We start from the raw sequence: 144179 nt of genomic DNA on the forward strand, positions 1-144179 counted from the left end.
CTACAAGTAAATATTGGGTTGCCCTTTTGTGTATTATATATCTGGGGCAGGGCACATCTGTTGTGGACATTTATAATTTATAAGCTTTTTTGTACGTTTGTTTTATTTATTTCATGCAACACTCCGCTGCTGCCAAATGTCAGAAGCTGAGACCCTCTCTTACACTTATGACCTCATTCTAAAGATAGCAAGCGGACCCTCTCTATTAGGTGTGAATGGCCCCCCCACCCAATACCCTCATGGCTCTGAACTAGCACATACTGAAAGACTGAAAAAGAAACTAGTTGGGACAGAACTACATGGGAAGTTCCTAACATATTATCAAAATGCTAACAATATCTCAGTAGGTCTCCAAATGAAGAACAAACCAATTATCCTCATGTAAGATGATGAGTTTAAAGTCAGTTTCAGTTTTGAATGGTCCTGGGCATTGAAACGGTCCTCAAATACATCAAAATAATTCTCAAAAGAATAGAAGACCTTGAGAAAAAACTCAGTACTGATACAGCCGTGGTCGATTCTCAATTCTTTCGTGACAAAATAGCATCTACCATCAAGGGGTTTGACCAAATCAACGTCACAACAAAGACTGGAAAACTCCAAAATGACATACACAAGTCATATAAAGGGCAAACCTGCCCATATTTCATAAGGGAATTCTACTAGTCTTCAGGCCCAACTGCCCAGTCCTTCAGAAGAATTAATTTTTTCCGACACAGGTTCAGACACAAACAGCGATCAAGCATCAGGTAACACTTACGATAGTGAACAACTGTCCCCATCCCACCAAGCTTTTTTAGGCCAGAACCACAGAGGTTCAAGCCCACTCAGGAAGTTTGAACCGCCAGGAAAAGGCTGGCGGTACAGGGAGTCGTGGGGCCCCTGGGGGCCCCTGCACTGCCCATGCCACTGGCATGGGCAGTGCAGGGGCCCACTGACAGGGCCCCATGCGGCTTTTCACTGTCTGCTATGCAGTCAGTGAAAAGCATGACGGGTGCAGCTGCACCCGTCGCACGACCGCAACACCGCCGGCTCCATTTGGATCCGGCTCCCATGTTGCAGCCCACATCACCGGGCACTGGGGGAGTGCGGGCGCACTGGCGGCTGCATGGCGGTTACAACTTGCCAGGCGGCGCTTGCTGCCCGCCAATGTTATAATGAGGCCCCAAGTCTCTTGGCATGTGCACTTTCTCCACAATGGACATAAAACGTTTGCGCCCACAGTCTGAACTGGATTGAGCCTTCATGGCTTCCAGCTTTCTCAATCTTAACTCATGAGCCAAGGTCATCCTTTTCCCTACTAAGGCCAGGCTTCTCTGCTCCATCTCTATTTCTATCCTCAACTTCTCTAACTCCAACTGGTGAACCCTCTCTGCCTTTCTGTCCTGCTCATCAGTCAGACTTCTGGATGGCACAATGGAACCTCCCCTGGAGAACCTCCTCCAGGCGTAACAGGTACTATACCATTATGCACACTCTGCACCTCCTCACCTTCCTCCTCCTCTTCCGTGTGCCCCCCAGCCTCCTTGGCTGCCACCCAGGCCCTAAATGCCTTATGCAGCTCATCCTTCCTGGTGGAGCTCCTGATTGGGCAGGCAAGAGCCTTCCAAAAATGCTTCAGTTGAGCCACTGTATACGCCTCCAGTTTCTCCTATTCATAAACAGCCTTTGAAGACACAGGTGGCACATCCCCAGATCGAGACATGTTGGTAAGGTTCACTCAACGATGCAGAGTTCAAAGAAAGAACATAGAGTTCCCAAGAGAAGTTGAAAAAAAAATCAGCAAAAATGTGGACGCAAGAAAAAAGTCCAAAAAGAGAGAAAAAACAAAAACAAGTAGTATGTGGTCACGTGATGGTCTGCACCGAAAACAGTAGTGTACACTTAATCACTGTATGTTAAGTACAAATACAAGTCCAGTCCCAACCGCTCATCACCAATGTTAGAAATGGGGTCTTTAGCTGTCAGTCAGGTTACCCCCTGTCCAAGCAAGGACCCTCACTCTAGACATGGCAAAGGAGAGACACACCTGTTTAACCCCCGCTCACTGTGCAATGTGTAAAATATCAGTAACAACACACAGAGTAATACAGTGAAAACACTATAAAATAGACACCACACAAGTTTAGAAAAATAGGTTTTATATATATATATATCAAACAAGACCAAAACAACAAAACGCCAACAAACACAAGTCAAGATATGAATTTTCAGAAGAATAAGAGTCTTACCCCATAGAAAACATAGGAAACGTTGTTGTTACACAAAGTACCTGGTTTGCGTAAAAAATAAAGCTGCACAGATGAGCGTGCATCGAAAAAGTCAGCAATGCATCAATTCCATACTTGCAAGTGAGGCCATGCGTCATTTCTTCTCCGGTCGGGTTGGCGAATTGTAGGTTTGAGAGAGTGATGCATCGATTTCCTGATCAGTACCTCAGATCCACACAGGCTTGCATTAATTTGTGACGCCCAGAGATGATACGTGACAAATCTGGTTGCATGGTGTTTGAAAACCATGCTGTGTGGGGTTTGTGTCATTATCAGTAGCCGCAAGCGGGTGTTACATTGTTTCTCCAGCCATGATGCTTCGATCTCCCAGCCACAATGTAGGTGGAGAGTCGTTTTTTGACGTGAAACGGATGGTATAACATTTATCAGCCGTGTTGCAGATGGTGCATCAAGCATTTTCTCGCATGGTGTTTTCTGCATGGATTTCTGTCCTTTTCTACCAGCTTCACCTTTTAAAGGCCCAGGGTACTGGATGGGGCATCACTTGGTAGGGCAGGAGTCTAAACAGATAGTCCAGGTGCTGGCAGAGGAAGTCTTTGATGGCTCTGAGACTTTCAAACAGGAGGCAAGCTCAGTCCAAGCCCTTGGAGATTCTTAGGAATGCACATCAAAGTCCAGTCTATGTCCCCCTCCATAGGTAGGAGCAGCAAATGCAGGATAGTCCAACAAAGCACAGTCACTGGCAGGGGCAGCACTTCTCCACAGCTCTTCAGCTCTTCTCATTGGCAGAGGTTCCTCTTGAATCCAGAAGTGATGACTGAAGAAATCTAAAGTCTGGGGTTTTGGGTCCACTACTCATACCCCTTTCTATTTCTGAAGTAGGCAAACTTCAAAGGAAAGTCTCTATTGTTCACAAGATCCTTCCTTGCCCAGGCCAGGCCCCAGACACACACCAGTGGGTTGGAGACTGCATTGTGTGAGGGCAGGCCTAGCCCATTCAGGTGTAAATGACCACTCCTCACTCCACTCTAGCCCAGAAGGATCATCAGGATATGAAGGTTACACCCCAGCTCTCTTCATGTCACTGTCTAGGGGAGATTCACAAACAGCTTAGCTGTCAATCTGACCCAGACAGGAAATACACAAGCAGGCAGAGTCACAGATTGGTTTAAGAAAGAAAATGCCCACTTTCTAAAAGTGGCATTTTCAAACTAACAATCTAAAAAACACCTTCCCCAAAAGATGTATTTTACAATTGTGAGTTTAGGGACACCAAACTCCACACTTCTATCTGCTCCCAAAGGAAAACTGCCCTTAAAAGTTATTTAAAGGCAGCCACCATGCTAACCTATGGGAGCGATAGGTCTTGCAACAGTAAATACCACATTTGCCAGTATTGCACTGTTAGGACATGTAAAACACACCAAACACACCAGTACATGTCCCACCCTTAACATACACTGTACAGGGCACCCCTGAGGTAGGTCCTAGGTAGCTTAACTAGTACCTACCTTAGGGGTGTCTTACAATTATAAAAACGGTAGCGTTGGGCCTAGCAAGTGAGTAGACTTGCCAGGTCAAATTGGCTGTGCAAGACTGCACACACAGACACTGCAGTGGCAGGCCTGAGCCATGTTTACAGGGCTTCTCATTTTGGTAGCACAATCAGCGTTGCAGACCCACTAGTATCATTTGATTTACAGGCCATAGATACCTCTAGTGCACTTTACAAGGGACATACTAGTAAATCAGATATGGCAATCATGGATAAACCAATCACCAATACAATTTACAGACAGCATATTCACTTTAGCACTGGTTAGCAGTGATAAAGTACCTGGAGTCCGAAAGCCAACAGAAACTGGTCAGGAAAAATAGGAGGAAGGAGGCAAAAAGTTTAGGGAAGGGCCATTTCCAACAAAACGCAAGCCATAGTCAAACCATATTCAAACAGGGTGAATTAAAGAAAGGTCAACTCTAGTGTCAAACTATTTCTGTAGGGTTTTTGTGTCACACTTTATGGAACTGCAAAAACGCATGTACTGGACACCACCGCTGAAGTCTAATATGAAAAATAGTGTTGTTGGTTGATTGGGGTGTTAACCCTGCTCAAACAAGAGCCACAGTCCCCATCAGGGTAAACCGTTAAAGTGAATAAATTAACCTCTGCTTAAACGTCTAGTTCCTTGGCACAAACAGCAGTCAGTCTCACTTTAGAGGCAATCTCTATTTTATTTATGCAGTGCTCAAACAATAATTAAATAAAACACAAGGAAAACCCCACACCAAATTAGAACCATAGAGTAACTTTTAATAAAGTATTTGTCACCAAAATGACAAAAATCAGTAGCACTGGAGTTACGAGGAAGAAGCACCATTGTTGGAGAGCCACTGGGCGAAGCCACAGAGAACATTTCTACATTCAGACTTAGGGCCTCAATGTAGGAAAGTACCATCTTCCTGGGCATGTTACCCCCATTTTTACCTGTATGTCAGTATGTTTTTGCCTGATTCACTGGGATCCTGCTGGTCAGGACCCCAGTGCTCATAATTTATGGCCTAATATGTATGCCTGTGTAGTGCCTAACTGTGTCACTGAGGCTCTGCTAACCAGAACCTCAGTGCTTATGCTCTCTCTGCTTTTAAATTTGTCACTGTAGGCCAGTGACTTCATTACCAATTTCAATTGGCATACTGGACCTCCCTTATAAGTCCCTAGTATATGGTACCTAGGTACCCAGGGCATTAGGGTTCCAGGAGATCCATATGGGCTGTAGTATTCTTTTGCCACCCATAGGGAGCTCTGACAAACCCTTAAACAGGACTGCCATTGCAGCCTGCGTGAAATAACGCACACATTATTTCACAGTCATTTTCACTGCACTTAAGTAACTTATAAGTCACCTATATGTCTAACCTTCACTTGCTGAAGGTCAGGTGCAAAGTTACTAAGTGTGAGGGCGCCCTTGCACTAGCAAATGTGCCCCCACATAGTTCAGGGCCATTTCCCCAGAGTGCACTACATACAGGTCAATATCTATATGTAGCTTAACAATAGTAACTTCGAAAATGGCCATGTAACGTGTCTAAGATCATAAAAAGTGTCCGCCCATTCCAAATCTGGTATTGGGGAGCCAATTCCATGCATCCTGGGGGCTCCACCATGGAACCCCAGTACTGCCAAACCAGCTCTCTGAAGCTTGCACTGCAGCTAAAGCTGCTGCCACCTCACAGACAGGGGTTCTGCTCTCCTTGGGTCTGGGCAGCCCAGTCCTGGGAAGGCAGAACAAAGCATTTACTCTGATAGCAGGGTGTTACACCCTTTCCCTTTGGAAATAGGTGTTACAGGCTGGGGAGGGGTAGCCTCGCCCAGCCTCTGGAAATGCTTTGAAGGGCACAGATGGTGCCCTCCTTGCATAAACCAGTCTACACTGTTTCAGGGACCCCTTCTCCCATGCTCTGGTGCAAATCTGGACAAAGGAAAGGGGAGTGACCACTCCCCTGTACATCGCCACCTAAGGGATGGTGCCCAGAGCTCCACCAGTGTGTTCCAGACTCCAGCCATCTCTCCAGCCATCTTGCTTTGCAAGGTGTGGGGCATTCTGGTGGCCTCTGAGTGGCCAGTGCCAGCAGGTGACATCAGAGACCCTTCCTAATAGGTCGTTAGCTCATAAGGTAGCTAATTCCCCTCTCAGGGCTATTTAGGGTCTCTCCTGTGGGTGTTCTTCAGATTCTGCTTGCAAGTTTCCTTCAGGAATCCTCTGCAACAACTTCAGAGTCTTCTGACCTCAGATCAACCACAGCCTGCTCCAAAAACGCTGTAACTGCAACAAATCCCACACCACAAGAGACACTTTTCTTCAGCAATCTCAGCTCTAAGTCAGCAACTGCAACAGCTTACATGGTGTGCATGCTCTGGGGACTCCCTATCTTCATCCTGCACCAGACGAACTGAAGAAATATCCCGGGGAGTGACAGACACACTCCCCTGCTCCAAGCAGGCACCTTCCAAGACGACGACTGGTACCCAGGGACTCCTCTCACAGTGACGAGCATGCTCCTACGGACACAAAGGGTGGAAATCATTGACATAAACTGTCCTGAGGTCCTGCTGACGCACTTTGGAGGAGGTAAGACCTTGCCTTCCCTGAGAGCGATGGTACACCTGTGTACTGTGTCTTCTTTGCCTCCTAAGGCCTCTGTGCACTCTTTGCAAAATTCCTTTCTGCACAGCCCGACGCAGGTCCCCAGCACTTCGTTCTGTGACGCTCAACTCACTGAGTTGTTCTCCAGTGGTGTGGGACCTTCTTTTGTTGTGCTGCATTAACTGCATTTTGCACCTCCTTTGAGCCCAGATATGGTGACTCCTGGGGTACTGGCTGGCATTGTGAGGGCTCTCTAATGTGCTGAGATCCTCCTCTTCCTCCTCACACAGAGTTGGGGCCCCCAAGTCCCTCCTGGGTCTATCCAGAGCCATTTTGATGCAAAACACACTTTTGTTGTAGCCAAGGCTTGTTGGTGACTTCCAACACAAAATCTAATCTGCAACAATCTTCATGCCGTGGAACATATTTTGCATCATGCAGAAACCCGCTGGCATCTTCCTAGGTTGTATTCCTGCAGCCTTTGACTAACTGGGGACTCTCTTTTTCACTCTCTTCTGGGTTGGCAGGGGCTCCTGTCCTTCCTGGAATTTCTTTCGACTTCTGGAATTGGTCCCCTTCCTTTGCAGGTCTTCAGGTCCAGGAAGCCAGCAGCTGTTCTTTGCAGACTTGGTTGGCTGCTGCAAAATCCCAATCACGAGGTGTAGTGAGTCCTAAGGAAACTTGCAGTACTTTACTCCTGCTTTTCTGGGCTCTTGGTTGGGGTAAGTTCCTTACCTTTACTGTATTCTTACTCTCTGAGCGATTCTGCACACACTACACTTGTCTAGGGGGGAATTTGTGATTTGCATTCCACTTTCTTAGTATATGGTTTGTGTTGCTCCTAAACCTATTTTTTCCTATTGCATTCTATTGGATTTCCTACTGTTTGCATTGTTCTATGACTATTTACTTGTCTAATTTTGGTGTCTAGTGTATATATTGTGTATAATACTTACCTCCAGAAGGAGTATTGTCTCTAAGATATTTTTGATACTGTGTCACCCAAATAAATACCTTTATTTTTGGTAACACCGAGTATTGTCTTTACTTGTGTATAAGTACAGTGTAACTATAAGCAGTATTACAGGAGCTTTGCATGTCTCCTAGTTCAGCCTAAGCTGCTCTGCTATAGCTACCTCTATTAGCCTGAGCTGCTAGAACACGACTAAATTTCAATAATAAGGGATAACTGGACCTGGTATAAGGTGTAAGTACCCAAGGTACCCACTACAAACCAGGCCAGCCGCCAACACTCATTATGAGTCTGGTGGTCATAAAACCACCAGACTCACAGTGGCTGTTGATCCGCCGCTCTTCTTCAGACTGTCATATTACAACCCTGGCAGTCAGAACTGTCAGAGGACTGCTGCCTCAGCCAGGAATGTGGTTCATGACGGGGTGGCAGCGGTTGGAGTCAGGGTCAGCCACAGCGGCAGTGATTTCAGAGCCACTGTTCAGCTCACGAGTCCTCTTTACACCAGCCTTTTCATGGCGGGGTACCCCCATGAAACTGCGGGCGAAAAGCCAATGCATGCTAGAACCATGTCTTTGGCAGTGCAGGCCTCACCCTGCCCAGCACCCTCGAAATATACAGTGTGTGCTGTCCATGAGGAGCTGGGCCAATGCCGCCGCACTGTTTCCACTGGGCTGATTTCAGAGGTTTTCTCCAGTCAGGCCAGTGGAAACATTGTATTAGGGCTGTTGGGCGGGGGAACCTGCAGCTCTGCGGTGGTCTCCTCCCCACATGGCTCTTAATGAGGCCCTAAGTCACATTTATGGAAATTAAAAACTTCCAGCTGGACGAGGCAGGAGGTGTAGCTAAAGAAAATTCCAAGAGGTCAGAGACCTCTTTGGTGAAGAGCCACTGAACATGATTTGCTGCTGCGGCGAAGAACAAAGAGGGAGCAGCCGCATATGTCAGGCTGACCAGTGATGCACCTTGGGCAGAATGATCAGCAAGCTGGTTCTGGTCCTTCTGTGACTCCCACAGTAAGTTTTAGCCCAAAATGTTCCCAAGTTTTTTTGTTTTGGTTGTGGTTAACTGGAAACCTTTACCACCACAACAAAGGGTACTGTACTGGTGGGAACAACACTAGGCAGTTGAGGACTCACCCAGGCTGGGGCCAGGTGTGAGTTCATGAAGGTGGGAGCTTTTTATGCCCCTGTGGCTCTGAATAGGAGACCAGAAAACTAACCATTGAAATCACTCTGGTATTCCTGGGTTCAGCTGAAGATGAAGGGCACATATTGCAGGGCTGCCCACTGAGGGATCAAAGAAGGCTTCAGGCAGCAAAACAGTACTTCCAGGTGCAGCAAAACAGTTGTATGGCAAAACACAGCAGGCTGCAGCAGCAAGCAGTTCTCTAAGAGTCCTTTTGCAGGTCCAGAAAGTGAACTGAAGAGTGGGTCTGAGGGCCCTATGTTTTTATCTGGTGCCACTTTTGAAGTTTAAAAAGGTTTCTTTTTGAAGTTGAAATTTCCTGACTCACCTGCCCTGGCTCCTAACTGGCTGCAGAGACAATATGGAGGTGACTAGCCGTGTGTGTGAAGGCAAATCACATCCTATTCAGTTGCAAGGGGGGCAATGCCCAGCGCCTCCCTTCCCATCCTGCCAACAGATAGCCCATTCAGGCACACTTAGGGCCAGCTTTATACCTTTGGATGCAAAACTGCGCTAACGCAGTTTTGCGTCAAAAAAGTTTGTCAAACATTTTAGCACTGGCTTACGCCATTTCTTAACACCACACGTGGTGGCGCTAAGAACTGGTTAGAGTCCTTTTTTCTGATGCTAACCATTGCGCCTTGCCGTAAGGGGGAGGGACATACCTACTACACAATGCATGTCAGCCCTGAAAATCAGGCAGTGGAAAGGGCAAAGGGGCACGGCACAGGACTCCTTGCACTGCCCATGCAAGGTGCATGGGTTGTGAAGGGGCATCCAGGGGCACAGCACAACACAACACCAACAATCTTTGCATGGGGGTACGCCACCATGCCAAGGCTGCTGGAAATGCTGAAGCAAACCAGGAGGGTAGGAAGTAACATAAACTGGGCTGCTGTCACAGGACAGCTGGTATTGTCAGAATGTAAGCTAGGGGACAGTGCCCAGTCTCAGCCCATTGGCTCAAGCGGCATTTACCATTGACAACACTTGCCACTACTACCTGTGCTGTGTGTGCTGGTCAAATATGAAATGGCAGTTAGGTGCCCATGGCACAAACACACCCAAAATGAGGGATCAGTATGACTACCTGATCAATCCCTATCCAAGTGCGACTCCTGTCAACTGCTCATGTCCATTAACTCAATAAACATCAGGCACTGTAACATACATTATGAAGAACACAGCAGTAATCTCATACCCATGCTGCCCATTCCAGGGTCTACCCATGTGTTTGTGTCACAATAGCTGCAATGCCACCTTGCAACATCTCAGGTGTCATAGTGCTTAGACAACTGCATTGAGGGGAGGACCTATGTGTGTAGCTAGGAAAACACACCTGCACAGTCCTAAGAGGAAATAGAACTCAGCCATGGCCCATCAGTGCAATGCAACATAGCACACATACGAAAACATCAACATGAGAAACTGCCAATGGTGACGTCTGTATTGTTTCATGGAAATGCAATTCATGGTATGGTGCTAGGTCTCAGAACTGTGTAGGCGTATGTGAAAAATGATAGACTGGGCCAAATTTTTGTTTGTGGTGCATGTGGTATCAGCACACTAACCAGCATTGCAAGGTCTCATCATGCTAATGGTAGCAGAGGGAGTGTTGATTAGGACAAGAAGGTGGCAAGCCACAATTTGGACAGAAACCACACCTAGAGAATGTAATGCAGACAAATCCCCCAACTGCCCACACTACATGTGACATGCAGGTTGGGAATAGGCCTGAGAGACTGCAAACATTAATGACAGGAACAATGAACGGGAACCCAGATTACAACATACCACCAATAGGAAGGCAGTGTCCTCACATTACAACTGCCACGACACAGACACACTAATTGTACAATATCTCATTGCAGAGGACGATGGCTCTGCTGTGGATACATCTGTCTTGGACGACCCTGACAATATGGATGACCAGCTGACAACCATCAGCAAGGAAACCCTCCAAGATGTCCTGGGAACCCTCCAGACACCACCTCCAGGCACAAGGAGGAGCACACATGTAGCAGCCATCTCAAAGGACCCATCCACCACCTCAATAGTACGACCTGCCAGCTCAAGCACAGCTGAGGACTCTGATGACACTCGGACCACCTTTGAGAGGACAGTTGTGAGAGTACAGTGGGAGCTGGCCAATGAGGTGCAGGTGGGGATGCTTACTATGGCAGCCTTGAGGGGATGCGCAAGTAGATGATGACATCTACAGAACAGTCAGCAGCCATACAAGTCACCCAGTCACAACTGCAAGAAGTCCAACAGTTTGTGAGGGACCTCACCACTGATGTGAGAGAGCTGCAACAAAACCTGTCCTCCCAATCGTGCAGCTGCATGCATGACAACAAGCTGGACTCCCTCAGGGCAGACATGGCTGCCTAACACAGGGATGTTGCTACCATACTCAATAATCAGCAGCTCCTCCTTGCTTCAGGTATGCCATATGTAGTTCCACAGATGATAGCTGCAGGGAATTTGGAGTCCACTTCTCCAACCACTGAAGTATGTGTTGCCCCCTCAAACCCACCACCATCACGGGCAGAGGAGACAACACACACATCAGAGGATGAAGATGTGGAACAGATCAACTTCACCCGTAGGAGTACCCAGTAGCACCAGCCCATGCCACATGGGCACTGTTTTTCCTTTGTCCTGTGCTTGACAACATGCCAGTGTCACTACAGTTGGTGACATGCACTCTTCACCCACACACTGTTAACCTTACCACTATGGACTGCAATTATCTCTCACTACCCAATTGGCAATTCATTTTTCTCTGCACTGAATGACACTTCATCTCAATATGTTCAATTACATATCCCTCAACCTTGCACTTGTGTTGCGTCACAATAGAATTATTTAAAATAATGGGTCCACAAACCTGGGCTATGTAAATATTGAACTACATCACTTTAAAATAAACAGCACCTACACAAAAACTTTGTATCTGTATAATGTGAGACATTTACTTTGAAGGAGATTTGTGATGCATGTTACATGTCATTGGTCACAGAGTGTCAAAACCAAAGTGCAGAAATAATTTGGGCAGATATCTACGCACAAGGCCCAGGACTTCTATTCTTCTGTGCTGCCTGTGCCCCATTTTCTGAAGTTAAAGCAGCACAAACTTACAAAATATCATTGTAATTTGTAAGTTTGCACTTCTGTTGCATTAAAAAATGAGGCACATGCAGTGTAAAAATAGTATATTTCAGGCCCAAGGTATTTACAAGATGAAACTCAATGCTGGCCACATCCTCTACACGACAGTCATAGCAGGAATGGTAAGAGTGTTTGGCCAATAACATCAGCTGGGAGTACAATTAAAACACCTGGGCATGACTTTTGTATACTTGACCTCATCAGAAATTGACACCACTCAGTTTAGCAGTGTTCACATGAATATCAGGCTGCAGGCAGACGTCCCACAGTGCCCAAGATTCTAACACAGGACCCATATGATGACAGCTTTAAAATCACACCTACCTGCCTAATACATGGGAACCATAGTTACCTTGAGTGGTGGGTACAATGGATGGAAGATGCATAGAGATTTAGCTTTGTTGTAGCTGCCAATGTGATAGCTCAGTTGGAAGTGGGAATTAACATGTCATGAGTGGGATGTGGATGCAGGACACAGGCCAACATAAAATTGGCACTGTACACTCAGGCAAAGTCCCAGATCCCCAAGCATATGACACATGGTGTAAAGGAGTACCTAAAACTATGTATAAAAGAGAACTTAAAATATGTCACACACCTATGCTAACCTAACCTATCCTAACTATATATTACCTACAATTGGCCCTAACTACCCTATGCCCACCCCCCTTATTTGACGGGACACATGTAGGACAACATATACTAACCTAAACTGATACTAACTAATACTAAACAAATATATACTTTTTTGCATTAGCCCCCTGCCAGCCTCCTACAAACTAACATGTAATAATATGACCCCACCCCCAACCTACTTATCCTATCTAAACTTCTAGCCCAGTGGTTCCCAACCTTTTGATTTCTGTGGACCCCCACTTTAACATTAATGGAACCCAGGGACCCCCTCTGAATCATCATGGGAATCCGGGGGACTCCCGCCTGAGTCATTACTGGAAGCTGGGGACCTAATTTGTCAATATTTATTGATATTTTTAAATTTTCTAGGCTCTTGCGGACCCCCTGAGAAGGCTTTGCGGACTCCAATGGGTCCCCGGACCACAGGTTGGGAACCACTGTTCTAGCCTACTCTAACCTATCACTAAACCCCCTAAACCCACTAAAAAACTGGATAAGGAAAGAGGAGGGAGCGGACAGAATTAGGGGTGAGGTAAGGCAGGAGTTCAGAGGTTTGCTCTCTTCAGAGTTTTTTTAATTGACTTTAGTCTCCAGCTATTTCTGTCCACGTCCTGCTGGAGAGTGTCAATCTTCTTTAAGACATTTCTCATGTCCCTCTGTAGCTGTGTTATTGAGGTAATGTCCAAAGCAGCTGCTGTGGTGGTCTGTGTCCCTGACGTAGTTGCTCCTGCAGGTGCTGTGTTCGGGGGTGCTGTAATTGAAGGTGCAGTAGGTGTTGTGGCTGTTTCTCCCGAGGTTGAGGGTGCAGCAGGTGGGGCTGATGTACTAGTGGCCACTGTGCCACTGGCTGCAGTCGTGGTGGTGGCTACACCCGTTGTGGCCAATGCCGATCCCCCTTGGCTGAAAGCCCGCATGCTCCTGTGGCTCTCTCTCTACGATAGCATCTTGCCATCATTCTGAACCCAGACTCCACATCCAAGATGTGCCTTTACCTCACTGCTAACATCTAGAACTCCCTTATCTCAGCGGCATTCATGTTGGCATCTGTAAAAATGGGACAGGCAACCATTAGTGTCATCATTGTATGAAGCATGTACAAATGACAATCTAACGCTCTCCCTCAAATTGCACATGCAGTCCAAATCACAGTACAGATGATAAATTGTCCCTGAGGAATGACATGGTAACGCGGCCTAGCCATCAAGTATATAAAACCACAGCAAAGCACAACAAGGTGTGTACCAAATAAACTGATCTGTGCATTTATGTAGGGCATTGTGTCACAATACAAATTAAGCTAGTACTTAACATGGGCCAGGCCGACTAATTCCTATCATCTGGATCAAGTTGAGGGCACTCAAGACCAGGGATTTGTATTTGTAATTGGCAGGATGGTATGCAGTTGCTAATCATAAGGGGTCAGTGTTGTTTGGGACACATGTATACTTGAATTAGATGTCTGTCATCTACACTGTGACCATCACACCTACCTACATATATGTTCTCCCCCTACCCCCATGCCTCAGGGGGGATGGGCATGCAATACATCATCACAACTGTCAAGGACAACTACGAAGTCATGTCCACCTGTACATGGATTTAGTGAGTGGCACACATGTGAGGAGGCCTGCCAACTAGGAGTGAGGTATCCATTGGTCAATCACATCTACATTAATGTTTCCATTTGTGGACAACCATCAACACCTGATCTGCCAACACATTTTCAAAATCACCCACTTCGATGCCAGCACACGTCTGGCTTTGACCTGCATGCACGCCTATAACATACTAAATAAGTGTCATGTAAATGCAGTACAAAATGTGGGGCTAGATGCTGGGGGACAGTTACCCACACAGTCCTACATGTACATTACAATATAGGGATGTGCAATTTTGTGTGGAAAACTGATGCATCACTGTCTTGTGTAAATGAGGTTATGACTTGCTGACAATATTCTGACACTGGAGCACATCCAAATCAAATGTGGGCCTACATGTGGCTACTAATCACCTTGTTCACATGCTGCTGCCTATTGTCCAGCACAAGACTCCCAAGATATGACTCTCTGCCTGTGAATGTCCAACCCTTGCATGAAACACTATGTCAACCTCCAGTCAAGTAATAAATCAGATCACGTGCAAGCTCATCATATCTTGCAATGAGTGTAACACACAATAGTCACTCACACAACAGCTGCATTCACTACAGAGGACTCACATTTTCACACTTACTGGATATGTCTTGGTCCTCAAATCGAGCCACTTCCCTGATGGTATAGGGGGACGGTTCACCTGTAAGACATGGAAAGGAAACATATGCTCAATGTCTGATCACTGTACAAACTTGTGGACAACATATCACAGTGTGTGACATTTTATACGAGTGAGCTGCCGATCCTGCATGTAGACACTCACACAAACATACCACTGCAACCTTGCATTGACACTGACACTCCAGTGAGTGATAGACACACATATGCACACATGCACTGGGCCTAGTAATAATGGTGTGCTAAACCTGACTATTAAGATCTGTGGCTAATCCATTTCATATGGTAGTCCATGTCATGTTTTTGTAATTGGGTGACAATTACAATGGCACTTCCCTGGTGCACTGCAATACAAGTGACTCAGGTATTGTGGCTTGTGCATCAAGGGACAGTGATTAACTGTGTGATGGACATTTGGGTCAATTTTCAGTCAGCAATTTTTGTGCATTCAGTGGTCCAGAACAGATGTGGCACAGTTGTATGTAGGTAACAAATGCCCCATCGGCAGTACCTTCTAAGCCGTATGTGCCCCCTATGCCAACATGATGGCAGGGTTCATGTGTGTGTAATTATGACAAATTATCACTAAACATGGATAGCCCACTTTGCTGTCCCAAGAAAGTAAAATATGGTATGCTGACAGTGTCTTAGCTGATAATTATTTACAGAATGCATGGACACTGGTGTTGTCATTGCACCTGAAATGTGTTACTCAGGCCATATATAGCAAGATCAGTTTTTGTGAGTTACACATTGTGAGACTTAGCAACTAGCAATTAGCAAGTTGGATGATCTGAGGTAGACAACTAGAAATGACATTGTTTACAATTAAAAAATGGGGTAGTAAATGACCTACCTCTTGAATAATGATAGGTCTCATTTTGCAAACCCTTTGGGAATGGCTGCCCTCACAGGGATGCTGGCCTGCTGGGCTCAGCAGACCACCATGTCTGTGACTGCTTTCAAATAGAGATGTAAATATTTGTTTAATGGCAGCCTTATTTCAGCAGGGGTAAACAGAAAGTATTTCAAAAACCTATTTGATGTCTGAAAAATATTTTTCGAAGCAGTCAGTGGTCCGTGGCACAACTTCCTGCTCAGAATCAATTTTTGGCCATGCATTCACAAAGGGGAAGGGATCTCATGGGGACCCCTCCCCTTTTGCAAATGGGTTAGCACCATCTTGAAACAGATGGTAACTGCAATTGCTTAGTGCCAGCATTTGTGCCCAAGAAAAAAAACAATAGCGTCCTGCAACTCGATAACAGGATAGGAACGCCCATTCCTAAATGCCACTAGCAAACCCTGTTTTGTGATTGGGCAATGTGATAGTAGAATGTCAAAATTTGGGTTGTGCATTTGAATGAATATTTGTCCTGATGTAAACACAAAAATTCAGAAAACTAGGCTGTGTGAAAATTATAAATAGCTTGGTGCATATGGCCCTAAGTAATAGTTGGACATGGTTCAACGAAACTCTGGACTGCACTGTTAACATGTATAAACATGTGTAATACATCTCAGTACTGGTACACTGACAGTTTGCATTCCACATGGACACAAACATTGCATGTAGCACGTCAAGACATCTGCTACTCTACTGTACACATTTGTCAATGTGATACTCACCAACAGGGCCACCAATCACCACACCCAGGTGGTCCAGCAGGTCCTGTTTTCGCGCCACCAGGTCAGCCCAGCGATGCTTCAGCTGGCGCTGGTTCCGGGAGGTGTTAAACACACATTTCAGGTCGAAGACCACCTTGGCCCAACGCAGCTGCCTTGTCTCCATGTCATACTCCTGTATAACACGGGACCCCCGCCTCCAGCATCATTGGAAGAAAGTGGCACACCAGCCACGCAAAGGCCCCAAGCTCCTCCTCACCCATGCGGCTCAGCCTCGCCCTTACCGACATGTTATAGTACAAAATTATAAAAAGAAAAGTGAAAAATTAAGAAAAAAAAAAAAAAAAAGGAAACTTACAACCCAAATTACAAACCCCAAATAACCCATCTAATCTAAACCCCAAACAGACACCCAACAGTACAAATACAATTCAGATAACACTAAAATACACAAAAACACTGACAAAGGTACAATATACAAATAGAATACACCAAAAGACAAAAGATAGACACCACAAAATACAATATACGCAATCCAAAAACAAGCAACACCAAGACACAGCTACACAGTCAATAAAAAGCACAGACTGTAAAGTGACGTGAAAATACACCCACTGTACCATGTCTGTAAACAGGATTTCCTCTTACATCACTTCCTGTCCCCTTTGCACCCTGTTTTCTGTCTTGCGTGTATTTTTTGATGTATGAGTAGTTTGTGTGAATATATTTGATGCATAACCTACATGTGTGGAAAAATACCACGCATTACTGGGAAACTACTATTTTTATGGACATCCACATGCGTGGGGTGCGGTGGTGGAATTAACGCTAGGGGCCCATTGATGTTTAGTATACATTTGCATGGTTTTTCGACACATTTGTGTCAACATTTCTGACTCAAACTGTGTGAATTTTAAATATTTAATATGCATGTAGCCTGGATCTAGATGAAGATAGGATGGTATGGCCTGCAGTGTTTGGCTACATGTGGTAGAGCATGCAACTGCGACCCACATTCATACTATTTTTACGCAGCATTTCCTTTTTTATAGACGCAAAAGCAGCGCAAGGTTAGGAAGTTTGTAAGTTTGCGCTGATTTTGCTTCAATAAAGGACGGCAAGGCTGCACGACAAAAGTATACATCATGGTCTGTGTGTTTTGTGTGTGAATTGACTGTTGCAACTATATGTTTGCTTCTGATTTAATGGCATGCAATACATTAGGCAGATAGGGCAGCTATGGTATGCAGATAATACAGAAGAGTGAATACAGAACAACTTTAGTGTGGACAAATATGTAACGGGTCAGTAATGGACAAACATGCAGGGCTTATCACTAAGATTGTACACAGGGTAGGGCTCAGAACTTCCCACAGCAACAGGGAATGTCAGTGCCTCTGTGCAGATGAATCTCACAGCTAGTCACCATGCAAGCCCCATAGAAAGGTAGTGGCAGACGTGAATCTGTGTCTGGACCCTTAGGGCACAAACATGGATTGTCCTTACATACACAAGACTAGCCCTTGTTTGTCGGGCTAATCCTAGAACAAATCCTAGAATACAGCCATAGCACACTGTCACTGTTAGGCACTAATGACTACATGCAAAACTAGGCAAAGGATGGAGGCTGGATTAGCCTCCTGGAAACCAGGTGCCAGAACAAATATAAAATTAAAGAATTAAATACATATGAGGACTGATAGTACTCTTACCAGATACAATACCCCAAGAGGAGACAGAGGGCAAGGGAACCAACTAGGAGGCAAATGCAGGCACAGGGAACAGGCTTTGGTTGACACAATGACTGGAATGAGTCTAGGTAACAGAAAGCAGGCTCTGGCTGAATCCAACATGAACAAGGCTGAAAAACAGGGAGCAGAGTCTGACTGGTACAAGCAGGAACAGCGCTTTTTAAACAGAGAGCAGTTTCAGAAATAATCAGAACTGTAACACAATCCAACAAGGGCTTTGGTACACTAATGAATTGTACTCCAATGCACGATGAGGAGCTTCAAGGAATGGCAGTTTCTAAGCAGTTTCTAAGCAGTTACAGGCAGCAGTAAGGCCAGGTCAGAGTCACATGGCTGAGCTGCACGGGAGAGCTCACAGGTGTGTGTAGCTTTAGTCTCTCTCAAGTCCTGGAGGAGAGAATCCAGTATAAGAGGACAACCAGTCTTTTCCCATAGTAAGCTATGGACAGAAGATTACAGGTTTTAACGACTACCAGGCAGTGCATTATGGGACCTGAAGTCCATGCAGGCTAATGTAGTTGTTCTATAGCATGCCATATGGAAAAAGGAAGCAAACAGGAATCAGAATGGGAGTCTGGGTGAGTGTCCATGATGATTCCCAGGGTACAGATAGTCCATTTACAGCGCCCCCTAGAGAAGGGGGGCAGAGACGTAACACATGGCAGTGGCAGGACTAATTACCAGGGATGGTCTGTGAAGGGCATGTGCTGTGACCACTGCTTGTCATACCTGGGACACTCATGCTGTCCATTTTTAGGATTGATACACCTCTTGTCACACAAGCTCCTTGCAGAGATAGCAAATGTCACACTTACTTATGTTAGTGGTCTGTTCATACATTCCTGTTACCAGTGATATTTCACATCCACTGCCTCATGTATGAAGCGCTTATTTACCTTATGATTGGAGATATCATAGTTGTGTGTCATGTGCTACAGTAGACCATATTGGCAATGTGGATGTCTGTCATATGCTGTGGTCCTATGATTTTGTTCTTCAGACAGTATGTGAAACTGAAAAGATGTATTTGTGTATGATGTTTTCTGTAAAATCAGATTTGTCTTTGTGACATGCTCCCTGAGGTAATACTCACATTCCTAAAGAGCATGTGATGCAGGAAAAAGTAACCAGAGCAGGATTGAGTGATAAAGTGAGGTGTTTAATTACATATTGTAACAATGTGTTTAGTGACTATTGGTGAAAAAAGGGTTGAACTATCTGCTGTCTGAGATGCATTCCTGCAGCTGTGTTTGGATGTTCCAACTCATTTTCCCTGACACCATCTTCCTCCTCCTCCTCCTCAGGCAGTTCTTGTTCAGGTTCATATAGAAGTATGTTCCTCCTAACACAAATGTTGTGCAGGATGGCACAAGTCAATATGATCTTGCAAACCATTTCTGGGGAATATAGTAGACTGCCTCCTCTGATGTCAAGGCACCTGAATCTGGACTGATCAGGATGCCAAAGGTCCATTCCACAATGGTGTGTGTCCTCCGATGTGCCTCATTATAGGCACTCTCTGCTGCTGGTCTTGGTGCATGGGGTCATGATCCATGGCTAGATCCTGCAATCCTGATCAGCTGAAAAAGAAAATAGGATTAAGTATTTTGTTGTTGCTTGCACCGGGAATGTCATCTAGCATGGCAGTTGATATCTTGTGTTGTCTGTGACTCATTTGTGTTTGTGGCATTGTGTGCGATCCTGGGATTCTGTGAGGTTCTTTCTGTACTGCGTTGTTTGATTTGACAACTTGTGTTTGGCTTATTGACCTGATATCTACGGTTTAGTTTCCAAACTGCAGTTCAGTATGTATGTACCATGTGTTGTGTAGTGAGCAACAGGTTTTAGTGTGCTTTCACTCGAGGGGACAATATACTTCCACACACACAATAGATTCCAATGTGGTGGTAACATGGTTGCACGACATAGCCTGGACATCCTATCCACTTAGACATATGTCTTTGCTGATGAAATCCAGAAGTGTGGCCCTTTGATTAGGCTTGGTGACAATGCCCAAGACATCTCCCTACGTTGGCAGCACAGAGGTGTTCAGTATTGACAATGCACAAGTGTCCCATGTGTGACTTGGTTCTATGTAGACCTTTTTTTGTGGTTCCCTCTGCCAGTGGCTCATGTGCATCCGTACATCTACACTACCGAACTTGCTCCAGGTAACCTGGCTAACTGCCTTGTGGAGGTGGATGTATCTGTGTTGGAAGGGCCATCTCCTTGTACATCTGTTATTTTGATGGACAATTGTCTCTTTCAGTGTGTGCAGCAGTGTGCAGTTTGCATTAGTGGCACATCAATATGTGTTCATAGCAGAGTCCACTTCCTTATTGCTAACTGGCAACATCACCCCAGGAGTGATGTGTGATATTGGGACTGCCTCCTTATTTCCATGTCACCTACATGTGAGTCAGCAGCATCATGCTATGTGTCTCATGGTGTTTGACCTGCAGCAACCTCATTGCCAACCATTCCACAGTACTTATTGCTTGGGTGTGGGATTGACTATGTGGGATGATGTAATAGTATATGGTTCATCTTCCAAATTGTACTTCCAGGGCAGGCCATGTTAGTGTCACTGTGTGCTTTGACATTGGTCCCTTGTAGCTCTCGAGTGGCATCTATTGTTATTAGCAGCCGCCACTTGTCCATAAGTGTGTATCCCATTGTGTCAGGGTGTACAACATAGCTACCTGTGTCACACCTCAGTGTCTTCCTGCCCACGTGTCAATGTAGTGATGGATGTATTGAGTGTTCTACAGGGTTGCTGTGCCGTGTGTATATTGTTAGATTTATGGACTTACCAACAAGAAGGCCATTGCCATATGTCCATCCTGGAATTGTAGATTGATGGTGCTGTGGCGGAAGAAGAGGGAATCATGTACACTCCCACGATACTTGGCCAAGATGTTGGTAAACAATCCCTGGTGGTCAAACCATGGCCTGCACATTTATGGAGTGGGTGTGCTTTCTGTTCTGGTATAGATGCTCTATTGCAGCAGGTGGTACAGTACAGACATGGGAGCAGTCATTAGCACCAAGCATATGTGGGAAGCCATGTATTTAGGAAAACCCAGTTTGGTCTCCTGCTGCTTCTGCTGTGTGTTGGGGAAGCTGATGTGACGGGGTGTGAGGGAGATCACGGCATCTAGGGCCTTGGGAAGGAAGGTGGAGAATGAGGGCTGTGGTACCCCAGCGACCAGGGCATTCGTTGTTTGGACTGAGCCTGCTAACACGTGCAGGACAGCTAGCAGCTTGGTCACCGGTGATATATTATGTGGTGTCTGCGGGCAGGCTGTTATCTGTTGCTCAATTTGGTGCAGCAGCTGCTGTATGGCTTGCCAGTTGAGTCTGTACCGCCAGATGATATCCTGTTCCCTGAGACCCTGGAGGGTTGTCCTGGTTCTGAAGACCCTCTCCTGCCTTCGGCATTGCCTTTGGGGGCCAGGTGGTGGTGGCTGCGGCTGTTGGTCCTGTGCTCTGCGTTGTCTGGGATGCTGCATCCGTAGCACCTCCATGTTGTCCTTCTTGAGCAATAATGTAGTGGTGTGTTTGCCCCATTTTAATGCCTGACCTAGGCGTTAAAATTTGATGTAAATCGGCCTTTGTATCATTTTTCGAGTCCGCATCCCACCTGTGTGTCATTTTTGCCCTGTTGGATAAATATGGCACTAGGGTGTTTGAGTCTTTTTTTTGGACGGGAACGCCTACCTTGCATCTCATTGACGTAAGGCGGCTTCACGCATCCTTAAAATGACACAAACTCTAATATAAATACAAAATATAAATATGGAGTTAAATTTGCAGCGGATTTGCAGCGGATTTGCATAAAAAAATTATGCTAATCCGGAGCAAACAGAGTATAAATATGTCCCTTAATCCCTCTATTGTGTGATTGTCAGCAACCTACTGACAAGGATTAAGGCCCATATTTATACTTTTTTAGCACCACGTTTTCATTGTTTTTTAACGCAAAATCAGCGCAAACGTACAAAATACGATTGTATTTTGTAAGTTTGCGCTGATTTTGCGTTAAAAGCGGCAATTGTATTTTGTAAGTTTGTGCCGATTTTGCGTCAAAAAACAGCACAAATGCGGCGCTAAAAAAAGTATAAATATGGGCCTAACTGTAAACACCCAGTCATGTGACCTAAGACAGGCTGCAGGCACTCAAAGTCTGAAAGCAGAAAGATGCCAACTTTCTAAAAGTGGCATTTTGAAAATTGTAATTTAGAATCCGACTTTATCATTAAAGCGGATTTTTGATTAAAACTTGAGAGATACTAAACATGAAATGTTTATCTGTCCTCAATCTGAAGTTAGCCCTTATTAAATGTAATTAGACAACCCAATGTTATCATATGGGACAGATAGAATTGTCACGGATTTGTGTGGGTCTGATCAGGAATCTGGTTGGGACACCCCTTGAGGTCACAGAATATCCTAAAGAGCTAGTGTACTGGGGCAGAAGAGCAGCTGAAGGCATACACAGGCAAGGACAGCTATGGACAGGCACAGGAAATAGGAAAGTAAAAGCAGAGCAACCCTTGTGTGAACAAACAGGAAACAGATTACTAATGGACAAACACGCTTGGGTTGTACACAGAGTAGGGCGCAGAACCTCCCACAGTGACAAGGAATGTCCATGCCTCTGTGCAGTTTGCTCTTACAGATAGTCACCCTGCCAGCCCCATAGAAAGGAGGAACCAGGAGTGATTCTGTCTCTGGACCATAGAGCACAAACAAGGATAGTACTTATTTACACAAGACACGCTCTTCTGGGTCCAGCTGGAAACACAGTGGTAATAACTGGTAACACAGCAATAGCACACTGTCACTGTTAGGCACGAAAGACAACGTATAACACTAGACAAGGATGGGGGCTGGAATTGCCTCCTGGAAACCAGGAGCCAACCCCAGTACAAAGGAGGACACTTATACACGGGTGAAGACTGATAGAACCCTTCCAGACACAAATACTGAGAGGAAACGGAAACAGGAGGAAACAAACTGAGAGGCAGAGGCAAGAACTGGGAACAGACTCAGGCTGAAGCAAAGGCAGGACTAGGACTGGGAAACAGGGAGCAAACTTCTGTCTGGAACAAACAAAGACAGGAATGGGAAACAGAGAGCAGGCTCTGCCTGGAACAAGCAAGGGCAGGGCTGGGATACAGGGAGTAGGAATAGGCAGAAAACAGGACTGGGAAACAGTGAGCAGGTTCAGGCTGAAACAAGGCAGGAGCAGGACAGAGAAACAGGGAGCAGGCTCTGGAGGAACAAACAGGTAAAAGACTAAGAGATAGGGAGGAGACTCTGGCTGGAACAATCAGGAACAGGGCAGAGAAACAGAAAACAGGTTCAAGCTGGAACAGAACAGGACAGTAGCAAAACTGGAACACCATCCGATAAGTGATCTGTAACACAACGGAATTGAAATGCAATGGACGATGGGGATCGTGAGGAAATGGCTGTTTATAAGGAGTTCCAAGCTGCAGAAATCCCCAGGTGGAATCACATGACTGGGCTGCACAGGAGAGGTCTCAGGTGGGTGTAGTTTCAGACACTTGCAAGTCCTGGAGGAGAGGATCTGGTGAAAAGGAGCAACTGGATTTCTCCCATAGAAAACAATGTAAAACAGAATCCATGCTTTCCTGACTACCAGGCTGTGCATTATGGGATTTGCAGTCCCAGGAAGCAAATGTAATACTACAAAAGCATACCATGGTGAAAAGAGAAACAAACGGGAGTCAGCAAGGGACTCTAGATAAGTCTTCAAGGTGATTCCCAGGCTTCCGACAGTCCCCTTACTGCACCCCCTAGAAATGGGACAACAGAGTCGTAACAAGAATTAATGAAAAATGAATTTAAGAATTTTTCACTACCAGAACATGTAAACCTTAAAAGTACATGTCCAATCCTTTAATTACAATGCACCCTGCTCTATGGGCTACCTAGAGCCTACATTAGAGGTGACCTATATGCAGGAAAATGGGAGTTTAAGGCTTGGCATGGGGGTTATATTGCTAAGTCGAATTCACAGTGTAAATCTGCCTTCAGGCTGCAATAGCAGACCTGGGACATTTTAAAGAGCTACTTGAGTGAGTGGAATGTGCTGCAGGCCTGCTGATAACATTTAATTTACACTCCCTGGCGATATGGTATATCACTCTATAACAACTTATAAGTGATATTAAATATGCCAGTCAGATGTGAACCCATTAAACCACGTTCAGGGGAGTGAGCAAAAGCACCTTAGCACTGGTTAGCAGTGGTAAGGTGCACAGTCCTAAGGCCTATGAAAACAAATTTCAGCAAGAAAATAGAGGTAAATAGGCAAAACATTCAGAGCAGTGACAGGGATCCCATTCACTCCCACCTGGGGAAAGTGATGATTTCCACCCTCAGAAACCTATTTCCACCTTCAACACGGTACAGAATCTCCTCGTAACTGCAGTGTCTGAGTGAGCTCAGAATTCAAGGTACTGTCCTAGATAAGATATCAGCATACATCATTGAAAGATTAAAAAAATGTTTTAGTCACTGACATTTTCATCATCTCCCTTAACACAGTCCTTCCTCAAGTGTCCCCAAACACCCCAACTCCCAACAAATGCATACCAAAGCCCAGTCCTAAACATTTTAACCTTAAAATTAACATCTCAGTGGAAACTGGTCCTATTTCCATTCCACTACACTGTGAACACGGGAGCTTGCTCCACTACGGATTCCTTACAGAGAAACCTGATTGAGTGATTATAGATTCTGTCCTCTCCCTCCACAAAATTGAGTCACCAAGTCATTTTGTTTCTCTTTGGAACACTGAACTGTACATTTCCTGAGTGTGGATTTCCATAGAGGCTTCTAGCACCTTTGATCACTCTCATCAAGACTATTCCGGTCGACTATACATTTAGACTTGGTCTGCATTTTCCACAGACCCCTATCTATATAGAATGTTGCTACCAAACAACTCCTGCACCTCAGCATCTGTTATCACACAACTCAGGACCCTAAAGTTCCTCACTGGCTTCCATTGGAGACATATATTTCCCCTAAGGCTCTCTACAAAGAATATTGAGGCTTCCATAGCAGTTGACAGATCATCCTGTAAAAACAACCTAAAATGACCCTTAGATCGAGACTGGTACCTCACTTTATCATTTCAATTTTCAAAGAGTCCTACTTTTCCAGTGCATCCTTCTATCAATAGAAGTCCAAGCTCTAGGACTGTCTTACATCTAGCAAAAAATAGATGCTACACAACCAGCTTGAGCTCTGAAAATCTGGCTTTTTCCAAAGCCTCACTTAGCACTCAGGGTCATCTCTCAGAATGTCTGAGTCTGTAAGTATACCCTTCTGTTTAACTTTAAGAAGCTACGGGCTTTGGCATGATTAACACACCCATCTCATGCTCGCACACAACACTTAACACTTTGGCCAATTATGTGTCTCAAAGAGTTCTCCTTGAACAAATTCCTGAATTAGCTCTTGCAACTATGTGAAGTGCTTTCTCTACGCAAATTTATACATAGTACACAGTGGTTCATTGAGTTATTTTATTGCATTTCTGCAATAGGGTTTTCCTTTCTATTACTATATGAACACAACCCTTTGACTATAACTCTACCAGATGTTGATGCCTTCCCTTACACGTTTACACACTAGTAAGGCAAATACTCATGTCCATGACAGAAGTAATTCTTAGACCATTTCCAGGGTATACATGATTCAGAAAAAGATTATAAACACCTACAGTTCTCACATTTGTGGGGCCTACCAAACTTTTGTGACTCTCACTGTCTTTGAAGACCTACCCATTGTGGCTAATATTGCGCATGATTAAACTGAGTTATGAGTGCAAGTATCATTGCTATTTGCATGCACCCATGTAAATGCACATAGCCATTGCCATGAAGGCTCCCAGTAATAGGACAACACAGGGATATGCTCACAATCAACAATACACTAAGGAGGTTATTACAACTTTGGAGGAGGTGTTAATCCGTCCCAAAAGTGACGGTAAAGTGACGGATATACCACCAGCTGTATTACGAGTTCCATAGGATATAATGGACTCGTAATACGGCTGGTGGTATATCCGTCACTTTACCGTCACTTTTGGGACGGATTACCACCTCCTCCAAAGTTGTAATACCCCCTAAGTCTTGAATATGCAATAAAATCAGGAGGAAATCAGTCAGCATTCCTAGAGGGTCAAGAAAGCCTCTCCGCTCACTCCAAAATACAAGGGTTAATGTACCAAATTTCTCGAATACATTTTCAACAAATCAGAATACAAATTTTAAAGGTGCCAGACAGCCCTACCACCTAAGCACTAACCCACTAAAACAATGTTGATCCAACCGTTCTGACCTAATATCATCCAGAAGTCTTGGAACAAACTTGTTACATAAATAACAATGAACCATTCTGAATAAATGTAATGCTATGTACAAGCACATGATCATTTGAAAATGTTGTAATAGTGAGCCCATGCTAAAGAGCCTTCTTTAAAATCATTGTCAGTCAGAAACAAAACATGTTTGGGTGAGTTACATGCAGCACAGGATACAAAATCATGATGCTTTAACATTTATTTTTAAGAAAATGGCCTCAACTCCTAACGTAACCCTATTAGCATAAGCCAACATAAGTACACTTCAACCGGTTGTAGCAAAATAATTTCTATGGCAATAGTGTCATATTAACATAATCATGTTTCATCAAGTGAAAAATAATATTCTGTAGATTGTTAATAATACATATTCTTCATTCATTCACAAAAGCTTCCGCACTGGTACGACAAGTCTCTAACAATGCTCACTGGGTGCCAGGGTGAGAGAGTATTTTAATATTTTAATAGAATGTATAATTGTATTGACAAAATGTAATTAACATACAACTAATTTGAGCTATTTAGTTGAGGTACTGTGCTTATTTTAACACTGAAAATGTAGACCTCAATTTTAAAATTGTTGTTGCCATCTTTTCCTGCACTCAGTGATCTCACTACAGTTATTTTGAAACAGTATTTTGAAACAAGATGTTATTTTTGGATTCTGGATTCAAGGTAGCCTGGCTGATGAGGGCTGATAGCCTGAACCCAGTTCCAGGATACTTGTTTCGGGTCCAGGGAGGACCTGGCTTGGCAATTCGGGCTGGACTGTTCCCATGGGGAGCAGGCTCAAAACTGATTTGCATGTGACTGGGTTCAAACTGGGGTAATGCGGAGAGTAAAATAACAATGGGATAAACCCAGATCTGTGATGAGGGTCAGTGCTTAAAAGGTTTCAACATTCTGTCCATAATGTTATTTTGTCATGTTGCAATGTCCGGCCTAAGTTGCTAGGGTTTGCCCAGATGTGGTTCCCTTGCTTGCTGCACCACTGGATTCAAGCTAGCCTGGCTTATGAGAGGTGGTACTCAAAAATGGTCCCAGGATGCTTGTTTCTGGTCCAGGGAGGAACTGGCTTGGCAGTTCGGACTGGACTGTTCCCATGGGGAACAGGGTCAAGACTGATTTCCATATGGCTGGGTCCAAACTGGGGTGACATGGCAAGCTAAATAATGTAACCCAGATCTGTGACTGGGGGTGGTTGTTTGAAAAGTTTCAACAATCTATCCTTAATTTTATTTTGTGGTGTTTTTTTATGTACAACATGATGTTTCATTCTCATGCTGTGTAGATGTAGTGAATTGTTTCAAGGCCTCACCGATTGGGAACACAATCATTTCTTTGAGAATGTGCCCCCGTGTGTTATGTACCGCTATGGGGCTTTCTGCTACTGTCCCTAAGGTCTTCTCATGATCTCTTGGGTTGTGGCGGGAATGAGAATTTCCAACACTGTTCTACTCTTGTGAAAACAGGAGTGAGAGTGCGGCAAGGCATCCTTAGCACTGGTTTCATTTTTCCCAAGTTGTAAAATAACATTCTGCTAGAACTGGAGCAGAAATTGCCCTAAAGTTTCACACAAGTTATTTATTTCAGTAGTCCGTTTTGGCTGCAATCATCAAACCAGAGTGATGTGCTTAATGCCCAAAAACCAAATTGTTAAAAATGTGGTTCCTGGTTGGATAGGGTAGGCACCTAAGCCAGGCAGGAACTGCCACTCTAGTCAGGGCAAGAGAGCTACACACCTGCTCACCCCTGTGGTGGCTTGGCACGAGCAGTCAGGCTTATCTCAGAGGCAATATGTAAAGTGTTTGCACAAAACACACAATCCAGTGATACAATAAATACTCCACAAAGAAAACTCCACAACAAGCTATATAAAAACATATTACATTGCACAAAACAACATTAGAGCAAAAATAATATAAATCAATAAGACTGTTCTACACAAGCAGTTGTCAGGTCATCATTACTACCATGAATGCACATAGAGTGAAATATTCTCATATTGCATACATCAGAAGGCCCTCCGACTGCATATCAGGTAGACTGTGAAAACCTGAATGTGTCCCTCCAATAGGGCAAGCATGACATAGCAAACAGTCTCAGGTCATATTAGGGAAAGGAAAATGCAGCGTACACACGGGCAAGAGTACCGTAAAAATGTAACTAATTCCAAGAATGTCGCTTCCTGAATGAGAGGGTGGCGCTCCTGTGCGCCACTCAGAGGAAATATAGAAATATGAGCAGTACTCCCTCCCTGTTGGATGGGCCTTGGTCGAGGTCTCCTTGGCCCTTCCTGTGAGGGAAATGGGGAACAAGGCCCCGGCGTCCCCCTTGGGACCTCTCTATCCAGAGGGGAACACAAACCACAGTTTGTACAGTGGAGAGAACATAGGAAGATCCTGTGCCATCATGGCAGGTAGGGAAGAGCTCTCCTGGTCCCCCTGCGTATTTTACTTCACAGGGTGGAAGCTTGCGAGTTTGTGGCATAGCTGCCACTGGATCCAGGCTACTTGGCTGGAAGGCTGCCCCCCTCTATGGAGACACGACCATCCCCAAAGCAGCACAGCAGCCCTGCCTTCCTTAGGTAATGTGATCAATGAGCGGGTCCAGCCACGGCGGTGATCACACACAAGTAGGGCCCCACCTTTGCCCTGTGGGCAGTACAGGAAGCACGCCTCTCTGCAATTTTACAAGAGGCTACCGGCTGGCTCCTCTTTCCTTCTCCTGCCCACAACCTCAGTGACACGGGGGCACTCCCTGCACCCATAGCTGACCAAAATGAAGCGCTTTTTACATTCAGCCCAGATTAGGTCCAGGACACAGCCCAACAGCACTCACAATGTGCATGTGTCAGGTAGAAGAAAATATCTCTTCATGAACTACATCTAATAATACAGCACTTCCCTTGTTCTATAGAGCAACAAACAGTGGGAAAGGGGGGCACACCACACAACCCCTAAAGAAAGAGCTGAGGGTGCACAAGGCTACGGGCCTGACAAGTAGGCAAGCAAAAAGGTCCTGATAAAACCAGTGGGTGTCCTTCTAGTGACCTAGCAGGTCACTGGTCAGCACAACAGCACTCCGACAGCAGTGCCGGGCAAGTCCTTCCAGCAGCATCTAGTGTCCAGTCCATACAGTGTCCACCAGTGCCTCCCAGTATCTCAACTAGGACCAAGCCAGCGAAAGGGCCACAGCAGGGCAACACGCAGAGAAGCAATCCAGATTAGTCCTTTGGGCCACCCAGTAGACATCAGGCAGCAGGGCAACAAAAGAAGAGCAGTCCAGATAAGTCCTTAGTGCAATCCAGCAGTTCTTCTGGCAGAGGTCCGGTCCTAGTTCCAAAAGTGCTCTAAAATCAGGGGGCAAGAGCCCTTCTACTTACACTTAAAATTGCCATTTGTCAGGGGTTAACTTCAAAGGAGTCCTTTCAAGTCAAGCACAACTCCTTTTCAACCTAGCCCTCTCTCCAGACATCAGTAGGGGGTAATCATTCCATTGTATGAGGGCAGGACAGAGCTGATTCACATGTAAGGTATGAATGACCCTCCCTCCCCCAGCCCAGGAAGACTATCAGTATGCAGATGCCTTCTCTGTCACACCCAGCCCCTGTTGTGTGATGGCTGTCTGGAAAGTATGCACCAAGTGGAGCTATCACATGGATTGGAGTCAGGCTGCCAAGCACTAGAGATATAAGCCCAGGGAAATACCCACTTTCTAAAAGTGACATTCATACAATGATAATATAAAATACACCTACACTAATTAGCAGGATTTATTACTACCATTCCAAACATACTAAACATCCTCACGCTATCGTTCATAGATCAGAAGATACAACTTAGACATATATCAGGACATTTCTATTGCAATCCTATGAGAGGAGCAGCACTCACAGTAGTGAGAAACTAAATAAACTGTCACTACTAGGGTATGTAGTACATAAAGACATATGTCCTACCTTCTACATACACAGCACCCTGCCCAGAGGGCTATCTAGAGCCTACAGTAAGGTTAACCTAGGTGTAGCCAAAAGGGAGTTTAGGCCTTGTCCAAGTAGTTTGTCTTATCAAGTCAATGTGGCAGTGAACTGTGCATGCAGGCCCTGCAGTGGAAGGCCTGAGACAGGTTTGAAAGGCTACTTCTGTGGGTGGTACAATCTGCGCTGAAGGCCCACAAGTACTATATTATATAATTTATAGGCCCTGGGTACATGGTATACCACTTTACAAGGGACTTACAGGTAAAATCAATTATTTAGGGTAGAGAGCACATGCACTTTAGTACTGATTAGCAGTGGTAAAGTGCCCAGAGTCCTAAAGTCAACACAAAGAGGGTCACAAAAATGAGAGAAAGGCAGAAAGATTGGGCATAACCCTGAACAAAGGGCCATTTCCAACCCAAACCATTTAAATTACTGCCATTTATTTTAGCCTTGTTGCACACATAAAAATGAACAGAAATGAATGAGTTTATTGGTTGCTGGCAGCCTTAACTGCCTTCTGAAAATATTAGCACTGTAACCAATCATATAGTTTATACTTGGGATATGTAGGAGGCTAGCTCTCTATATAGTGTACAAAAATGATGTGCACTGTGCAGAGCGTCCAAGCCTTGGTTTACAAAGGTAAAAACTAGACCACCTAAAGCTCTAATTTGTATGGTAGCTTGGTCGAGCAGTTAGGTTAATCTTGGAGAAGTGCTAAGCATTTTTTATACTTACTGTATTAATAAATGTGAACACACTCAAAGGAGTAACTTAAGAACAATTTGCAAAAAATACTTCCGATTTTTATACATTTTTAATACCAGGATCATCAAAATCGGGTAAGTAATTTTCAAGTTATGATTTTTCAAGTTTAGCAAAAATATTTTATTAATTATGCACCATAGGAATCATTGGTAGAAAACCTTTAAAATTCATTTAAAATCAGGCAGTGTGTTCCCAAATGTCTCCTTTCATTTTTAGAGCAGGTCATTGAGATGTCGGGGACGTTCAGGTGGCTCCGACACTGGGGGTCCAGTTCCCCGGGCTATCACACAGTACAGCCACTAGAACTTGGAGTGCCAGCAAACTTAGTACACTTACAAGATCTGTCCTCTTGGTCTATTATGTGGAATTTGGTGTAGCTGTTGTGTCTGGTTCCTTGGTCAATGGCCAGTCAGTAAACTGGACTCCACTGGGCTTCTGCTTCTTTGTTGCAGGGAGTGATGCTTTCACTCTGGAGGGAGATCTTTGGTGATTTTCAGGAGGATGGAGGTCTGGGGTTTTGTAGAGTCTGTCAGATGTTCATGAAACCCGTCATTAGTGATTATTCAGTCCTTGGTGCAGCAGACATGGTTTGGTGCCTTTTTCTTTGTGCAGCAGGAATGCACTTCGCAACCGTGGGACTTTTATGCTACTGGCCTTCTTATGTCCTTCAAATCTGATCTGCAGGTCTAAGGGTGCCGACTGAATAATGCATTTAGTGGTGTTTAGGGGAGTTACTAGTGGTGATCCATGGGTCATCTATCTTAGGGTGGCTACACCCATAATGTGACCACTTCCTGTGGGCAGAGGTTACTTCCCTATCCCTAGTTGCCTTTTTTCCTACCTTGCAAGATGGGGCCACCTTAGGGGTGATGCAGGCTGGGGATGGCTCCTCCTCCTGTCCTTTGTGGGTTTTCCTGCCATTTCTCCCGCCACAATTGCTAGCAGCAGAGCTGGGGATCAAGTCTAAAGGGTGGCACACCTCTGAAGTTCACAGGCAGGGCTGCACATATTGTGGGGAGGTGGTGTAACACCTCTGTCTAGGAAGAGCTTTAAATTCTGAACCCAGAGGGCTAAGGCTCTCACCCCTGTGTTCCAGAATCTTGTCTGGTGGTAGTAGGCTGATTGTGACTGGCCAGCAACCATGACAGGGTTAGTTAGCTTTTGTAGGGGCCATCTCTGAGGTGGCTCCGGGGTACATTTTTCAATAAATCTAATACTGGTACTAGTTTGGATATATTGTTCTGAGTTGTTTGATACCAAACAATCCAGGGTTCAGAGTAGCCATCATGTAGCTGTGAAACTTGTACAGACCAGTGTCCAGCAGATGCATTTAAAATTGCTGTTCTGTACACTTACTATGTCCCAGATTTGGCAAGGACACAGTAGTGCCATATTGCTCATGTACCTATGCCCACTCATGTATTATAGTGCACCCTGCCTTATGGCTGGAGGGCCTGCAAGAGGGGTGGCTTACCTATATTGCATGCAGTGTGCAGTGGACAGGTCACACAGGCTGTGTGCCATTCCATGGTTGAATTTTAGGTTTGCACCAGGACACTCAGCCTGCAATGGCAGTGCTGAGTGCACTTCGATGCAGGATCCCTGAGGGTGGCACAAGCTGTGCTGCTGCCCTCAGGGTCCTTCTCTTAGTACCCTATGCCCTGGGTACCAAAGTACCATTTAGTAGGTGTTGCCAATTGTGAGAACATTTTGATCTTTTTTAGGGGAAGAACGCTCGCACTGGGGACCTGGTTAGCAGGTACCTTGTACACTCAAGTCCCAGTTGCATTAAAAAACAGGCAAAACGTGTGTGGGGGTACTGCAACAAGGGGCCAGCTTCCCACACAACCCCTGCCCCCAACCCACAGGCCAGGAGACTCAACCAATATCTGGGAGAGGCTTCCTAATCTGTCAGGTGAAGAAGAGTAGGGCTTGTTGCAGGAGCTATTCTGCCTTACATCCTACTGTTCAAGTCATTCCCATTGAGGAACTGACCCACCTCAACAGTGACAGGACCCAATCTGAAATGTCTTACACTTCTTCCACCAGTGTATTCACTTTTACTTTCTGTCTTGGGGTCAGAGGGTTCTACCTCTGCTAAGCCAATATTTGCCAGGGCAACCCATAGCTTACCCAAAGACGTCACCCACAACTTGAGGGACCTCACCATGACCAACAGGGTTAGGGGGCCTAATTTACTATTTGGTATGGGGTCAGACCACCATGCCGAGGACAGTGCAGCCATAGAGACTAACCCCCCAGAAGAGACCACTGACAGTTGTCAATGCCAAGAACCACACCCTTAGCTCCATATCCACAGGGGGTCAGGGCTAACTTAAAGGCTTATTTGGGTTCAGGGTGTCTGTCTGTGTTTACGGAGTAGGGGGTCTCTACATCCTGCAGAGAACACCCTTCCTCCATTCTCTCTTCTGAGAGCCACCATCTCAGGCTGAGCAGTTGCCTGACTTTTGGGGGTCAAACATGGCTTTACCAGTTCCAACAGTGGTGTTCTACCCTAATGGAGCAGAAATTCCTTGGCTTTCTTGTGCCTTAGTAAAAGGTTGCCCACCTTTCCTTTCCTTTTGCTTTTGCTTTTTCTTCTGGAGCCTACTTGTACTCACTGCAGGGGCAGGGACAGCACGTACAGAATCCTTGGAAGAGGGCTGGCACTGGGCTAGCTCATCTTTTGGGCTCTGACCAACATCTGGGTGGTAATTTCCAAGGAGACACCCAAGGGGGAGGTCGGTACTGATTACCACCCTTCTCCAGCTAAGTGATCTGTTAGAAATGGGGTTGTGGGTATGCAAGTTCACCAGGTAGTTGACATTGCCCTTGTGCTCTACCACCTCAAAAGGCCCATTCCACTTACCTTGGAGAGTCTTACATTTCCCCCCACTCTTGCCACTTGCCTGACAAGTTTGGCAAGGCCTACAATAGGCATCTGAGTGCCTGCGCATTTGAGAAAAGTAAAAGTGGGTGACAAGCCACTGAAAGGTCTTGTCCTGCCTCAAATGTCCAACTAAAGGCACATCATGAGCCAGACCCAGTAGGAAGGCTGTGAAGCCCTGCGGGTAATACCAGCACACGGGCTGACCCAGGCTCAGGGGGCTCCTTGCCAGACGCCTGGTCTGCAGCCTGCTGTTGCAAACCCTCCAGAGTAGGGCACGTCGGTGGGTCCTCCTTCCTGCTGCCACTGAGCCAGCTCAGGGACCTCCCCCAGATCATCCACCTGCTCCTCTGTAGGTTCCAGGGTATCCCCTTCAGGTTCAGCCTCCCCCTGGAGCATGGGAGTTTCTAGAGCTGGTTTCCAGGTCCCTTGACGTTCCTCTTTCTAGAAGACACCTGGGGTACTCTTTCAGGCTCCAGGGTCTCCTTATCACCATGATGGGCTGTCATTGACCGGGTGGACACACACACACCCAGGCAGACCCAACACCTCCAAGTGAGACCTGTGTTCCACCTCCTTCCAAGGGGAATCCTCAAGGTAATTGCCAAGCAGACAATTTACAGGCATGTTTGAACTCACAGCTACCCTCAAGGAACCTGAGACCCCCTCATTCAAAGGGACCCTGGGCCACTCTGCACAGGCACTCTGAGTTGTCCAGTTCAACAACACCAGGTGACATCTCACCATAGGCACATTGGCTTCTTTGTCTCTCAGAGCCTCCACACTTTGCCCATTAATGGTCACCCACTGCCTGTATTTCTTAGTGTTCTCAGGCACAAGGGTCCTCTGGCCTATCTCACTGTCCCCTAGTGAGACAAGGATCATCTCCGCTGGCTCCCACCCACCTGGAACCAACTCCTTCCTAGGAGCTACACTGGCCCTACAGAGAACTTCCTCTGTTTACCATTACCCCCCCACTTCTTCCGATGGGGACCTTGCCACCCTTGGTATGGTCCCCCCATACATCGCCTGGACCCTGGTGTTCTCCCAATGGTCCACTTCCTGAGCAAGCTTTCTCGGGTCTGTCAGCTTGCTGTCAATAAGTTGCTGCCATAGCTCTGGAAAACAAAGACTCGACAAATGCTCCTAAGCAATCAAATTGTACAGCCCCTCATAGGTTGTCACCTTACTGCCCTTCACCCAACCATCCAGTGAACTTCAAAAAGAGTCAATACATTCCACGAAGCTTGACAATCCTTCTTCTTATTGGACCTAAACTTCTCCTTATACTGCTCAGGGGTGAGACCATATCTTGTGAGCAGGGAATCCTTCATGATAGAGTAGGTGATCCCCTGAAGATCCACCAAGGATGTCAGAGTGTATCTCCTCTCATCCTCAAAGTGCTTATACAGATCCGCCGCCCAATGTCCTTCAGGGACCATGTTCATGTGGAAAGCAGACTCACACCTCTTAAACCACAGATGTATGTTATCTTCCCTCTTGTAAACCTTCAATAAGTCCTTTGGAATGTGTACTCTCCTCTAAGGCTGCACTGAGGTACTCTTGCCACCCTCTCTCCTAGACTGGCTCCTCTGATCTAATTCCCTTAAACTAAGCTCATGAGCCTGCAGTAAATCTTTTCTCAATAGCCAGTCTCCTCCCTTCCATCTCCTTTTTAAGCTTCTCTAACTGCATCTGGTACTTTCTCCCTGCCTGTCTGTCCTGCAACTCTTCAGGAGTCAGACCCTTGGATGACACACTGCTACCTGACCTGGAGACCCCCCCAGACAGGACAGGGACATCCACTACCACATTCTGAATGTTCTGCACCTCCTCAGCCTCATCCTCCTCCTCTATGTGCCCCCCGGCTTCCTTGGCTGTCACCCAGAACCTCAGTACCTTCTGCAGTTGTTCCTTTCTGATGGAGCTCTTAATGGGATATGCAAGATCCTTGCAAAACTGCTTCACCTGAGCCACTGTGTACTCTTCCAGTTTCTCCAACTCAAAAACAGCTTTTGTAGACACAACTGGTGCATCCCCAGATTGAGACATGTTGGTAAGGTTCACTCAAAGGTGCTACGTTTAAAAAAGAACGGAGAGTTCCCAAGAAAAGGTCAAATATAAAAAAAGATCACCAAAAATATGGAAGCAGGAAAAAGACCAAACAGAAATAGCAAAAACAAGTAGTATGTGGTCATGTAATGGTCTGCACTGAAAACAGTAGTGTACACTTAATCACTGTATGTCAAGTACAAATACAAGTCCAATCCCAACCACTGATCACCAATGTTAGAAATGTTGGCAGTCAGGTTACCCCTGTCCAAGCAGGGACCCTCACTCTATTCAGGGTAAAAGAGGAACACACTTGGTTAACCCCCACTCACCCCCTTGGTAGCTTCGCATGAGCAGAAAGGATTAACTCAGAGGCAATGGGGGTCATTACGACCTCTGCGGTCTTTTCGCAAGACCACTGAGGTACCGCCGTGCTGAAGACCGCCAGTGGTGGTGGTCATCCGCACTGCGTATTATGACCGCTGGCAGCCCGCCGTCCTTTTTCATATGGAAAGCCGCCAGCAGCCGTACTGGCGGACGGCGGGAAAGTGGAGGCTCAACCTCCACCGCCACATCAACAGAACACCGCCCACTGAATCACGTCCCATGATTCAGTGTGGCGGTGTTCTGGTGACGGTGTTCTGGTGGTGGAGCTGCCCCCATGGATCCCGTCCCCTCCCGGAGGATCAACAGACACGGTAAGTTGATCGTCCGTTAGGGAAGGGGTGGGGGGGTGTTGTGTGTTTTGTGCGTGCATGGGGGTGTGCGTGTGAGAGTGTAGAGGGGTGAGTGAGTGAGTGTATGCGTGCGGGGGTGTTGTGTGTATGGGAAATGTGTGTGGGTTGGATGGTGTGCATGTCTGTTTGTATGTATGCGGGTATGTGTTGTCGGGGTGTATGTGTGCGTGTAGGGGTGTGTATATGTGCATGTTGGGGGTGTGTGCGTGTAGAGGTGTGTATATGTTAAGGGTCGGGGTGGGGAGGGGGGTTGTGCCACCTTTGGGGGGTGGCAGGGGGGTGAGGGTTGTGGGGGTAGGATTTGTGAGGGGTAGTGGGGGGTGGGGGAGACCCCTATCAGTGCCAGGGAAGGGATTCCCTGGCACTGATAGTGCCTACCGTCATGGATCTCATGGCGGTTCCCAACCACCCGAGATCCATGGCGGTATGCAGGGTCCTGACACCGTCAGCGGTTTAGTGACGACCGCCGGGCTGGAGACCGCAATCTCCAGCCCAGCAGTCTTCACCGCCATTAATACAGGGAATACACTACAAAATGGACACCTTACCAGTTTAGAAACATAGGTAATGTTTTTCTAAATCACACAAGATCAAAATGACAAAAATCCAACATACACAAGTCAAGATATGAATTTTCAAAAGAATAGGAGCCTTACTCCATAGAAAACATTGGAAACTTTGTTTTTGCCCAAAGTACCTGGTTTGTGTCAAAATCTAAAGCTGCATGGGCGAGCGTGCATCAGAAAAGTCAGCGATGCATTGATTTCTTACTCACAAGTGAGGCCTTGCATTGTTTCTCGTCCGGTCCATGCGTTGTTTTTCTCCCTCGCAAGAGAGCAATGTGTCGATTTCCAGATAGGCACCTTAGATCTGCACAGGCTTGCATCGATGTTTTCACGTCCAGAGAAATTTTGGGTGCAATCTGGTCACATGGTGTTGGGAACCTGCGCTGCATGGAGCTTGTTTCATTATCAGCAGCTACAAGTGGGTGTTGTGTTATTTCTCCAGCTGTGATGCTTTGATCCCCCAGCTGCGATGCATGTGGAGCATTGATTTTAGCCACAAAGATGGTGGTGCGTCAATTATCAGCCAGTTTGCAGATGGTGCTTCGAAAATGTCCCCTCATGGCGGTCTATGCGTGAATTTCTGTCCTTTTCCACTAGCTTCACCCTTCAAGGGCCCAGGGACTGGACGGGGCACCACTTGGCAGGGCAGAAGTCTCAGCAGGGAGTCCAGGTGCTGGCAGAGGAAGTCTTTGATGTCCCTGAGACTTCCAAACAGGAGGAGGCAAGCTCAGTTCAAGCCCTTGGGTATTCTTCATAAGCAGGAATAGAACACAAAGTCTAGTCTTTGTCCTCTTTCAGGGAGAAGCAGCAACTGCAGGCCAACCCAGCAAAGCACAGTCACTGGCAAAGGGGCAGTACTCCTCCTCCAGCTCTTCAGCTCTTCTCCTTGGCAGAGGTCCCTCTTGATTTCAGAAGCAGTCTGAAAATCTGGGGTTTTTGATCCACTACTCATACCCTTTCTGCCTTTGAAGTTGGCAAACTTCAAAGGAAAGTCTCTGTTGTTCACAAGATCCTTCCTTGCCCAGGCCCTGCTCCAGACTTACACCAGGGGGTTGGAGACTGCACTGTGTGAGGGTAGACATGGCCCATTCAGGTGTAAGTGACAATTCCTTCCTCCACTCTCGCCCTGATGGCCTATCAAGAAATGCAGGCTATACCCCCGCGCTATTTGGGTCAATGTCCAGAGGGGATTCACAAACAGCCCAACTGTTAGTCTGACCAAGACAGGAAATACACACACAGGCAGAGTCACAGAATGGTTTAAGCAAGAAATTGCCCACTTTCTAAAAGTGGCATTTTCAAACTGACAATCTAAAAATGATTTTCACCAAAAGATGTATTTTTAAATTGTTGGTTCAGGGACACCAAACTCCAAATTTCTATCTCCACCCAAAGGGAATCTGCACTTAAATATGAATTAAGGGCAGCCCCCATGTTAACCTATGAGAGAGATAGGCCTTGTAACAGTGAAAACCAAATTTGGCAGTATTTCACTGTCAGGACACATAAACCACGTTATTATATGTCCCGCCTTTAATATATACTGCACCCTGCCCATGGGGCTACCTTAAGGGTGCTGCAGAAGTACAAAAACAGAAGGTTTGGGCCTGGCTAATGGGTACAGTTGCCGGATCAAATCGTGAGGTTAAATCTGCACACACAGACACCGCAGTGGCAGGTCTGAGACATATTTACAGGGCTACTAGTATGGGTGGCAGAAGCAGTGCTACAGGCCCACTAGTAGCATTTGATTTACAAGCCAGCCCTGGGCACCTTTACCGGGGACTTATTAGTAAACCAAATATGCCAATCATGGAAAAGCCAATTACTCATACAAATTGCAAAAGAACATTTGCACTTTTGCACTGAAAAGTGCCCAGAATACCAAAAACAGAGTCCAGCACACAGTCAAAACATGGGAAGTAGAGGCAAAAAGTACAGGGGAGACCATACCAAGGATGCCAGGTCTAACAGGATCTATCTATTTATAGGGTTCCTATGGCTACAGGACTATCAGTGTCCTCCCCTGGGATGACCCATACCTTGACAGTCTCTCCTGGGATGTAGGGGTTTTAGAGCACCATCATGTCATGCACATCATTGAGACTGTCACAGGTTTCTCTCAGGGCAACTGCTGGCATTCCATTCACCAGTAGGTGGTGGAAGTGTCTAGTCCCCTCTGGAACCTCCAACTCACTTGTGGGGCCCACCTTCCATGTAAGCATAGAGGACCTCCTCTTCTGAGGATTCATCCCCTATGGCTGCAATCGCTACCACAGGGAGTTTTTTAGTAGGTGTGTTTTGGGGATGAGAAGTGTCTGTGTTGTGGTACTCTGTCTGATTACACTTATGGCACAATGCCTTAGTGGCATTCCAGTTTTTACCATGATACCCACTTTTGTTTTGTGAGGTGTCTTGGGGCCCACTCTCCTGGACAGATGTTAGTGGGCTTAAGGACTCATTTTCTGTATTTCTAGGGTGGCCCATCTTCTTCTCCTGGGGTGGGGTTTCCCTGACTCTTTCTTTTGGTCACCGCCTTCAGTTCTGGTTTTGGACACGCTAGTTCTCACCCAGTGATCAGCCTTCCTCCCAAACTCTTGGAGCAGACTGCCCCCCAAATCTTCTAGGTATTGGTGCAACGTTTCATGGAGACAATTACTCAAAAGATATTCTTTCATTACCAATTTATACAACCCTTCATTAGCATGTACTTTGGTGTCCTCCAACCAACCACCTAGCATCTTTACTGAGAAGCACACAAATTCTACCTACGTCTGGCTCTGGGATTTTTGAGTCTCCCTGAATTTAATGTGATATTCCTCAGTGTCAATAGCCTAGCCCTGCACTTCTCTGAGAATAATGTCCATGTTAGATAAACCACTGGTAGGAGGCTGGCCTGGTTTGTAGTGGGTACCGTGGGTACTTACACCTTACACCAGGTCCAGTTATTCCTTGTTAGTGAATGTAGTAGTATTCTAGCAGCTTAGGCTGTTAGAGGTAGCTACGGCAGAGCAGCTTAGGCTGAACTAGGAGACATGCAAAGCTCATGCAATACCACTTATAGTTACACAGTACTTATACACAAGTAAAGACAAAACTCAGTGTTACCAAAAATAAAAGTATGTATTTGGGTGACACAGTACCAAAAATATCTTAGAGACAATACTCCTTCTGGAGGTAAGTATTATAAACAATATATACACTAGCCACCAAAATTAGACAAGTAAATAGTCATAGAACAATGCAAACAGTAGGAAATCCTATAGAATGCAATGGGAGAAAATAGGTCTGGGGCAACACAAACCATGTACTAAAAAAGTTGAATGTGAATCACAAATTCCCCCCTAGACAAGTGTAGTGTGTGCAGAATCTCTGGGAGAGTAAGAATATAGTAAAGGTAAGTAAATTACCCCACCCGAGAACCCAGAAAAGCAGGAGTAAAGTACTGCAAGTTTCCTTAGGACACACTACACCTCCTTTTGGTGATTTTGCAGCAGCCAACCACGTCTGCAAAGAACAACTGCTGGATCATTGGACCTGAAGACCTGCAAAGGAAGGGGACCAAGTCCAGAAGTTGAAAGAATTTCCCGGAAGGACAGGAGCCCCTGCCAACCTAGAAGACGGTGCAAAAGTCCCCGGTAAGTCAAAGACTGCAGAAATGCACCCTAGAAAGATGCCAGCGGGTTTCTGCATAATGCAAAAGATGTCCTACGGCGTGAAGATTGTTGCAGATGAGATTTCGTGTTGGAAAGCACCAACAAGTGTTGGCTACAACAAAAGTCCAATTTTCATAAAAATGGTGCTGGATGGACCCAGGACGGACCTGGGGGCCTCAACTCTATGTGGAGAGGAAGAGGGGGATCCATCACTTTAGAGAGGCCTCAGGATGCCAGCCACAGTCTCCAGAAGCCGCAGGATCCAGGTTCAAAGGAGGTGCAAAACATGGTTGATGCAGCACAATAAAAGAAGGTCCCACACCGCAGGAGAACAACTCAGCAAGTTGAGCATCCCAGGGTGGAGTGCTGGGGACCTGGGCCAGGCTGTGCACAATGGAATTTTGCAAAGACTGCACGGAGGCCTCAGGAGGCGAAGAAGACACAATACACAGGGGTACCATTGATCTCGGGGAAGGCAAGGTCTTACCTCCTCCAAATTGTATCAGCAGCACCTCAGGACAGTCTATGTCAATGAGGTCTACCCTCTGTGTCCTTAGGAGCATGCTTATCACTGTTAGAGGAGTCCCAGGGAACCAGACATCACCTTGAAAGGTGCCTGCTTGGAACAGGGGAGAGACTCTGTCACTCCACAGGAGATTTCTTCGGTCCTCCTTCTGGTGCAGGATGAAGACAAGGAGTCCCCAGAGCATGCACACCATGGAAACTGTTGCAGCTCCTGACATGGAGCTGAGGTTGCAGAAGAAAAGTGTCTCTTTTAGACACTTTGTTGCAGTTATAGCATTTCATGGAGCAGTCTGCGGTTGATCTGAGGTCAAAAGAGTCTGAAGTTATTGCAGAGGATTCCTGAAGGAAACTTGCAAGCAGAATCTGAAGAGAACCCACAGGAGAGACCCTAAATAGCCCTGAGAGAGGGATTGGCTACCGTATCTGGTATGGACCCATCAGGAGGGGTCTCTTATGTCACCTGCTGGCGCTGGCCACTCAGAGCCCTCCAGAGTGCCCCCACACCTTGCAAAGCAAGATGGCTGAAGTCTGGGACACACTGGAGGAGCTGTGGCCACCACCCCCGGGGTGGTGATGGACAAGGGAGGGGTCACTCCCCTTTCCTTTGTCCAGTTTCCCGCCAGAGCAGGGGAGAAGGGGTCCCTAAACTGGTGTAGACTGGTTTATGCAAGGAGGGCACCATCTGTGCCCTTCAAAGCATTTCCAGAGGCTGGGGAGGCTACCCCTCCCCAGCCTGTAACACCTATTTCCAAAGGGAAAGGCTGTACACCCTGCTCACAGAGGAAATGCTTTGTTCTGCCTTCCTGGGACTGGGCTGCTCAGACCCCCGTAGGGCAGAACCCTGTCTGTGAGGTGGCAGCAGCTGTAGCTGCAGTGCAAGCCTCAGAGAGCTGGTTTGCCAGTACCAGTGGTCCATGGTGGAGCCCCCAGGATGCACAGTATTGCTCCCCAATACCAGATTTGGAATGGGGGGGACAATTCCATGATCTTAGACATGTTATATGGCCATATTCGGAGTTACCAATGGGAAGCTACATATAGGTATTGACCTATATGTTGTGCACGTGTAATGGTGTCCCCGCACTCCCAATGTCCGTGGAAATGGCCCTGAACTATGTGGGGGCACCTTTGATAGTGCAAGGGTGCCCTCACACTTAGTAACTTTGCACCTAACCTTCAGCAAGTGAGGGTTAGACATACAGGTGACTTATAAGTTACTTAAGTGCAGTGAAAATGGCTGTGAAATAACGTGTGCGTTATTTCACACAGGCTGCGATGGCAAGCTGGTGCCAGGGTTTGTCTGAGCTCCCTATGGGTGGCAAAAGAAATGCTGCAGCCCATATGGATCTCCTGGAACCCCAATGCCCTTGGTACCGAGGTGGAGTCCAGTGTGCCAATTGAAATTGGTAAATGAAGTCACTGGCCTACAGTGACAAATTGAAAAGCAGAGAGAGCATAAGCACTGAGGTTCTGATTAGCAGAGCCTCAGTGACACAGTTAGGCACTACACAGGCATATATGTTAGGCCACAAACTATGAGCACTGGGGTCCTGGCTAGCAGGATCCCAGTGACACAGTAAAAACACACTGACAAACACTCACAATGGGGGTAATCATGCTGGAAAGAGGCTACTTTCCTACACCACTTCATGACAGTACCTCCTTCTTGATAAGGGGGGAACTCCTTTTGGGAGTTTTGTATTGAAAGATCTGACCTCCTCCCTATTCATTAATATGCTGCCCCCAGAGGTGGGTGGTATGCCCAACTCTTTTCTTTTGGTTTCAATTTCCAAAAGCTGAGTCTGCAGGCTCTGTCTTTTGAACAATCTGTCTAAAGCCAGGTCTTCTTCTGTGGGTGCATTAGTGCTTTGGAAGACGAGATACCCTCATCCCCATTGTCCACAGCATTTTCCTCTTCACCAGAAGCTTCACCATCTACATCTTCCGAGGAGTGGAATGACTAAAACTGTGCCTCCAGAAACTTAAACTGGTCTCATTTGGCATGTTTAAAAGTAGGGATTTTGTACAGCTTGCAGAGTTTCCTTAACTGGGCATGGTTATATACTATGGAAGAAGCTAGGTGAAGCTCCTGGCTCTGGTTCTCTTACTCTGACATGTTTTATGCTACTAAAGTTGGGATCTTTTTAGAAACTTGGAACCTCTTTTCGAGAAGGTCAATTAAAGTAAGAGCTTTTAACTCTAACTCCTGTTGTAAGGACCTAACGAGGGCCCTAGCAGTTAGTTTAAAAGTTTGCAAACATTTTAGCCATTTGAAAAAAATGCAACTAAGCTAAAGCTAATTTAGAAAGTTATTTGTGTTCTCACAAATTTACAAAGTGGTATCAGCAAATGCAAAGTTTGTATCCCACCACTGATACACAAAATGTAGAAGGGTAGCTCTGTATATAGTATAAAAAAATGATGTGCACTGTGCAGAGAGTCCAAGCAACCCCACCTTGGTTTAAAATGGTGAAAACTAGACCTAATGCTCTAATTGTTATGGTAGGTTGGCCGGGCAGTTAGGCCTGTCTTGGAAAAGTGCTAAGCATTTGTTGCACTCATAGTATCAATAAATGTGGACACACACTCAAAAGAATAACTTGCGACCAATTTATAAAAATACTTCAGATTTTTGTAAAATGTTTATGACCAAGATCATCATCAGTACTTTTGAAGTTTAGATTTTTCAAATTTTAGCACAAATAGTTTTTTTGTGTGTAATTACACACCAAAGGAATCAGAGAAAAGTTTAAAAATGCATATAAAATCAAGCAATGGGTTTACCACTGTCTTCTTTAGTTTTAAGTTGAGGTCATCATGATGTCATGTGAACCTGCCAGGGAAGTTTGGGTGGCTCCCAGTTTTGGTGGGAGCAGCTGCTGAAAAGTCCTTGGAGCTGGTGCAAGATCACTGCGGGGACCAGTTGGAAAAGCAATGCATAGGTGGACTTAAACATCAGTCCAGTGGGTCCTGTTGGAATATAAAGGTTGAAAGGTGTGCTGTAACCTTAGAGCACAGCTGGTTCTTAGGTGTAGGGCCCAGGGAGTGCGGGTGCAGAGCAAATCGGTAGGCCCAGAGCTATGTGCAAAGGTGACCTTAAAAGCAGGAGACAGGTCAATTTGAGGGTGGATTGCAGGTCAGCAGGGCCACTCTTAGGGGTATTTTTTATATATCCTAAAGTCCATTGACTGGGGGTTGCTTCTGGTCCTTTGAGGATCTGGAGTGGAGTTTTCTTCTGCATGTCTGACACTAGAAGTCCAGTACCCCAGGCTAATGCATGGTTCAGCCACTAGAGGTCACAGTGCCACCAAACTTGGCACACTTGCAGGACGTGTCCTCCGGGTCCATTGAGTGGAGTTTTGTCTGGTTGCTGTGTCCCGTTCCTTGTATTTATAAATTAGGATAATGGCCTCATAACCCCACTAGACCTGGGCCAAAAAGGTGTGTGTACATAAGAGCAACGTTTAGTGGGGACAAATTAACAAAAACATACTGCCCAACTCGAGCACACTCATTACTCAGGGGCCACAATTATAAATTAAATAAGTTAATTTAAAAAAATCCGTCACAAGTGAAAAGTCCACAGTCTCAAGTGCCATCAAGGATTCACATGTATTTATGTCAAAAAACATACAAATAATCATATTATAAACACACTTACACAACACAAACATTTAGTATATCACAACAGTTGAAAATCATCATTGTCTTCCACTAATCATTTACAGAGGCTGCATTCTTATTCCAAAAGCAATCCTGATATGAAGTAGTACCCTAGGGCAATATCATAGGACAAATCATTGTGCTCTTATTGCTCCAATAAAGAAATGCTCTTAAAAATGTTTTGGCTCCAAATCAAACTCTGGCCCTTGGTCCCTAGTTCTGGCCTGTGCTCCATCGCAGTCACTTTGAACTTATAACTTATGTCTTTGTCTTGGTTGGGTGTGACTAGATAACCACAGTTGACCTTTTATGCTTTTAGGCAGTATTTGTACCTCAACATTTAAAAATGTATTTCTCTGGTTCTACTGATCGGATGTATGATGATTTTGGTATCAAGTATTTTATTGAAATATACTTTATTATTGTAAATTGGTGCAGGATTTTTCTTGCGTTGTGTTTTCATGTTATTACAGTTTACAGTGCTGCCTAGATACGCTACACTTTGCCTTTAAATTAAGCCTGACTGCTTACACTAAGCTATGAGAGTGTTAAACAAGGGTTAATTTGAGATTTGCTTATGACGTCACCCTAACAGGAATTGAGGTTGCAATTTGAGAACCAGTAATCCAATTTACAACAGTTAAGCGCAGGTTAATTATGGGTCTGCTTGTGTTTAACCCTGACAAGCATACTTGGCTAGCTATCCTGCATGTAGCATCCTCTGCAGGCTCTTACCAGTACAACATGACATGGAAACTCACCTTCTTTAAAAAAGAAACATCCATTGTATTTCAGGGGAATCCTACCATGATGTTGATGTTTGGACATGTTACATGATGAGGGTTCTACCAAATTAATATGAGATTCTTTTGGATTGTAATGGCGATCACCTCATATAAGAGTTCTCATTGGTTCCCTTGTCACTTGGTGAAAGGCAACAGCTAGAGTCATCGCCTCTCTTTGCATGCTCTTTCAACACAATAAGTGTTTATTGAAATAGATTGAGGCTTTCTTCAGCCCTAGGGTCATCTCATGATAAACTGCCTTGGGAGAAAGGGGGCATGGGCACAGATCAAGGTGGAGAACTAGTACTGCATGAGGTGATTAAAAGATTTTGCAGGCGGGCGGTGCATACACCGGACATCACTAAGACTCCTTGAACAACACTCCTCTCCTCATTCCTAAGACAACAGCTTTGGGCTTAGTCTGCTTGGTCAGTGACAGTCACACAGTTAACGTCTTCTTTGGCAAGGCTGTTTCTTGTTCTTGACTTGTACCCCATATTCTGTAGCAGCAATGAGAATTTCCAACCCCTCTCTCCTCCTGTCAAAACAGGAGTGAGCCCACAGCAAAGTAACCTTAGTACTGGTTTGATTTCTGCCAAGTTGTGAAATTCCTTTTTTCTTGTAACTCAAGCCATAAAGATGCTAATATTTAAAAAAACGTAAAGACAAGTTCTTTATTTCAGCAGTACCTTTTGGCTGTGAACATGAAAATATTCTATGCACATATCTTTTTAAGCCAGAAAATCCAGCCATTTCAATTATTGCAATGTATTCTAGTTTTGTCACACACATAAATATGAACATAAATTAGTGTGTTTCTATTTTTACATATCTTAATAATCATATAATGTACGCATAGGATGGGTTGAGAGTGGGCTTCTTGATCATGATTAGATGGCTTTCTTGTGTATTTCAATTTCTTGTCCCTATTTTAATGGTTTTCCCTACTTTAATGGTTTTCCCCACTATTCTTGTGTATGTCATACCCCTGTGGCATTTAGGAATCACACTATTTTTGATTTAATTGAATGCATTCTTCCACTGATGACACCTGGTTATTATTTTTATTTTTATTCTTATTCTCTGCCATTTTAGATTTAACACGCTTGGGCCCTCATTCTGACTTCGGCGGAACCTGAACCGCCGCACCAGCTGCCGTCTTTTGACCGCCGCCAGGGTGGCGGTGCAGACCGCCAAATAATGAGTGTGGTGATTTGGCCTGTGCCGTTGCTACCGCCATGGCAGCTGGACCTGCCAGGCCAGAGACGAGCATCTCAGACACGCGGGCCACCCAATACTGCTGGCGGTATTCTAAGTCCCCGTTCCACAAGGGATTCCATGGCAGGAGCGCTGCTGCAAAATCCCTGGCAGAAAGGCATTCCTGTTGCCGGTAGATGACTCCCACCCCACTCCCAGTAGTGACCCTTCACCCCCAGTAGAGACCACCACCCCTGATCCCCATACTGCACCGCGCCCCCAAATACACACACGCACACCGTGACACACACCCTCACTTACAACACCCTTACACACATGTGCACACACACGCATCACCACAATTACACTTAGACACACACACATGCACACACGCACACACAAACACTCCCCTCCTACCCCCATGCATTATACACAAACACACTCACACACACCCATTTACACACCCCATCCCCCTCCCCTTGCGGAGGACACTTATCATGTCTGAAAAGGTGCTTCTCCCTGAGGAGACAGGACCCGGCTCTCCGACCGCCGGCCCTGCAATGCCATCGTGACACCGCCAGGCTGTGTTACAGGTCGTAATACGGCTGGCGGAGTCCTTTTGGTGGGGCGGGGTGGGGGCAGAGGTGGGCCAGCCTCTATACCACTGACCGCCAAAATGAATACTGGAGGATTCCCACCCAAATTGAGGCAGAAGTCCTTCAGTACTCAGAATATGGCGGTTGGAAGACCACCAGCACTGGCGGTCCTCTGGCGGCCGCAACTTCGGCAGTCTCACCAGAAGACCACCGTAGTCAGAATGAAGGCCTTGGTGTTAGCATCCCCTGTCATCTTTGCTCCCCTCCACCACTGCCTGAATCTTATTATACACATATATTCATCACCCTCTGCTAACAACTCCAAATGATTCTGCAGCTCACTGTTGCTCTCCTCTCTTCCCCACTTCTTGCCTCACCACATCGCTCTTTGAACCTTCACCTGCGGTTGGTTGCTTTTGGATTTGCCAATGCTTTAGAATTGCACTGGTATTGCGAAAATCAATTTGCATAATTCCAGGATTGCTGTCATGTTATTTGCAAACAAAACATGACATCTATTGGCTTTGCCAGTGCTTCGGCTACATTGCCAAAATCAATGCAGAAATCTTACATACTTTTGTTGTAATTTTGTATAATTATACGTCAGCACATTATGTGAGTTACCCTCACTCCTAATATTAAGGCCCTACCACGATTATGTTTTCTGGGTGGATAATGCAGTACCAATAGCAGACTATGGCCCTCATTATGACATTGGCGGTAAATGCCGCCTTCCGCCATGGCAGCCAACATACGGTCACCATGGCTACCAGCCGCCGACCGCCTTATGACCATAGACTGAATACTGCCAGAAGGCTGTCGGAATTCCGTTGACGGTCATGGCGGCAGACGGCAGTAAGGTGGCGCTGCTGCTTCCATGGTACGGCCTGACGGTGTTTTGCTGGGGGACGCTGCTGCTGGCAGCAGGACCACGTCCCGTCCCCTGCCAGAGGGCCCCCTGCACTGCCATCATGACACCGCCAGTCGTAATACGGCTGACGGAGTCCTTTTGGCGGGGCGAGGCGAGAGGTGGGCCAGCCTCTATACCACCGACCGCCATCACGAATACTGGAGGATTTCCACCCAAATTGAGGCGGAAGTCCTTCAGTACTCAGAATATGGCGGTCGGAAGACCACCAGCACTGGCGGTCCTCTGGAGGCCGCAACTTCGGCAGTCTCACCAGAAGACCACCGAAGTCGGAATGAAGACCTTGGTGTTAGCATCCCCTGTCATCTTTGTTCTCCTCCACCACTGCCTGAATCTTATTATTATACATATATATTCATCACCCTCTGCTAACAACTCCAAATGAATCTGCAGCTCACTGTTGCTCTCCTCTCTTCCCAACTTCTTGCTTCACCACATTGCTCTTTGAACCTTCACCTGCAGTTGGTTGCTTTTGGATTTGCCAATGCTTTAGAATTGCACTGGTATTGGGAAAATCAATTTGCATAATTCCAGGATTGCTGTCTTATGTTATTTACAAACAAAACATGACAGCTATTGGCTTTGACAATGCTTCGGCTACATTGATAAAATCAATACTTTTGTTGTAATTTTGTATAATTATATGTCAGCACATTATGGTGGTCATTACAACCCTGGCGGTCGATGTTAAAGCGGCTGTAAAACCGCCAACAGGCCGGCGGGAAAACAAATTGAAATACGACCGTGGCTGAAACCGCCAACATAGACAGCCACTTTAACACTCCGACCACCACAGCGGTACAAAGAAACACCGCAGCTGTAACTGCCAACAGACAGGCGGAGGACAATGTACCGCCCACACTATTACAACCCACCAATCTGCCACCTTTTCTGGGGCGGATTCCCTGCGAACAAAAACACAGCGGAAACAGGACTTCGAAGGGAAAACGCTCACCTCTACACAACCCACGAGGAATCAGGACGCCATGGAACCCGAGCTCCAGATTCTGCCAGCCTTTATCTTCCTGCTCCTCTACCAGGAGCACGAACGCTGGCAGCGAAGACAATGGTGAGTACTGCACCTACGACACAGGGGAGGGGGAGGGAAAAGAGAGTGACACACACACACAACACCCCCACCCCCACCCTCACCCACTACAACACACACGCTAATACATAGTGATACTTAACAATAACAACCCCAACCCCCCCTGGAAGAATGCAAGGACAAAAGGAAATGAGTCGAATAATTGTGATACATTCAAATACATACATCAAAAATATTTACAAATACATACATTTATACTATATACAATTATATTCACCAAGAACACAAGTCCAAGCGATTCCACCATCATAGGGAAGGGAAGGGGGGGGCACCTCAGCCAGTTGAGTGCACGATGCCAGATCCCCGAGTCGGCTCCATGCCCACTGTTCAATCCTGGGGAGTGCAAAGCCACAGTCTCTCAAGTCTCTACAGTGGGTGGGTTGCCACCGTGCAATCCTGGGGAGTGCAAAGCCACAGTCTCTCAAGTCTCTACAGTGTGTGGGTTGCCCACTGGGCAATCCTGGGGAGTGCAACGCCACAGTCTCTCAAGTCTCTACAATGGTTGTTTTGCCCACTGTGCAATCCTGGGGAGTGCAAAGCCACAGTCTCTCAAGTCTCTACAGTAGGTGGTTTGCCCACTGTTCAATCCTGGGGAGTGGCAAGCCACAGTCTCTCAAGTGGATAACAGTCTCCACTGGTTTCTGGAGGGGGCCTTGTGCCCAGAGTGTTTCGTTCTGCCAAGGAGTCAGGTAGTGGATGTGATACTCCACTGGTTCTGGAGGGGGCCTTGTGCCCAGAGTGCTTCATCCTGCCAAGGACTGAGGTAATGGATGTGATTCGCCACTGGTTCTGGAGGGGGCCTTGTGCCCAGAGTGCTTCATCCTGCGAAGGACTGAGGTAGTGGATGTGAAACTCCACTGGTTCTGGAGGGGGTCTTGTGCCCAGAGTGCATCATCTGCTCATGGCGGACTCAGTAGCATCAGAATCATTGGCGCTGAAGGCCTGCGGGGCTGGTGGCGGTGGTGTCCTGGGTAGCGGTTCAGCTGGTGGCAGTCTTTTCCTGGCCTGCGGAGCTGCTGGCGGTGGTGTCCTGGTCAGTGGTTCAGCTGGTTGCGGTCTTGTCTGTGGCAGTGTGGCTGCTGACGGTCGCCCCCTAGGCAGCGGGGCTGCTGCTGGTGGTCTTGTCTGTGCAGTGGGCTGCTGCTGGCGGTCCTATCTGTGGCATCGGGGCTGCTGGTGGTCGCTTCCTGGGCAGCGGGGCTCCTAGCGGTCGCCCCCTGGGCAGCGGGGCTGCTGCTGGCAGTCTTGTCTGTGGCAGCGGGGCTGCTGCTGGAAGTCCTGTCTGTGGCAGCGGGCTGCTGGCGGTCGCTTCCTGGGCAGCGGGCTGCTGCTGGCGGTCTTCTCCTGGGCAGTGTGGCTGCTGGAGGTCTTGTCCGCCGTGCTAATCTTCCCAGACTTGCCGGTTTTACTGTGCCCCTTTCTCACCTTGGATGGTGTCGCAGCTGTCTCCACACTCCCAACTGTACCCCTGGGAGCGGCTTTGGTAGCTGGTTTCTTTCCCCTCTCCCGCCGGGCACTGGCCAACTTTTGATGCTTTAAGGTGGGGGACTGTCCTTGCTGTGGCTCCTTGCCACACTGGCTGCCCTGCTGCCTGGTGCATTCCATAATCCGGTGACTACTGGCACCACTGGTCCCGCCGATGTTGTGGCTGAGGTGCTAGGTTGGGACCTGGAGAGTCGGGCCCTAGGAGACTGACTGGGTGGGGGAGGTGTAGGGAAAGAGGTCAAGGCTGGCCATGAAAAGTTTCTTAGGAACACTGGGACTGGTAGCTGGAGGGTGTTTGGGAGTGGAGGAAGAGGTTGTGGTTCTAGGAGGTGTACGTTTGCTGACTTTGGTTGAAGGTGCATGGGCTGGAGGCTGTCGTGAGGTGGATGGCTGTTGGGTGGGTGTGTGGCTGCGTTTGTGTACCTTGGGAGGTGGCCTCACAGACACACTGGAAGAGGACACAGGGGACGTGTGAATGTAGTGGAAGTGGTGACTGCATGTGTGCGGGGTGTGGTGGTGGGTGTGCTGGTGATGGACGTAGTGGCTGAGGATGTAGTGCATGCAGGTGTGAGTGGAGATGAGACAGGGAGGGAGGAGGGAGACGAGGAGGAGGGGGACACAGTGGAGGCAGTGGATGTTGGTGTGTCTGCATGTGTGTGATGCTTGCGTGAGTGCCTGTGGGATGTGTGGTGCTTATGTTTGCCAGAGCTTCCCTTGTGTGTTGAGGTGTGTGCTTGCTGGTCTGATGGTGTGCTTGGGGTAGGCGGAGGTACAGGGGTGTGGGTCTGGGTCTGGGTGGAGGAAGTTGGAGGGGGGAGGCTAGAGACAGGGACATTGGCTGCTATCAGTGCTGAGGCCAGAGTCTGAAAAGCTCGCTGAAGGGCTGCCTGACCTGAATGAATGCCCTCCAGGTATGCATTTGTCTGTTGCAACTGCCTCTCTACACCCTGGATGGCATTTAAAATGGTAGACTGCCCAACAGTGAGGGACCTGAGGAGGTCAATGGCCTCCTCACTGAGGGCAGCAGGGGTGACTGGGGCAGGGGCTGAGGTGCCTGGGGCGAAGGTAATGCCCACCCTCCTGGGTGAGCGGGTATGGGGCAAAAGCTGAGGGGCTGCTGGGAGGGGGGTGCTGGTAGGGGGGGTGGCGGCTGTACCTGTAGATGCGGGGGGCACAGATGGGGCCGCCACCGCAAGGAAGCTCCCATCAGAGGAGAAGTCCCTATCGCTGGTGTCAGCTCCTGTCCCCGCCGTGGAGCTCCCCTCAACCTCCGTCCCACTGGTGAATTCGGAGTCTGTAGTGTCGCCCTCCAGGGCCATGTGGGATGCAGCTCCATCCTGCTCCGGTGCCACTGGTCCTCCGCCTGATGATGCTAATGCACACAAGTACAGGGAGACCACAAAAAAGGGGAGGGGACAGAAGAAATTCATGTTCAGTGCATGCAATACCGCTACCGTTGGCGGACACAACAGACACAGAAGCCCCCTGCACTACGCCGCGCAGTTGGGGTCCACTATTCAATCCCAGGGACATGTCTTACAAGGCTATGGCCGATTTCTGCACACATGGATGTCACAGGAGCCTGACTAGGTGTAGTTGGCACTGTACACAGGTGGGGTGCCACAGGGCCTGTCTGAAGAAGGGAACTTAACTAGCAAACTCACCCTGGCCTAGGGGAACCCACAGCCCACCTCCCCCACCCAGACACCTAAAATACGCACTGAATCAACTGAATGAGAATGTACTCACCCCCTTGTGGGTGCTGTGATGCCCTCAAGCGCCCATCTAAGTCAGGATACGCCAGCGCCAGGATCCTGAACATCAGGGGGATCATGGTGCGATGGGCACCCCTCCCACGTTGGGAGGCCATCCCCAGCTGGGCCTCCGCTGTCTTCTTGCTCCAGCGGCGATTGTCCTCCCATCTTTTCCAGCAGTGGGTGCTCCGTCTGTGGTAGACACCCAGGGTCCGGACTTCCTTGGCGATGGCATGCCAGATGTCCTTCTTCTGGTGGGCGCTGACCCACAGGAATTGTACAGGGGAAAAGAGAAGTAATTACCAACTGCACCATCACAGTCATTTGCCCGTCTCCCTACCCTTGCCATGACACACATGCACTCATCGTCGTTTCATGCACGCCTCATTCTCACCCCCCCTATCTTTCATCCACCCCACTCCACACAGGCATTGCCCATACGGCATGCTCACAGTGTACTTACCTGTTTGTCTGGACAACCGTAGAGTAGCGTGTACTGGGGGAGGACCCCATCCATGAGTTTCTCCAACTCCTCTGTGCTGAAAGCAGGGGCCCTTTCCCCAGACACACAAGCCATTGTCTCTTCCAGACTGAGGTCACAGCAGCACTTGCAGTGTAGGTCCTCTCCTGTCGAAGGTCAGGTATCGAGTGATTGAACAGAGAGAAAATGGTGGTCACGTCCGCGGTGGTACGTACCGTCACCGCCGGCGTACATCGTCATTGGCTCCTGGGACCCATAGGGTCCAATGTTAACCAATGCAGAATTGCGCTGTGGTCTTCGACCGCCTACAGCGATGGTGTACAACGCCAGCGCAGTTACCTTAAATCCCCTTTTCCCACCTTACAGGTCAGGCAAGCGCCATTTCAGGGGCCCACATGGCTTTATTTTTTACTGCGTCACACATACCGAGGCCTTGCCTAACCACTCATACAGGCAAATTTCAATTTATGAATATGTTCAGAGTAAGCTGTGTTTACGTACCTTAGAGTTGGTTAACTCTGTGCTCGCTGTTCTCCTCCCTAGGCTCCATCCACTGGGGCATGTGAGGAGATGGCGGCATCCTCCAGTGTACAGACCACTGGTGGACCTATCGACAATGGAGGAAAGACATGTGAACATCACCTACAGGCTTGATCGTGCCACAATCCAGGAACTGTGTGCCCAGTTGGAGCCAGACCTGATGTCAGCTATCCGCCATCCCACAGGAATCCCCCCTCAAGTGCAGGTGCTGTCAGTACTCCATTTCCTAGCAAGTGGGTCTTTTCAAACAACAGTGGCCATAGCATCAGGGATGTCCCAGCCTATGTTTTCCAACATTTTGTCCAGAGTGTTGTCTGCCCTGCTGAAACACATGCAGAGCTACATCGTTTTCCCTCAGGTAGAGGAATTGCCTACAGTGAAAGGTGACTTACATGCCCTGGGACATATCCCCAACATCATAGGTGCCATTGATGGGACACATGTGGCCTTGGTACCCCCCCGCAGGAGTGAACAGGTGTACAGAAACCGGAAGAGTTACCATTCGATGAATGTGCAGATGGTGTGTTTGGCAGACCAGTACATCTCCCATGTTAATGCAAAATTCCCTGGCTCAGTGCATGACACTTACATCCTGCGGAATAGCAGCTTCCCTTATGTGATGGGGCAACTACAGAGGCACCGGGTGTGGCTATTAGGTGAGCACCTGGACCCAAATCAGTGGGAATAGTTGTCTGGGTCTGTGGATGTCCCTATGAGTTAGTGTGTGTCTAACAGTTGTCCCTCGCCATTTGCAGGTGACTCTGGTTACCCCAACCTGTCATGGCTACCGAACCCAGTGAGGAATCCCAGGACAAGGGCAGAGGAACGCTACAATGAGGCCCATGGGTGAACTAGGAGGATTATAGAGCAGACCTTTGGCCTCTTGAAGGCCAGGTTCAGGTGCCTCCATATGACAGGTGGTTCCCTATTCTACTCACCAAAGAAGGTGTGCCAGATCATCGTGGCCTGCTGTATGCTTCACAACTTGGCTTTGCGACGACAGGTGCCTTTTCTGCAGGAGTATGGTCCAGATGGAGGTGTTATGGCAGTTGTGGAGCCTGTGGACAGTGAAGACGAGGAAGCAGAAGAAGAGGACATCGACAACAGGAACACGGTGATCCTGCAATACTTCCAGTGAGACACAGGTAAGAAGACAAACCTGCCTGCTACACCTAATTTAAACCGACTACCTCTCTACTGTCTGTCATTTTCACCCAGTGTATGGTCACTGAGTTGACACTTTCCCTTACGATTTGACAGATGTGGGTCCCACTGTTTGACATCTGCTTTGTTTCCTCATGGACTAGAGCTGTGTGACATAGGTATGTTGACATTACATTTGAAAGAGCATTTTGCCATTGTAATTGCTAATACACTATTTCGAAATCACAGACAGACTCCAGATTGTTTTGTGCTTTAAGGGAGTTTATTTAAGTGCTCAGTATTGGAGGGGGTAGTAAAAGCGTGAGAGTGATGGTGGAGGAATGTCCATGGCAGAGTCCAGTCTATTAGTCTCAGAGGTGCATTGTCCAAAGGGGCATAGGAAGTGGAGCTGGGGCAGTTTAAGTATGGACAGAGTGACAAGGTGGGACAAATGGATGACAATCAGGGTGGTCTCATTTCTTGGCGGGGGTCTTAGCATCGTTCTCTGTCTTTGTCCTGGATTTCAGGGACCGTTTGCGGGGTGGTCCTCCCTCTGCAGGGGTTGGGGTGCTTTTGTGGTTGTCCTGTGGCGGTGCCTCCTGTCCACTAGCACCGGCGGAGGTGGTGGGCAGTTCATCATCCAGGCTAGTGTCAGGGGCCCCTTCTTGTGCCACAATGTCCCTCCTGGTGTTGAGGAGTTCCTTCAGCACCCCTACAATGGTGCCCAGGGTAGAATTGATGGATTTGAGTTCCTCCCTGAAGCCTAAATACTGTTCCTCCTGCAGCCGCTGGGTCTCCTGAAACTTGGCCAGTACCGTTGCCATTGTCTCCTGGGAATGGTGGTAGGCTCCCATGATGTTGGAGAGGGCCTTGTGGAGTGTGGGTTCCCTGGGCCTGTCCTCCCCCTGTCGCACATCAGCCCTCCCAGTTCCCCTGTGTTCCTGGGCCTCTGTCCCGTGAACGGTGTGCCCACTGCCACTGCCCCCAGGTCCCTGGTGTTGTTGGGGTGGTGTGTTATCCTGTGTTCCCTGTAGTGGTGGACACACTGCTGCTTGACGTGTCCTGGGGACAAAGGTATGATCCCGCTGGGTGGGTGCTGTGCTGGTGTTTCCAGAGGGGGAAGCTCTGTAGTGGCCTGTGCCAGTGTGAGGGGAACCGACTGTCCCAAGGTCCCAGATGGGCCGAGCTGGTCGTCTAGATCCAGTTGGACAGAGCTGCTGTCATCACTGTGGGCCTCTTCTGTGGGTGGAATGGACATGTCTGGACCTTCCTGTCCGGTGACATTGGGTAGGGGTCCTGCAGGGGTGTAAAAGCATGATTATTGCATCTGTGTGTGCCATGGTGTGCAATAGGTGGGTGACCGTGTACCCCAGTGCTTGCATTCCTGTGTAGGACCTTGTGTGATGATGGTTTAGGGGGGTGTATGGGTATGTGCAGTGGCCATGCTTTGGTGATGGGTGTCCATGCTTTGGTGTTACATGCAGGGCTTGGTGTTGGGATGGGTGGTTTGTGATATTGAGACATGTGTGAGGAGTAGGGGTGATGGGGGTGAGGGCGAGGGTGGGGGTATGTGATGGCATGCAGGTAGGGTGGGGGATGTAATAGTAAAGATTTGACTTACCAGAGTCCATTCCTCCAGCTACTCCTGCGAGGCCCTCAGGATGCAGAATAGCCAAGACCTGCTCCTCCCATGTTGTTAGTTGTGGGGGAGGAGGTGGGGGTCTGCCGCCAGTCCTCTGTACCTCTATGTAGTGTCTTGAGACCACGGAACGCATCTTCCCCCATAGGTCGTTACACCTCTTCCTCATGTCATCCCTATTTCTTGGGTGCTGACCCACTGCATTGACCCTGTCCACGATTCTTCGCCATAGCTCCATCTTCCTAGCTCTGGAGGTGTGCTGCACCTGTGATCCAAATAGCTGTGGCTTTACCCGGATGATTTCCTCCACCATGACCCTGAGCTCCTCCTCAGAGAACCTGGGGTGTCTTTGTCGTGCCATGGGGTGCTGTGGGTGATGTGTGGGGTGGTGAGTGTTGTGATGTGTGGGGTGATATTTAGTGTTGTGTTGTGTGAGGTGCGTGGATGTTATGTGGGTGATGGTGTTGAGTGCCTGTGAATGCTCGTTTGTAGATGGTGGTGTCTCTCTGTGGCCTTCAGTCACAATTTTGGTTGTAAGGGTTTGTGGGTGATGTGGGTGTGTGTTTTATATTGTATTGGGTGTGTGGGAGTGGTGTGTGTATGTGTATCAGGTGTGTGTATTTCAAATTGTCCAATGTGGATGTGCTTTGTATATGTGTGTGTATTTTGAGCACAGCGGTGTGTACCGCCAATGGAATACCGCGGTTGAAACACCGCTGCGTGGATTCGTGGGTTGTGATAGTGTGGGCGTATTCCTGTTGGCGTGACGGTGGAGGATTTCTTATTGCCAGTTTATCACTGACCTTTGGTGTGGCGGACTTGTGTGGGTGTCTAGATTTTGGCGGATTCTGGCCTTTGGGTCATAATGACCGTGCAGAATTCTACGGCCGCGGCGGTGTATTGGCAGTCTTCTGCACGGCGGTAAGTGGCTTTTACCACCAATGTTGTAATGAGGGACAAAGTGAGTTACCCTCCCTCCTAATATTAAGGCCCTTCCACGATTATGTTTTCTGGGTGGGTAATGCAGTACCAATAGCAGACTATGGCCGCCAACATACCGTCACCATGGCTACCAGCCGCCGACCGCCTTATGACCATAGACTGAATACTGCCAGAAGGCTGGCGGAATTCCGTTGATGGTCATGGCGGCAGACGGTGGTAAGATGGCGCTGCTGCTTGCGTGGTACTGCCTGGTGGTGTTTTGATGGGGGACGTTAGTACTCTAGGGAGTTGGAGGGGGGCGGTTAGACACTTATCAGTGCCAGGGAAGGGATTCCCTGGCACTGATAGTGCCTACCGCAATGGTTTTCATGGTGGTACGATTGCCACGAAAACAATGGCGGTAGGCAGGGACTTAATCCTGAGGGTGGGATTGTGACGGCCGCCTGGCTGGAGAACGAAGTCTCCAGCCCAGCGGACGTTACCACCCCGGCAGATGAAATGGTACATTGGTGGTTTGCACCAGCCAAACCGTCAATGTCATCATTTGGGAAAAGGTACCACCAGCCTGTTGGTAGTACCTTTCCCCAAATTACCACCGTCCGCCAGGGTCGTAATGACCCCCTATGTGTTGTGTTAGACTTACTCCAGATCTCAGATGGAGTAATTTACTACTGGTTTGGGTCCCTTAATGGCAGTAGTAACTTTAGAAGTACAGCTTGTGAATAGCAATGGGCTTACTCTTTTGTGGGTGAGTGTATTCCCCCTCCTAAAACTCTCCCTAAATCTCCTAAAGTGTTCCCATTTAGTAGTAAGCACGCTATATTTTCCAGCCACTTCCCTAGGTCCATCTCACATTTATTATTAAATAGTAAACTTACATGTGTGTGGGCCCACCCATAGAAAAGAAAGAGAGTAGCATTTTGTAGTATTTTTGTAGTTTTTCATAGTGCTATTAAATTTACTACAACACAGTATCTGAATAGGCCCCACATCTCCATGTTTTTCAGTAGTAATACCCCCTGTTAGAGAGAGTGTTGCAAGCTCAGTTGTTAACCCTGTATACTGCTTGACATCCTACAGTTTAATTTTGGTGGTAGTAACCTACACCTCTAAATGGGTCCCCTTCCCTTTTCTCAGGGGTTGGAGACATGTAAGTCTACACATTTGAGTAACTTTACACTCAGATTTTGTAAATATACAAAAGTACTAAATGTACTAAAAATGTAAGAGGAAATTGCACATCTAAATGTAATAGAAGTTACCTTGGTAAATAGCCCTGTTGATGTTTATAAAATATAATGTTTGTCAAGGAACATCTTTGCTTTCCATTTATCTTCAATTGTGTGCAGAGACCAAAGAAGAGATGGAGAAATTATCTGCAGCACTAGGATCCTGTGTGCTGTAAAAGCCTGTATCCACAAACAAAGGTGCTCTCAAACACACTAGAAGGTCAACGTTGTTGCTGATTTTTCAATGCACCTTACATTTCAGTTTTGAAGAATTTCTTCTGTGGACCTTAAACTAGGTGTAGGATTGCTAGACCTGACATCCTTAGGATGGTCTTACCCCTGAGTTTTTGCTTTTCACCTTCTGTTTTTACTGTTAGCCTTAGGAATTTGAGAACTTTACCACTGCTAAATAGTGCTAAAGTGCATGTGCTTCTCAACTAAACTTGGTAACATTGGTGTATCCACAACTGGAATATTTTGTTTACTTATAAGTCCCTTGTAAAGTGGTATACCATGTACCAGTGCCTGCAAATTAAACGCTACTAGTGGGCCTGCAGCACTGATTGTTCCACCCACTTAAGTTGGCCTGAAAGCATGTCTCAAGCATGCCATTGCAGGGTCTGTGTGTGCAGGTTCACTGCCAGTTTGACTTGCTAAGCCTAAAAACTCCTTTTGTATTACATATAAGTCACCCCTAAGGTAAACCATCGGTTGTTTTCACTACTGTGAGGCCTACTTCACCATAGGCCAGTATTGGGAGTTCCTTAATATACTTTTTGAGCTGCAATTCCAGATCAGAAATAAGTAGATGTATTGTGTCATATAATTGATATGTTAATAGTAAATCCTCGTTACTGATGTGGTTGCATTCAATATTACTATTTTAGAACTGCCACTTTCAGAAAGAGGGCATTTCTCTACTCTCACTCTTCTGTGCACCTGACAGCCTTTCTCTAGTTAATATCTGGACTGGATGTGTTATAGCTACATTTGTGTATTCCCTCCAGATAGCCACAACACAGGACATTCGACTATATCTGCATTTAGCTGCATACTGATGGGTCTTCAAGGGCAGGAAGGATACGAGGGGTTCGCTCTTTAACTTCAACGGATAGTGGCCTGACCCCACACAAAGGGCTGATTACCCCCAACTGAATCCAGGGCTGGATGAAAGGGAGACCTGTGCACTTCAAAGAGATGCTTGGAAGTCACTCCCTGTTGAAAGACAATTTGAATACTAAGGCTCTGAACCTAGCAAATAAGTAGACTAGTGGTCCTGAGAAGAACTCTTCTTAGTAAAGGCTCCTGTGCTGTATGGATTGCCACTTTGCTGTAACTGACTGATTTGAGGAACCACTCCTCTGCTTTGCTGAGTTGCCCTGCTGCCTGCTGGTCTCTGCCCTGCTGAGGACAAGGACTGGACCCACAGTGACCACAAGGGGTTGCTGACTTGCCTCCTGTTTCCTGAAGTCCGAGGGCCATAAAAGACTACATGCCTGTCCTAATGTTTCTGCAGGACTCCACATTCTGTAAAAGTCACTGAGGGTACCATAACTCTGTCTACTCTGCAGCATGGGCTCTACAACAGTCCATTACTTTGCTTGTGGACCCGCAAAACTATACAACAATATTCCGTGCTCTGCTCTGATTGTGATCCCCTTGTTTGTTACTACCAAGACACTGTAGCATTGAGGGGAGCCATTGCCGAGCAGCCCTGCTGTGTTGCCGCGGCAGTGGTCTGTGCTGACTGAGACCCCCAAGAGGCCACAGCCCTGAGGGAAGCGCTTGCAGTGCAGCACCACTGTGTTGCTGTGGTAACCAGAGCTGCCTCTGTGCTGACGCATCAGCTCTGCCCACATAAGCAGAACCAACGCTACACACTGGCACGCGCAGCTTGCATAGAAAGATTGCTGCAGCTGTGTACCTCACATAGGAGTTGTCACTGCACCACCTTCCCTCTTGGGAGCCCTGATCCTTGAAGCTGTCACCCGCATGGTTCCCGAGATGAGGTTCTGTGAGCTAGACCAGCAAGATCTTCTAGACAGAGTCGCACGCTACAGGCAGGTGAGATTACCCCACCACCACAGTTCCTAGGGATACGTAGTGCACTGTCATATAGGCATCTCCAATTGAAATATTGTTTTTGGCCATGAAACTTTGAGGAAACAACAACCAATCGTCCCTACTTTGTTTTGTGTTCATCTCACAAGTTTTAAACATTACCTGATGATCGCTGGTGCTGTTTAGCTGGGTACTTTTCAGGAGAATATCTCATGAAATATTTATTGGATTTTTGTTCTTTTGATTTTGTTTTACTCAGATAAATATTCATGGCAAGGCATACATTGCAGCAGACATAAAGTTAGTTCAAACTGTGGTACAGGTGTAAACCTATTTTTATGATATAATTAAGCATCAGACCATTTCCTCTACATTTAGTCTATATCTAGATGAGGCTTCAAAATTACCTCTACTTTCTTATTTTCACCCCTCACTCTCACTGACTCAAAAACACACTTGAGTACGTATGTGCTCAGGTACATACCGCACAGTTGTTCACCATGGTACATCTCATGAAATATTTATTGGATTTTTCTTGTTTTGGTCTTGTTTTACTCAGATAAATATTCTCTAGTTTTCCAATCCTGTTTGGTATTTTCATTGTGCTACTGTATGTGTATGTTCCACAAATACTTTACACATTGTATCTTAAGCCTGGCTGCCTTGTGGCAAGCACAACATAATTTAAAGTGTGAATCTGACTTATCCTTACCAGGTTTGTCGTCCCTACTTGGACAGGGTATATACCTTTGTCAACTGGAGACCGGATTTCCAACAATGATGTATTTTAGCACAGGGTGCAAAATAAACATGGCAAGACATACAATGCATTGGACATAAGGTTAGTTCAAACTGTGGTACAGGTGTAATCCTATTTTTTCTGGTATAATTAAGCATCAGACCATTTCCTCTATATTTAGTTTCTATATCTAGATGAGGCTTCAAAATTACCTCTACTTTCTTTTTTTTTTCATCCCTGACTCTCACTGAGTCAAAAGAACTAATTGGGTACGTATGTGCTCAGGTACATAGCTCACACTTGTTCACCATGGTACATCACTAATATTATAAACTTGCCTGAAATGGAACCTCCAAAGTATTGCAGTTCAATAAAATGAACTTATTCTTGGCAAAAAGTATTTTTTCTACATCCAGCAAATATCAAATTATTTTTAAACATGAGCGCTCAATGACCCTTCCGAGAGCCTCTTTGACGTCTTTGTTCCTGAGGCTGTATATCAGGGGATTTAACATTGGAATGATCACTGTGTAGAAAACAGAGGCAACTCTGTCCTGGTCCATAGAGTAACTGGATCTGGGCCGTAGATACATGAAAAGCATGGGTGTGTACAGCAAGATAACACATGCCAAGTGTGAGGTACAAGTGGAGAAAGCCCTCAACCTCCCTTGGGAGGAGCTGATCCTTAGGATGGCAGATACTATGTAAACATAAGAGATGAGGACAGTGAGCAAGGATCCCACTTGCATACTTCCAGCGACCGCAAATATCACCCACTCGTTGAGCAATGTGTCAGAGCAGGCGAGTTTCAACAATGGAGGCAGATCACAGTAAAAATGAGAGATCCTATTAGGACCACAGAAGACTAGTCTAAATGTGACACTTGTGTGGACCGTGGCAGCAACAAAGCAAGCAGCATACGTCCCAGATACAAAACAGATGCAGACTCTCTTGGTCATATGAACTTGATAATGCAAAGGATGACAGATTGCATTGTACCTATCATAGGCCATCACGGACAGAAGAAGAGCATCCGACCCAGCAAACCCTGCAAAGAAGAATAATTGCACTGCACATCCATGATAGGAGATTACCTTCGTAGTTGACAAGAAGTTGGACAGCATTTTGGGCACTATGGTTGAAGAGTAGCAGAGATCCACAAAGGAGAGGTTGCAAATAAAAAAGTACATTGGCGTGTGAAGTTGAGGAGCCACTATGATCAATACCATAATGCTGATATTTCCCAGAACGGTAAGGATATAGATAACAAGGAAGACAAAAAAAAGCTGGATTTGCAGAGATGGATCATCACTAAGTCCTAGAAGAATGAACTCCTTCACTGAAGTCTCATTTCCCACCTGCATTTTAACAGCAACAGTTGAACTTCTGCAATAGAAAAAGACATAAAAACTCATATTATGCTGGTGTTTTTAAAAGAGTAGTTTGCTTTCTGTAGGCATATGTACTCTTTAAATTTATGATGTACCAATGGGTAAATTGGATCATACCAGTCAACTGAGAGTTGGTAAATCTCCCTACTGGCACCCCAACACCATTTTTTGATGTGCTCAGCAAGGAAGTAACAAAACTAAATTGATAAACAAAAACTAAACATGATTTGGAGTCATTTATCTTTATTGACAGCAGAAAACTTCAGCTTTCTAACGGTCAATGATTGCAAGTAAAACATAACTAATTGATTAGTTTCAAGAGTAGGGTCATGACAATAATGATGACATGTTGAAATTTTGCATTGTAGGGTCAAAAGTTCGAAACCCAAGTTAAAATTAGGTTGGCCAAGAACTTGTTTGAAACCTTAACTTCGTTTTGTAGTGTGCAATCATATGCATCACAAAATGCCTTTTCACAGAAGTTCTCAAAAACTCCTATCTTATTAAAATGTATACGCCAACAGATATGTTGAACTCCTCAGCAAATGCCTGTAAATTCATGAATGTATGTCTCCATCCTACTTTGTATTTTGACCATGGGTTTCATTTTTTCAGAAGCAGCACCTGTTTTAACAGACTGGGTCAGCTTTTGAAACAAATTCATATGCAGAGAATAACATTGATGAGAGCAAACAATGGATCCCTAGACCACTGTTTAGACCCTTAAGGGACATACACTGCCATTCATAAAATGGAAGCTGTCCCAAGGGGACAAACTCCATTTTGCGAATTGGGCACCAAACTAAGGCCCCTATTTACAAGTTTCACAGCACCCCTGGTGTTCAAACTCCTCACTTATACACATTGATACTATGAAGTGACATTGCACACGCACTATGCGACCAAGATTTAATCCCTATAGAATAGTAAATTTCGATGAAGACCCTGTATTTCTTGGTCACGTTATTTATGGAATTCCCTATACTGTGGGCCTGATTCTAACTTTGGAGGACGGTGTTAAACCGTCCCAAAAGTGGCGGTTATACCACCTACCGTATTACGAGTCCATTATATCCTATGGAACTCGTAATACGGTAGGTGGTATATCCGCCACTTTTGGGACGGTTTAACACCGTCCTCCAAAGTTAGAATCAGGCCCTGTGTCTATTGATGCTTCCATTCACCATCTAAGATGTAGAAGTGGGTCAGTTATTTCTGCATATACTTCCCTGCTCAGTCTTCCTCTCATGTTACCAGTCAGATTATCCTCCAGTTCAATTAAATCTTGTGTTCCTGTACACAGAGAGTGCAGGTGTGGATAACACCAAACTCCAGGCCTGTCATCATTTGTTTTAGTGATATCCCACCAGGGGATATCAACTACCTGACTTGTAAGGCCCTAAGATGAGAATCCTTACTTTTTCAGTTGTTTTATTAAAGGACTGTAACATTGTCGACAGAAATCTGAATTAGCTTCCTGTTAACCCTTGATAGTAAAAAGTGAAGGGAGGTATTTTGTTCACAAGAGTTACTATGTAAAAACAGCTATGTAAAAACTGAGGCCCATATTGATACCTTTTTTGTGCTGCATTTGCACCATTTTTTTGGCGCAAACTTACAAAATGTAATTGTATTTTGTACGTTTGCGCCACTTTTGCTTCAGAAAATGACGCTAATAAATATGGGCCTGAGTGTCATACGCCAAGGAGTTCAACGAAAATGTCTAATTGGTAATATATAGTTTAAATATGTGCAAGGATTTAGACTGAAGATAAATCAAGCCACTTCACTTTTAGCACAATCACTCTTTCCATTCATCTTCCTTTTGGGTGTGTGTTGCTAAATGTTTTATCTACTTCCTCTACCTCTAGTTTTAAGGGAGGCAATTGGACACAACATTTTTGGATAGATATAAGCCTGTACATTTTTGCCTGCAGAAAACATACAAAAACGATTACAATTGTCAGAATTCTAATGTTATGCCACCTATCAAGTAGTGTATAAAGGATGACTGTGGCCTCATAATTAACTGTCAACTGGTTCCTTTGGCCTGTTTGTCACACTCTGGACTGAAAAGTTCAGGTTAGTCCTGTGTGTAATTTTTCTTAATCCATTAAATCCATGCATCATTCCAGAATTTTGTGCTATGTGAATTGTGCTCAATTTCTGCCGTTTTGCATAATGTGAAATTTAGTTTGATTTGTCACTTGTGGGAGCCTGGTTCTCTGGGAAACTGTCTTGACCAGAAAAAAATTATACTCGTAGGTGACATTTTATCCTTCCAATCTTGAATAAGTGAAGTTTACTCTTATGAGGAAAAGATACTGCTGATAATGGTGAAAGGCATTTAACATTATGGGCCTAAATATGACACTGTTGTGTTGGTGGTCTGACCGTCAGGGTCGTGGTGGCGGTCTGACTGCTGTCAAAGCAGTGGTCTGACCTATTTGGAGGCGGTCTGACCTCCACAATATGACCACAGTGGTTTTACCACAGGCAGACCACCAGCACTGCCAATTTTCATCTGGCCAATGATGTGCTGGTGCTCCTAATCCACCAGGGCAGCGCTGCATGCAGTACCCCCCTGGGGATTATGACTCCCCTATCAGCCAGCGGTTTCATGGCAGTAGCACTGCCATGAAAGACTGGCAGAGACTGGCAGAGACAGGGTGAAGGGGGCCCCAGAAGGGGCCCATGCCCACATGGCATGGGCAGTGCAGGGCCCCCCCTGGCTGCGCACTACAGCATTGCAGCCAGCTCTATTATGAGCTGGCCACAATAGTGTAGGCTGTTTCTGGCTGAGCCACCAGGCCGAAACTCTGTTTCCACCCGCTGACCCAGCAGCAAACCCGTAATAGGGACACGGAAAGGTGGCCGGACTGGCGGGCGGACTGTCAAAAAGTGTTCACTGAAGTCATGATGACCCCCTATATGTATAATATTGAGAAAATGCAACATACTTGCCAAAAAATATTAACTTTGCACACCGCTTGCTCACCTGCATCATCTTTGCTAACAAAATCCAAAGAAAAGGCATAATTGTGGTAAAATTCCCACAGCGTTTCCTGTGATTCTCATGATCATGCAATAGTGTTTCAAAAGGCTTTCTGCCTATAATTTGTATAGAGGTTTATTTTTTGTACAGATTTACCAACATCTCTGTGTTACTGCATCAAAATCAATACAAGTTTTCAAGTTTGTATGAAGGCTTCAATATTTCTTCAGATTACTGAAGTGGGGATAAATTGCATGAGAATCTAGTATTGATAATGGACAACATATAAATTACTTGTGAAGAAATCCCTTCCTCTAATCTGGCTGAAAATAAATAGGTATTTATGTTGTGTTTACATCCAATTTTTATATTTTCATGCTTATTTAGGTTGTTGTTCTTAAAGTAAAAATGAATGATAACTGCACGTTTTTGTTTTTTTTACAAGATTTACAGTGATGCAGTTATATTACCATCACTGGGTACCACCAGCAACATCATACAGTGGGATGGAGTACAGTGCAGTGGTGTTGACTTGACTTGAGTGGCACAGAGTGGAATAGCATAGAGTGGACTGAGGTAGAGTGGAATTATGTATGATGGAATAGTGAAGAGTGTAGTGCTGTAGAGTGATGTGTACAGTGGAGTGGCATTGGCTGCTGTGATGTAGAGTGGAGTGGTGTACAGTGGTGTAGCATACAGAGGAGTGCTGTAGAGAGGAGTGGCATATAATGGAGTGGGGTAGAGAAGAGTGGGGTAAAGTGGAATAGCCAAAACATTTGAGTGGAATACGTGGGAATGATGTACAGTGGAGTGGCATAGCGCGTAGTGGCATAGATTGCAGTGAGGTACAGTGGAGTGGCGTACAGTGAAATAGCATATAGTAGAGTGGCATATAGGTGAGTGGTGCAGAGTGGAGTAACATACAGTGGAATAACATACAGAAGAATACTATAAAGTGAATTAGCGAGTAGATTAATGTAGCGTGTAGTGGCATACAGTGGAGTGGAAGTACTGGAGTGGAGAAGAGTGGAGTGGCATAGAATGGATCAGTGTACAGTGGAGTGGCGTACAGTGGAGTGGTGTACAGTGGAGTGGTACAGAGTGGGGTACAGTGGAATAGCGTACAGTGTACAGTTGAGTGGAGTAAAGTGCAGTAGGGTATGGTGGAATGGTGTAGAGTTGCGTAGGGTACAGTGAAGTGGCATACAGTAGAGTAGCATAGGGTGGAGTAGAATATAGTGGACTGTTGGACAGCAGAATGGCATAGAGAGGAATAGCGTACAGTAGAATACCATACAATAGAGTGGCAAAGAGTGAAATTCTGAAGAGTAGAGAGTGGTAGAGTGTAATAGTGCACAGTGGAGTAGCTTAGAGTACATTGGCATAGAGTGGAGTGGTGTACGGCGAATGAGGTTGAGTGTAGTAGCATACAGTGGAATAGCGTAGGGTGAGTATGGCCCATTAGGAGTAGTGTAAAGTGAATAGCTTATAGTGGAGTGGCATACAGTGAAGTAGCATAGAGTGGGAAAGCATACAGTGGAGTGGCGTAAAGTAAAATAGTGGAGTGGTGTAGAGTTAAATTGTGTAGAGTGGAATAGCATATAGTAGAGTGGCACACAATAAGAAGCATAGAGTGAAATAGTGGAGAGGCATGTGTGAAGTTGCCTACAATAAAATAGGGTAGAGTGAAGCAGTATACAGTAGAATAGCATACAGTGGCATGGCACAGACTGGAGTGATATAGAGTGGAGGAGCGTAGAGTAGCCTGGAATAGCATATAGTAAAGTAGCATACAGTGAAGTGGAGTAGAGTGGAATTGCATTGTTTGGAATTGTGGACAGTGGAATTGCACACAGTGGAATTGTGTAGAGTCAATTAATGTACAGTTTAGTGGCATACAGTGGATTTTCGTAGACTGGAGTGGCATACATTAGAGTGGTGTACAGGTAAATAGAGTACAATGGTGTGGCATACAGTGCAGTGGCATAGATTGGAGTGTGGTAGAGTGTTGTTTTATATAGCAAAACAGCACAGAGTGGATTGGCATAGAGTAAAGTAGCATAGAGTGGAGTGGCAAAAACTGGAATACCATGCACCGGAGTGGGATATAATGGAGTGCCTTGGAGTGAAGGGACATAGAGTGGAATAGCCTAGAGTGCACTGATCTACAGTAGAGTAGTGTACAGTGGAGTAGTGTACAGTGTAGTGAGTTACAGTGTAGTGGTGTACCGTGTAATAGCGTACTCTGAAGTGGCATAGAGTGTAGGGTTGTAGACAGGAGTGGCAGTGGGATAGCATAGAGTTTAGTGGCATACAGGGCAGTGATGTACACTGAAGTGGCATAAAATGGAGTGGCATAGATGGAATAGCATAGAGTGCATTGGTGGAAAGTGAAGTTGCAAACAGTGGAATAGCATACAGCGGAATAGCATAGACTGGACGATGTTGAGTAGAGTGGCGTACAGTAGGTTAGCAATGGAGTGGTGTAGAGTGGATTGGCATAGAGTGCTGTGGCATAGAGTGGAGTGGAGTAATTGAAACAATGTAATGTGAAAATGGGTGAACAGATGTATTTGTAATGTGACAGGAATGTCCATTATGAGGCATAAATGATCATTTCGGTAGTATACGTAAATAGTGTTTAAGTTCTAGGTATTAAAATACATAGGGTATGATTGAGAGTTTGGCTGAGGGGGGGTTACTCTGTCACCAACATGTTGGATATCCCGTTCACCATATTACCATTCCATTATAGTCTATGGAGCTTGCAATATGTCGTACAGTCATTTTTGTGAAGGAGTAACCCCTCTACTAAACTCTAAATCAGACCCTTAGTTATATATTGTGCTGCTGTAGAATGCAATACGTTTGTGGTACATTGTGGTATATGCAGATGAGAAGGCAGTATGTGGTTGGCTAATGGCTGTGTTTACAAAAAATAAAAGCCAGCTATGCCATTTCAGTATTGTTTGGCTGCAATTGGCCCTTCCCTGTATTGTGGCTTAGGGCCTTAGACATGGGTAAGTAGTAGGTTTTATTGTTGCTACCCGCCTATAACCACCTTATTAAAGTGGTAATAGTTGGAGAAATGTATTTATAATTTTCTACATATTTTTACAGGAGATTTTTAATTAGAACTAAGTATTACCATGGTACTCCTTGGACTTTTTGTGAAGATTTAAATATATTGTATGTAGAAAATACAATGTAGTACACTATGGGGCTCATTTACAAGCCCTTTTGTGCCACCGTAGCATAATTTTTTTTATGGTGGCATAAACTGTCCCCACACAGTGCCACAGTGCCACATTTATAAACTGGCGTAGTGAGACCGTCAGAAATTCTGATGCATCTGAGCTAACAAGTGCCATTGTGTGTTGTATTGTAAAAATAGCACTACCATGGTGGTGTTAGGGGGTGCAGGGTGGCACAAACAAACTGATGCATTGTGATTGATACACCAGTGTGTCGTAATGGGGCCCTAAGTTTGTAAAATATTTTGTAGTACTGTGTATTTTTGTTTTTTTTTAACTGTTTCTTTTTTCATTTTTTTAAATACTGCTGCACTTCCAAGAAAGTCCCATGGTACTCTATATATTTTTGTTCAAATATGTACAAACTTATAAATATTTTTCTTTCCCTATTTCCACTTTCATCAAGTGGTAATATGTAGGGGAAAAAATCATACCTAATACTTAGCTATATCTAGAAGCATAATGCAGAACACAGCTTAAGTTTAGCTAAAAATAGCATGGATCCCTATAACTTTTGTAAAGTCATTAGCCAGTCACATAATTTCTTGTCATCACTATGTACCATGGTACTGTTGCGAAATGTAGTGAAATTCAATTAAATGTAATGAAAGTACAGCAAAAGATATCACTTAGGTAAAATGCCTTAAAGCTTAAAACAATACATGCACTACTTACCTGTATTACCCAAAAGGATCATAGGCTCACCATGATGTGTAATCATGGCAAATTTCATGCACTACATCAGATACAAAAGTCCATGGAGAATGCATTGGTGGAAATACATGTATGGAACTCACCTTTAGTTTTGCATCTCCTTAACCAATCACCACAAAACGTTCCACTTTCCGCTAATGTAGACAAAGCTATAGGACGGAAACATTTTGTGAAAATTCTTAAAACAGGGGCAAAATTATTAGTGACCAAATTTCCAAGTAATTCCTATAGCTGGAATTTCTAACACAGGTTTCAAACATCCAGGATTTTAGGTTCTCCCCTGGTCAGAGAGGTACATCTTTGTGGAATTCCAGTAGGACATTTCATAACTTCAGGTGCAGGTATGCAAAAGACCAATGTCCCATGCACGACAGTAGGTCGTTAGGACATATTTTCTATATAAGAACGTTTTTTGTTGTGCCTGTAACTTTGGGGCCATTTCACGAATCTTCACAAAATTTTCAAAACTAGCATGCACTTCACTTAAGCTGCTGTGTGGAAAATTTCAGAGTGATTGGTCAAGCAGGGGATGAGGAAAAGGGTATGTCCACAAACCACTGAAGAGTTACAAAAATAGGAAGAAAGATAGCTCTTGGTCCAGAAAGAGTGTTTTTTGTGATTTGGTGAAAACCCATTCAGTAGTTTCGTAGGAAGAAGAATTATAGATATTTGCGGATTCCTAGTGGGAGATTCATGGATCTGGGGAAAAGCAGGGACCTGATTTGTTGGCCACAACCTGAGACGAAAGTTGGGGCCACCATTTTGTTTCGAAGGGTGGAAAAACAATTAAAAAATGACATAATGGGTCAGGATACAGGTATCCTGACCCCACAAGACAGATGGAGGTGTCTCTGAGGGATCCCTCATAGGAAAAGATAACCCAAATATTTTTGGGGCTGATTTCACGGATTCACTGCAGCCCTGTAAATTCAAAAGGAATCCATGGATCCAAAAACCCCCAAAAAACACCCCCTCACACACCAAAATCTGATTAGCACGGTGCAAGGTGTGGGGTTGGGTCCATGTGTGGGGGCCAAATGCCAGGCCCTGTGGCCAAACTTTTGCTGCGCACAGCCAAAGCCTGCGTGTGGCATGGAGTTGGGAACATGTGGGGGGGGGTGGTTGACTACAGGCCCTGAGGCCAACCCCTACCATACACGGACAAAGGCCATGCACTGAGGTGGTTGTATTAACATACAGTAATTATATATTACTTTACAATAAAAAAACATAGAAACTCACTGAACTAATCAAAGTTTGCAGGAACACTATAATTCGATTCACATTTTATACATTTAAAACCATAGAAATTCAGCAGTTATAGTTATACTTATCTGAAGAAACTAGAACTCATGCTGCAAAGTAACGTTATGCTACAGCTTTAAGTATAGCTTTATACCTTTAAGTACAGCTAAAAAGTAGACTGCTTGAAATTATGTTGGGTTTGCATAGTCAACATATCTCAACTTTCTCAAAGTGGGTCACATTTATCTGCTGATTCAGTGTACTGTGGGCATTATAGTAATTTTCCCCCGTCTCAGGGTTAGCTTTTCATACTGCCGGAGAGGTATGTTGATTTATATTCAAGCAATTCACCAGTTAAATTAATACATTAAATCATCATCAATCAGGATTTAGATCAGATTGCTGACTGGGAGAGTCCTGCTGCATATGACCGATGAAGTCTGGTACATCTGAGATCATGCTTGCGTCTGCTGTTGGTGGCATTTAACACTGTTAATTATGAAAGACCAAACGTCCTTTGAGGGCAATGTTCTTGATATATTTGCCTCATACTGAACCACTAACAACATACCAAAAAAACGTTCTCAAATCCATTTCCATTCTACTGAACGGACTTCCAATGATTTATTTTCGCACCCTTTGTCTCTAACGTGCAGCTTAAGTGCCTTGAAATTCTCATATGATTTTCCAACATCCTTTATAACCAATAAGATGAAGGTCAATTCTATGGAGATCTCTTTTTTAACTGAGACATTGGAAGACATCCAGTCCTGGTGATGCTCCAGCACCTTAAATCCATCTCTCTGAAAACTGAGCGTCTACCCTTCTCTCATCCTCACTCTTCCTGGAGCTGTACTCCAGGAGACCGAAACTCCTATTTTCACTGAAATACTCTGAATAATTCCCTGGTTGTCTGACCATATCCGGGATCTGTTGCCTACTTCCTTCCATAGTAATCACTGTTTCTACTCTTTCAAGAGTCCAAACAATTACTATTCAACTTACACTACCTCTCCTTCGCAAGGTCCTATCTGTTATTTTCGGGTAATACACGTGTAGCAGGCCCTCTAGAACGTTTTCCTACTTTCACCTCTTTTATTTCAGTCCACAGATGAAATTCCAAACCAGCAGTTTATGTGTCACTTTGCACACAGTAAGTTACCTTTTAATATAGATTTCCTTACATTTTAATGTTCGTTTCTCTGTTTGTATTGCTCTGTTTCCTAACTACATTGTACTATAGTGTACTTTGTAATTTAGCGTTAATGTATAGCGGCCTGCTAGTTCTTCACACTTGAGGCCAGATATAGCAAAGGGTTTTACCCATTCTGTGTCTATGGGAAAACGTGTTCACACATATGGCCCTTGGTGCATTACATGGATAAACTACAAATGAATATGTTGTCACACACAATTGGCCAAATATACAGAAACGCGATGGCTGTCGTGCTACCCAGTTTAACCTTCTCGCTTCTGAGGTTCTTGAAATAGTTGTCTCTGCAGAAGCACATATCAAGCATTACTTTTTTTCAGAATAGACAATTACAATGCAAACAATATACAATTAAAGAAAGTTCTTTGTCCTGTAAATACAAAGAAAGGCATCTGATATAACATACAAAATTCTTGTAAACAGACCTTGTAATGGCATCTGAGTTAGAAAAGTTAGTATTAAAAGTTAATTATATTTTAGAAATGGCAAGTATTCTGATAAATAAAATTCATCAAGAGGAAGATCAGAAAAAAATCCGAAGTGCTCTCTCTATAATGCAAACTCTGGATTGTAGGACATTCACAATCTGCATTATATTTTTGCATATTGACTGACAGTCAATATCCCTTAGGGAGTGATCCAAGACAGGCCTGGGCTGGCAAAGGGGATTGTGATTCGGTAAGCCCGACCAATGGTCGATGATCTGGCACCTTGGGGTCACTGCAATCAAGGACAAGGTCGTGCATTTGGGACACAAACACCAGATCCTCAAGAGGAGTGATGGATGGGAGGATAATTATGAACGATTATCACCCACCAGCGGGATCAAATTTAATGACATCATATTGAAATTTAGGCTCCCATTTTTCCGTATATACTGAATTTCGCAGATATATACAGACAGAAATCGATGTGTTTATTGTCTATATTTTTTTAACAGTAGAAAAATACTGAAAATGTGGCATGTTTTCAGTGACTCTACTTGTTGTTCATGAATTCCCAGCCCATAATGTGCAGATTGAGAGCATGTGGGATTAAAACATAGGAATGAGATTTCCTCCAGTAACTGCATATCTCAACATATGTTTGTGCTATTATTATTATTAAGCAAATTAATTTATGTTGGTTTATTACTTTATAATATTTGGCACCTAATGTACTAAACCTGTACAGGCACCAAAATATGATTGCACATTCCTTAAATAAATAAATGTGGAAATACGTGTTACCATTTCATGTATTCACAAAGCAGAAAATAAAAATGGGAGGAACACGGATAAATGACAAAAACATACATATTGATAAATATAGAGAGAAATGTTAATAAAGTAAATACCATAAAACCGTAAGCCCTAATTAAAATATATACAGACTGAGACTAGTCCGTGGGGAGAGCAAGAAACATGTAATGTTATGTGCGGTCCAAACAAATTGCTAGTGACCACTCATCAGGTATTCTGGGTATTTTTGGGTCATGACAGTTTCATGGACAATTCTGATAGGTGGCAATGTATATATGGGCTGGTGGCATTGAGTATTGTTTAAACGGAATGGCCTAAAGTAGAAGTACAGGGACATCATGTTTGCCCACCAGGGTAAAGGGAGGGAGTGACTCAGGTAGAAAAAAATGAAGTCATGGAACGAAGAAACACAGAGAAAGTAGCAATCATATTTCAACAGCATATCTCCCAGCTACTACAGTTTACAATAAAAGATTGGCTGTTTAGGGAACGGACACACAGGATTCCATAATAATAAAATTACTCATTGTGATTAAAGTGCAAGAAACATTCTCCCAGCAGGGTTGGTGCAGATGATAAATGGAGATTGCACTGTACACAGATTAGGTAAACAGAATTAGGAGGATGGAAAGCCTAATCTTTCACATGGAATACATATATAATATATTATCTTGATGCCAATATCTCACACTTACAATCACAGCAGCCACCAGTCACGTAGTATTTGATGAACACAGAAACATTTTTGTGGCAACACTAACAGAGCTTAGATGAATCTTATATTTCAGGTGAAAAAATAAATATTTTATCTCAGATGAGATGCCGGTTCAATGCTGCTGTTGTCAGCATGCTGCTGTGCATATATCATTTGGCATCCCACTGGGGAGACATATGGTAAAGCATTGATTCTCAAGGGGAAATTAACATTTAATTGGATGGGGATTCCCATAAATCAGGATAATTTGTTACGCCCTTTATTGTACCAATTGGTGCTCTATTGTCCATACCTGTTTAATGTGACAGTCATGTCAGAATTTACAAATTTTTAATGCCACATGTATATGTATGTTTGGCAAATTAGTATTACGGTTACTTGAGTTGGAGCATAGTATTGCACTAAAGGGCACCTAGGTTTAGATCATTTTCTAGTGCCTAAAAGATCCACTAGAATAGAGCTGATGCAATTTTTAGTACCTAAAGTGTAACTTAGAGTTGGAATACAGTACAATACTAGAAGGCTCATCTAGAGTAATAGTACACTAAGGCCCAGATTTAAAAGAAAATGAGTGAGCGCTACGCTGCGCCAAAATTGGCAGCCCACTCTCCGTCATTTTCACAACGCGGGGATGCACTAGCCACCCTTGCATCATGGTGCAAGGATGACTGCTTTGAGGAGGAGATTGTTTTTGTGCAGGAAGGGACACCTTACTGCACAAAAACAATCTTCAATGGCGATTTGCTCCTTCTATGTGTTCTGCAGAATGCAGCACACATAGAAAGAGCAAAAAACAAGGAGAAATAAAAGTATTTCTCTTTGTTGCGCCATGCCAACGCCACTTGGGGTGGTGCTAGATTTTGGTGCTGCCTTAGGTTTACGAAAACTCGTAAATCTGAGGCAGAGTCAAAATGCAATGCATGCCCCTTCCAATCAAAGTGCTGCGTGTGAAGGGGCCGTATTTACAAGGTGACCCTAAGCCACAAAAAGTGGCTTACACCACCTTGTAAATACGGGTCAGTGCATAGCGCCAATGTTCCAGTGGCACTAGGTGCTCTGAAATCTGCCCCTATATTACTAGAAATAGATTAGGGCATAGCATAGTACTTACTGTTGAAGTGCAGTATTAGGTGTGAAGCACAGTGTATTATGACAATGAATTTCTACATTTGAAGAACAGTATAGGACCTAAAGAATCACCTTCTTTTGGAGCTCCCTACAATACTAAGTGCATCACCTAAAATAAGATTGCTGTATCATACTAAAAGAATCAACTATATGTGGAATAAAGTATAGTACTCGCAGAACCATATCGAGTTGGAGCACGGCATGATTCTAGATAGATCTCCTAGCGTCAGCACATGTTATTTAACTAGGAGAATTACCCAGAGCTGCATTATGGTATCAGGGTTAGAACACAATATAACATTAGAAGATCATTTAGATGTGGAACATGGACCAGAACCAGAAACAGGCTGCAGGCACCAAATGGCTATGGCAGAAAAATCTCAACTTTATTAAAGTGGTATTTTCAGAATTGCAGTTTAAATTCCGACTTCTAAATTATGAATCCGAAGATACCAAACATGAAGTGGTCATCTCTTCCCATTCCCCAACTCCAATGTTCTCCTATGGGAGAGATAGGCCTTGCAGTAGCGAAAAATGCAATTAAGAGTTATTTCACTACCAGGATATGGAAAACTTGATGGTACATGTCCTACATTTTAAATACTTTGCACAGTGCCCCCTGGGCTGTCCAGGGCCTACCGTAGGGTTGATTTATATGTTGGAAAAAGGAATTACCTTGCCAGGTGGAAATGACAGTTTAAAACTGCACACACATGTTCTGCAGTGGCAAGCCTAAGACATTGTTAAAGGGCTACTTAAAAGGGTGGCACAATCAGTGCTGCAGTTCCACTAGCAGCATTCAATATACAGGCTCTGATCACATGTAGTATCACTTTACTGGGGATTTATAAGTAAATTAAATATGCCAATTGTGCATAAACCAATATTACCATGTTTAGAAGAGAGTACAAGCACTTTAGCACTGGATAGCAGTCCTAAGGCCAGAAAAATGAATTCAGCAAAAATAGGAGGAGGAAGTCAAAAGGTTTGGTGGTTACCTTGTAGAGAGGGCTAGGTCTACCACAACCCTCCCCCAAACTAAAGCCAGGGGAGACTAATCAATAGCTTAATGGACTAATGGCTTAGGTGCTAGGATATAGACAAAGTCCCTCTGCCACAGGGGTACTTGTCAGTTGTACACCTTTCTGAACCCAGTTAAATCCCTCTGTCTATATTCTCCTGAGCCACTTAACTGAACCATGGGTCACACGTTTCTTCCTCTGTGGACCCCATTTGTGCAGCATCTAACATTAACTTGCTCATAGATGCATCCCAGTAGGCAGACAGTATCACCATGGCCAACAAAGTGATGTGGTCCATTCCGCACCTTGGATCAGACTTATACTCAACCCAAGAAAACCTCTGCTCATAAGGACAGTAATCAACAGAGGCTACCGACAGCTGTAAGTGTCTGGAGTCATGCCTTGGACCATTCGCTGTTAGGTGGAGGCTTTCAGCAGTGGCCTCTCTTCCAGCCTTGGGGTTTGGGGCTGACAGATAGTTCCATATGGGCTTCTGAGGTTTTTTTCTTACCTCTGTGGTGTCCAATAGTAGGGGCATAGCCCCTGATGTTGTGCAACTCACTTCCACTCTACCTCCCATCAGGTCAGGAACTGTACCCTGCAGCTCATCAGGGAACAGTGATGAGTCTGCCCTCACCCTGGCCCTCCATTTGGGCTCCCATACTATCCACTTGGGAGTGCTACCCCAGGAAATGTAACTATCAGGACACCCAGGGTGGCCACCCCCCTCAGTTCTCCTTCCATCTGGGGAAACTAATTCTCCAGAACAGATTCTATCGGCATTTGGGGACTAACTATGACCCTCTTCTGGGTCTCCTCCCCACCCTATTCCAGAAATACCAGAGCCATACTGTCCACCAGATGGGCCTGAGTCACCCTACACACCTGGCCGATGTACTACTCTGGAGAAACAAGACTTTCCACTATCATTGTCTGGCTAGCCCCTATGTCCCTCAGAGCACTGACTGGGGTCACTTTCACTTGATGGAGGTGATGACTCCCACCCTCAGGATTCACCAGCTCACCCTCTGAGTCTATCCGTCAACTAAAGGAGATCATGGCATGGTCTATGACCTGCCCTTGGGGACTACTTACCTCTAACGCCACATTGGCCACACCTGTAGAGGTCCCACGAGTGGGTGTTTTCTTTGGATAGACAGAGCCCCCCTGCTTTTACCCTAAATGGGAACACACACAGCAGCTGGGTTGAAAATGGGGTACCCTGGGTCATAACCCACCAGAACCACTCCTCAGTTTCTCAGATGGAGCAAAGGAAACCTTTTGTTCCCCTTACTCTGGGCCTTTTCTTGGTAATCTCCCCTTCACTCTGCTGAAGGGAACCTGGACAATCCTTCTTGGGGTTACTTCCAGGTACCTTCTTGGATTCTCTGGTGCTGAACCAGAGGTCTGTCTCCTCACCAAGCTTTCTGGGGTCAGTGAGCTTGCTGTCAACTAGATGCTGGTGCTTTCTGGATTAAGCTGTACATCCTACCATAATTATGTACCTTGCTGTTCTGCATCCAACCATTCAGTGCCTTGCTGACATAGTCCAAGAAGTCTACCCAAAACTGATTCTGCATCTTTTGGCTGTCCCTGAACTTGATTAATTTTATTCTTGAGGTGAGTCCAAACTTAGTGACAAGGATGGCTCTCATGGGGCATATCTGGTTTTGTCCTCCACTCCTAGTGTAAGCAGTGTACCCACCCCACTGGAGGCATGTGTTTCCACTAGCAACCTCCCGAGTACTCCTCCAGAATCTTGCAGACCTTTAGAGCTACCTCATTTGTGGCAGGCCATTTGTATATGTCAAACCCTATCATGCAGTTGGGCACAAGATTTTGGGGTATGCGGACCTTCTTGTCGCCTTCAGACACTGCCTTTTATGCTGCCACCATCACTGCTAGACTATGCCTGTCTTAATGTTCAGCTCCATAAGAAGTTTGTGAGCCAGTAACAACCTTTTCTTCTCCAGCGCCCTTTCAACCATCTTCGCCTTCATGGCTAGTTTCCTTTCTTTCATCCTTAACTAGGCCATCTGCAGCCTGAATTCTCTCTTCTCCCTCTTCTCTGGGGACAGACTATGGGAAGGGACATTATGCCCTTCTCTGGCAGGGGGCTCCTTTCCAGGGGGTCAAGTCATTCCTTTTCACTACAGTTGTGCCTCAGGAAGGTCATCTCCTGGCCCTTCCATCCCACTATCCTCTCCTGTGACTTCAACCACTGTTTTGTGGGCTTCTGTGCCTTTTCCAACTCCACCTTCCTGTTGGTGCTCTTGGCAGGAAGCCCCCTCTCCTTGCAGAATTATTTGAGCTGAGCCACTGTGTAGACATCCATGTTGGCCATCCCAAACTCCATTCTTACAGGTGTGGTCTTAAGTGCAATAATCAGAGAAAGAATTTAGAAAAAGAAAAAAAGTAAATCAAGGAAAATTAAGACTCAAATTGGTCTTAGATTATTTATGTGGGGGGATAGTGTAACAAAATGTACCAGTGTCAGTGCACAAAAATAAAACTCCAGTCCTCATTGCTGAACTTCAATATAGGAAATTGAGTTTTTGTTTGACTGGGGTATAAGTCCTGGTCCAGCAGAAACCACTATTCTTGTCAAGGTAAGGCACAAACAAAGTCCAAATTAACCTATGCTTAACCACCTAGTAACTTGGCACAGGGTAATCAGGCTTAAGTTAGAGCCAGTGTGTAAAGTATTTGAGCAACACTTTATACAGTAACACAGTGAAAACACACCATAGGAGGAGCCCAAAATAAAGTTGGAAAACAGATCTTAATTTAATTATGAAAATAACAAAAATCCAATCAGTAGATCAGTATTAATGAATTATTGAAGAATAAACTGTAAACTGGTGCCCAAAAGGCTAAAGTGCTGTTAGAAATGGGGTCTCTACTTGGCAGAGGTATTTTCCTTTTTCCAAGAAGGGACCACAATCCTAGTCATGGTAAGTAACACACTATCCAAATTATTCTGTTTCCACCCTCTGGTAGCTTGGCACTGTGCAGTGAGACTTAACTTAGAAGGTAATGTGTAAAGTATTTGTGCAATAAATCAATCAATGACACAGTGGAAACACCACAAAAATACACCATACAGGTTTAGAAAAATATATGATATGTATCTGATTAAATTAAGGTCAAAACAATAAAGATTCAATAAGCACAAGTTGAAATATCACTTTTGTCAGATTAAAAAGAGTCGTAGAACTTAAAAATCAACAGTTGTCTCTTGTTTGCACAAAGTGCTTGGTTTGCGTCAAAATTATCACGCGCGGAGACTGCAAAGGAGGAGATGTGTGGAAAAATAAGACACCGACGATGCGTTGTTTCTTTCCACGCTGCAAGGGGCTTTGGTCAATTTCTGGTGCGCAGTCTTGGTTCCTCACTGGGATGTGGGGATCTTTTGATGCCCAGGGACAATACAAGGAAAATCCGGGGTGTGCAGGATGAAGCTACAAGCGCTGCGTCAATCCGGTATGTGATGCAGTGAATTTTCTATCACATGGCAGGAGCTGCGTCGATTCTTCACTCAAAAAGTCAGGCTGCGTCATTCTGGCTTGGCTGTGTATTGATCAGGTAGGGCTGTGTGTCGAATTTCCGGTCGCAACACAGGCGCTGCAACAATCTCCTCCTGGGAAGTCAAGCTGCGTCATTCCGGTTCGGTTGCGCAGCGATTTCCTCGTCCGGCAGGCTGTGCGTCTATTTTCGACACACAAGGAGTTTCTTCAGGAGTTGAAGTCTTTTTGGCCCTTGGAGAGCACTTCTCAGCAAAATCAGAGGCCAGAAAAGCAGCAGAGCAACAGCAAGGCAGCAGTCCTTCACAGCAGAGGAGTCCAGGTGAGTCCTTTGGCCAGCCAGGTAGTTCCTCTTCACAGGTTGAAGGATCTGGTTCAGAAGTGTCTGATTTGGTGGAGTGAGGGACCCAGTGTATGTACTCAAAAATGACTTTGAAGTGAGGGAGACTTCAAAGAGTCGTTTTGAAGTGCACAAGGTTCCCTTTTGGTTCAGGTCTGTCTGCGGGTGACCCAGTAGGGGGTTTGGCAGTCCATTGTGTGAGGGCAGGCCACTGGCATATGAAATGTAAGTTTCAGATCCTCGACCCTTCAAGTCCAGGAAGACTCATTCAGTATGCAGACAAGTGCAGGCGCGACTGAGTATTCTGTGTTTGTGGTTGGTGTAGGTGAAATGCATAAGGAAGCGGACAACCAGCTCAGTCCAGACGTGGATTGGATACAGGCTATAAGGCCCAGATGATTTGTAGGTGTAGAGGAATGCTGACTTTCTGAAAGTGGCATTTCTAAAATAGTAATATAAATTCCAACCTCATCAAGAAGCAGGGTTCAGGGAATCCAAGATGGGGTGACTTGAAGGGCTCTTACCAGGTTCTGTTACCCAGAAATCTTTGCAAACCTCACAATTTGGCCAAAAAAACACTTTTCCCTTACATTTCGGTGACAGAAAGTTCTGGAACCTGAGAGGAGCCACAAATGTCTTTCCCTCCCCCAATCACTTATGTGGGTGGCACACTGATTGCTGCAGGCCCACTAGTAGCATTTAGTTTACATGCCTGGGCACATGTAGTGAACTTTACTAGGGACGAACAAGTAAATTAAATATGCCAATTGAATATGAGCCAATGTTACCATGTTTTAAGGGAGATAGAGAGCACATGCACTTTAGCACTGGTTAGCAGTGGTAAAGGGCCCAGAGTCCTAAAGCCAGCAAAAAGAGGTCAGAAAAAGGGAAGGAAGAAGGCACAAAGTTTGGGGGTGAACCCTGCAGAGGGGGCCATTCCAACAAGTGCCAAAAGGGAATATCTGGCTGTGCCACATCGGGGCAAAGGCACAAGTTTAGGATGACTACAGTGGAGCTTGGGCCTGCTGCAGGGACCCAATTAGGCCAACTGAAAAAAAGTAGCTTTAATCCTGATTGGGAGGGAGTTGCTCTTTTGGCACCATGGTGCAAGACTGCCTGCTTTGCAGACAGGATTGTTTTTGTGCAGGAAGGGGCACATTCCAGCACTATAACAATCCTCTGAGGCATTTTATTTTTTCTATGTGTGATGGAGAATGCAGCACACATAGAGATAAAAACAAGGAGAAATAAAGATATTTCTCCTCCTTATGCCTCAAGTAGGGAGGAGTAGCATTTTGACACATTCCCAGGACTGCTAGTATTCTAAAAGTGGGAATATGCCAAATCCATTGGTAGATTAGAACACTCAAGCTTCTCCCTTGGAATGTAACGTAAGACAACGATTAGTGTTGTGTTGCATTACTCTATATTTTTGCTGGGAATAGGACTCTGCACACTGCTGACCAGTGTTAAAGTATTTGTTATCTCTCCTGTAAACATGGTAATATTAGCTATGCCTAATTGGCATATTTAATTTACTGATAAGTCCCTAGTAACTGCAGTACACGTCCCCAGGGTCTGTAAATTAAATGCTAGTAGTGGGTCTGCAGCACGGATTCTGCAACACACTTAAGTCACCTTATAAACATGTCTCATGCCTACCATTGCAGAGCCTGTGTACACAGTTTGAACTGCCATTTTGACCTGATAAAATAAACCTTTTGCTCACCCAAACCTTCCTTTTTAATACTGTTGGAAGGTGATTTATTACTAGTGGTTGGTAGGTATCCACCACTTGTATTAAGACCACACTCACAATATAAGGTTCTGCCAAGGTCTCAGTAAATGAATCCCTTGCTCAACCCTTGGCAGCTGGCAATGAGCAGGCAGGCTTAATTTAGGAGACAGGTGTGTAAAGCATTTCAAAACACCAATACATTAAATAAATAATATACAATACACAGTAAAAATCCAAAACTAATTGACAAAAATAGGAAATATTTTTATGAGTAAAACAACACCAAACAAATAAAATCCAATGTAGGGAACCAGAGATATGACTTTTTAAACAAAACTAGCGCTAATCCAAGGTTCCAGAATGTCTGAGTTGCTCCTTGGGACGTCTGGACTACAATACCTACTATGGGCCTGGCCAAATCCTTAAAAGTTCGCTGAAGGCTGTCCAACTGGGCTGGCAGGAGTTAATGCAGGTGACACTTGGTAGCTTCTTTATATCTGTCACTTGCAGGGAGTCCACTCCTGAATCCTTTAGAAGCCAGGCAAAGTCCTCTTTTGTGAAGCCCAGAGTGTGCAGCAGGAGCAGTCTTTGTGCGTGCAGTTCTTCTTGAGCAGACCAGGGGCTCACCAAGGGAGTCTTTCTTCTTGTTTCCAGGCAGGGATCTTTAGTGGGTTCACAACACCAATCAAAGAGTCTAGAAGCTCTGAGATGGTCCTTCGGATGTTTCAACCACGTTTCCCACAATGCATCTGGCCAATTCCTTCAAAGGCTGTCCAGCAGGGGTCTTCTTGATGGGGGTGGTGCATGTGAAGCTCTGTTATCCTGTTTCTGTCAGGGTGTCCGTTCCTTCACGTCTTGGAGCCAGGCAAAGACCTTAGAGCTGTAGTTCCTCACTGTGTAGCAGGTGTAGTCATGCAGAGTGCAGTTCTTTGGGGTGCAGACCAAGGTTCCAGCAGGGCAGTACTTCTCCTTATCCTGAAAGTTACATGAATGTTAGGAGTTTCTAGGCAACTCTTCCATATATATCAAGTGTTCTTGGCCTTGCCATCAAGGGGGCACCTCTGACCAATGGGGTGCAAGGTGCTACCCCCTATGGTGATCACTTTCTGTGTAGTGTGGCAAAAATCAATCCCAGGAGGCAAAACATTTCCAAAATCCAAGATTTAGAAAATCTCTCCTTGAGGTTAGGATCTGGCTAAGCCATCCCACTGCCATCTCCTTTGAAGACCAGTTTGCCTACGCAGCCCCCTTCCTGCCTTTTGCTCTGCAGCTTGCAGATCTCCACCTACCAGATGTCCTATTGTCTCAATGCAGGCTACTTCACACGTCATTAAGGCAGCTTGACTCAGCCTAGCAGATGCTGGCCAATCAGAGAACAGCTGCCGGAAGGCTGGATTTTGGATCACAGAAAAGAAAATTCCATAACTTCTTTTCTGTGTTAGCAATAGCAAGTTGTTGGATTTATTCTAACTATTGTTTAGAGTACAAGAAGGACATTCTTAGCTCTTTTCTGTCAATGGGTATACTTTAATAATGTTTTCCTATGTTTGCCTATGGAGCTAATGTACTACAATGAGGAAACACGAAATCAGCAGTTTTTCCCTCACCGGGACATATTAAACATCTTTTATAATGCCCATGCTTATAGTTAGAAGGCACCCTACCCCTTGGGCAGTTAGAGGAGATCTTAAGTCTGACATATTGTGACATATGTAAAACTAAGGAAGTTTGAGACTTTGGAAGTACCTTTAGTTCCAAAGTCAAATTTCCATATCAATTTAATTTAAAAGCGGCTTGCAAGGCAGTGCTGGATTTTAAATTGACAGCAGGCAGCACATGAGTGCACACTTAAGTGCATTAGCTCTACATGTCCCACCATATATTAGGGACTAACAGGTAGGTTGGCATGCCAATTATAATTGTGCCTAATTTGCATATGCTTTTAATCAGAGCACAGACCCTGAGTCCGGTTAGCAGAGTTCAAGCAACACTCAGCGTCAGAAAACATGTATTTAGTAGTCACCAATGGAGGCACAAAGTGGGGGGCTACATCAAAAGAAAAACCTTGGCCCGTATTTATACTTTTTGACGCTAAACTGCGCTAACGCAGTTTAGCGTCAAAAAAATTAGCGCCGGCTAACGCCATTCTGAAGCGCCATGCGGGCGCCGTATTTATTGAATGGAGTTAGCCGGCGCTAGCAGACCGGCGCTGCCTGGTGTGCGTGGAAAAAACCACGTACACCAGGCAGCGCCGGCGTTGGGGAAAATGGCGTTAGGGCGGCTTAAAATGGGGCAAGTCAGGTTGAGGCAAAAAAATTGCCTCAACCCGATTTGCGCCATTTACATGACTCCTGTCTTAGTAAAGACAGGAGTCATGCCCCCTTGCCCAATGGCCATGCCCAGGGGACTTCTGTCATTGGGCATAGTGGCATGTAGGGGGGCACTAATCAGGCCCCCCTATGCCCCCCAAAAAAATAATAAAAAAATACTTACCCCAACTTACCTTAATGTCCTTGGGGTGGCTTCCTCCATCCTTGGGTGTCCTCCTGGGGTGGGCAAGGGTGGCAGGGGGGTCCCTGGGGGCAGGGGAGGGCACCTGTGGGCTCATTCTGAGCCCACAGGTCCCTTAACGCCTGCCCTGACCCAGGCGTTAAAAAGTGGCGCAAATGCGGGGTTTTTTGCCCCGCCCACTCCCGGGCGTCATTTTTGCCCGGGAGTATAAATACGACGCATTTGCGTCGCAGTCATTTTTTTAGACGGGAACGCCTACCTTGCATCTCATTAACGCAAGGAAGGCGTTCACGCAAAAAAATGACGCGAACTCCAGGAACTTTGGCGCTAGACGCGTCTAACGCCAAAGTATAAATATGGCGTTAGTTTTGCGTCGAATTTGCGTCGAAAAAAACGACGCAAATTCGGCGCAAACGGAGTATAAATATGCCCCTTTGTTTCTCCCAAATACATATGTCACCCCTAGGGTAGGCCCTGGACAGCTCAGCGGCATGGAGGAATGAATTTCAAAAGTAGGACTTGCACTTTTAGGTGGGGGTGGGTGAAATATTCTGTTCCACCCATGGAATTGGTGCAATCTTTGCCCCACTATGGTATTATTTAATGTGAAGTTCTTGCCAAATTTCAATGAATGCTACGTGGTGGAAACGTTCTCCCACAAGGCTCCAGAATATGAGATCTGATGAGCGCAAGAAAGATTTGGCATCTTCTAGTTCAGTTTTCTAACATGGTGGTTGCTTCCATTCTTGAGAAAGCGTGTTCAGAGGGCTATCATTCGAGCGCGTATGCTCTTGCTCTAGTAAATCTTTTACTCAAGCAGTATCAAACTCAACTCAAATAGCCATGCACTCTTGTGCAACGCATAGTGCAGTTCATGCTGATTTTCAGAACTGCTCGTGCTATCAGCAAAAAATTGCAGCACGAGCTGCATATTTTACGACCATTGGTGAAATTCTGCAGAATATCATGGAGTTTTTCTGTAACTCCTCAGAATTCTGTATAATGAAATTCTGCATGTTCATCCACCTCTATTTTCAAGTTTTACATGTCCCGGTAGTGAAAAAAAAAATGCTAAATTTGTTTTTCACTAGTACAAGGCCTACCTCTCCCATTGGATAACAATGGAGCTGCCTTACTACATTTTGCTATAGTTGCCAAGTAGGAGCAGGTGGGTATATCATGGTGGGCAGATGGACAATTTCCAAAAATGAGGGCTTAGACATACTTTGGCCAGAAATTCCATGTGAGACAGGAGGACACTGGGATCAACCTGCTTCTCTATCTGCAGCTTCTCCAGAGACCTTTTTCTTAGCAGTAGCAAATCTGTTTCAGAGGCCTTTCACCAAAGGGGTATCTGACCTTGTGGAATTGTCTTTTCAACTTCCAATTGGACAACTAAGCCTACACCTAAAAAATCTTCACTGCGGCTTCCACCTAAGGCCATCTGACAATGACGCTCCCTCCTCGGATATCACCTGAAGCCTTGCACCGCTGAAGTTTATCTTCTCAGACATTTTTCTTCATGACTTTTTTTAAGTCCGAAGGTAACCGCTGACCAAGCCCAATCCACTTCTTGTATCCGAACCATGCTCCATCGCGGTCAGCCTTAACTTTCAACTTTGACTTTGTCTTGTGCAACCTAATGTCTACTGTTGGCACTTTGATCGTTTAGGCATTAGAATTCACTTAAAACTTTAAAAATGTATAACTCCGTTCTACTTGTTATATTTTTGTTGTTTTAATGTCATATAGTTTATTAAAATGTTTTCCATTTTTCTAGATTTGGGATTTTTTTGTGTTGTACTTTAATGTTGTTACTGTTTGTGTGTTGCATAAATACTTTACACATTGTCTCTCAGTTAATTCTGGCTGCTTTTTGTGTGAAACTACCTAGGGTTATGCACTGGCTAATTTAGTGACTTTTTCTCATTCAGCCAGCAAGGGGTTGTGGCTGTTCTTTGACCAGAGTGCTCACCCCAGTAAATGAACAACTCAATTTCTCCCAGATGGTATTTGCTTACTGTACACAGCGACGATGCAGAATGCTAATAGATATTCTCAAAGCTACGCAAGGGGTGCTTGGTGCCATCTTGTATTACTTTGTAAAGAAATATGACACAATGCAGCAGCTTGTCCTCCATTGTTTTACATTACATTCTTGGAGGTGTTCTATGGGTGGCGCATGTGCGTTCCAGTGCATTGAGCCATGGATTTTGCACAATCCCAGGTTCACAAGGCTCTATGAACCTGGGATTGTGTTTAATCGGTAAACCTCTTAGAGGGTGGCATAATGAGGAAAAAAAATCTTTGTTTCTGCAGCATAGATGGAAAAAGGACAATGTCTTCAGGGATTGTTTTTGTGCAGGAAGATACTCCATCCTTCACAAATACAATCCTGCTTGTAATGCAGGCACCCTTGCATCATGGCTCAAGGATGCCTTCATTGGTGCTAGACTGCAAACTATGCACCAGCGTGGCACTTGGGTAAGGCAGAAGCAGAAGTATGACAAAGTATAACATGTCTAAATAAATATGGCACATTTCTGCTCTCTCCCTTTCACGCAATGTGGTACAGCAACTTTGTTTCTGCCCTGTGTTGTGTGAAAGTGTAATAAATATGCCTCTGGGTGTGAGTGGGGAGGATGGGTATTGATCAGGGCCTCTCAAACCTTTTAGACCCATGACCCAAATTATAGAACAGCAAACGTTCCCAACCAACCTAGCTTTGGAATAGGAGCAGGGGGATGATTTTTAATGTAATCATAGGCATGCTTTTAAAATGCAAAGCACTTGAGTGTAAATGTCATGACCTTGATCACACCCTTCAAAATGTCTTTATCAGACTGTGGACAAGGTATTGATCTGTCTATAAGGCGGCAGATGGTGAACTGCAGTAGAGGCTGGAGCTGAAACATTTTTCAGAGTCGGGTGCTGGCCTCTAGTATCTGTTCAGTAAAATCAGAAGGTTTCTGAAAAATATTTGTTTTGTTACCTGTGATTTTAGCAAACTGAAAAAAGCTCTTCTGCAGGAGAATATGGGGTAAGCCTTCATATCCATTTGTATACTAGAGCAAGGCCCAGCTTTACAACATGACACAATGGTTCCGTTTTTGGTGCTGCATGAATTATGGCAAATATAGAGCATTCCCGCTCTTTCCCTTTAATGCATTGCAACACAACCAGATAGTTTGTTGCATTGTTCTACATGAATTAGTGATAAACATAGCTCTTACTTTCTATCACACTTCAACATTACAAAAATGCTTCATTTTTGCTTTCCTACCTACTGATGTATTCTGAATTATGTGTATGTTATTTATGGGTATTTAAATTGTGTTGTGTGTTACAAAAATTACATCTTACAGCCTTTCCTTTCACACTCCATGTACCCCAGCAAGGTTGTCACAAAGTTCACTTCTAACTCTCCTCTAACTTTGCAGTCAGAGAAAGAAGAGTGAACAATAGTTACAATGTTAAAAGACTATGCAGAAGTTATTCCTCAGGCAGAGATTCTTGACAGGAATACAGTAGGAATGAGCCATGTATAATAGGATATGATGCATTCCTGCTCTTTCCCTGCGCTGGCTCTCTGAGTGTTGCCTAGGGCCAACACAGGCACCCTGGCAACATGCAAGGGTGTCTATATCACAAGCAGACTAGCTTTTGTGCAGGAACAGTTAGTAAAACAGGAAATAACTTTCTGTTGTGTCTGTCCACTTCCATACAGCACTGAACAAACTAAGAGGCACATTTATTAAAAATCATGCATCACAGAAAGTCACCTTACTGCACTGTATGGTAGGGAAAGGGCTGGAATGCACTGTATTTAACCCCTAAGGTGCCGCGGGCAAGCTGATCTCGTCAAGGCACACATTTTCCATGTGCCTGGGACGAGACCAGCTCATCCTGTATCCTCCCCCCATGGGCCTCCTTCCCACACACCCCAGTCAGGGATGGAAGGAGAATCACTTCCCTTTCCACCCTGACCCTTCCCACCCCCCAGTGACGTCTGATGACATCAGCACGCAATTCACACACTGACCTCATCAGAGTTCACCTCGGATCATGCTGGAAGCATGCTTCCAGCGAGATCCCGGAAGAGAAATGCTTTTGCATTTCTCATCCGACTAGGAGGTGGCGCAGGAGAGACAAGAAAGGAAAAGAAAGTCCTTTCCTTTCATGTCTCTCACAGCATTTCTGCTGCCCGATCGTGATGCGATTGGGCAGTAGAAATGCCCACTAGACACTAGGGAATTTTTTTTTTTAGTACATTTCAATGGGGTAAGGGCCGCTCCCCAGTGGGCCAAATAATTTTTAGGCCATTTCTGCCCTCCCTGGGGGCAGATCAGCCTAATAAGATTAGGCTGATGTGCCCCCTGGGGGGCAGAAACCACTAGACACCAGGGAATATTTGTTTTTTTTATCATACTTGCCCATAAGGGGGGGGTGGCCCCTTTGGGCAAGGGCTGCTCCCCAGGGGGGCAAATTATTTTTAGGCCGATATGCCCCTGGGGCAGCACAAAACCCATAGACACCCGGGATAATTTATATATTTTTTTTTTTTATATGTGAGGAGCGACGTCTTAGACAAGATTCGCTCCCCGGGGGCCCACATTATTTTTAGGCGTTTTCTGCCCACCCGGGGGCAGATCAGAATAATATAATTAGGCCAACCTGCCCCCGGGGGGGCAGAAACCACAAGACACCTGGGAATTTTTTTTTTTTATACTAACGCATAAGGGGAGGGGCCCCTCCCCGGGGGGGTGCAAAATATTTATAGGCCTTTTCTGCCCCCCCGTAGGCAGATCAGCCTAATATAATTAGACTGATCTGCCCCCGGGGGGGGGGCAGAAACCTCTAGACACAAGGGAGATATATTTTCTTTATTTACTTTATGTTTTTATGTATGGAGAGCGACACCTTAGGCAAGGGTCGCTCCCCTGGGGGCAAATTGTAATTAGGCCATCAGCCTATTTTTGTTAGGCCAATCTGCCCACAAGTTATTCTCTCCATCAGTGGGCAGATTGGGCAATTACCCCCGATCTACACCAGAGGGGCAGAAAGTCTACTAGATGCCAAGGAATAAAAAACAAAAACAAAAAAATAGTGGGGTGGTGGCTACTAACCAGTATGGGCCTGGGTATGCCCCCACCCCAACCAAAGGGGGTAACATTCTTTCAGCTCTCCCCCACACACTAAAACATCTTATCTCATGACAAGCAAGAGGACATGTGATTGTTTTGGATTTTGGTTTTATATTTGGGCCATGAGAGCTTGGTAACTCTCAAAATCGACCCACTTGGAATGGTGAGGGCTGCACTTTTTTGGCTTTGGGATGCTGCCATGTAGAAAAACCCACATCTGAAAACTAAAAATCTGGTTGATTCCAGGGTGGTGTGCTTCACATGCACCCTGCACCATTGTCTTACCCACAATGCCCTGCAAACCTCCAACTTTGCTGGAAATCACACATTTTTCCCACATTTTTGTGATGGAACCTTCCGGAACCTGCAGGAATCCACAAAATTCCTACCACCCAACATTGCCTCATCTATAGTGATAAATAGTCTGCTGCACTTGTCAGCCTAAAAATGTTGTTTTTTCAAACTGCCCTTTCGGACCTGCTTTGGTTCCCCCTCAATTTCAGCATGTTTTTGGCTTTTCCCAGTCACAGGCAATTGGCCCACCAACACAAGTGAGGTATAATTTTTACTGGAAGACTGAGGGGAACGTTGAGTGGTAGGAAATTTGTCCTGGTGCGGTGATCCCACACAGAATTGTGGGACAAATGTGATTTTTTTACCTAAATTTGAGGTTTGCTGAGGATTCTGGGTAAGAAAACATTGGGGGTCCACGCAAGTCACACCTCCAGGGACTCCCTTTGATGTTTAGTTTTCAGAAATGTCTGGGTTTGGTATGTTTCATGAGATGGCTGCTGTGCCCTGGACCAAAAACGGAGGTGCGCCCCCTGCAAATACAGGTAGTTTTGTATTTGATTATTTTGATGTGTCCAGATAATGTTTGGGGTCATTTCCTGTCGCAAGTACTAGGCCTACCCACACAAGTGAGGTACCATTGTTATCGGGAGACTTGGGGGAACGCTGGGTGGAAGGAAATTTGGTAGGTTTCCCTAGGTGCCGGCTGAGCTAGAGGCCAAAATCCACAGCTATGCACTTTGCAAAAAACAGCTCTGTTTTCTTTGTGAAAAAGTGATGTGTCCACATTATGTTTTGGGGCGTATCCGGTTGCGGGCGCTAGGCCTACCCACACAAGTGAGGTACCATTTTTATCGGGAGACTTGGGGAAACGCTGGGTGGAAGGAAATTTGTGGCTCCTCTCAGATTCCAGAACTTTCTGTCACGAAAATGAGAGGAAAAGTGTTTTTTTGCCAAATTTTGAGGTTTGCAAAGGATTCTGCGTAACAGAACCTGGTGAGAGCCCCATAAGTCACCCCATCTTGGATTCCCCTACGTGTCTAGTTTTAAAAAATGCATAGGTTTGGTAGGTTCCCCTAGGTGCCGGCTGAGCTAGAGGCCAGAATCCACAGCTAGGCACTTTGCAAAAAACAGCTGTTTTCTTTGGGAAAATGTGATGTGTCCACGTTGTGTTTTGGGGCATTTCCTGTTGCAGGGGCTAGGCGTACCCACACAAGTGAGGTACATTTTTATCAGGAGATTTGGGGGAATGCCTGGTAGAAAGAAATTTGTGGTTCCTCTCGGATTCCAGAACTTTCTGTCACCGAAATGTGAGGAAACAGTGTTTTATTTTTGCCAAATTTTGAGGTTTATATATATTTATGCATACACACAGTAAAGCTACATAATTAAGAATTAAAAATGCATTACTGTGGGGATCGAATCCAACATCATCCTTCTCTTTGTCAACGTCAAGCTGTGGAACCCTGGACAGCTATGACAGGAGAAATTTGCCCCATTAGGACTCTTATGTTTTTGAGCAATGCGTCCAATCTCAGAAATTAATTCTTTCTGCCTCAGCACCAAGTTTCCCACCTTATATACCTTAAACAAACTCAAGTGGAAGGTTCAGGTAACCTCTCTCCTCCCTTCAAGTTGTGTGAAATTCAAGCACTGGCTGTACTCCTTCAGTGTTGAAAACACACAAAAGGATTGGCCAGATCCCAATTTGCATTTCCAAGACAGAGCCCCACCCTTCTCTTCTATCAACGTTCTCATACTTGTACACTCTTGTCATCATTGCATCTCCTATGTTATGTTCCCTTCTCTGGTGATGAAGAGGGACAACACGTTCAATGTATAGAACCTGCTGTGCATGGAAAAATAACTGTGCTACTGATGTGACAGCATTTGAAGCTAAGCTAAGCACAAAATGGAGTTAGTGATCAAGATGGAATTGGTGGTTAAATACACATAGCATTACAGTTAGTGAGTGCATGAGTTTCTGAGTAGGTCTGTGAATGGGTGCACAAGTCTGAAAGGATCTGTGAGTTGGTGTGAGAATGTCTGAATGGATCTCTGAGTGGTTGCATTAATGTCTAATTGGGTCTGTGAGTGGGTGCATGAGTGTCTGAGAGCATTTGTGAGTGGGTGTTTAAGTGTTTTCTTGGGTGTGTCAATAGCTGTGTGAGTGACTCAACCACAAAGGGATCCCTTATTAGAGAGATTAAAGGAAATCCAAATTTGTATATCTGGGTGGAGCTTAAGCACAGATCTCATGGTGAATCCTGATTGGCTATCAGCACTTCAGGCAGAAAGTGATAGCAGTCATCTTCGGACCAATACACATACTAACACCTCATTGAAATGCATAGTAGTGAGTGGCTGGTTATGAGGGCCACACAAAAGGAGAACGTATAAAGGTAATAATACATTTTAGTTATAATATATATCAATTGTTGATGGTAACATACTAATTTTAGGAATTGTGGTGTGTCCTAAGGTGATTTTACCCTGCTGGGATTTCATGAATCATGTTTGAGAAAAAACTGTTTTCTCATGATTTTCCAAAGAGTTCATGGAAGGTGCTCCAGGAGCTAAAATAAGAGCATATTTTTGGTAAATTCACACTGTTGTTCTCAGCCATATGCAACTAAGTCTAACATTCTCAGTAAAGCAAGTACTTCCAACAGGAGCAGTCTGTCAGATGATTTTCTACTGCAGCCTCCCAGAGTGTTCTAAACAACAAATAGAGTACTAAGGGGCATATTTATACTCCGTTTGCTCCGAATTTGCGTCGTTTTTTTTTACGCAAATTCGACGCAAAACTAACTCCATATTTATACTTTGGCGTTAGTTCATGGAGTTTGCGTCATTTTTTTCCGTGGACACCTACCTTGCGTTAATGATATGCAAGGTAGGCGTTCCCGTCTAAAAAATTACTCCCAGGCCTGTGCGCCGTATTTACACTCCCGTGCAAAAATGGGGCACGGGAGTGGGCGGGCCTTAAAAAATTACGTCTAGCCGCGTTAGCGTTATTTTTTAACGCCTGCTCAGGGCAAGCGTTAAGGGACCTGTGGGCTGGGAATGAGCCCACAGGTGCCCTCCCATGCCCCCAGGGACACCCCCTGCCACTCTTGCCCACCCCAGGAGGACGCCCAAGGATGGAGGGACCCACCCCAGGGACATTAAGGTAAGTTCAGGTAAGTATTTTTTTTCTTTTTTCTTTTGTGGCATAGGGGGGCCTGATTTGTGCCCCACTACATGCCACTATGCCCAATGACCATGCCCAGGGGACATAAGTCCCCTGGGCATGGCCATTGGGCAAGGGGGCATGACTCCTGTCTTTGCTAAGACAGGAGTCATGTTAATGGCGTCTGGGCGCCACAAAAAAAATGGCGCAAATTGGGTTGAGGCGATAATTTTGCCTCAGCCTGACTTGCCCCATTTTTTGACGCCCAAACTCCATTTTCCCCTATGCCGGCGCTGCCTGGTGTGTGTCATTTTTTTTGGCGCACACCACTCCGCAGCGCCGGCTAACGTCATTGAATAAATACGGCGCCCGCAAGACGCTTCAGAATGGCGTTAGCTGGCGTTAACTTTTTTGACGCACAACTGCGTTGGCATAGTTGTGCGTCGAAAAGTATAAATATGGCCCTAACAGTCTTACTTATGACAACATTCTGACGCTCCTGAAGCCATCTTGATTAAATCAAACTGCTAAAACCTAAAACATTTAATTTGAAAAGGAACAAAATAGGGAGTTAATTTTATCATTGAAATTATGGTTAGAGCTGTAGAAAGATAAATTGTGACATGTTTTAAGTGAGTTCTCAATTGTCTCTCTTATTTCATTAAAATATTCTGACATTCATACTGAAATATGCACTTTCAATATCAGCAGCAGACTGACAGTTAACTATCTGAGGATCAGCGGCTTTACTACAGTGTTCTAATGAGCAACTACAGTGCTAACATTCTGAATTCATGCTAAAAGTGTGACACATCTAAATGGAATTGAAGTTGAAAACATTTGCATTTTTAAATTGTGAGTTCAGGAACACCAAACTCTGCAGTTCTTTCTGCTCCCAAGGGGAAACAGCACTTACAAGTTATTTAAAGGCAGCCCCCATATTAACCCATTGCAGACATAGGCCTAGCAACAGTAAAAACTGAATTTGGTAGTATTTCACTGTAAGGACATGGAAAAAACACACCAGTACATGCCCCACCTTTAACCTGCACTGCACCCTGCTCATGGGGATACGTAGGGCCTACCTTTAGCGTACCTTAAATGTACAAAAAGGGAAGGTTTGGGCCAGGCAAATGGGTACACTTGCCAGGTCGAATTGGCAGTGCAAAGCTGCTCACACAGACACTGCAGTGGCAGGTCTGAGGCATGATTACAGAGCTACTTATGTGGGTGGCACAATCAGTGCTGCTGGCCCACTAGTAGCATTTGATTTACAGACCCAGGGCACCTCTAGTGCACCTTACTAGGGGCTTTGTGGTAAATCAAATATGCCAATCATGGATAAACCAATAACCAATACAGTGTACACAGAGATCATTTGCCTTTTAGAACTGGTTCGCAATGGTAAAGTGCCCAGAGTCCTAAAGCCAACAAAAACTGGTCAGGAAAAATAAGGAAATAAAAGCTTTAGGGATAACCCTGCAAAAAGGGCATTTCCAACTAATTAAATCCCTTTGTGGGTACGATCCATAGATGACCTGTTTCTGATTGGGAAGGGTCCTACAGAGGCAGCCAAAGACTTTGTCAATAGAATTATTCAAAATGAATGTAAACTGGAATTTACATGTCAGTTGAGTGACTCTGAGATTGAGTTTTTTTATATGAGTGTAAAATTAGAAGGAAACAAACTAACATCCAATTTGAAAGCCACGGCAGGAAATACCTATCTCAATGCCTTAAGCAGTCATCCCAAAAGACTCAAGTGGAGGATCCCTTACAGGGAATTTGTCGAAGCTAGATTGAACGGTACCAATCATAGTGACATTGTGATAGAGCTGAAGACCATGCAGTCTAGATTTAGAAAGTGAGATACCCTGAATGGGTCCTCAAAAGGGCAGAAGAGAGAATCTGTAACAGAGCTAGTGAGGAAATTTTGTTTTCCCCTAACATACTACTTCAGGCTAGTGAGAATACCTCATGCTTGATTACAACCTTCAATATAAGCAGCGAAAGTGTTAAAAGACTGATTACATGGACTTGGAAGATACTGAAATGTGATCCTGTCATTGATGCAAACCTTCCATAACATATAGAAAAAGTAAATCACTTAGAGTAATGCATGGGGACATCACCACTGCAGGATGTATAAAACAGCAGGATTCAAATGTCTTGAAACGTTTCTTTGTAGTAAATGTAAGGCATGCACATAGTCTTGGAATTGTCAGGAATTTAACACATGAATTAAGGAGAAAAATGCAACAATGTATTACTTGTGTTACTATGTGTGTGGTGTATGTCCTGGAGTTTTCCTGTGGACTAAAATATGAAGGAAGCACCATTCACCCAGTGCAATAGATTTATAGAACATATCCGAGCCATCACTAATAACGACCAGCACAATCCCATTGCCAGACTCTTTGAGCAATTCCACTTAAGCAATTGAAAGGGCTTGTGGTACTTTGCCATAGAAAGAATAGGCCAACACCATGGGGTGGGGACAGAATTGAGAGAGTACGTCAGAGAGTGTCATGGTACACCATTAATTACATTAGAGCCTCCAGACGGCCTGAACCTAACTGAAGAATGACATGTTCAATTGGAATAACTGGGGACTGTTATGTTAGTGGATGGTACATCAACAGTCTTTAATTTTCCTTATGAGCTTTTCTATACACAGGATGTTTTTAATCTCACTTTTGTTTTCTTTTCATGCACCTTTACAGGAGGAATGGAAAGCAGTCTTTTGACGGTGGTGGCATAGAGAGGATGCTTCGGCTGAGTCACCCTATCCATCTCTTCCCGATTCACCTAAGAAGCATATGCTTTGAGATTTTTATTTACTTTTCTGTTTGGTTTGTTATGTTGGTTAAATGTTGTTATATGGTGGTTATTTAGTGTTTGTTAAAAATGGGGTCTGTATTTGGCAGTGGTTTGCACACTGTCCAAGTAGGGATCCTCACTCTAGCCAGGGTAAGGGAGTCACACAGCTAAGATAACCAACACAGCTAAGATAACCCCTGATCACCCCGTTGATAGCTTGGCTCAAACAATTAGGCTTATCTCAGAGCCAATGTGTGAGGTATTTTTTTTACATACACACACACACACACACACACACAGTAACACAGTGAAAACACCAGAAGAAAACTCCACACCAGTTTAGAAAAAGAGCCTAAATTTACCTGAGTAGAAGAAGACCAAAACAACAAAAATCCAACATATACAAGTAAAGCTAGGAATTTTCAAAAGATCACATCTTAGTGTAGACGTTAGAAGCACAATAGCTCACATTTGGGCTATCACAGCACTTTGACAGTTGCTTTGAACAGTCAACACCACTCATGAGGGAGTGCAGGCCTGTCTTGAAGTTGCATGGACCATGGCAGTACCTTGGAAAACGATGAGGAAACAAAAATGTTGCATGGAGTTGGGGCATCACTGGAGCTGGTAAGGTGTCAGTTGCTTTCTGCCACTGGGGAGGTGAGGCATTGGTTCCTTACGGTTGCAGAGGAGGTTATGCAGTCTTGGCTGCTAAGTATTGGTTCCTTACAACAAGGCAGGGTTGGTGGATCCAGCAGGTGAAGATGCAAAATGTTGATGTTGCAGTGCCATGATCATACCACAGGACCATAGGTGCTGCGTCGGAGTCGGGTGCCACAGATGTTGGTGACACAACACTTGGGACTCACACTGTGGAGAGAATTTGGAGGTGCTGGGCAGTATCAGGCCTTCAGCAACAATTGTGGTTGTTGCATTCAGTGGGGACCACCTTTCCAGTGCAGGCAGTGGAGCAGAGCCACACAGCTGCACCAGTTCCAAAGTTGCTCTGGAGTTGATATGCTTTTTTCTTCTTGGTTATACCAGAACTCACATCTAACGACCAATGAACTATATTTGGCACCACTTGGCAAGTCAGGACTATCAGCAAAGAGTCCAGACACTGGGAGATGAATTCTTTGCTGTCCCTCAGACTTTCTAACAGGACACAAGCTCAGTCCGAGTTCTTGGAGAACCTTTGGAAGCAGGATATAGAAAGTTAAGTCCAATCCTTTCACTCCTGGGACAGAAGCAGCAAGCAGATGGCCAATACAATGAAGTAGCAAGCAGAGAGGCAGTCCCATCTATAGCTTACAGCTATTCTTCCTCACAGAATGTCCTCAGTCCAGAAGGATTCTAACTATGTGAGGTCAGAGGTCCAGTTCTTATACCCATTTCTGTCTTTGAAGTAGGCAAAATTTAAAGAGATGTTTTTGTAGTGTACAAGACCCTGCCTTTCCTTGCCCTGTTCCCAGACACCCTCACAAGGGTTGGAGACTGCTTTGTATGAGGACAGTCACAGTCCTGTTCAGATGCAAGCATCTGCTCCTCCCACCACTCTAGCTCAGGGAGACCCATCAGCCTGGTGAGGGGTCATCAGGCAATGCAGGGCACACCTCAGCTCCCTTTGTGTGACTGTCTAGAGTGAATAAAACAAACAACCCAACTGTCATCCTGACCCAGATGTGTATTCAGCAGAAAGGCAGACGCACAGAATGGTTAAGCAAGAAAATGCCCACTTTGTAAAAGTGGCATTTTCAAACTCACAATTCAAAAACCAACTTCATAAAAAGATGTATTTTTAAATTGTGAGTTCAGAGGCCCCAAACTCCAAATCTCTATCTGCTCCCAATGGGATATTACACATAAAAGCTATTTCATAGCAATCCCCATGTTACCCTATGAGAGAGATAGGCCTTGCAATAGTGAACACTGAATTTAGCAGGATTTCACTATCAGGACATGTAAAACACACCAGTGCATGTACATGTGAAACACATCTGTACCTGTCCTAGATTTTAAATACATTGCACCCCGCCCACTTTAGGCCTACTTTAGGAGTGACTTTCATGTAGTAAAGGGGAAGGTCTGGGCCTGTACTAGGTGCATTTGCCAGGGTGAAATTGCAGTTTAAAACTGCCCGCACAGATATTGCAGTGACAGGTCTGGGACATGTTTACAGGATTACTCATGTGGGTGGTACAATCAATGCTGCAGACCCACTAGTAGCATTTGATTGACAGGCCCTGGGCACACCCGATGCACTATACTAGGACTTACTAGTAAATCAGATGTGCCAGTCATGGAGAAACCTATCGCTGAAACAGAAAACATATGCACTTTAGCACTGGTTAGCAGTGGTAAAGTGTCCAGAGTCCTAAAGTCAACAAAAAAAGTCAGAAAGAATAGGAGGAAGAAGGAACATGTTTGGTGGTAACCCTGCAAAAAGGGCCACGTCCAACACAACCCCGGTCAACCCTAAAGCCAGGGTAGACCAATCAATACCTTTATTGAGTTTGCTGCTCAGGGTTATAGAACATGGACCTTGGCCTGCAAAAGCAGGAGCGTGTTCCAGTTTCACACCTTTCTGAACCTAGTTGGATCCCTCTGTCCATAATCCTAGGGCCCACTAAGCCACTGCATGGGGAATCCTTATCCTCAATTGCGGCCCCCCATCTATGCAGCACCTATCCTCACTTTGTTCACAGATGTATCCCAGTAGGCAGACAGTACCACTATGGCCTACGTAGTGGTGTGGTCCATTCCACGCTTTGGGTGTGACTGCTGTCCACAAACCAAGGGCAACTCTGTCCATAAGGACAAGAACTCACAGTAGCTACTGACAGCTGTCAGTAATGAGGACCAGGCCTCAGTCTTTTCATGGCCCTCTAACCTCTGTGGTTTCTCAGAGTAGGGGGCGGTAGCTCCAGGCGACTAGCAGCCTTTGTCTACTCTCTCAGTTTAGGTGTGTTATCCTCAGATTGGTCTCCCACCCCAGGGTCTTTACGTTTAGGTCAAACCGGAGTCAGGGGTGACTTCGTCCCATCCAACCCCAACTGAGCTCCCCCCACTCCCATTCTCGGGGGGCTCTGTACCCTCCTTTTGGGAGTGGTACACCCAGAATCCTAAACAGTTGAGGTGCTTGTGGGACACATCCTGCGCAATTGTCCCACCAGTAAAGGAGTGCTTTCCTGCAACTGGTGCCCCAACCCAGGATCTGCAACATATGGGGAATACAACCACCCCCAAGGGAAACAGATTCTGTATGTGTTTTATGAGAGTCAACCTGGTGCAAGTACCCTGAACCCTGTCTATCTGACAGAGCATCAAGTCCTCCCAAGCCAAAAGTGGTGTCACAAGGGTAATTAATGGGGTGCTTTGACCTCGGATCTGACAACCACTGACCCACTGGCTCTTCCTCTTGGGACTGTCTTCCCCTCTCACCCCTCCATCTGGACTTCTGCACCCTCCTCTCTGGAGTGGTGCTGCCAGACACCAGAACTGGTGAACACTTGTGACAGCCACTCCCCAAGTTTTTCTGACACTATGATACACCCATCAGTGGATGGTCTCCTAGTATAGAGCAGGTCCCCCTGGCTGTGCCCCCTCTGTGAGCAATCCAAGCACACGGAATGAAGATAGGGTACCCTGGATCTCTGCCCAGTTCTGCCCCTTCTCCTACTCCTAGAAAGGACATGGGGTCCTCCCCCCCCACTACACTGGGACTTGTCTGAATCACTGCAACCCTCCCCCTCACTTAGATGGGGAAAACCTGAGTCATCCTCCTTGAGATTATTCTCCATTGCCATCTCAGACATTCTGACACTCACCCAGAGGTCTGTCTCCAGTGCAACTCCTAGAGGTCAGAGAACTCACACTGCACAAGGTGTTGGTGCAGTTCTGGAAAACTGTGACTGGACATATGCTCTCCAGCCATAGAACGGTAATTCCCGGCACATGTGTTGACTTTACTATATGCCCCCAATTCTCTGGCTATGTGGACATTTTCTTTAGTCTTAGACACTGTACTTTTCATGCCACCATCTGAGCTGAACTCAGCCTTTTTGGCTTCTAGCTCCATCAAACTAAGCTCCTGAGCTAAAATAACTGTCTTCTCCTCAAGGGCCAGTGTCATTTACCTTTAAAGCTTTTTTCTCTCTCCTGCTTTAACCTGACCTTTACCAGCTCTAAATTCTGCTTTCAGGCTCTCCGAGTTTTCTACAGATCCCCTGGAGACAGAACTGGAGAGTAAAGACTGTTGCCAGCTGTGGAGGGAGCTCTTACAACATTTCCGCTGCCCACCCAAGAGTTGAGTCTGGATCATTCAGACATCCCAGGTGCAGACTTTGTTCCTCGTCCTTCACAGCATCATTCTCATCCTACGTGTGCTCACCAGCCTTCTTGGCTGCCAACCAGGCATTCACCTCCTTTTGCAGCTCCTCCTTCCAAGGGAGGCCTTAAAAAGGACATATGAACTTCCTGTAGAAATATTTGAGCTGAGGCACCATATAGGTTTCCAACCTCTCCTGCTCAAACACAGCTACAGCTGATGACTCACCAGACTGACACATGAGTATGGCCAAATCTCAAGAGTTGCAAAAAGAGTGAAACTCAAACCAGTATGTTGGGGTAATGGTCTGTGATATGGAAGGAGAGTACACCAATCACTGTATGTCAAGTACAAATGAAAGTCCTGTAGGAGGCTTTCCTGGTTTGTAGTGGGTACCTTGGGTACTTACACCTCATACCAGGTCCAGTTATCCCGTATTAGTGAAATGTAGTAGTGTTCTAGAAGCTTAGACTGATAGAGGTAGCTATAGCAGAGCAGCTTAGGCTGAACTAGGAGGCATGTAAAATCCTGCAATATCACTTATAGTTACACAGTACGTATACATAAGTAAAGACACTACTCAGTGTTACCAAAAATATTTTAGAGACAATACTCCTTTTGGAGGTAAGTATTATACACAAAATATACACTAGATACCAAAATTAGACAAGTAAATAGTCATAGAACAATGCAAGCAGTAGGAAATGCTATAGATTGCAATGGGAGAAAATAGGTCTAGGGTCAACACAAACCATATACTAAGAAAGTGGAATGCAAATCACAAATTCCCCCTTGAAAAGTGTAGTGTGTGCAGAATCACTGGGAGAGTAAGAATACAGTAAAGGTAAGTAAATTACCCCACCCTAGAGCCCCGAAAAGCAGGAGTGAAGTACTGCAAGCTTCCTTAGGACACACTACACCTCGTAATTAGCATTTTGCAGCAGCTGACCAAGTCTGCAAAGAACAACTGCTGGATTCCTGGATCTGAAGACCTGCAAAGGAAGGGGATCAAGTCCAAAAGTCGAAAGAAGTTCCAGGAAGGACAGGAGCCCCTGCCATCCCAGAAGAGGGTGCAAAAGAAGAGTCCACGGTTAGTCAAAGACTGCAGAAATGCACCCCAGGAAGATGCCAATGGGTTCCCGTGTGATGAAAAGAATGTCCCACGACATAAAGATCGTTGCAGATGTGATTTCGTGTTGGAAGTCACCAACAAGCCTTGTCGACGACAAAAGTGCATTTTGCATCAAAATGGCGCTGGACGGACCCAGGAGGGATCTAGGGGCCTCAACCAGATATGAGGAGGAAGAGGGGGCTCTCACCACTTTAGAGAACCCTTAGGATGCCAGCCAGCCAGCTCCCAGAGGTCCCAGGACATGGAGACAAAGGAGGTGCAAAACACAGTTGATGCAGCACAACAAAGGAAGGTCCAACGCTGCCAGAGAACAACTCAGTGAGTTGAGCGTCACAGGATGGAGTGCTGGGGACCTGGGCCAGGATGTACATGAAAGAATTTAGCAAATAGTGCACAGAGGCCTTAGAAGGTGAAGAAGACAGGGTACACAGGGGTACCGTCGCTCTCTGGGAAGGCAAGGTCTTAACTCCTACAAATTGCGTCAGCAGGACATCAAGACAGTCTATGTCGATGATGTCCACCCTCTGTGTCCTTAGGAGCCAACCCTCTGTGTCCTTAGGAGCATGCTCGTCACTGTAAGAGGAGTCCAAGGGTAATGGCCGTTGTCTTGGAAGGTGCCTGCTGGTACAGGGAAGTGACTCTTTCACCACACGGGAGATTTCTTTCGTCCTTCTGGTGCAGGATGAAGACAGGGAGTCCTCAGAGCGTGCACACAGTGGAAACTGTTGCAGTTGCTGACTTGGAGCTGAGGTTGCTGAAGAAAAGTATCTCTTGTAGATACTTTGTTGCAGTTACAGCGTTTCTTGGAGCAGGCTGTGGTTGATCCGAGCTCAGAGGATGCTGAAGTTGTTGCAGAGGATTCCTGAAGGAAACTTGCAAGCAGAATCAGAAGAGAATCCACTAAATAGCCCTGAGAGGGGGATTGGCTACCTTATCAGGTATGGCTCTATCAGGAGGGGTCTCTTACATCACCTGCTGGCACTGGCCACTCAGAGCCCTCCAGAGTGCCCCCACACCTTGCAAAGCAAGATGGCTGAAGTCTGGGACACACTGGAGGAGCTCCGGGAACTACCCCTAGGATGGTGATTGACAGGGGAGTGGTCACCCCCTTTCCTTTGTCCAGTTTCGTGCCAGAGCAAGTGAAGGTTAGACATGTAGGTGACTTATAGGTTACTTAAGTGGAGTGAAAATGGCTGTGAAATAACATGTGTGTTATTTCACGCAGGCTGCAATGGCTGCAAGGGTTTGTATGAGCTCCCTATGGGTGGCAAAAGAAATGCTGTAGCCCAAATGGATCTCCTGGAATCCTAATGCCCTGGGTACCTGGGTACCATATACTAGGGAGTTATAAGGGGGGTCCAGTGTGCCAACTGAAATTGGTAAATAAAGTCACTAGCCTACAGTGACAAATTTAAAAGCAGACAGAGCATAAGCACCGAGGTTCTGATTAGCAGAGCCTCAGTGACACAGTTAAGCACTTCACAGACACATACATTAGGCCATAAACTATGAGCACTGGGGTCCTGTCCAGCAGGATCCCAGTGAGACAGTCAAAAACAAACTAGCACACAGGTAAAATGGGGGTAACATGCCAAGGAAGATGGTACTTTCCTACAAGTCCTAGCCCACCATTAACCCTGCAAAAAAGACCAGGTCCAACAGTCTTGAAAAATGAAAGCTGAATTCTGCAATTGGTTTAGTGGGATTAGAGATGTAGAATGAAAATATAGGACTTTTGGAGTTCACCTATAGCCCTTATTGAAGTGTTTGCTCACTTGGGCTCAATCGTTTTGTGTGCTCTTAGGGGTGAGAATTATAATTCTATGAAATGCGTGCCCACTTGGGCCGGAATTGTTTATGTAATTTGATGGGAAGAGTTGCATTTCAGATGGGTTAGATTACCTTATTGAGGGTAGTGGTAATTTACTATTGAGTATTGCGAACAATATTATTTGACTCATGCCTTTGCCATGATATGAGATGCCTGATGGCTTTAAATTTTACATTTATTATTTTTTTGTATGAAGTGATGTACTACTTTGCATACATTATTTTAGATTGCTGGACCTGGACCTTTTTGCAGGGTCATCCCTAAACCTTTTGCCTTTTTACTGACCAGATTTTGTTGGCTTTAGGACTCTGGGCACTTTACCACGGCTAACCAGTGATAACATGCATATGCTCTCTGTCTAAATTGTATTGATGATTGGTTTATCCATGATTAGTGCTGCTGGATTTTGCATGCAACATTGCTGGGCGCCAAAGTTGTCTGCCTTGGTCCCAGGTGCTGATCTGGAATTCAACGCATCACTCGTCTACCTGACCAGAGAAGAAACAACGCACTGCCTCACTTGCGAGTAAGGAATTGACGCATCGCTGCACGCTCACCCATGCAGCTTTACTTTTGATGCAAACCAGGTATTTCGCAAAACAACAACATTTCCATTATTTTCTATAGAGTAAGACTCTTTTTACTTTAAAAATCCATAACTTGACTTGGGTATGTTGGATTCTTGTTGTTTTGTTTGTGTTTGATTTAGATAAATATTGGTTATTTTTCTAAACTGGTGTGATGTCCATTCTTTAGTGTCCTCAATGTATTACTGTGTGTTTTGGTACAAATATTTTACACATTGGCTCTGAGATAAGTCTGACTGCTTGTGCCAAGCTACCAAGGGGGCAAAGAGGGGTTATCCTAGGTGTGTATCTCCCTTACCCTGACTAGAGTGAGGGTCCCTGCTTGGATAGAGTGCAAACTGATTGCAAAGTAGAGTCCGCATTCCCAACACAGATGTTTGTTTGATTTATCTTCAACAAGAAAATATCATTACTGTAGTAGATTAAGGCCCTCATTACTAGTTTGCCAGTCTTTTGGCAAGGCCGCCGTGCTGGCGGCCAACAAAAGACCTGGGGCCAGATGTAGGAAGGTTTTTGTGCCTCGCAAACGGCGAAAAACGCCGTTTGTGAGGCGCAAAAGCCCTTACGCGATGCAGAAGCACATTTTGCGAGTCGGTATCGACTCGCAAAATGTGTTTCAGACTCACAAATAAGAAGGGGTGTTCCCTTCCTATTTGCGAGTCGCACCGCGATGTAGAGTTGATTTGTGACCGCGAAAGCGGTAGCAAATCAACTCGCAGTTACCATCCACTTGAAGTGGATGGTAACTCATTCGCAAACGGGAAGGGGTCCCCATGGGACCCCTCCCCCTTTGTGAATGCTCACAAAAATATTTTTTCAGAGCAGGCAGTGGTCCTATGGACCACTGCCTACTCTGAAAAAAAACGAAACTAAAAGGTTTCGGTATTTTTTCTATTTGCAGCTCGTTTTCCTTTAAGGAAAACGGGCTGCAAATAGAAAAAAAAAAACTGCTTTATTGAAAAGCAGTCACGGACATGGTGGTCTGCTGTCTCCAGCAGGCCACCATCCCCGTGAGTGCCTAGACTCGCTATGGGGTCGCAAACTGCGACCCACCTCATAAATATTTATGAGGTGGGTCTTTGCAACCCCATAGCGAGTCGCAGAAGGTGTCTGAGACACCTTTCTGCATAACATTTTGCGAGGTGCAAATTGAGAGTCGCTACATCTGGCCCCTGGTGTGTATCTCCATTACCCTGACTAGAGTGAGGGTCCCTTCTTGGCGGCCACCAAAAACCACCTATGATGGTGGTATCCTGACTGCCGTGTTACGAGTCACAAACTGAGGACCGTCCAAATACAAATCTGACTCTACCAGGCCAACCGAGGGAGGAAGAGAGATGGACCTACCACCAACCCCGCCACGCCAACAACATTCTTCTCTCCATATTACAAGACACAAATCAATACAGTGTTCATTGCACAGCGGGAAACCATTGGCAGTGCGAACCACCGTGCTCAAAAGATCGCCACCACTAGAACCCAACTCAGCATTGGACAGTATGAATACCCCACACCTGACACACATACCGACACTACACAAACCCACAACCCCCACTATAAAACACACCCCCACACAACCCACAATCCTTTCTACTACAACCACAGACAGAAACACCAACAGCATGCAAATACACATATTTGGCACTACATACTATAGGCACACATAAACATTTCACACAGCACACAACACATATATCACAACTGCACACAAGCACCACAACAAGCCTGCACAGCTAAAAAAGCACCCTGCATACACCATCAATCCCCAAACAAAACACTCTTGACTGGTTGAGTCATATACCTCTAGGAGATGGCCAGCCATGGTTTTATTGATTGTCTGCTGTGTGCACAGAACTCATCCCATTGAATCCTTAATCTGCAGAATCGTGTCAGAGCAGCATTCCTATTGCATCACCCTGGCCAGCAATCTGCCTGCTTTGTCACCTTCCATGTGTTATCGCCATCTATGAGTGTGTCACACACGTTTCTCAAAACTTTACCACAGTGACAGGACTTGTTTCTTGGTCTCCCCCATATCAGGCGCACTGTCTGTTCACCTGAAAAGGCACTGTCCAGATATTCTAACTGCTACTCTTCTTGCATTAGGTCTCTATCTAGGTTGTGTCTGATACCTTTAGTGGTTGCCATGCCGACCTCCCTGTTTTAGGTACTCCCTCAGTTGTGGGAAAAATAGCCCATCAGAGCATCTACAATCATACCCCTATAGATTGGATCAGTAAGACATTTGGCCTGCATCCTTCACAGAGGAACTCTGGGCACCACTCTGGTCAGAGATTAAGTCAAAAGTTGGAGTGAATGGTCAAACAGGTACAGGGCCAAATCTGTTGTGTCTAACACATGCTGTGTGACTTCCCCCTCTATGAGGCAATAGTCCAACCTACTGTGAGTGTCAGCTGCAGGTGTATAGCAGGAGAATGTATGTGAGAGCGGGTGTTGATTTCTCCAAATGTCTACCAAGCCCTCTTCTCTCATCATCCGTCTGAGGCCTTCAGTCATGTTAGGTTTGGTATGCTGCTGCACAGGAAACCAATCTAATTCCCCATCCAGGACACAGTTGCAGTCCCCAGCCATTAGAATGTCCTTTGGCAGAACCCCCTGCCATCTACTAACACCTCCCCAAAGAAAGAGCTATTATCTACATTTGGTGCATAGACGTTGATAAGGCAGAAGTTATGGTCATCTAAGGAACCGTAAAAAAAATCAGGTAAACACCCATCGGGGTCTAGGTATACTCCTAGTTGCTGGAACGGAACACTGGGAGCCACCCATATAAGTGCTCCTCATGCAGAGCCTGAACATGAGTTAGTATAGATTTGCCCCCATCATCACCAGTTAAATGCAGCAACAATATCCCCCCACAGGTGGGTCTCTTGCAAGAATGTAGTTAACTCTCTGTAGCATCTAAGATAGGCAAGGACCCTTCTACATTTCTTGTGCCTGTTTTTCCCTCGGACATTTCATGTAAGAAACTAGTATTCAGTGCCTTCTCCAGGCATATTTATTGGATCCAGTTAGCAGCACCTTCCCATTGGGCCATTTTGTCATGTGTGGGAATATCCAGCATACGTAAGCATCAATTGCACAGTACCTATGAAAACAAACAAAAACAGCTGTAACAAGGAACATCAACCTGCCTGGGTATCCCCTCTCCATCTCTTAGGCACAATATTCAGAGTCCCTCACAGCTCTAACGTCAGTGAGGAGGTCCCTAGTCACTGCTTCACCCCCTATTCCCATCCATTAAACTGCTATCTCAGGTAGTAGAAGGTGTTTAGACATGTCAATCACCATGCCGCCCCAATCCAATGGTGCTCAGCAGGTTAGAAGGCAATGGGCTCCTCCCCAACCTTCCACCACTGTATGTCCTACTACAGCTACTGTCCCTCAAGTTCAATTATCATCAATCTGTGGGACCTCTATGGGCAGCTCCCAAATCAGGACTATATGGTATTATAAAGTTGTGTACATTGTACCATTGTACTAACTGTAAAAGAGGGTTGGCATTAGCTAAAGAAAACTCCTCCCCCACACAGTTAGTTACTCAGCATCCGTACTGACACTCATTGTGTCAGGCACCAGTCTTATCTGCGAGACAATGATGTGTTCAAGGGACTTCTGCATCTCCGATCATAGTGTTCCATCTGTACAAACAAGGATCCGCTCCACGACTGGGAGCCTCATCTCATCTTTGCGGCTCATTGATGATTTTCTATGTCTGGCAGAACGGCGGACCCTTTCCGACTATACCTCTCACCGCACCATAACACCAGTACCTTCCATCCGCTCCAGTGTATCTAATCAGTCTATGACTCAATGTGGGGACAAGTAAGCCCAGCCTTCATGCTTCACTCATAGTTTAGATGGGTACAGTAAACTGTACCTTAACCTCTTTTTAGAAGCCAGAAAGTTATTGCACAGCGACTGCACTTTTCGTGTAGTCCGGGTAAAGGAAGATCTGTTTGTCCTCCTGTCGTGGAAGGCTGCATGTGTGCAGAAATTGTAAAATAGCATCCCATTCATGATAATTAAAAAGGTGTGCCCTTGAGGGGTGGCCAAGGGTGCAGCTTCAGTTCCAGTGCCCTATGTGCTCTCTCGATGTTTAAGAAGTTATACAATCTTGGGGGCTTGTGAGTTTGGGTGATCCATTGCTCCAGAAAGAGGGCCCTTCCGCACATTCTGGGAATGCAACGAAGCGGAGGTATTCCATCTTGATTATCCCTCTGTGTCCTACAGGAGGTCTTCAGTCAGTTTAGCACTGCATATTAATCCATCCACCTTAGTTCTCAGCTTCTTAACTCAGTATTGAGGACAGCCACATCATCTTCCAGTGCTGTGGTACAGTCATCCACTCTCTGGAGATCCAGTCACAGATGATTAATGTCTATCACCATGGACATTAATTTTCCCTTCCAGCCCAACTCATGAGCCCGAGATCACCGCCACTATCTCTGCCTTGGTGGGCCCATGTGTCAATGTGGTGTCAGGCTAGTCATTAGTCTGGGGCACCACCACTGGCGCCTCTGGGTGAGTCACTGTATACTGGTCAATTTGGTTGGCCTGTGCCAGTTTTGCCCCATTGTCTTTTCCCATAACTGCTAGTAGTAGGGAATGTGTGGGTCTCTCTGTCCAGAGCCTTTGCCTCTAGGCGTCAGGAGATCACTCACAGGACAAAGTCCAACTGTCAGTTCAGGCGCCCCAGTTTCTGTCCCCTATTTTGGTTCAGAGACCCACTCATTGACTGTCTCCAGGTCCAGCTGCAGTTTTCAGATCCTGGTTTCTCCCATAATCGCCTATCTTTCTAAGTGCCAGTGATCTGACCTGCAAGCTCTAGATGTAGCCAGTCAGTGTCTCTCTATCTAATATTTAAGGGGATCCTCTGGTCTTTGTTTTTCAAAGCTGATCTCCAGGTCACGCCTATCCCTCGAGAGAGCAGGCATGTAGTATAATCCGGTGATTCCCAGCCCCACAAGCATTGCAGGCTCCTCCCTGCCATGGCAATCGTTGGAGTCAAGTTTGCAGGTTATCTTTCCCAGACCCCTACTGACCCCAGGATGTGCAACTAGAAGTAAGCATGGATGAAAGGAGTCCTCGACAAGACATATGTCTGTCACCAGGCTGCAGCCCACTTACCCCACTGCCTAAGTCTCACAGGCATAGTGCAGCTCTGTTGTGTTGGTCAGTTCCAGAGGCACTATGGCCTCTCATCACCAGGCGGCAGCATTTATGGGAGAACCCTTTGAGACGACCTCTCCAACCCATTTATCTGCCAGCAGTTGCATTACACCACAGCTCAAGCAGGCCGCAGGCACATTGCTGGATCCGCGTCCACCCTTTATCGCTTTCAAGGTGATCGCACTCAAACCTGGCATACCTGAGTTTCTCTCCATGTCCAGGATAGCAAGAGCCGAGACCAGGTCCCGACTTCATCCACAGCACCCATATTTCCCCTCAAACCAGTCCGCATCAAGGCCCTTCCGCTTTACCAGGAGGTCACCTTCGGGTCCCCGCACACTTAGAGTGCGGCCTAGGTCGCCGCTCCCAGCAGTCGTGCTATCAGGGCATAGGACATTGCAGGGCCTCCCACAAGGTCTCCGCCAGAATCACCACACAGGTAAGTGTCCCACCAGGCACAGCAATGCGATGGATGCAAGCTTAAAGAAAGGATTTTGTAGGTTTAATGATTCAGCGGCGGGAGCTGATGTAAAGGATGCACAGTCGGGCATCTTGGCTTGTTCCGGCTTAGTGTGAGTGTATGTGCGTACACATGTATATATATATACATATATATATATATATATATATATATATAAATATATATATATATATCCTTGAGTCTTCCTAAGCAACTCGTGTGAAAAATGTCCCTAAGATTAATATAGGACCACTTTTGGCCTCCGTACTCTTATGTGAAGATGATGTAGATTTAATTGCATGCACAGGAATCTACTGCTGTCCCTTTTAGATGTTTTTAATGGTTTGTTGAGTGATCTTAAATTGAAGGTTAATCACCAAAACTCCTTTGAATTGACCTTTGGCCCATAGAAAGTGAAATCCAAGGGCTCTTTTATTGGGACCACGGCTATTGCTAAGGTTCCCAGTTTTAACTTTTTAGATATCTTATTTGACACAAACCTGAGTTGGTACAGGTTCACTGTCTTAAGAAAACACACGTTTGTGGCTTTGTGTGAATCCATTTGTAGATCTGCAAGAAAGTTGGGCCATAAGCTCCTGAGATAAGTGGTTGCACTTTATAAGATTAACGCCCATATTTATACTTTTTGATGCAAACCAGCGCAGGCGCTGCGGGCTGGTGAAAGTAAAAATGTTTTACTCAAACCAGGCAGCGGCTTAGGGGAAAATGGGGGCTGTACGTCAAAAAATGGTGCAAGTCAGGTTTGAGTAAAAAATCATAGCTCAAACCGGACTTGCGCCGTTTGTTGACACACAACCCCCATTGAAATTACTCCTGTCTTAGCAAAGACAGGAGTCATGCCCCCTTTCCCAATGGCCATGCCCAGGGGACTCCTGTCCCTTGGGCATGGCCATTGGGCACAGTGGCATGTAGGGGGGAACAAATTAGGCCCCCCCATGGCACTTTAAAAAATTAAAAAATAATACTTACCTCAACTTACCTGTACTGACCTGGGATAGGTTCCCCCATCCATGGGTGTCCTCCTGGGGTGGGCAAGGGTGGCAGGGTGTGTTCATGGGGGCAGGGAAGGGCACCTCTGGACTGCTTCCATGGTCTGAGACCATGGAAGTGAGCCCACAGGTCCCTTAACGCCTGCCCTCACCCAGAAGTAAAAAAATGGCGCACATCAGGCTATGCATCGTTTTTTAAGGCCCACCCCTCCTGTGAGTCAAAATGACCCAGGAGTATAAATAAGGCGCACAGGCCTTAAAGTCATTTTTTTGGACTGGAACGCCTACCTTGCTTGTCATTAACCCAAGGCGATTTCCCGCATCCCAAAAATGACGCACACAGAGGTTTTTTCATGTCCGCGGGGTCGGACGTCATAGTTTAAATATGGGGCAAGGTTTGCGCTGAATGTGCATCAAAACATTTTACGGCGATTCGGCGCAAACAGAGTATAGATATGGGCCTAAATGTCTTACATCAGGTACATACGATGGGGGTCTATGAGGGCATGCTGGTTTGGGTGGTGTACAGACAACCGAAAAAAAATTATGTAGACTTCTGGCGATCCCGAAGATGACACCCAGCCCCAATCTACCATCAGGAACTTGGACTTGACTTCTTGGAGGATCAAGTAAGAGTGGCCCCACTTTTTCATTGTGGCACAAATTGTGGTCTACTGCTGAGGCTGGTTTCTCACGCAAGATTATAGAGGACTGGATGAATTTTAGTCACATGTCTGCTATTCCCTGGTTAGAGTATTTAAGGAATATTTTTTAGCAACTTGAGTTAAGTGATATTTTTGATCACCCACAAAGTATTAGTCCTTGGTCAAAGATGTTAGTAAAAGAAAGATTTCACGAGGCTAGAGAAAAGGCAAGAATAGTAAAAGCCCTTGACATGGTCACAGTTGTTAGGTATGTGCCAATTTCTACCTCTACAGGGATGGAGCCATACTGTGTTGAAAACATGTAGCATAGATTTTTATCTTTCAAGGCTCTGTCCTAGCATGGTTCATTGTTTAGTTGTGTTTCCCAGGTCAGGTTTTCTGTTCACTTCACTTCTGTGCTGTCCCTGTGAGGCTGTCTCTGCCCAATTCACAATGCAATTTATGCTTTTTTGTACACTTGCTGGAAAGTTGATTATTGGTAATTGCAGGTAAGTACCTACACTTAGCAATAAGCCACAAACCCCCACTAGATCAGTTAGGTCTCAATAAATTAATCCCAGCTCAACCCTTGGTAGCTTGGCAATGAGCAATAAGGCTTAACTTAGGAGACGAAGGGCCTCATTTTGAGTTTGGCGGATGTCGGAGGCCACCCAAACTCTTTAGGATAATGCGGCAATCGAACCACCCTTGTCGGCGGCGGTCTGATCGCCACCACAAGTCTGGCAGTCCAGTCAAAAATCCAAAACCAATTTATACAAATAGGACATTATTTTATCTTTAACTTGACACCAAAATGAATAAGATCGGATAAGGGGAACGGGAGACATTAATTTTTAAAGAATAAATATTTTTTAGCGCATAGGAACTAAAAGCACCACTCGGGTAATCTGGTCGCACCTTGACCAGGGCATAGTCAAAATTTTACTTCCTCTGCTACCTGCAAACGAGAGGCCTCAGTCAAAAGTTTACCTTCGACTTAGTCTTTTTCATGAAGATTCTTCTCACCAGGACGAAGTCGCAGATTGGATCGGACCTCCCTGGAGCCCTCTTCGGATATGCATTGCAGGAGTCCTCGGTGAAGAATTCTACCTTCGGACTTAGTTGATTTTTTGGGACCGAAATCTTGGGGGGTGACCAGGGCAAAAAGGAGGACTCTCCTGAAACACTGCACTGCACTTTAAAGGCCCCTTTTTATATCCTATTTTGAGAGAGGATTTCTATGACTCATAAAGAAGGTTTGTCCATTTTAAAAAGTTTGTCCTCTCCAACAATTTGCTTCTCTGTTTTAAATTGTATTCTTGCTGCCTTGAAGTTTCGGAAGAAATAACCTGCATAAAGATTTTGGACCGAAATGTTTTTACTTTTTTTCTTTTTTATTGTTTTTAATCCAAATTGTTATTTTTTTGATTATGTGATCTTCTAATTTCCTGTAGGATATCTTTTATCTAATGATTGATGTATTGTGTATTTTATCATGTGCTTTTAGGGTGCAGATTGTCTGCTGTGGTAGCTTCAAAGTTAAGGGTTTTGTTTCTGTATTGTGGAGTTACTTAGGGTTTGTCCCCAAGTCAACCCTTACTAATTTGCATGTTTCTCCTTTTGCAGAGCTGGTTTGCTCCTTCAGCTTCCAAGTTCTTTCTTATGTGGTCAACACTCAAATTATTGTGCCCATTTCTGATAATTTGTCTTTGGTAACTGAGATGTCCAACATTAGCATCTGGATGAAAGACAGTTTCCTAACATTTCACGCGGTTGAAACAGAAGTCCTGGTGTTTGGAGCACAGAATTCTATTTGGACTAAGGGCTGCATCTGGAGACTTGCAGTCCTCTTCCTACTCCTGTGAAGTCTGCCAAGATCTCAGTGTCATCTTCGATAAAGTGTTGAACTTTGAACAGCAAGTCAGCTGCACCACTAGCACTAGTTTCTACATCATTAGAGCCCTCAGGAAAATTTACATTACCTCTACCAGAACTCTGGATAAAGACATATACAACACAAAACTGTGATATTTTGTTCCTGTTTTGGGGTGTTTGTAAAATGAAAAAAAGCTTGCACATTTAGTTGAAAGAACATTGTGTCATCAAAAGGCAACATGACATATGATCAAGAGATTATTTTACAGATTTTGCAATATTATAAACTGCTGAGTTTGACAGGTATGTAACCATGGGGGCAAACATCAAATAAACTATTGCTTAATATGTTCTACAACACGCCTCTTTCAAGATGAAGCTTGTTAGAAATGTTGTCTCTAGTTGGCAGTCAGTTTACACCCTGTCCAAGTGGGGACCCTCTCTCGAGTCAGGGTAAGGGAGTCACACACCTAAGATAACCTCTGCTCACCCCCTTGGATGCTTAGCATAAGCAGTCCGGCTTATGTCAGAGGCAATGTGTAAAGTATTTATACATACACACACAGTACCACAGTGGAAACACAACAAAACAACTCCACACCAGTTTCGAAAAATAGCCAATATTTATCTAAGTAAAATAAGACCCAAACAACAAAAATCCAACATACACTAGAAAAGATTTCAATCTTTAAATTTAAAACAGTTTTAATCCATATGAATCAATGGATGGATTGCTTTAGCGCAAAGTACCTGCTATGCATCAGAAAAAAAAGTTACAGGAGAGGTGGTGCATCCGAAAAGCAAGGGATGCATCGATTCCTAATTTGCAAGTGAGGCTGTGTGTCGATTCTTTCTCTGATGGGTAGACAATGCATAGATTCTTTCCCCCCGCAGGAGAATGATTCATTGATTTCCAGACAAGCAGCCTCGATTCATTGCGCTGATGTTGAAGATTTGATGCCCAGAGATGACTAGTGGGAAATCCAGACACACAGAAACAGTGGATTCGACCCTTCATTTTATAGATGAGCAGGTACCAGAAGTTGATTTCCATTCTGCCAAGGCCTCACAGGTGTAACCCCTAACCAGAGTCCCAAGTATCAACAATACATCCACGAGGACACCAGAGAACATAAAATGGAAAAACAATATGTGGTTGAGTAATGGTCTGCACTAAGACAGTAGTGTACACTAATCCCTGTATGTCAAGTACAAATCAAAGTCCTATCCTCACCACTGATCACCAATATTAGAAAATGGGGTCTCTAGTTGGCAGTAGTTTACACTCTGTCCAAGTATGGACCCTCACTCTAGTCAGAGTAGGGGAGCCACATACCTAAGATAACCCCTGCTCACTCTCTTGCAGCCAGACTTATCTCAGAGGCAATGTGGAATTTGTATAAAAACACACAGTAGCACAGTGAAAACACCTCCAAAGTACACCACACCAGTTTAGAGAAATAGCCAATATTTATCTGAATCAAACAAGACCAAAACAACAAAAATCCAACATACACAAAAAGAGAGATCAACTTTTAAAGTTAAAAGGGTCTTAATCAATAAGAATCAATGTATGTGTTCTTTTAGCACAAAGTACCTGGTATGTGTCAAACATAAAGGCGGAGGAGAGGTCATGCCTTCAGAAAAGTAAACAATGTGTCAATTCCTTACTCGTTAGTGAGGCCATATGTTTATTCTTTCCCAGGTAGGCGTTGCGTCAATTCTTTGACCCGCAGAATGATGCGTTGATTTCTGACTACGCACAATCAGGTCCTTGCTGCAATGTTAATGATTTGATGCCTAGGGTCGATGAGTGTAGCATTTCGACACACTGTGCTAAGGGTCTGCATTGCGAACAGATGCTGCGTCACATTTCCAGCTGCGGGACAGGAGCCGCTTTGAATTTTCAGCTGCGAGACAGAGGGTGTGTCAATTTGTCTGACTCTCACACAGTGGTGTGCAGATTTTCCCCGACATATGATCAGCTTCCACTGCTAAGGGCCATGGGACTGGATTTGGCACCACTTAGGAAGTTAAGACTCTCAGCAGAAGAGCCCAGGCACTGGCAGATTAAGGGGGTCATTCGGACTTTGGCGGGCGGCGGAGGCCGCCCGCCAAAGTTCCGCCATCAGAATACCGCTGCGCGGTCAGAAGACCGCCGCGGTTATTCTGAGTTTCCCGCTGGGCCGGCGGGCGACCGCCAGAAGGCCGCCCGCCCGTCCGCCCGCCCAGCGGGAAACCCCCTTCCACGGGGATGCCGGCTCCGATTGAGCCGGCGGAGTGGAAAGGGTGCGACGGGTGCAGTTGCACCCATCGCGATTTTCAGTGTCTGCATGGCAGACACTGAAAATCTTAGTGGGGCCCTGTTAGGGGGCCCCTGCAGTGCCCATGCCATTGGCATGGGCACTGCAGGGGCCCCCAGGGGCCCCACGACACCCGTTACCGCCATTCTGTTCCTGGCGGCAAAAACCGCCAGGAACAAGATGGCGGTAAGGGGGTCGAAATCCTCATGGCGGCGCTGCAAGCAGCGCCGGCGTGGAGGATTCCCCAGGGCAGCGGGAAACCGGCGGGACACCGCCGGTTTCCCGTTTCTGACCGCGGCGCCCATGGATGCACCGCCAGCCTGTTAGCGGTGCATCCGCGGTCCCCGGCCCTGGCGGATTTTACCGCCAGGGTCGGAATGACCACCTAAGTCTTTGATGTCCCTGAGACTTCACAACTGGAGGCAAGCTCAGTTCAAGCCCTTGGAGAACCTTGGAAAGCAGGATGTAGAAAGCAAAGTCCAGTCCTTTCACTCTCGAGGCAGAAATAGCAGTAGCATGCCAGCACAACCAAGCAATAGCCATAGTGGCAGGTTGTTAGACCTTAGGGTGGTTATCCCCCAACTTTTTGCCTGCCTCCCTCCACTTTTCTGACACTGTTTTTGCTGGTTTTAGGACTCTGCGCACTTTAACACTGATAATCAGTGCTAAAGTGCCTATGCTCTCTCCCTTAAAACATGGTACCATTGGTTCATACCCAATTGGCATATTTGATCTACTTGTAAGTCCCTAATAAAGTGCACTACACGTGCCAAGGCCTTTCGATTGAATGCTAGTAGTGGGCCTGCAGTACTGGTTGTGCCACCCACATAAGTAGCCCCTTAACCATGTCTCCGGCTTGCCATTGCAAGGCCTGTGTGTGCAGTTTCACTGCCACTTTGACTTGGCATTTAAAAGTGTTTGCCAAGACTTAAACTCCCTTTTTTCTACATATAAGTCACCCCTAAGTTAGGCTCTATGTACCCTGTAGGGCAGGGTGCTGTGCAGGTAAAAAGCAAACACATTCTGTGTGTTTTATGTCCTGGTAGTGGAAAACTCCTAAATTAATTTTCCACAACTGTGAGGCCTGCTCCTTTCATACGCTGACTTTATGGCTACCTTCATATAGTGTTTGAGTGGCAGATTCTGATCAGAAAGGGGTAAACAGGTCATCCTTAGCATGGCCAGAATGATAATAGAAAATCCTGCTAATTGGTGAGGTTGGACTTTATATTACTATTTTAGAAATGCCTCTTTTAGATAGTGAGCATTTCTCTGCAGTTATTAAACTCCATCTGTGACTTACAGCCTGTCTCCAATCCACGTCTAAGTTTGGATGGTTGATAGCTCCCATATGCATTTCACCCAGACAACCACAAACACAGGATACTCAGTCACACCTGCACTCATCTGCATACTGAATAGGTCTTCCTGGGCTGGAAGGGTGGAGGGGCCTGAGACTTACATTTCGAAGGCTAGTGCCCTGCCCTCACACAAATGGTCTGCCAAACCCCGTACTGGGACCCTGGCAGACAGACCTGTACTGAAAAGGGACCTTGTGCACTTCAAAATCATTCGTTGAAGTCCCTCCCACTTTAAAGGCACTTTTGGCTATATAAACTGGGTCCCTGGCGCCACCAATTCAGACACTTCCTGGGACAGACACTCTGAACCATCCTCTGCAACCTTCCAAGAGGAGCTGCCTGGCTGCCCAAAGGACTCACCTGGGCTGCTTTGCTGTTGCCGTGCTGCCTTGCTGGTCTCTGGCTCTGCTGAGACGTGCTCTCCATGGGCTTGGATTGAGCTTGCCTCCTGTTCTCAGGGCAAAAAAAACTTCTTCTCTTCAAGGAAACTCCTTGTGTGGTAAAAATTGATGCACAGCCTGCCGGAAACAATGCACAGCCTGCCCAGCGATGAAAGAATCACTGCATCGCTAAACCGGAATGATGCAGCCCTCCACAAGTGGAGGTTGACGCAGCACCTGCATTGCGACTGGAACTTCTACGCACCGCCATCCTGTATCGATGCATCCTTTAGATGGAACGACGGAGCCCGACTTACTGCATGAAGAATCAATGCAGCGCCTGTTGTGTGCCAGATTCTGTCACTATACCGGATTAACACAGCATCTGTCCCGCATGACCAGGATTTCCACACATCATCCCTGGACATCAAAAGCTCCGGCATCACAGTGATTATCCAAGACTGCACACCAGAAATCGACGCAAATCCCTTGGAGTATGGTAAGAATGGACGTGTGCATCAGTAAATCCGATGCACACCTTCCTTTTTCCACAAATCTCCTCCTCTGCAGTCTGTGTGCGTCTAATTTTGATGCATACCAGGTACTTTGTGCACGGAAGAGACAATTGTTGATTTCTAAAGACTGAAGATTCTTCTTATCATTGCTAAAGTGACATTTCAACTTGTGCTTATCAAATCTTGATTGTTTTAACCTTAATTTACTCAGATTAATATCCTATATTTTTCTAATCCTCTGTGGTGTATTTTTGTGGTGTTTTCACTGTGGCGTTGCATGATTTATTGCACAAATACTTTACACATTGCCTTCAAAGTTAAGGCTGACTGCTCAATGCCAAGATAGTGGAGAAGTGTGGCTCAATGGTTAGAGCGGCAGACCCTGAAGCAGAAATCTGGCTCAAGACCAGGGTTCAAGTCCCGCTTCAGCAGCTCTTGGGCTCAATTCCCCTTGACCAGATAATTCTCGCCTCGGTGCCTAATCTAATTCATGGGTCCCACTCTGCAACTCTGGGCAATAGCTTGCTTAATCTCCACAACGGCCCCAACAGCGCTTGGATGCCTGGCTTCACCCTGGGGGTGCTCAGGAGTGGGCGCCTCACAGGGAAAAGCCAGGAGGGGTTCCATAGCGGTATGAGTACAGCGCCTTGAGACCCTAACGGGTGAGTAGTGCGCTATACAAGTGCTAATTTACAAGCTACCAGGGTGTGGGCACAGGTTAATTTGGATTGTCTGTGACTTACCCTGACTTGGATTGTGGTCCCTACCTAGACAAGGGTGTATACCTCTGCCAACTAGAGACCCCATTTCTAACACAGGTCCTCCTCAAACATCCAGTTTTTCTCCTTGGGAGAAAGTCCTCAGTCCAGATGTTTTCTAACGTTGTGGGGTCAGCAATCCAATACTTATACTCATTTCTGCCTTTGAAGTAGGCAAACATTTAAGGCTGGTCTTTGTGCATAAGACCTTGCCTCTCCTTCTCCTTCCCCCAGACACACTCCTGGGGGGCTGGAGACTGCTTTGTGTAAGGACAGGCAAAACCCTATTCAGATGCCAGTGTCAGCTCATCCGTCCACTCTAGCCCAGGAAGACCCATCTGGATATGCAGGACACACATCAGCTCCCTTTGTATGACTGTCTAGAGTGAATTCACAAACAGACCAACTGTCAGTCTGACCCAGACGTGTATTCAGCAGCCAGGCAGATGCACAGAATTGTTCAGCAAGAAAAGGCCCACTATTTGAAGACTCCCCCACTTCAAAGGCAATTTTGGGTATATAAACTGAGTCCCTGACCCCACCAGCTCAGACACTTCCTGGGACAGACACTCTGAACCAGATCCTGCAACCTCCCAAGAGGAGCTGCCTGGCTGTCCAAAGGACTCAGCCCAGATGCGGATTGGAGACAGGCATAAAGCACAGATGATTTTAAGTGCAGAGAAATTCTCAATTTCTAAAAGTGGCATTTCTAAAATAGTAATATAAAATCCAACTTCACCAATACGCAGGATTTTGTATTACCATTCTGGCCATACTAAACCTGACCAGTTTTCCCCTTTCTGATCAGAATCTACCACTCAAACAGTATAAGAGGGTAGCCCTAATGTTAGCCTATGAAAGGAGCAGGCCTCACAGCAGTGGAAAACAAATTTAGGAGTTTTCCACTACCAGGACATATAAAACACACAGATATGTCCTGCCTTTTACCCACACAGCACTCTGGGTTACTTAGGGCCTATCTTAAGAGTGACTTATATGTAGAAAAAGGTGGGGTTTAAGGCTTGGCAAGTACTTTTAAATGCCAAGACGAAGTGGGACACCCAGGCCTTGTTATGGCAGGCTTGATACCTGGTTAAGGGGCTAATTATGTGGGTGGCACGGCCAGTGTTGCAGGCCCACTAGAAGCATTCAATCTAAAGGTCCTGGGCACCGGTACTGCACTTTACTAGAGACTTACAAGTAGATCAAATATGCCAAGTGGGTATGAACCAATGTTACCATGTTTTATGGTAGAGAGCCTATGCACTTTAGCACTGGTTAGCAGTGGTAAAGTGTGCAGATTCCTAAAACCAGCAAAGACAGTGTCAGAAAAGTGGAGGGAGGCAGGCAAAAAGTTGGGGGATGTCCACCCTAAGGCTGTAATATGTGAGGTCATAAAGTGGGTGCATGATGAGGGTGCAATTTATAGTTACTTCAGTTAAAAATCACAGGTAAATGTCCATGTATTTTTTCAGTTTACAACATTACAATTACGTGAAGTTATCACCTAACCATAATGTCAATATAACCCCTGTTCTTTTCAGTGAACTTATCAGGCTTTGTAATATAAAGTAAGATATCATTACCAGACAGAACTATGGTATAATTTTTATCCGTAGTTCCTTAATTGAATTTCAGATTTTTTTTCTCATAAAGTAACAATAGAAAGAGAAGTTATGTTAAGTAAGGTAGATCTATTGGCTTTGTCAAGAGTCAGCACAACCAAAATAAAAAAATAAATAAAAAACATTTCCAAAGGGCTTTAGCAAGGGGTCAGCACATCAACCTTTATAAAGCAGACCTATTGGCTTTGTGAAAAAGTCACCAAAATAGTTGATCAATAGCCCTATTCTAAAGTAATGCTTGCAAATACACACACTTGCAATGGAAAATAATTATTTTCTCAAAACTGTTTAACACTTTTGTATTCCAAACATCTCTAAAGGTGTGTATGAAGCTTTCTTTAACATGTGTCAGACCACAAAATACAGCCATAGAACCAACTACAATAGTTCACTTACTCCAGGTGAATAGCATACAGCTCCAGCTTGGAGTTATTTTTAAATAATGGTCCCCCTTGGGCATTCATTTAATGACCCTGGAGACTCAGGGCCTCATTCAATAAGAAGTGGTGCAGCGCTATACCAAGTTTGGCAGTGCTGCACTGCGTCACTTCAGAAATGCAAGTATGTGTTGTATTTAATACAATATGGCGCACCCCTCTGTTTTCCGCTGGCGCTGAAATTACCTGCCTAGCACCGAAGCAAGCATCCTTGCACCATGGTGCAAGGGTGCCTGTGTTGCAGGGAATGATTGTTCATGTGCAGACTGATGTCCCTTCCTGCACATAAATAATCAATAATGGTGTTTTGCTCTTCCTATGTGTGCCTCAGAATGCAACACACATAGGAAAAGTAAAAGTGAGGAGAATTAAAAGTATTTCTCCTTGTTGTGCCCTGCTAATACGACCCCTGGGGTGGTGTTAGTTTTTGGAGATGCCTCAGGTTTAAATTCCTCTTAAATGTGGGGCAGTGTCAAAATTCTATGAGTATTGCAATGGATAGCCCACAGCAACACCCATTGCATGCCCCTTTCACGCAATGTGATGCTTGTAAAGGGGCTGTACCTACAAAGCGGTGTTAATCCACAAAAAGTGACTTAACACCGCTTTGTAAATATGGGGCATGGCATTGTGCCATTAGAACGTCAGTAAAAGTGACATTCCGATGGCACAATGCCCTTGTAAATGAAGACCTTACAGTTTTAAACAAATGAAAAATTCTGGGGAGCATAGGCGGGAGCTGTCTCTTTTGTTTTTGTTCCTGCCACACTAGAACAAAGCAATCTTCCCTGCCTAGGAAAGTATGGGCACAAAATTAATTTTTTATTTCCTGCAAGCACTTTCCAAGGCAGGGAACAAGTTAGTGTCCCCAGTGGATGGGGCCCCCAGCAAACTGCACCTATTTGGGGCCCTGGTGATGTGGTTCCCACAGCTATTGTGTGGTTCAGGGAGGTGGGCCACACACCTCCCTCTTCAAACTATATATAATTATATATATAGGCACTGAAGGACAGATAGGGATGGGAGGGCACCCCCTCACCCCCAATGCCACCTCCAGATACAAATTAAAAATATATTTTGGATCCTGGGTATGTAATGTACATTTTGCAGGAATGTCTCTGTTTAGCCCTAAACCAACTAGGACCTTTGATCAACACAAAGTACTTTCTAAAAATTAGGGATCAGTCATCATCTTCATTGGCACTGTCCATGACTTTAATTTGTTGTTGATATTGTTTCTCTGTTAAATCTTCATAAACTTACCTAATTCAGAAGGATACTATGACCCTATCAATGCTTGGAATGCATCAGCACTCAATGTACCTTGATATCATTGAAGCTGGTAGCTGCCCTTATATAATGTGTCACTAGTTAAGTGAGAATTCCTCCAACTTTGAATGTTGTATGCCTTCCTTCTTGAAATAGTTTTGTGCAGGATTTAAAGGGCATGGCTTTTCTTGCAAAATAGATTCCTGGAATTTGTCAGGGATCAATTGAGCTACTGAATGGATTTTTTAAATAACTTTTTTGCCTTGTTTTGCAAGTTGCCAGAAATGCTGCAGTATTGTCAAGTAACCAGCTTACTGAAGGAGATGTACATATACCAATAATTTGTTCTCAGTCTTTGGAAGAGTGGATGGGGGTACCCTCGGGATAGTATAGAGGAGCAACACTACAATTTAGCAAGCCCTCAAGATTGAATCTCAGGTGAAGGGAAGAGATCAACTCTGAAGAGTCTGAATAACAGCAGGCAATGGGTGAAACGTACTTGCAAAATCAATTGGTCATTAACCTCATTTGAAATTAACCATCTTTATGGCTAATTTATTATACAGATACATGGCTTACAATAGGCTTTGATTTCAGCGTATAACCAGAAAATATTGGCCATCAATCAGGACTGAGACAAGACATCTTCTTAAGTCTGTGTCTACTGTGTTGTAGGATAGGTATAATATATTTGAATAAGATAACCCAATAATCATTAATTTAGGTTCTTTTTTTCAAGGTTTTCCAGGCCCTCAGATTGAGGACAGGCACCCATGACACCTTAAAATAGAAGCATTGTGACTGAATTCTTACTTGAAGGGTTGACAACAGACTCAGACCTCAAAGTCCTCCTCTTCATAATCTTTATCCTAATATATGTCTTAACCCTGCTGGGCAATGTTAGTATACTAGTGATCATTTGCATGGATACCCATCTTCATATACCCATGTACTTCTTTCTCGGCTCAATGGCTGTTTTAGATTTTGGATTCTCATCTACCTCTTCCCCAAAAATACTTGTTGACATGCTTGCTGAGAGAAAGGCCATCTCATTTTTTGGTTGCTTAACACAACTGTTTTTCTATGTAGGCTTTGGCAGCACTGAGTTTTGTTTGTTGGCTATGATGCCATATGATTATGTGGCTATTTGTAACCCATTGCATTATAGCCTTACAATGACGAAGAGTCTCACTTTACATTTGGTAGCTGTATCATACTTTAGAGGTTTTCTAAACTCTCTGATTCATGCCAGTTGCTTTTTACAGTTATCATTTTGTGGCCTGAATATAATTGACCATTTCATGTGTGATTATCCTGTGCTTTTGAACCTCTCCTGCACCGACTTTACCATCAATGACCTGTTGCGCATTGTGTGCACCTGTTTTGTGATACTGATATTCCTTCTCATCGTCCTGGCCTCATACGACTATATTCTTGTTGCTGTCCTAAGGATCCAAACTTCTTCACGAAGACACAGGGCATTCTCAACCTGTACCTCCCACTTTATCTGTGTCATTCTTTTTTTTGGAACAATTCTCTTCACAGACGTTCGTCCCAACTCCAGCACTTCGCATGAGCAAGACAAAGTGGTAGCAGTATTCTCAACAGTTTTAATTCCTCTGCTGAACCCACTGATCTACAGTCTAAGGAATCATGATATGAAAGAAGCCCTCAAGAAGATACTAAGCCAGGCTAATTTATTTGACTAATGAATACCTCCATGTCTTTCAAATAAATGTGACCCAATACGCAACTGTACAAAGAGATGCACATTTATTAGTATGATGTAATGTTGTGTTTATTATCACATACCTGCAAAATTGACATGAGGATAACACTGTTAATCCATCAACCAGAAACTGCTTTAACAGATGTGCAATTATATGTTGGAAAAATTAGGATTTATTTTTTAGGAAAAGGTCTGAATATTTCTTCCACGTTTAGTTTGATCATGTGTTGATACTTTGCTGGTTGAACGTTGTTAAGCCAAAACATGGTGATTGTTGGGATATATATATATATATATATATATATATATATATAGATATGCAAAAAAGAATAGAGAACTCTGGGTAGTTCCCAAGTTTAGGTGGAGAGCAGCTCTAGTAAGGAGCACTCTGCAACACCTGCAACACTCTAGATTTGCTCACCTCAAATGTCTGTTTATCTAGCAAAGTTTTTAAGCATTGGATCAGCACAGTGCTATCCACGCACTTGTGAACTTAGGAACTACCCAGAGTTCTCTATCTTTTTTTGTATAATTTATGCGTCACTCTAACCCTGAAAGGGATTTCTTTTGACTTATACTGGGTGCTCCCTTGTGTCTGGACGAAGCTAAATCTCTCTGATGAGCTCTAATGAGAGCGAAACACATGTCAGGGTTTGCTTTTACTCATTCCAGGTCTGCTTGGATGGTATTTTACCATTCCAAAGCTGTAATACTGTGCCTGGAGTGGTAAATGGCTTTTGTCATTTTACAGCTCAGCAAGGTTGACACTGTGTCAAACCTATGCTTAAAGACTTTGAGCCTGATTACAACTTTGGAGAAGGGTGTTAATCCGTCCCAAATGTGACGGCTATACCACTTGCTGTATTACAAGTCCATTATATCCAATGGAACTCGTAATACTGTGGGTAGGATATCCGTCACATTTGGGATGGATTAACACCCTCCTCCAAAGTTATAATCAGGCCCTTTGCCACTATCTAGCTCGGCGTGGATAGCACTGTGCTGATCCAATGCTTAGAAACTTTGCTAGATAAACAGACATTTGAGGTGAGCAAATCTAGAGTGTCGCTGGTGTTGCAGAGTGCTCCTTACTAGAGCTGCTCTCCACCTAAACTTGGGAACTACCCAGGGTTCTCTATTCCTTTTTCCCTAATGCTGGCCTATGAAGGGAGTAGGCCTCACAAGAGTAAAATAACTTTGGGAGATTTCACTGCCAGGACATGTCCTGACTTTTACTTACATAACACCCTGCCCTATGGTCTACCTAGAACCTACATTATGGGTGACTAATATGTAATAAAATGGGATTTAAAGGCTTGGGTTTTAAATGGCAAATGGAAGTGGCCGTCAAACTGCACACAGAGGCTCTGCAGTATCTAATTAAGTGGGGTAGCACAATCAGTACAGCAGGCACAGTGGTTGAGTGGTTGTATGGGAGTGAGTGGGTGTATGAGTGGTTGTGTGAGCTCTTCTGTGGATGATGTCTTTTGAGACATAAGCAGTGTATTGCGGGGGTGTAAGCTGTTGTTAGCTCAAGTAACTATAACTGCTGAATGTTATGGTTTGTATGTGTATAACCTGAGCCTAAGTATAACGTAGTTTTTTCAGTATAGATATATATAGTGACGAAGGCGGTAACACCGAAACGCGTTCCTGTGTGTCCTGTTTGTGAAATAAATTTCAAGCCCCAATGCTCGTGGAGTGCTGTCCATCCTTTACAAACTAAAGGAAAGTTCCGGATATATATATATACATGAACAAATTCCTTCTCTTCGCAAAGAAAGAACCGCACTCTAAAGGTGTAAAATTTCCAAAAGTTTTAATGCTGGGCTTTTCAGATCGTTCACCCACAAAAACAAACAAAAGCAAATGGGAATTAAAGACGTACTATGCAATTGATCAAGTCCCTAACAATAAACGTAGAGGAGAGAGGGAAAGGAAATTGCGCCAACTCGAATCTAGACATATTCCAGAAATTCGTTCACTAGGGGCCATTTGTACGAACACATTTTCCCATAGACACAGAATGGGCAAAACTGCTTGCTAAATATGGCCCTAAGTTCTTTAGGGTTGAACCAGGATGAAGAATTGTTTGTTCATTTATAAATATAAGGCTACTAACCTGTGTAAACTCAATTTGAGGACATATATATAATTTTGCTTCTGCATAATAGGTTGTACTTTTTGGCTTTTGGGTTTACTAATTATTGGTTACCATGTTGGAAATTTGTACTCAAGAGTGCAAAAAAAACAAAGTATGAATTTTAGAAATACTGGTAAAGAAATGTATTTTGGCAATTAAGAGTCAGTTTATATTGGCATTTACCTGATATGCATTAATTGATGTAAAAACGAGAAGTCATAAATGCAATGGTTTTTTTTTATACATGAACAAATTCCTTCTCTTCGCAAAGAAAGAACCGCACTCTAAAGGTGTAAAATTTCCAAAAGTTTTAATGCTGGGCTTTTCAGATCGTTCGCAGACAAAAACAAACAAAAGCACCCGACCCGTTTCAGTCAGCACGACCTTGCTCACAGGTGTTACAGTTTTTGGCCTTTTCAGTGTTTATATACCTATCTGAAGAAAAACAGACTATCCCATTGAAATAAACAAATAAAAAAATATAAAACAAAACAGAACCAAAACAAAAGTAAAACAATGTCTATTAAACCTCGACATTCATATCTGATTATCATTCTCATTTAAACCATCCAAAATGTGTTCTGCCATTTAGTTTTAATTTCATGATGATAGACATTTTCCTTTTATAATGAATTATGGGTATTGTAGTTCTTTCACTTTACCGACAGTTAAAAAACCATTGCATTTATGACTTCTCGTTTTTACATCAATTAATGCATATCAGGTAAATGCCAATATAAACTGACTCTTAATTGCCAAAATACATTTCTTTACCAGTATTTCTAAAATTCATACTTTGTTTTTTTTGCACTCTTGAGTACAAATTTCCAACATGGTAACCAATAATTAGTAAACCCAAAAGCCAAAAAGGACAACCCATTATGCAGAAGCAAAATTACTGTATATATATGTCCTCAAATTGAGTTTACACAGGTTAGTAACCTTATATTTATAAATGAACAAACAATTCTTCATCCTGGTTCAACCCTAAAGAACTTAGGGCCATATGTAGCAAGCAGTTTTGCCCATTCTGTGTCTATGGGAAAATGTGTTCGTACAAATGGCCCCTAGTGAACGAATTTCTAGAATATGTCTAGATTCGAGTTGGCGCAATTTCCTTTCCCTCTCTCCTCTACGTTTATTGTTAGGGACTTGATCAATTGCATAGTACGTCTTTAATTCCCATTTGCTTTTGTTTGTTTTTGTGGGTGAACGATCTGAAAAGCCCAGCATTAAAGCGTTTGGAAATTTTACACCTTTTGAGTGCGGTTCTTTCCGTGCGAAGAGAAGGAATTTGTTCATACAATAAACTGGCGTCCTGCTGTTAAAACCGCACCACCGTGAAACAAAGTGCGCGGGAGAACACCCTTACGGGACAATTTTGCTTGGATTGAACATATATATATACATATATATATATGTATATTAACTAGTGGAAGTCGCCACTAGGTAGTTATAGTTAGGACCATGTTTCCATTGAAATATCATTTTTGACTTGCCTATATGTTGGGCAATGTTTGATGAATCTTCGAAAAAACATTTTTTTAAAGTGCCCTGGTGGTTCATGCTACGCATGTAGAGTTTCAGGGTAAACTGTCATGTGGGGGCTGAAAAACAGGGGGTGGGGGCAAACAAGTTGGGTTTCCCATGTTAATTCCTATGGGACCTTTGAACACGACTACAGCCCAAACCACTGGCTGGAATTTAACCAAATTTGGTAGAAAGCTAGCTTTCTGTACGCAGATTGTGATTTTGCATATTTGGTATAAATCTGTTATGTAGTTTTTGAAAAATTAAAGGAAATTATTATTTGTATATCTGTGATTTACGGAGACTTCACGAACAATGACAAACTTGTGCAGGGAAATGTACAGCTCTGACTGGCTGCCAAACCAGGAAGTGTTGCCAGCCATCTTGGGACTCTGCTTTAGCTGAATCCCACACAAAAAGTGTGAACAAAAAAAAGACATGCGGCCAGGGTACAGTCACCCTGACCCCTTAGTTCTGGTACTGCAGCCCCAGAGGCATCTCCTGGGGAAAAAGAGCATTTAAAAATAATAATTTTACTGTAAAATCACAATGACATTGCAAATTTGAGGCTAAAATGACAAAAATATCCAGTGCGGTCTCCCGCGCTTGTTTTTTAATAAGCACCCGGGTTGGCCAGGTCCTGGGTGTTAGAAATGGGGTTTCTGGTTGGCTAGGGTATGCACCTCAGCTAGGCAGAACTTACCCACTCTAGTCAGGGCAAGGGAGTTACACGTCTAAGATAAACCCTGCTCAACCCCTTGGTAGCTTGGCATGAGCAGTCAGGCCTATCCCAGAGGCAATGTGTAAAGAATTTGCACAACACACACAACACATGTGACGCAAAATGTACACCACAAAGTGAACACAACACTGAGCTATGTAAAAAGAATCTGTATTGAACAAAACATAATTAGGCCAACATTACACGTAAGTAATACCCTGCTACCTTGACAAGTTACTAATCCTCTGCAAGAATACGCAGTTGTCACATCAGAACACGTAACTACTCAGAATTCTGCAACATAAGCAATAGTCAGGAATTACAGTAAGAATTCTATGCACTTGTCATGAATACATCATACATGCCTATAAAAGAAACATTAGAGAACATACCACAAGTCATAAAAAATACATATCAGCTAGTCATGTCCATAAAAGGAACATCAGCATACATATGTAGGGGCAGGAAGGCAGGTAAAACATATAAGTTCTCCTAGGTCTATACTTGGCTCATTGAGCCATTATATTACTAAAAGTACCTGATTTTCCTGGAGCAGAGGCACACCTCGTACCTAGAAGTGGAGCATGGGGGCTCCTTGAGGAAAGGGGCGGTCTGCAACCTCTCTACTGTGCAAAACGGGCCCCTCCTGGGACCTGTGGTCTTTATGGGGCCCCCCTCTGGGCCTCTAATGGCCCTCTCCCAAGAGGGGGGGTCACCCAGAATGCCCAGGTTAAGCTACTGGGGCGATAGCGCCCCTAAAGCAGTGGCTGGGGGGGATAGAAACTCCCTTTCCACTCCCCGTGCCCTGCGTCTGCTATACAGCCACCCGCGTCCTCGGGACGGCTGTCCAACATGAAGGTAAGGTGGAGCAGGGGCCTTCGATGAGGCTCTCCTCCTGCTCTTGGGGGTTGGCGGCACCCGGCACGGTACACGAGCCGCTCTCCCGGCTTCCACAACACTTATGATGAGAAGGCACCGAGGACGGTGCCTGCTGGTGCCCCGGGGGTGCCTCTTCGAGTGCGCTTTGCCCACGGGTGCTTGATAGGAGCGCGCTCGCTCCTTACCTTGAATTAGTGATGCCCTGGGGGTCCTGGAGAAAGTGCAGTTTTGGCGTGCTGCAGGCCGGCAGTCTCCCGGGTTGCGGCAATGATTTTTATCAGCACAGGAGCGCTTCCCAAAGCGCAAAGCCTCTGTGCTTCGGCTCTGGCCGCAGAGGTGATTTTTGCAGAGGAGCACTTATGAAAGCGCGAGGGCCCTTTTATAAGCCCGGGCTGCGGAGGTGACTCCAGCAGAGAAAAGGTGCCTCGAAGCGCACAGGGGCACAGAAGAGCTCTCTCTCAGCGCTAAGGATAAATCTGCAGGGATCGTTGCAGGGGTCAGGGGCCACAGCACCCTGCCCCTGGGAACAAGCAAAAACAAGAAGAAGCACAGGGCTGGTGGGCCCAGCTACAGGCCAGCACAAGGGGTGCAGATGGTGGCAGTTCCTTCTAGTGACCAGGCAGGTCACAGGTCAGCACAGCAGCAACAGTCCAAGGTGGTTTCCTGGTGAGTCCATTCATCAGCGTCCTCTGTCCAGTTTCAAGAACCAAGAATGTTCAAAATGATGTCTAAATTGTGGGGAAAATTCCCCTCTACTTATACTAGGTTTACAGTGTTTTTTACAATGGCCAGGAGAGGGGGTTCCAACCAGTTACAACTGGTTCCGGGAGTTCCCTTTCTCTCCCCCAGCACAGGCTCCAAACATCAGTGGGGGGTAAACAACCCTATTATGTGAGGCCAGGGCCCAGCCTTTACAAATGCAGGTGTGCCCCGCCTCTCCCTCCTCTCAGCCCAGGAAGGCTTTACAATATGTAGATGCACCTCTGTGACACCTCCACCCTCCCTGTATTTAGGCTGTCTGAGAAGTATTCAAAAAGCCCCAAATGTCAGTCTGCCAAGCTGTAGATTGGAGGCAAGCTGCAAAACACCAAAGTCATAAGCACAGATAAATGCGCACTTTCTAGAAGTGGCATTACTGTGATAGTAATAAAAAATACACCTACACCAGTAAGCAGCATTTCTCACCACTATCACAAACATACCAAGCATGCCTACGCTACCCCTCATAAGTCAGACAATAGCCACATAAGGCAGGGCATTTCCAATGAAATCCTATGAGGAGGCAGCACTCACAGCAGTGATATACCAAGTATTTAGCTGGAGCAAAACCCGGATTTGGAGCGACAGGTGTCACCCACTGTTGGTCAGACTCAGTCTACCATACCGTGGGCAATCTTGCTGCTCAAAATCTAGTAGTCTCATTAGAATAATGAGAGCCTACTCGACAACAGGAGGCGGGAGCCAACTGGGACCATGGGGGAGGCCTTGAGGCTTCCCTCCATGGTCCAAGATAGCAGGTAAAGGGTAAAAAATAAAATTTAATTCAGATGAATCTGTGGGCGAGGCCTTGAGGCTCCCCTTGTGCTTCCAGAGATCCCATAAAGGGCAAAGAAAATAGTTTAAAATGCAGCATAATGGTGAAGGGCACTGACCACACGGAGAGGTGAGGTTTGTCTCCCTCTGTATCCATAGTCATTTCCCTCCTTTAATTTCTTTTCAATGCCAAATATTTAAGGCTCATACTGAAAGGTGATCAAACTCCTGTTAATTGGCAAATATTTTTTTCTTTTCAATTTGTTCAGAAATTTCTTATTTAAAGTATATCCTCCAACAAAACCTAAAAAACTCTAAATTTCTCTCGCAATCCCTTTCTCCCACTCACAGACCCACTCAGACACTCATGCACCCACTCCCAGCCTGAGTCAGACCCTCACTCACCCACTCACAGACCCACTCAGACACTCACACATCCACTCAATACCCACTCAGACTTACACACCCACTCACAGAGCCACTGAAACCCTCATGCACCCATTCACAGACCTACACAGACACTGACGCACTCAGTACGACACTGATGCCCACACTCTCATACTCAGACAGGGGCCCTCACAGCTACTCTCTCCCCTAGATACACACTCTTACACCTGTTCTCACACCTAGAGAGATAGGTTCCGGCCAACTCCTGCTGCACATGGTCCAAGAGTAGGATTGGCTGGTTAGGGGGTTTGGCCACAGGGACTGGCTGCAGGGCAGGCCTTGCAGGAAACCCGTGCTGCTCACAGGCAAAGGCTGTGCATGGTGCAAGGTTGGGTGCTTATAGGGGGTCAGCCCCAGGGCCTGGCCGCACTCCAGCTGGGGTTGGATTGATGCATAGTAATAAAAATTGCTACACATTAAAAACCATAGAAATTCAGTGAAGAAACCAAATGTTACAGGGACATTATAGTTAGGAAATATAGGCCCTCATTCTGACCCTGGCGGTCGGCGGAGAGACGGCGGTCGGACCGCGAACAGACCGGCGGTATTAAAAATGGCATTCTGACCGCGGCGGTCCCCGCCGCGACCGACCGCTACTTCTCCACTCCGACCGCCACGGCGGTCATGACCGCGGGGCTGGAGTTTGCGCACTCCGGCCCGGCGGTCGTCCCAAGACCGCCAAGGGTATTATGACCCTGCCTACCGCCGCGGTTTCTTGCGGGCGGGAACCGCCGTGCGAACCATGGCGGTAAGCACTATCGGGGCCAGGGAATTCCTTCCCTGGCACTGATAGGGGTCTCCCCCACCCCCCACTACCCACCCGAGTCCTCCCCCCACACCCTCCACCCCCCTGCCACCCCCCAGAGGTGGTACGAACCCCCTCCCCACCCCCACCCCGACATGCACATACATGTACCCCGACATGCACACACCCCCAACATGCACATATACACACCCCCTACACACACATACACAACGGGGACACATACCCGCACACATACATGCCGACATGCGCACCTGCCGAACAGCACACATTACCCATAGACACAGCAGCACCCCCCGCCCGCATACACGCACTCACACACCCCCTCTACACACTCACACGCACACCCCCATGCACGCCCACATCACACAACACCCCCCCACCCCCTCCCCTCACGGACGATCAACTTACCTTGTGCGTTGGTCCTCCGGGAGGCGACGGGAGCCATAGGGACGTGACCGCCAACAGAAGACCGCCAACAGAAGACCGCCACACAGAAGACCGCCACACAGAAATGTGGGTCGTAATTCTGTGGGCGGTGTTCTGCTGGCGTGGCGGTGGAGGTTGACCAGTCTCCACTTTCCCGCCGACCGCCAGTGTGGCTGCTGGCGGTTTTCCGGCGGAACGCTCCCAGCGGTCAGAATGCGCACAGCGGCACACCGCCGCGGTCGGCGGTCTTCACCGCGGCGGTAACTCAGCGGTCTTGCGAAAAGACCGCCAAGGTCAGAATGAGGGCCATAATGTTTTAAAACATAGAAATTCACTAAAAACCTAAAGGTGACAGGGACATTCTAGAATAGGCTCACATTTTAAACATACAAAACTATAGGAATTTACCAGTTATATTTACAGTTTTCTCAAGTAACGATAACTCTCGCCCTCGCCATGCACTGCTAATTATCCCACAAATTATGACACTCATGACATCTTTGATAATATCATTGATGATACCAATGTAATATTGGTACTAACATTTTTGATGTAAAAATGTGCATGGCGAGGGCTAGAGTTATACTTACTTGAGATACTCTAACTATAACGGGTGAGTTTCTATAGTTTTGCAAGTTTTAAATGTGAGCCTAACTATAACTTCCCTGTATCCTTTGTTTTTTTCCAGGTATACATATATATATATATATATATATATAAATAAAACTTAGAAGCGGTTGCCAGTAGGTAGGTATGGTTAGGGCCTAGATTCTATATAAAAAGTGCTTTTTTACTTGCCTAAATCTTTGGTGCTGCCTGACGAATCTTCACAAAACGTTCAAAAAATATTTGCCAGCCCTGTCAGCTGCTGCCTGGAAAGTTTCGGGGGATCTGTCCGGGGGTGGGGCCGAGAAAAAAAAGAGGGTCCCAAAACATGTTTTCCCATTGATTTTTCCATAGGGATTTTGAACAGCGATAAAGCAAAAACTACTGGACGGAATTACACAAAAGTTGGCAGGAAGGTAGGTCCTGGTCCAGAAAAAAAGAGCACTTTTTTGATTTTGTGTAATATCGGTCAGTAGTTTTTGAGAAATTAAGGGGAAAACAAATTTTAATATCTAGGGACGTGAAGGATTTGTGACTCCCAATGATTTTGTGCTGAGATCTAATTGGCTGATAACACTAACAGAAACTGTTGAAGTGTTGTCAGCCATCTTTACTCAGCTTCAGCCAAGTCCCAAAATAAAAAATAAGAAAAAAAACCCAAAAGGGGCCAGGTTACAAACACCCTGACCCTTTAGGTCTGGTGGTGGAGTCCAAAAGGGACTGCCCACGACTAAAAAGTGTTTAAAAAAAAAAAATATGAGCAGAGACGCGGTGGATCCGAGAATCTGCTTATAAAATACATTTTAAAAAAATCAGAAGCACATAGTTTAATGCCCCCGGATGGGCCAAGTTTTTGGACGCAGGGGAGCCACAGGCCTGACACCTCCCCAGGGATTTAAAGCAATATGCAAGGCGCTATCTAGCCCCCTCCGGCTCTGCGGGAACCACCATCCCACAGGGTGAAATCTGTTTCATTTGGAGGGGGCCGTCCAGCCCCCTCCCACTGCCCCGGCAACCACCCCCAGGGCAAATACTTAAAAAAATAAAGGGACGCCCTAGGGACCATCAACCCCTAGGACAAAATTGAATTTATTTGTGGGGTGGTTGCATAGGCCCCTGTGCCCCAGGGACCACCACCTCCTGTAAGGAAATATTTAAAAAGAAATGGGGTACCTATGGGACCCCCATTAGTCCCCAGGACCGCCGAACCCTGGGGCAATTATCATTGGAGTGGGGACTCACGGCCCTCTTCTTGGAGTTTTCGATGGCTCTGGGGACTGCCACCTCCCAGGGCTGGCTCCTGCTATGTCTTGGGGGTGTCCACCCCCGGGACATAGCTGTTTGCTGTGGCTTAGTTGCAGCCAAGCCACTGCAAACACTCTGCTGTTTGACAGCAGGACTCGTTGTCAAACAGAGGAGGTTTCAACACAAATGCAGGAGACATAGATGAAATGCTTCAGCAAGCAGGGAGTTGCTGAAGTATTGGCACTGCGAAGGAAGCCTTAAGGCTTACCCTTCAGTACCAGGTAGCCCGTACAGGGATTTCTTTAAAAAAAATTGAATTAAATATATATATTAGGAGGAACTGCAGAAGAGCCCTTAATGGATGCCTTATGGTCCCAGGTATCCCATAAAGGGCATTTTATTTTGTATTTATTTATTTTATCAATAAATAATTAATTAAAGCAGGACCGGAGGGGAGCCCTTAAGGTCTCCCTTGTGGTCCCAGATAGGGACAGAAAAAAAAAACAGTAGCTCAAAGTGAAGGTCACAGACCTTCACATTGAGCTATGGGTGTTTGAGTCCAGCTGGGTCCATTCCCATTTTTTTATATATATTTTTTTTTTAAAATACATTGTTTATTTTTAATTGGATACAAACATCTCATTCTAACTATATAAGACATCAAAGCCTAAAAAACTCCATCTCTCTCCCTCGCACTTTCTTTCTCTCTTTCAAACATTTCGTCCACTCACACATCCACTCAGACACTTACCCATTCACAGTCTCACTCAGGCACTCATGTACCCACTCACAGACCCATTCAAACACTCAGGCACCCACTCGCAGACCCACGCAGACCCTCATGCACTCACTCACAGCCCCAGTCAGATCCTCACACACCCACTCAGACAGTTATGCACCCACTCATACAGTTATGGACCCACTCAGACATCACACACCCACTCACAGACATGCTGACATGCTGACACTCTGATCCACCCCCTCACAGACCTGCACACATACTGACATACAGACAGACACTCTTACCCCCAGATACAGCCTCTTACACCTATTTTCATACCCAGAGAGGCCACAGACAACTTTTGCTGTGCATGTGCAAAGCTTATGACCTCACATATTACATCACTCAGACATTGTCAGTGTGGGAAAACTGGTCTGATTGCAGAAGCCCCCTGTGCTCACACGCTCACCATCCACTGCCAATTACCCCACAAATTACGGAAATCATGCCTTCTTTCATAACATAATTGATAATATTAATGAAATATCTGTTGTAAATTTTTGGTGAACAAATTGTGCTTGGCTGGGCATCGAGTTATAGTTACTTTAGGGCACGATTATAGTTACTTGAGGTAATTCTAATTATAACTGGTGAATTTCTATGGTTTTGCATGGTTAAAATCTGAGCCTAACTATATTGTCCCTGTAGTCTTTAGTTTTTTATGTGAAAACATATATATATATGTATATATATATATATATACATATATATATATATATATATATATATATTCAATGAAGCATCATGTTTGCCGGCGTGCTTCTTGACCGCTGGTAGTGCCAAGAATGGAGCTACTGCTAGCGCCTAAACATACCACAAGCCTTACTCCAAATAAGGGGGGGGTAAGCCGAAACGCTTTCGCGTTGCCCAATGTTGCCACAATAAAAGTTGTGTTCGCCACATTTTTGAGTGCTGGACCCCTCTTATTTGTAGTGAGGCTTGTGGTACATATATATATATATATATATATATATATATATATATATATATATATATATTACCTAGTGACAGTCGCTATTAGGTAGTTATAGTTAGGACAATTTTTACCATAGATGGAGCATTTTTATTTTGCCACTAATTTTGGTGCTGTTTGATAAATCTTCATGACATTTTTCAAAACTTATACTTTGGTTAGTTCAGCTGCTATCTAGTAAGTTTCAGGGTGATCTGTCAAGTGGGGCTGAGAAAAAGGAGGGGTCCCAAAACACTTTGGGCCAGATGTATGAAGAAACCACTTTGCGAATCTCTAATAGCGATTTTTAAGAAATCGCTATTTCTGATTCGCAAAATGGTATCTATCATATTTGCGATTCGGTAATAGCGATTTCTTAAAAATCGCAAATGCTATTACCGAATCGCAAATAGCGATTCTGAGCCCATTCGCACCTATCCATAACTGCAAATTTTTTGCATTTCCCAAATTGCGAATTCCTAACTGGAATTCGCAATTTAGGAAATGCAAAACCCCAGGGCGCTGGGGGCCTAAGGCCCCCTCTGCTGCACCCCAAAAAATATTTGAGGACATTTAAGGCGCACACATGCCAAAGGGGCATGTGTGCGTTACATGTCAATTTTAAAAATGCATTTTTAATGCATTTTTAAAATTTGCACATGGTTACCACCAAGTTTTACTTGGTGGTAATTGCGATTCCTTAATGCCCAATTCGCATTAAGGAAAAGCTTGATACATATGCTTAAGAAATCGCAAATAAGGATTCCTTATTTGCGATTTTTTATTTAGAGAATCGCAATTTGCGATTCTCTAAATGGCCCCGCAATTTTAAGGAATCGCTATTTTAGCGATTCCTTAAAATTGCATAGCAAATGCCTTTCATACATAATGAAATGCATTTTTGCATTTGCAAACGGCCATTTGCACCGTTTGCAAATGCAAATTCGCTTGATACATCTAAGGCCAGATGTAGGTACAAAAAAATTTGCGACTCGCAATTTGCGAGCATGTGCGACTCGCAATTTGCGTGTCGCTAACTGGAATGCAGGTAGAAATTGCGCGGACAAATTGCTACTCGCACCCGGAGTCGTACCGCAGATAGTCAGTCCGCTGTTTGCGAGGTCGCTTTTTGCGACCGCGCAAAAAACAGACTCGCAATTTGCAAATGGGTGTCGCAAATTGCGACTGTGCTGAAAATTGAAAGCAGGTGCTGCAGAACACTCCAGAAACCACTCCAGAACACTCAGGAAAACACTTCCTGGCACATGATGATGACATCACAGCCAGGAAGTTTACAAATACACCTGGGAGGAGGGAGGACCACACCCTTTTTAACTGCAGCACAGCAAACAGAGCACCAGCAACAATGGCTGACACTCCCAGGAAGAGAAAGCTCAAGTTTGCAGAGAAGGAGCTGGAGGTGCTCACAGATGAGTGCTGTCAGCACCATGATGAGCGTTTTGGGAAGGCAGCCCTCAATGTGCCAGACTCTGCCAAAAAACGAATTTGGCAGGAAATCCAGGAGAAGGTAAATTCCCTGGGGGTCAGCCACAGGAGTGTGGATGAACTAAAGAAGGGGGGGGTACAACCTCCGCTCCCAGACCAAGGAGAGGGTGGCAGAAAGGCTCCAGGAGATGAGAGGCACAGGAGGGGGACCATCTACCATACCACCACCCACACCCCTGGAGGAAAGGGTGGAGGAGACCCTGGATCCGGAGTCTGTAACTGGATTTGGAGAACTGGACACCTCTGAGCCCGGACCATCAACCGGTGAGTACCATGTGATATGCCTGTACCCCCAATCAATGCCATAACCCCACCCACCATGTACACAGGGGCATGCACAACCAAGATAGCTCCATTTCAGAGTAGCAAACACCATCATGATGCATTATGGGCAATGTAGTCAAGTAGGCAGTTAATAGGCAATTGTTTATTAGGAAGTTATTAATTGATAGTAGACACTAACAGTGTGTTCCCTATGTCCCATAGGTCTCCCACAAGACACCACCACCAGCCAAAGCAGCCAGGTGCCAATGGTCAGCCAGCCCCAAGAGGAGACAACAGGAGCAGCCACCACTCCCACATGCACCACCAACACCATCCCCTCTCTGGCAACACCCGTTGCAACAGTGGTCTTGGAGCCTGCACCAGTTACAAGCCGGAGTGACACCTCAGACATCAAAGGGCCTCCACCGCTGCGCAGGCGACACAGGATGAGGAGAGCAGGGCAGCAGGCAGAGTCAGGGCTTCCATCCACAACACAGACGGAGGCCCAAGTGCTACGGGGTCAGCGCCTGCAAAATAAACAGTTAGGGCGTATTAGTGGGGTTCTGCAGCGCTTCGAGAGGAACCATGCCAACAGCATGCAGCAGGTTCATGCACAACTAGAGGTCATTGGGAACAACACAGGTGACCTAGCCCTGTCAATGCGCGAACTGGTGGCTGGACTGATAACGCAGAGTGAGGGTGCACTGCGCAGGGGCCGCCTGCTGCTCCAAAGGCTGGACAGGATGGCCTCCTCTATTGTCAGACTGGCAGTGAACACAACTGGGCTGTCAAGGAGAACAGTCAGCCTCCAGGTTGACATGGGCCACTTTGCGGGTGATGTGGCACGGGGTCTGGGCCGGATCACCCATGCAATAGACCTCATGGAGGCACGGCAGGTGTCCAGGGGTACAGGGGACACCCCACAAGACAGTGAGGAGGGCTCCACTGTCAGCAGTGTCTCTGCTGGTGACACCAGGGTGCTACGGAGTGGGAGTACAAGGCAGAGGACTGCTGAGCAACCTGGTATCAGCCAGGCAGGCTGAGCTCGCCATAGGCTGTGAACTAACCACTGTCCCTGATGTTGGGGCACATGATGGCAATGTGTCCCATGCCAGGTGGACTTTTTGAAGTCCCTGAACAGTTTTTCCCTGTATATAGTTTGGTTTTTGCACATATTAAATAATTTGTTCGTTACACTTAACACATGGAGTGTTTGTTCAATTGGTGAGTATGGTAGAAGTTGGCACGTACCTTCCAAAGTATTGGGTTGCAATGTGTTCCCGTCTCAGTCTGCCTTGATTTGAGATGCTCCTATCCCCATGATGGCGATGTGGTTGCTCTTGCTCTTCATCCTCAGAATCTGGGTCTGCAGGGGTGAGAGGTAGCCCACGTCGGGTGGCAATGTTGTGCAGGATAGCGCATGCCACAACTATTTTGAATGCCGTTATGGGGGTATACTGGAGGGCCCCCCCCACTTCGGTGGAGGCATCTGAACCGTGCTTTCAGCAATCCGAAGGTTCTTTCAATCAAGTTCCTGGTCCTCTTATGTGCACTGTTGTATCGCCTCTCACATTCATTGCTGGGTGTTAAGTAAGGAGTCAGTATCCATGGCCATAGTGCATATGCACTGTCACCTGTTGGGTACAAAACGTACACTGTTAGCAAGTCATGGTTGGTTTGCACATTGGTCTGTGTGCATGTCTACAAGGTGTTTGCAGCTCTACCTAGGAGGTATCCGTCTCCAAACTCCCCACGTTCCAGGCGTTGGTGTATCCCACTGTGCCTTAAAATGTAGGAGTCATGAGTACTGCCTGGAAATTTAGCAACTATGTCAGTGATGACATAATGGGCATCACATACCACCTGAATATTGAGTGAGTGGGTACACTTTCTATTGCGGAACAGATATTCCAGGTTTGCAGGAGGACATATTTGAATATGTGTCCCATCTACACACCCTATGACATGGGGAAAGTTGGCAATCCGGTAAAAGTCCAACTTGGTGCTGTTAATTTCTGCCTCATTCCTGGGTAGGTATATGTATCGGGACTTGTGTGTGAGTGTGGCATCTAGGAATGCCCTGAAGAACCTTGATAGTGCACTTTGGGATACCCCACCTGCCACAGCAATGACCCCCTGATAGCTCCCCGAGGCCAAGAGGTGCAGTGAGCATAGCACTTGCACATGCGTAGGGATGGCGCAGCCGCGCACAGTCTGGCGTTCTAGCTGTGGTTTGAGTAAATCTATTAAATCTAGTATAGCTGCGCTGCTAAGTCTATATTTATCATACAGTAGATTTCCTCCTCAGTTTGCTGGAAAAGAGTCTGCCTTGTTCTGTAAATCTTCTCCTGTCTCTGGCTCCTCCTCCTCCTCTGCTGGGCTGCGTGGGCTCTCCTCCTCACTGCTATCAGGTATATCTCCGCCATCTGGAGTAACCCAGATGCCTTTTGGGTCTCCTTTTATACTTTGGTAATGGTTACCACCTGCTCTGAGTTAGTGGTAAATTGGACATGCAAACTGGGCTTTTTGCGACTAGTCGCAATTTGCGAGTTGCTATTGCATATGGTTAGCGAGTCGCAAATTGCGACTTCCTATTAGCGGGTCGCAAAAAGGGGTCGCAAATTTTGTGAGTCGGTAATGGCTTGCATCGCATTTTGCGAGTCGGAAATGGGATTTTTGCATCCCATTTCCGATATTGCGGAGTCGCAAATAGCGATTCGGGCCATTTGCGACTCGCAAAAGTTTGCTACATCTGGCCCTTAGCCCTTTATCCCTATTCTAGGTCAATGGGATTTTTCAAATGCAAATGTAAAGTAGAGGGAGTGCCCGGCCCCCCTGCAGCCCCAGGGACAGATCTCCTCCCCTCAGATGCTTCCTTTGTTTCAGCCCAGGCCACTTCACACCTCATCAAGGCAGCCTGGCTCAGGCTGCTAAGCGCTATCAAATCAAAGAAGGGCACTATTGAGCGGAAGTTGATAACTTTTATCAAGAGTTCTAAAACTCTTTCCCTGTTCAAGTTACATTAAATTAAACAGTGGCAAGTTGTTGATACCAAAACTTGCTATATTTAGCTCCTTCCAATAGAAAATAAGACTTTACTATTTACTATTTTAAAACTCAGGGGCATTTCATTTTTTTTACGCATATCCAGCGCAAACTTAACTCCATATTTATATTTTGACACTAGACATGTCTAGCGACAAAATATTGGAGTTAAAGTAATTTTTTGTCTGCGGAAAACTACTTTGCATCAATGAGATGCAAGGCAGGCATTCTCAGGCAAAAAATGACTCCCATGCAAAAATCACCCACAGGAGGATAAGGCCCTTAAATAATGGCGTTCAGCGTGCTTAGCACCATTATTTAACACCTGAGTCAGGCAGGGGTTAGGGGATCTGTGGTCCTTGTTACAGGGTCACCCCCACCCACCCCCACCCTCACCTGGAGGACACCTGAGGAGGGGGGGACAAATCCCAGGTAAGTCCAGGTAAGTATTTTTAATTTTTTTTTGCAAAGTGCCATGGGGGGGGCCTAACTTGTACCCAATGGCCATGGGGCATGACTTCTGTCTTTACTTAGACAGGAGTCATGTCCATGGGGGTTGTGCATGGAGATAATGATGCTGATCAGGTTGGAGTCACTTTTTTTACTCTAACCTGGTTAGCGCCATTCTTTCATGTACAACCTCCAGTTTCCTCTACGCCTCCCCACCCACTGGGTCTTACGGCCGGCTAGCGTCATAGCTTAAATATGATGCCTGGCTGGCATCCAGGAATGGTGCTAGCCGGTGATATACTTTTTGACGCAAACCTGCGCTAATGCAGGTTTGCGTCAAAAAGTATAAATCAGGTCCAAAGTCTTTCCATGTTAGCCAATGGAGCCCCTCAACTACAATGGGGGAAAACAAATGTGGCTATGTTTACCTCACCAAGGCTTATAAAACATATTTTATAATGTCCCTGCTTATAGTTACACTGCACTAAACCATGGGGGCACTTAGGGCATAACTTAGGGCTGAGGTATATGTAAAAATAAGGTAGCCTAGGGCTTTGAGAGTACTTTTTATTCCAAAGTAGGATTTGGGTATAACTTTAACTTTAAAGCAGCCAGCAAGGCACAGGACACCACAGCGGTGCTCCTATGTGTGTACTGTCTGTATTGGGGCACCTAAACCTACATGCCCTACCATATACTAGGGACTTATAGGTTGGCTGGTACAACCAATATAATTATCCTAATTAGCATTTACCATTTTACCATTTTAATCAGAGCACAGGCCCTGGGACTGGTTAGCAGTATGCAGGGTACCATTAGAGGCAGAAAAACACAAGAATGAGTGAACAATGTTGGGGGTGAAAGTGAGGGGGTGTCTGCAGTCTGCCCAGCTTTCCCATACTGACCATGTCATGAGTGATATAATATGTGAGGTCATACGCAGTGCACAACTGGGGTGAAAGGTAGCTGAGGTAACTATAACTGCTGAATTTAACTGGTTTTGTACATGTGAAATGTGAGTCTAACTATAACATCCCTGCAACCTTTATTTTTTCCAGTGAATTTCAATGTTTTTTTCAATTCTATTTCCAAACTATAACGTCCCTGTAACCTATGTTTTTTCATTGTATTTCTGTGTTTTTTTTTTAACGTAAAGTAGTTTTCATTACGATACATTTTTAAAATGGGACAGCCCCCTGCATTACATTTGGTAGAAGCCCTGGAGAGCTGGTGGTCCCTGGGGCTGTAGGTGGGGGAGAGCAGTGCTCCCCCCACACACAACTAAATCTTTGCCTCAGCAAGGTGAGTTCTCCCTGCATATTACTGATATTTGGCCCCTAGAAGGTGGTGGTTCCTGGGGAATGGGGGGGGGTCCACAGGACCCCCTCTACATCAACTAAAGCATATAGCCTCAGGGAGGTGCAGTCCCTGGGGCTTCAGCAAGCCCATGAGGGGGACCCTGTGTGCCCCCTCTTTATTTTGGGATCCCCCCGGGATCTAGAAGACCAGTGGACTTCAGTAAAAGAGAAGTGCAGGAAACTGCCCTTTTTTAAACAAAACATCAGAAACACCCATGGATCCCGATCAGCAGATTTTTCCAATGTTTTAAAAATAAATGCTTTTTAGTTCTGGCGGGTTCCCTCTGGGACCCCAGCACCATTGCTAAAGGGTCAGGTTGTGTCTACCCTGACCCTTTTCTTTTTTTTAAACTTTTTTTCTTGGACTCGACTGAAGCCATGTCCCAAGATGGCTACCTGCTTGAAGTTTTGGCAGCCAATCAGTTATCAGCACGGGGACAGTTGGATGCGCAGAGGGTCTGCGTCCCTAAATATCTTTGGGGGTCATTCTAAGTTTGGCGGGCGGCGGTCGCCGCCCGCCAAACGTACGCCGCCAAATGACCGCACCGCGGTCAAAAGACCGCAGGGCCATTCAGACTTTCCCGCTGGGCTGGCGGGCGCCTGCCAAGGGAGCGCCCGCTGGGCCGGCAGGCGCCTGCCAAGGGAGCGCCCGCCGGCCCAGCGGGAAAGGCCCTGCAACACAGAAGCCGGCTCCGAATGGAGCCGGCGGTGTTGCAGGGGTGCGACGGGTGCAGTTGCACCCGTCGCGATTTTCACTGTCTGCTATGCAGACAGTGAAAATCATGCTGGGGCCCTGTTAGGGGGCCCCTGCACTGCCCATGCCAGTGGCATGGGCAGTGCAGGGGCCCCAGGACACCCGTTCCCGCCATCCTGTTTCTGGTGGTGAAAACCGGCAGAAACAGGCTGGCGGGAAGGGGGTCGGAGGATTCTCCCAGCCGGGGCTAATCCGGCAGGAAACCGCCGGACCCGGCTGGGCGACCGCGGCTTTAAAGCCGCGGTCAGAATACCACATGAAGCACCGCCAGCCTGTTGGCGGTGCTTCCGTGGACAGCCACCCTGGCGGTCTACGACCGCCAGGGTTGGAATGAGGGCCAATATTTACTAAACTTTAATTTCTCAGAAATTACTCAACAGATTTACACCAAATTTAAAAAAAATAGCTTTTAGGACCCAGATCTAGCTTTCTGCCAAATTTGGTGTAATTCTGTTCAGCAGTTCGGGCTGTAGTCATGTTCAGAAATTTGAAAAATCCCATTGACAAGGAATAGGGAAAAGTTATCCCCCCACCTTTTTCTCGGCCCCAGCTTGACAGATCACACTGAAACTTTGTAGACAGCAGGTGAACTGACCAAAGTATAAGAATTGCAAATTTTGTGAAGGTTTATCAAACTGCACTAAAGTTATTGGCAAAACAAAAAACGCTCCGTCTATGGTAAAATTGGTCCAAACTATAACTACCGTGTGGCAACTGCCAGTATCTAATATATATTGGGCCAGTTAGGACCATAGGAAAAACATTTTTTATTTTGCCAATAACTTTGTCATAGTTTGATGAATCTTCACAAAGTTTTCAACAGTAGTATGCCACTCACGTCACCTGAAAATCACTGTGTTTCATTACTCTGCATTAGGAAGACGTTCAATGGGCATTGCGTTGAGTGTTCTAATACAACACCCATGAATTTTCACACATCCCCAGATTTCCAAGACCTTGTGTACCTGGGAATGGGCAAAACCTTGTGCCTCCCCTGGAGGTGCAACAAGTTGAAATA

At 45.4% G+C, this 144179-nt stretch overlaps 1 protein-coding gene across 1 annotated transcript; it reads right to left on the reverse strand.

The window, feature by feature from the left end:
* Positions 1–62283: 62283 nt before the first annotated feature.
* Positions 62284–63225, reverse strand: LOC138288444 (olfactory receptor 5AR1-like). The gene has a single exon (XM_069229996.1). It carries the CDS (start codon positions 63223–63225, stop codon positions 62284–62286), a length of 942 nt encoding a protein of 313 aa, XP_069086097.1.
* Positions 63226–144179: the final 80954 nt, after the last annotated feature.

The sequence above is a fragment of the Pleurodeles waltl genome, chromosome 4_1, assembly GCF_031143425.1.
Source record: "Pleurodeles waltl isolate 20211129_DDA chromosome 4_1, aPleWal1.hap1.20221129, whole genome shotgun sequence".
Taxonomy (NCBI): Eukaryota; Metazoa; Chordata; class Amphibia; order Caudata; family Salamandridae; genus Pleurodeles; species Pleurodeles waltl.

Coding starts and splice junctions, on each gene's coding strand:
- LOC138288444 (XM_069229996.1), bottom strand. CDS start 63,225: ATGCAGGTGGGAAATGAGACTTCAGTGAAGGAGTTCATTCTTCTAGGA.